General features: G+C 38.2%; 1 protein-coding gene across 2 annotated transcripts; it reads left to right on the forward strand.

Moving 5' to 3' along the window:
* Positions 1-37,170: 37,170 nt before the first annotated feature.
* Positions 37,171-110,656, forward strand: ATP2B1 (ATPase plasma membrane Ca2+ transporting 1). Of its 2 annotated transcripts, XM_060113594.1 has the most exons (21): positions 37,171-37,485; positions 49,731-49,928; positions 64,073-64,327; positions 64,416-64,541; positions 68,089-68,229; positions 70,695-70,733; positions 71,482-71,643; positions 73,165-73,379; positions 75,776-76,018; positions 77,428-77,669; positions 80,241-80,478; positions 85,607-85,786; positions 86,425-86,512; positions 87,108-87,214; positions 94,206-94,397; positions 94,628-94,841; positions 95,307-95,518; positions 96,894-97,001; positions 99,066-99,248; positions 99,635-99,788; positions 109,125-109,240. In XM_060113594.1, the coding sequence occupies exons 1-21, from the start codon at positions 37,278-37,280 to the stop codon at positions 109,148-109,150; spliced, it is 3,531 nt and encodes a 1,176-aa protein (XP_059969577.1). In that variant the 5' UTR covers positions 37,171-37,277; the 3' UTR covers positions 109,151-109,240. The 2 variants fall into 2 exon arrangements, with proteins under 2 accessions (XP_059969577.1, XP_059969576.1); XM_060113593.1 differs by lacking the exon at positions 99,635-99,788 and having other exon boundaries at positions 37,174-37,485; positions 109,125-110,656.
* Positions 110,657-144,179: the final 33,523 nt, after the last annotated feature.

Genomic DNA, 144,179 nt, shown 5'->3' on the forward strand with positions numbered 1-144,179 from the left:
TGGTCCAACCCTCTCTTTTTTAGATGAGAAAACTGAGATCTGGGGACCCCGCAACTTGCCCAAGATTGCACAGGGAGGATGAAAAACCAGATCAGAATCCCATATTAGTGTCCATTCCACTGTTAGGTGTTTAGCTCTCTTGAACTTTGACAGACATAATATCCCTTCAGCGAAATATTTGAGTGCCAGCTTTATGTTGTCTCTGGTATAGCTTCAGGTACTATTCTAGGTGCCAGATAATTTTGGTTAAAGCAGGTAGTCTCTGTCCTGTATAAATGGAAATTTATTGTGTTTCCATTTATTTATTGCAAGCAGTGGGTGCTCAGTGAGCAAGGTTTAGGATAAAATGGCTTCATTAATGTGTAATCTAGAGCTAGAACTCTGATGCCTGATCCCTGAAGTTTATTCCCCTGTTCTGCAGTTTGTAATAGTTGTGCAAAAACTAGTGTGTCCAGATATTTTATAACCAAAACATCTATGCAACTAATAAGTGTTAACTGTTCCTTTATAGTTCACTCAGTTACCCTCAATAATGAAGAGTAATACCGATGAGACCTCGGTGTTTGTATGAAAGGAAGTGTTATAAATTCATCCCCTGGTAGACTGAACAGACAAAAATCTTGGCTGAAGGCCCCAACATCATCTTGGGTTAGATGCCTACCAACGACCTTATTCTGGAAGGATGTCTCATTTGTGAGATAGATGCCTTTGGGTGCTTATAAGGAGTTCTCAGTTGGTCAGCACTATGGTCCTGGTTTTCCTCTTCTCACTTGGTGGAGGGTGTTCTTGTATGTTCTTGGGCTTTTTTCTTTTTTTAAACATCTGAGTTTTCTGCATATGACTGAATTGATGGAAAAGATGATCTTGCATGTACTGTATGAGTTTGCCTTCTTATTTTGACATCTTTCACTGGTTTTTAGATATGTGAAGCATATTTGGTTTGATTTAAACATTGAAAATGCAGATGTTATTCTAACTTTTAAAATCTAGCAACTAAAATCACCGGCTGAGTAACTTTTATTTGAATCCCTTGTTGAACTTATCCCCCCAAATTAGTGTTTTTCTTTCTCAGCAAATATGGTTAAAACTTAATGTTTCTTTTATTCAGATGCCCCAGTTTTATAATTTTTACCATCAGTTCTTCATCAGATGATGTACAGTAAGAGGAAGAATGATCCAAATTTATACTTTCCCAAGGATATTTTTAGAATGTTTTAAAGATGGATCTCACTTATAAACTTGACTGACTCTTTAAATTGGAACAAAATTTTTCTAATCAATAACTATTCAGGGTAAATTCTAATTAGTTACATTTTTTAAAGGTATTTTGTGTGGTAGCGTCTTCATGGGAGAATGCTACTGTCATTGTTATTTAAATGGGGAAGGGACTAGGTGGTTAGATTGGCCACTTTCTTGACCTTACTGCCTAAGAAGTTGGGAGAGGCTAATCATTTGTATTTTTAGAAAACATAAGTAACTCCATAGGGGTAATATGTTAATTATGGATATATGGTAGAGACAGGGTCCTATATTTATTTGGATTAATACCCAGTTGTTTTCTCTTAGTGTGTATGTGGCCACTTAACTGTCAGTTTAGCTAAGCATATTTGCTGTGTGTGTCTGTGCATGCACACACACACCACTTGAAATATGACACTCTTCCCAATCATGTAGTTTTGTGTTGAGATTGAACATAAATATGCTGTGCACTGATGTAGGCATGGTGAAGCATGTGGAAATAACCTGTGTCTAGAGGATGCTCTCAGGCTGGTTAGGCTGTTGATGAATATGATTGGTTGGCTAATATTTATTACATGTTAGTATTTCTTAATGAAGAGTGTACTCAGTGTAGCACTATTTTTGCTAAAATTTCCTTTTAGGTTTTTTGGAAGGTTTAGTGGTGTGCTGCATTATCACATTTTATTCAGTGTAGACTGGATAAAGGGGGAAATACAGTTGCGATTTTAAAATCCTTAACTACGAACTGAACTGAAAATGAGTGTGCTCAAAAGCATATTAGGGGCTTCCCTGGTGGCACAGTGGTCCCCCGATGCAGGGGACACGGGTTCGTGCCCCGGTCTGGGAAGATCCCACATGCTGCGGAGCGTCTGGGCCCGTGAGCCATGGCCGCTGAGCCTGCGCGTCCGGAGCCTGTGCTCCGCAACGGGAGAGGCCACAGCAGTGAGAGGCCCACGTACCGCAAAAAAAAAAAAAAAGCATATTAGTTATCTGGCTTTCTTGTAGTAGGGGAAAATAGGGGACAAGAATTTGAGAAAGGTATCTAGTCTTTGCTTAGACAAGAGTAGACCAAAGTCAAATTAGGATAGATTGTAGATATTGGAAGCAGCACCATTTTGTACTTGGAAATAGACTTCTAACAGGTTAAGCTGCATATGCTTCTGGTTTATCTTCCCAGGGAAGTGGGGTATAAGATAACCCTTCTTTTATCATCTAAAAAGCGTGAAATATTGACTCGAAGAACGAGTTTTACAGTTGCCTAAGGGAACTTCAGACAGTTTTAACAGTGGCCAGTATTTTCATTGATATCTAAAGAAAAATATCAAAATTACATATTGCTTGAGGTAAAAGGGAATGTATTAGTCTTCTAGGACCACCGTAACAAAATAACCACAGGCTGCTTGGCTTAAACAGCAGAAGTTAATTTTTCTCACAGTTCTGCATGCTGGAAGGCTCACAGATCGAGGTGTTGGCAAGTTTAGTTTTCTCCTGAGGCCTCTTTTCTAGGCTTGTAGATGGCTGCCTTGCTGTGTCCTTATCTGGCTTTTTCTCTTTTGTGCACCTTTGGCTTCTCTTCCTCTTACAAGGACACCAATCCTATTGGATTGGGTCCCATCTTTATGATCTCATTTAACCCTAATTACCTCTTTAAAAAGCCCTGTCTCCAAAGGCAGTCACCTTTTGGGTTAGGGCTTCCACATAAGAATTCTGAGGAGATACAGTTCAGTCCATAATAGGGAAAGCAAAGAAATTCACTCTCTAAAGTGTAATTTTAGTCAACTAGAACATGGTTCTCAAATTTTAGCATGCATCAGAATCACCTGGAGCCTTGTTAAAAACACATTGCTGGGTCCCACCCACAGAGTTTCTGATTTAATAGGTCTGGAGTGGGTCTGAGAATTTGCATTTCCAACAAGCTCCAAGGTATGCTGAAGCTGCTGGTCTGCAGACCATGCTTTGAGAATCACTGATGTTGTATTTCCCATTTGAGTTGAGAGAAGTTGCTGAAGAATGCCCCTGAGAGTCCCCCAAGGAACTCTCTCCTTGGGGAAGGGAGTGATGAGATGGACTGCAGTGGGAAATAGAAGATGTACTGGGAATGTCGAGGAAATATTGGTCTGCTCACTGGCTATCATGTTTGTTCTCAGTAAGTTAAAGAGACATTTGATTGGATGTTGAAAGCAAGCACTTCTGTTGTCTGTTATGGGAGGAAAATTGACTCTAGACTTGGTTATTAAGGAATTTAATTCCCAGAATATTTATCACATCCTTCAAATCTTTGCTGAAATGTCCCCCTCTTGGTGAGGCATTCCCTGATCATCCTATTAAATTGCATCTGTGAATTTAAAGACTATCCCAAGAAAAGAGGGCAAAAGCAGGTGCTATAGTGAAAAATACAAATTAGGTAGAGTGATGCCTGATGGTTAGAATTTAATGTTTATTTAGTTTAAACAGACTTTTGGGTTGAAGTGTAGGCAGTGAATAAAATTGGGTTGTACTTCAGAAGTTCATTTTTGTTGATTTAGAACTTGAAACAAATTTTCTCATAGAAATAGAACTATAAACAGTTGGTCAACAAAATCCAAAAATGAAGTGAAATCACTAGTACTCTACTAGCCTGAGACCTGGGAGTCCCCACTTAATATGGAGTAGCAGGCAAGAGGGAGAGAGGCCAAATTCCCTTTCCTCACCCAGTCTCAGATGGACCAAGAGAGAAGATTAAATTTTACAGTGTGAACATAAAGCTCTGTGTTAAATGCTCCAAAATAACCCAATTTTTCTTATAAAACACTGCTCGTGGTGTAGCTGATTTTAGCTGGGTATTGAAATAGCCCTAAGTCACTTTTTCCCCTCATCCTTAGAAATTCTTGTATTTTAAGATGTGTATAGACATGTATATGTGTGTATATATGTTTCATATACATAAAAATATATGAAATTGTGAATTCATACTGATAGCTCCCATGCTCGTCCAGCCCATAGGGCTCTTCTTTGTCCCCCATTCCATTTTTTTGGTCTCTCTCTACTTCCGCCGTGAAAACTGTAGCTCCCCACATTAACACTTTCTTTGAGAACGTCTACATCCATGCCACTCTGACAGACAGAGGTACTAAGAGAAATTTAAGACTTGTTTACAGTCCCTTTTCCTCTAGGCGAAGGCAATGTAGTAAAAATAATACTGTGTCTGAAAGTTAACTTGCATTGCCCCCCCCACCCCATTCACTTTCAGAGTTGTCCTTTTACTCATTTGAAATACAGTTGGGTTCATTTACTTACGTTGTATTCTCTGTTAACTTCTCGCCCCGACCCGTTTTGTTTCAATTTTATATTTGAATATGTAGCACACTAATGTGCTTCCAAAAGTCAAAACTACACATAAAACCTGTATAATCAAAATCCTTGGTCCTTTTCCTTTTCCCTTGTACCCTCTCATCCCTGTTCTTTTTGCAAGTAGCTAATTGTTTTGTTTTCTGGTTTATTCTTTCTATGTTTCTTTTCTCAAAAATAAACAGACTTGTGTATCATTTCTTATTTCTCTTTTCTTACACAAAATGGGGTGTATGCACTCTGCTTTTTCCCCTATTCCGTATACCCTGCACATCTCTCCATATTGGCTTATACATGGCTTCCTCTTTTTTCTTTTTTTTTTTTTTTTTTGTTTTAATAGCTTTGTGGTTTTCTGCTGTATGTGCTCTGCAACCACTCTCCTATTTTTGGACATTTTAGGTAGTTTTCAGCATTTTGAAGTTATAAATAATGCTGCAACAAATGTGCATGTGTATTTTCATATTGTTAAGATATATCTGCAAAGTAAATTCCTGTGAGATTGCTGATGGGAAGGGTCAATTAATAGTAGTTTTATTAGCTATTGTCAGGTTAGGGATATGCCATGCTCTGGTTATCTGTTGCTGCTTAATCATGTAACAATTCTTTTATCATGCTTCTAGATTCTAGGTCAGAAATACAGGTAGGGGACATGAGAGTGGCTTGTCTCGAGCTTGAAGTCTCAGATAGCTGGGAGATGACTAGAAAAGTTAGGGGACTAGAATTCGATGGCAGCTTCTTTACTTATATCTGGTGCCTGGACTGAGATGGCTGAAATTGGGCTGAGTTCAGACTGTCAACCAGAATATGTACACATGGTCTCTCAGTGAGCTTGGGCTTCTTGACAGAATTGGCAGCCTGGGTTCTGAGAAGGCATACGTATCAGGAGAGTGAGCATTCCAAGACAAACAGACAGAAGCTACATGACCTTTTATGACCTAGCTTCCAGTCCCATAGTATTGCTTCTGTGGTACTCTGTTGGGGGAGGTAGTCACAAGTCTGTCCAGATTCAAGGGTAGGGGCATGAACTTCACCTCTTCATGGGAGTAATGTCAAAAAATTTACAAGTATGTGTTACAACTGCTGCTTGACATTTTGCATACATTGCTGGTGCATTGATGGTTTCCTCAAAACCTCACTAAACGGTACATATTCCAGCTTTTGAATTTTTGTTACTGTGTATGGTGAGAGGTGGTATTTCACCATAGATGTAATTTGCATTTTTCTTATAAGTGACATTGAACATCTTTCCCTGTTTTTAAGGACTATTTTTATATTTTAGTGAATTTATTCTTATGTGGTGTAAGGAATGCTTAGATATGATTTTATCTATGTCTAAATAGTCAGTTGTCCCAATACAATTCATGAAAAAGCCCATCTTTGCTTCTCATTACTCTCAAGTAAGTTGAGTTACCACCATTATCATATACTACTTTTAATATATATTTGGGTCTATTTCTGAACTTTGTATTCTAGTCCATTGGCCTATTTATGTACCAGTACCACACTCTTTTATTCATAGGGACTTTCTAGTACATTTTAATATCTGGTAAGGCTAATCTCCCCATCATAGCTCTTCCTTTGCTGTGGCTTCCTGGCTATTCTTGTGTGTTTATTTTTCCATATAAACCTTAGCATTCAACTTGTCTAGTTCCAGAAAAAAGCTCATTGTTTTTATTTGGATCGCATTACATTTACAAATTGACTTAGGGAAAATGGACATCTTGATGATGTTGAGATGTCCTAATCATGAAGAAAGAATGTCTGCATTTGGTCAAGTCTGCATTTGTGTCTTTCAGGAGTGTCAGGGTTTTTTTTAATATAGATTTTGAGCATTTGTTAAGTTTATTCCTAAGTTATTTTTAATCTTGTTGGTTGCTATTGTAATGAAGTTTTCCATTAAATCTTCTAATTGGTTATTAGCTGTATATGAAAAGGCCATTGATTTTTGCATGTTAATTTTAACCCTTGTGCCTTACTCAGTTGTTTTATTATTGAGTTAGTTTTCATTGATTCTCTTAGTTCTGAAGTTTAGGATCTTCCAGGTATATTATCATGGCATCTAAAGAGATTGTTTTTCTTTTCCGATTCTTATAGCTCCAGTTGTTTTCTTTTTTCTAATCCATTGGCTGATACTTTCAGAATGATGTTAAATAGTAGTGGACATGACAGCATTTTTTCCTTGTTTTTGACCTTATATTGAATGCCTCTAGTATTTCCCCATTAATTGACTGACTTTAAGATTGAGATATAGACAGACAAAATTTATTAAGTATTTGTTTATTCCTGCTAACTAATAGATTTTCTAATATTGGAGTATTGCATTCCTGGTATAAATATCACTTTATTGTGGTGTATTTTTTCCTTAATGTGGTGTTGGAGTCTGCAGAAATCCTAAATAAAATATTAGCATCGATTTTCATAAGTGATACTAGTCTACAGTTTTATTCTATATTAGGTTTAGATATCAATGTTATATTTGCTTCATAAGGAACTTGAAAGTTTTCTTTTATTTACTATTCCCTGAAGCAATTTATGTAGCATTGGGACTCTGGTCTTCAAACTTTTGGTAGAATTGCTCTGTGAAACCCTCTGAACCTGGTGCTCTTTTGTGGAGGTTTTTCTTTGGTAATGTTTTCTGTTTATCTTTGCTGTGGTCAGTTTTGGTAAGCCGTATTTTCTTAAGAAATTATCCATTCATTTGGTTTTAAGATCTATTTACCTAGAGGTCTTCAATCTATTTTTTGAAGTTTCCTCTGCATAGTTATTTCTTCTTCTGTAATTTTATTTTAGTGTATTTGTGCATTCTGTCTACTTTGTCAGCATGTATAACATGTACATTCTGTTCTTTTAACCATGTCCCCACCTTTGTCTTAGTTCTGTAGTTACATGTATGAAATGCTCACCCTTAAACTTTTTGCTGAAGATTCCCCAAGGATCCCTTAGTTGAATGAAGTTCATCTTCAGTAAATTTTTCAGGAAGGGCATGTGCACATTGTATTTCTGGGTTTTTGTGTCTTCACAACTGTTTTCTTTGGTAGACTTAATATTTGAAGGAAAGCTTGGCTCCCACATTCTTAAATTTCTTGAAAATGCTGCCCTGCTCCACTATTGTCTTTCATGGGTTTTGTTTGTTTGTTTTGGTGTTTCTACTAAGATGTGTCTTGAAGTAGATTGTTCCAGGTCGGCTTTCCCAGGTATACTGTGGACCCTTTCAAGGTGCTGGTTTAGATTTTCTCTTATTTCTGGAAAGCTTTCTTGAACAGTAGTTTTAAATATTCTGTTCCATTTTTCTTTTCTTAAAGGCCTCTAATTATACAGTGTTGGATCTCTTGCATGTCTTATATTTCATACACTCTCTTCTGTCTCTTTTTACTCCTTTCTTATTTTCATTCTCTTATTTCCCTGCCTTCAATGTCTCTTACTAGATTTTCACTCAAATCCAATCGCTTCTGAGCATTTTGTAATTTATTCTTAATTTCAGAAATGGTTTTATCCTTTTCTCTTTGATTTCTTCTTTGAGATTGATCAATTCCTGTTGCATTTCTTCCTAGAATTTTGTTCATTTCTGCTTTTAGCTTTTGAATGTTTTGTTCTAGGTGATTTTTGGTTTTGTTTTTAATGTCTTCAGATACTTGGCTTGAGGGTATTTAATTCAATTTGAAATATTGCTTCACAGTTTTCTCATGTTTCATGGTTTTTGGTGTGTGGTGGTGTTTTATGGGGAGAGTGTTCATTAGCTGGAATGTGATTTACATTTTCTGTTTTCTTCCTCCAGTAGCTCTTTATGGAATTAGTTTGGTTTTTCCCACCTATTCCTAGGCATTTTGTGGACAAGGTTCTTAGTTCATAAATGCCTTCCATCAAAATAGCACAGGACATTTTTTTAATGAATGATGGCAGTAGTGAAGGGAATTGGGCAGGAATTTGTCTTTTTCTCTTTGGTTTCTTCAGGATCCTTATATTTTCTTTCTTCACTTCTGTCCCTCTAAGGGACACCTCTCTTTTCTATTAATCTGCTTCTTCCCCAGAAGTGCTGCTTGTTTGAGGTTGCGTTTTTGTTGCTCTTGTCTTTCAGTCTCTTTCTGTGTCACTGATGATGTCAACTACCAAATTCCAGTGTTGAGTATTTTGACATTTGATGTTGGACTTCCCTCTTCTGTGGGTGATTTTGTCTGTGCTTCATCTGGGTTCTCTGGTCCCTTCTCTTTAAGTGTCCCTTCTCCTGTGTCAGGCTACCATAGGTTTGCAAAGGCAGTGGGAGCTCTCTTGGATTTTGGTGTTGATTTCTCCACTTGCAGGTACTTCGAAATTTGTGGTGTTCTGTCTCCTAGTAATATTGGAGGTCATGTGTGGTTTTATTTGCACTTTCTGTGATTTTATGTATTTTGAGGAGAGAGAGATTGGGATTCAGGCTGTTACCATTATACTCCTGACTCAGAAGTTCCAGAGGAGCTTTTTTAAATTAAGATTCTTAAATGCTAGCCCTGGAGACTCTGATTCTGTTGGTGTGGAGTGAAGCCTGGGACTTCATATGTTTTTTTAAAGCTCTGTAGATTGTTTGGATACAGAGCTAGTTGGGGAACTGCTTCCCTTAGACCAGGGACTAGCAAACTTTTTCTGAAAAGGGCCAGATATTAATAATTATTTTAGGCTTTCAAGAACCCGTACAGTCTTTGCAGCATATTCTTTTTCTTTTTTTTTTTTTTTTTAACCCTGTAAAACTATTTTAAAAATTATTCTTAGCTTTAGGCCTTGCAAAAACAGGGTATAGGCAATTTTGGCTAATGCCTGACATTCAAATGCCTTTTTCTGAACTTGGCTTGAAAGTTAGTGTTTACTAACTAGTGTTTACTAATGTTTACTTTTTTCTGAGAGCCTGGAACAAGGAATGTTTTCAGTGCCTTAAGCAGCTTTGGATCTTCTCAGGTGTATAAACCAAGAGATGGGTTGAGGTATAAGCCAGAAAGCATGGAAGTAACAGTATGAAATGGAAAATGGAAATGTAGGTGTTACTGGTTAGCTGCTTCAAGAACAAAAGTACTTTATATGATTCCTTGTAAACTACCTGATTTCACAAAATATTGCACTTTGATGGATGCCTAGCATATTGGCCAGGCCAGCACAGTGTGTAAAGATATGCAAATGAGGAGCCCTTGGGGTTGCAAATATCCCTCTAGAGTTGTTTAAATTTTAAGAACTTATACCAAATTTATTTTGACTTTTTTTTTTTTTTTCTTGCGGTACGTGGGCCTCTCACTGTTGTGGCCTCTCCCATTGCGGAGCACAGGCTCCGGACGCACAGGCTCAGCGGCCATGGCTCACGGGCCCAGGCGCTCCGCCGCATGTGGGATCCTCCCAAACCAGGGCACGAACCCGTTTCCCCTGCATTGGCAGGCGGACTCTCAACCACTGCGCCACCAGGGAAGCCCCTATTTTGACTTTTTGCACAGCTGATACTGAGCTCTCACCGTATACAGGTTCAGTTCCTTCTTAAGGCAACTCTTGATTTGTGTTAGTAAGACAGATGTGAAATAGCTTCCTATTTCCCATGGCCACAGGGCATGTTCTTAAAGCTGTTATTCTGTTGTTTAAATGTATTGGAGAAGGTGCATGAAATCTTCCTGTGTAGATCACCATCCTTGCCACTTCTGATTCCCCAGCAGTAGTTTTAAACAGGCTTTACAACATAAGTCTCATGTGAGGAGCAGAGACCATTTTGGAAGGTGAAGTAACATGAATAACAGTACTATAGAGGTGAGAAGGAGTAAAGCTTATTAATTTAGCAGGCTCGTGGTTATTAATCTTTAGCCGTCTCTGAATGCCATCCGCTGACAGGTTCTTCTCTGTCCACTTACTATAAGAAAACATGAAATGGAGGTCAAATGGCCACTTAAAAAAAAACCCAAAAAAGTCCTTTTAAACTTCGAGAGTCACATAGTTTCATCTTCTGTAGTCCATGAAGAGATTGATTTCTGTTATGGAATCACTATGGTTTGAAGGCATGGGGTTTAAAAAAAAAAAGTCACTTTGTTAGTCACCTTTATTTTTTGGTGACAAGTCATCCTGTTTATCTTCATTATTCACTGCTGCAGTCAGTGTTTAGAAGTCTTTCATACAGACTCTTCGGGAGGGGGAGGGGCAGTTAGTGGGTTAGTGATTTTGCTTGATGCAGTGTCCTTGACTCCTCCACGCTTTTGGAGATGGTATGATTTTCATTTCCTTGCCTAATAAGAAAAATAGACAAATGGAGTTACAGTTCTATACCCTTTCCTGGCACCGTGGTCCATTTTTCATAGAAGCCAGAATAATCTTAAAGTACAAATCAGACCATATCACCTTGTAATTAATGTTCAGACTCCTTGCCATGGCCTAAAGTCCCTTGATATCTGGCTTCTCCCAGCTCATCACTCCGCCTCATCATGCACTGTGCAGTAGCTACATGGCCTTCTTTCTATCCCTTTGGATAGAACCTTTCAACCTTGTTTCTACTTTAGGCCCTTCCTGTTTTCTCCACCAGGAATGCTGCTTCCTTCACATCTCCTTGAGGCTGCTTCCTTGTCATTGTTGAGGACACTGTCAAATACTCCTCTTCATCCTCTCTGAAGTAGTGCCCCTTCCTTGCATGCTGTCCTTCTTTCATGTATTTATCATTCTTAGAAAATAGTTGGAGGAGACACATAATTAGTAGAATTCAAGGTTCATTAGGGCAGGAACATGGTCATATTCACCCCTGAGTCCTGGGTCCCTGAAGTATTGCCTAGCACACAATAGACATATTTTGAGGAATCAGTGGAAGTTTTTGCCAGTGTGTATGGTTTTTATTTCCATTATTATTCTCTTTCATTGTTGATAAAATATGAACAACGTTGTAATTCCCCCACCCCACTCCACTCCTCTTGGTGGAAGTTAAGGACTGATTCAGCTGAGCTTGGAAATGCAGGGGTTGCCTCTTACCTGCTCTGACTATTTGATCCATGGGTTTTAAGAGTAAAGTTTTTTTAAAGGAGAAACATTTCAGCATCAAGGATAAGCACATAATAGTGTATCTTGGAAAGCTGTCTATAATCAGTTACCTCTTTAAAATAAATTTTCACTGTTCAGTTCCATGAATTAGGTAACGAAGAGTTGCACTACTTGCACTTTTATTTGATGACCAGATACCAGGAGGACGGTTTCATCTTTTTTTTTTTAAATAAGAGGGTGAGTTTTGTGCTTTCCCATAAAGGCAACTGAATTTAGATTTCTGGGGAAGTGACTTCACCCTGGAGTTGCCTTAACTGTTGACCCACACAGAAAGGGAGCTCAGATTCTCTTTGTGCTTTCAAGTCTTACACTCACCCCCCCACCCCAAACCCCATGAATATATAATCAAGTGCTTTTAAAACTAACTGGCCAAGTTTCCGCAGTATCAAAGACCTATTCAGGGAAATTTTCAGAAGACTTTGAAGATCACTGGTGCCTTCCCTTCTGATTTAGTATAATGTTAATGCAGGCAGGCTTTGGTTGTAGCAAACTAAAACTCCTACTAATTTTTTTGAAGACTCCTTCATTCTGTACTTATGGCTTCCCCCGCCCCCATTAGAAAATCTCAATGCAGGGGTTAGTATTGATAATATTTCATCTTATTCCTTTTTTGTCCCACTTATTAAACATGTAGCCTGCCATCTGCTATAGGAGATCTCCTCTAGTTGTGGCATTTGAAAATTGTATGTCTTTTATGTCTACCTTTAGGTTTTTGATGAAAAACATTGGACAGGATGAACCTATAATTTAATTGATAGGCTACTACTGGTGAGTTTAAGAATAGCCACACCTGATTTTCTGGTACTATAGAGGAGAAGGAATGAACACTGGTGCGGTTTGGTACCAGGAGAAATAAGCAAAAGCAAAAAGAGGTGAAGGAACCTGGCGATGTGTTTTCAAGGAAGTGTAACTGGTTTTACTTCCAGTACAGTTTTCCTTTGAAGATGGTAGGGGAGGACACACAAGAGAGCACACTTGCTCTGTGTCATTTTCGGTCTTCAAATGAATAAAGCACAAGCGTCATTATAAGCTGGGTCCTGTGTTCTTGCATTTAAAAGGTGGTGAATCAGATATTGCCATTAGTGAGTTAGGAGGAGAATATTTGAAGGACAAATTAATCTCCGTCGGAAACTATTTCTTAAAATGTTCATTAGTGTACTAGAAAGGTTTGGGGAGGGTATAATCACTGCCTCCCACTTACGAGTGCACAATTGAAATTAAACTCCTGTGGATAAATCACTCAAAACAGCTGGGCTTTGCATAGGAGTACCTCAAAAGCTGGACCCTGGATGCATGAAAAATACAAGGTGTTTAATATCCTGCAGGGTCTGTATTCAGTATCATTTGGCAGTGATAAAGAAAGCGTCTGCTGTTCCTTGTGTTGCTTTCCTGGCACTGTTGGTTATAAGAGGTATTGTTAATAGTCAAAATTGTGAAGTACTTTACAGACTAGCACTGTGATTGGTTTTTTGGAGGGGTGGTTGTTGGTTTTTGTTTTTGAGAAAGACTTAAAATTTTTTTGATCCATAGTGGCTACTGTTTCCTACAGATTTTTTCTTCTAAGGAGAGAACAGTGATTTGAAACTGTAAAAAAGGATACTTTTTCTTTTGTTTGTGTTCTGTAGTAATATCAATAGTAATAATAATTAATGGCTGCTTTGTAAATCTGGGAATTGTAATTGTTTTAAAAATGTGTATTTAGAAGGGTAATTATCTTGTAAAACTGGGGGAGCTGGAAAATTTTGTTTTTTGTGAGGTGGCAACAGCTATCAAATGAATAAGCTGCATCTACTTGCAGTTTTTGTACCCTCAGATAAGTAAAAGTGGTGTCTTCACTAGTGGAGACTTAGGATTCCCCAGACTTGGCATACCACTTTGTTATCCTTTTAATGTAAATAATATCTACAAAAACAGCAATAGTAGAAACACTCTTCTCATTTAAACATTGAAATATAGTAAATGCTTATTATTTTTCAGATCTTTTCTAGGAGAACATTATAATTTTTATTTTATATTTCTTTGAATTTTATTTTATTTTTTTTTTATACAGCAGATTCTTATTAGTTATCTGTTTTATACACATCAGTTACACATGTCAATCCCAATCTCCCAATTCACCCCCCACCCCACCACCACCCCCTGCCACTTTCCCCCCTTGGTGTCCATACGTTTGTTCAAGGAGAACATTGTAATTTTTAGCTGCACTTAAATCTGATGCTGCCGCACAAGGTCTTATAAGATCTATCGTCAGTAATTCTGCCAACCATCAGCTGTATAAACCGTGTCTGTAATTCTTTTGCAGTGCCTTATATGGTTCTGTACATCCAAGGTGAAATCAGGAAATATTTATTGTTGAGAGTAAATTGAAAACCTTGGGTTTTAGCCCTTTAATTTGTCTTTGCAGAACCTGCAGTGGAAGAGGAAATTGGAAGGTTCTCCCTACATGGACTTCTTTCCCTATCACAATGCCCACCCCCAGCTTCCAGTTTGTGTTTCACATAGTGGTCACCTGCAGACGACAGGTTCAGCTGCCTTCAAAGCTAACACCTCTCTACTAATTACCCTCTCCCTCCACGGAGGAAATATTTTGATGACAATAGGTCTCTGAGGTTGTAAAAACAATTTTCTGGCCTAAATAGATTTAAGTATTCTTTAAGTAGCAGTGTTTTCCAAGACCTTTTATCATTTTTTTTTCTGAAATAATTATACCTAAAAATAAGTTCTGGTTACTTAGGGCTTTAAGTTAAAAAAGCAGCAGCGGTGCTTCCCTGGTGGTGCAGTGGTTGAGAGTCCACCTGCCGATGCAGGGGACACGGGTTCGTGCCCCGGTCCGGGAGGATCCCACATGCCGAGGAGCGGCTGGGCCGTGTGAGCCATGGCCGCTGAGCCTGTGCTCCGCAACGGGAGAGGCCACAACAGTGAGAGGCCCGCGTACCGCAAAAAAAAAAAAAAAAAAAAAAAAAACAGCAGCACATCTACCACTAGAAGAAATGGATTCTGGGGCAACCTGGAGAGGACCCTTTTTCTTACCTGTTTTATTATAGTGGTAACTAATGGTGGAATCATGTGAAATATTTTCATGATGATGATCTTGAGTTGTGAGGGCCACTTTTCTAGCATGTAGTAAAAACTTCATTGCTTCAGTTTTAAGTTACATAACAGCAATATTGGGGAGGGTACACATTTTATATTTGCGTGGTTTTTCTAGCATTATAGTTAAATAGTACCATTTGTTCATTTAGCAAACGTTCAAGTGCCTACCTTGTGCCAGACCACATACTCCACTCTACGGGTAAAAGATGTGCTCCTTCGTCTTATTGTTAATAAAGGAAGAACACAGATATTCTCAAAGTTCAGCATAATATCTTTAAAAGAATGAATAGTAATGCTGCTTTCAGGTACAAGTATGTCATCCTTCATAATAGACGAGTATTTTGGCTCTGAAAGAGATATGTCGACGTTTATATAATACGATTCCCTATGTACTGTTACATGTATGTCTTAATTGTGAAAATCGTGAACATAAGCTTAATTGGTAGCACAAATTGAGGTTTTCTTGTCTGTTTTTAATGAAGAATTCTCTTCTTGGTCTATATAAACCTTTTCCTTTTTTTTAGCCTCTTTGTATTTTTTGGCTGCGCCGCAGGGCATGCGGGACCTTAGTTCCCCGGCCAGGGATGGAACGTGCGCCTCCTGCATTGGACGCGTGGAGTCTCAGCCACTGGACCGCCAGGGAAATCCCTGTATTTTCATATGTAGTGTGACGCTTTTCACATAATGAGCTTCAGTAAATATTGATGGTAATGAAAATTCCTGATCTCTTCAACATATGATCATTCAGAATTAAAATTCCCATAGAATTTTAGTGACATGCCGAATTTCCAAATAGATGAACATCTCAGAGGGGTCTAATATCACGCTTCAATATATATGTGAGCATATGTGCAAAGGCAGAGCAGAGCGGGGAGGAGCAAACCACACTGCTCGGGTGTGAATCCTAGCTCTGTCCTTAACAGCTTTGTGACCTTGGACAGATTACTTAACCTGCTTCACTTCAGTTTCCTCAGAGGGAGAGGAAAGTAATAGTACCAATCTCACTGGGCCATCGTGTTCCATAAAACACTATGGAAAAGTTAGTTATTATTGCTAGCATCATCATCATAATCATTCAACTTCGTGTAAAACTCATAGCACAATGCTCTCTATGTAGTAAACACTTAAAATTGGTTGGTTTTCCCTATACATTTGGCAACAAGCCAAAGAGGTAGTACTCAGAGGTCTCAGAGGTGTTTTCGCCATCATCGGCACAATTTCAAAGAATCTGCTTTTAATGCTACCTTGTGGCCAAAGCTTTCCCCACTTAGCCATCCCTGTGTTCCCCCGAATATCCCATGTGCATTTTGTATTTTCTGGCTAATTCGGAAAGGCTCTAATGAGACATACTGTTTTAAACCCTGTATGAGCTTAATGCCCACTTTTTTTCCTTCTTCCAGATCTGTGAATAACTAAAGGTTTAAAAAAGAATCAACCAGTGTATACTTACTACAGTTGTAGTTAAATAATTGTATAATTAGTAGTTTCATATATATATATATATACATATACACACACACACACACACACACACACACACACATATAAATATCTTCTCCAGAAGAATATAAGCTCTGTGGAGACAGAGATGATTCTGTTTTGTTTCCCTCCGTGTCCCCAATACCTAGCACTCAAATGCACCTTGAATGAGGAAAATGTTTGCATGCTTGTTCTTTTCATGCTAATGTCAGTAAGGGATTACAAGCAAGTGTACATGAATGAATATCTTCACCTCTTCTGAAACATGGTAGGCTAGTTGAGGAGGTACACAGTTTACAGAGTTAGAAAAACCCAACTTTCAACGCTTGAACCAATGAGAAAACTAGCTGTATGCTGTTACCTATTCTATACCTCCTGATTGTAAATATTTTGAAGGGGATGGCGACCCAGTGCTGGGTATGACATTCACTCTGCCACTGTTGTTACTCATGCCGTATTCATGTTATCCACATTTCTCATTTGCTTCATTTAAAAGTCTCCAATAATGGCTGATATGTATAAAGCCAGTACTGCCCTTATTAAGAAGGTAGATATCCTTAAGCTTCAAGTTAAAATTTGCCATAATAAAGAACAAATTCCAGGGCCTCCCTGGTGGCGCAGTGGTTGAGAGTCCGCCTGCCGATGCAGGGGATACGGGTTCGTGCCCCGGTCTGGGAGGATCCCATATGCCGCGGAGCGGCTGGGCCCGTGAGCCATGGCCACTGAGCCTGCGCGTCCGGAGCCTGCGCGTCCGGAGCCTGTGCTCCGCGACGGGGGAGGCCACAACAGTGAGAGGCCCGCATACCGCAAAAAGAAAAAAAAAAAAAAAAAGAACAAATTCCATCTAATCCTCAGGGAGAAATGTTGGATGCTTCGGAAAGACACATTATACAAGATGTCATATTCATTCTCTTTTAATCCTCGTGACAGCCTTGAGGGGTTGATAGCAACATATCTAATATTTGTTTTGTAGACATGATCTATCACTCTTATGACAGGGTCTGAAATTCAGTGTTTCGGAGGGAATAGAAAGGATGGAAATGATTAGATTGAGAAGGAAAAGGAATTTAGCTACTGATTGGCTATTGGGGAGAGAGTGAGACATCAGAGGCGCTTTTGAGCTTAAGTGGTCGATACTTTGACTGAAATAGGAAAGGATAGAACCGTGTTTCCTAAAATATTCTGTGAAACACTGGTTCCTAGAGATATTAATAGGTGCTCCATTGGCGGGGGTGGTGGGGGAGAAACAGTAGTTAAAAATAAGTTCAGGAAATGCTACATATAATATCTCCCTCTTGTAGATTCACAAAATTGCATGGCTGTGCAAGTCTGACTAAAGAAACCTATTTGCTATGCTGACCTTTTCACGTCATAGCTGTTAACATATTGTGAATTAGCCTTCTCTAGGACACCAGTTTGGAAAACTCTGGTCTAGAGGAATTTGGGGATTGGTAATAGGAATGGATTTTGAGGTTTTAGCTTGAGGTTAAAACTAAAAATTAAATGACCATCAGGATTTTTGAGGTGAGTGAGAAATGAGGTCTGAAAGTATAGTTTTGTAGGTGAATTACATGGAAGCAAGAGACAAAACTGGAAAAGAAAATACTAATAACCAGTTGAAATCCTGAACCCAAGACTATTGAAGTGCACCTGGGTCCTTCAGATAAAGGCACAGCTTTTCAATACCTCACATATATGCAGAGATCATGCTGACTCTGTAGAATCCACAGGAGGCAGATAACGGGGAGTACAGATAGTGCTTGTTAAGTACAAGTCTAGAGTTCTAACTGTTGCGTGCTGGTGAGCTAAGAGTAGAGGACCCCAGACTTTACTGGGTGGGTGTGGAGGCAGAAAGTGGTTAGGGGAGCCAGTCAGAGAAACAGGAAGGGATGCCAAGAGAGAGAGACAGAAAACTAGAAGGTGCACGTGGAACGTGAGGGGGGAGTGTTTCACCGGATAGGCCGCCATTGGTGTGGATGAGAAAGGGGTCTCAGGTCCTTGGGCCCAACTCCTCCATTTTACCCGTGAAAAACTGAGAGCAGGGAAGGAGAGTGATTTGTTCAAGATTAAATGTTAGCACAGCAGAGTCAGGATTAGAATCTGGTCGCTTCTGTTACCTCTTTGTACTCTAGGGATGTCAAAAGGAAGAGACTGCTAATGATAGTGTTGAGGTTATCTCCTCTCTTGGGAGGATGAGGATTGGCTGTCCCCCAAAGGGCCCTCACAGGATAGGGATTACAGCCCTTAGTAGGTTTACCATGATAAAGATGCTGAGACTTGCAGGCTCTGAAACTCAGTTCATCTACACTCTAATAATCGATTTTTTGGATCAGACTATAATTATCAAAGCCTCATGAGATTGATATAAAAATCAGAATGTCAGTTTATTAATTTACAGTGGAAAAATAAGTAAGTGCCTTGGGAAACAGATTCTCAAGTCCTGGCTGACACATTCTCTTCCCCATAGATTTTGCCACATGAGACGCCATATTATAATTAGAAGGTTGCTTAGTATGTCAGCAGAACAAGTGGTATAAGGTTTGGAATGTGTAATGGCTTTTCTTACCCTCTCAAAGACCAGTTACCTCATCTGGCAGTTGGGGTAATAATAGTACAATACCTTGTTCACAGGGTGTTGGAAGGATTAGGTAGAGTATACTGTGTATTGTTTAGCACAGTGCCTGGAACAGGTATCCCATCAGTGTTACAGTTCTTCCCCGTTAGGATACAAATACTACTGGAAACTCATCGTGGCTTAGAATACTCCGCTAAACACTGCTTGAATGAGAAAGGCCAGGTTTTCTTTTGCTGTTCTAACAGCTGTCTTCTGCCTGTTCTTTCATGGTTGGCCAGCCATTTCTGATTGCTAAATGCCCCCCGCCCCAGTTAATTTAAATTAACTCATTCAGTCTAGCTAATGTCTGATCTTGAGAACTGGAATCCATTTTAATCTTTTTAGTATGCTTGATGTGGATACTGTGCTCAATCGATTATATTAGGTTGAACCATATGAAATTGCTGATATTCTACTGGTTTTCACATAGAAAAATGGCAGTGTCATATGGCTTAATCTAATATACTGATTTTAAAATTTATTTCCTTCCAGGTGGTCCCAGAGAAGCTAAGTCTCTTGATGAGTTCAGAAGACTTTCCTTTAAATGCAAAGAGCTGTACCCTTATACTTCTCTTCCTGTGATCAGGTTCTGAGAAGGCTCTTCTGTTGTATGTCTGCTTGTGTCCTTTGTGTAGTATAATATTTTTCTTTTTCCTTTTTTTTAAAAAAAATTAATTATTTTTGGCTGCGTCGGGTCTTCGTTGCTGTGCGCGGGCTTTCTCTGGTTGCGTTGAGCAGGGTCTGCTCTTCTTTGTGGTGCCTGGGCTTCTCATTGCGGTGGCTTCTCTTTGTTGTGGAACATGGGTTCTAGGCGCTTGGGCTTCAGTAGTTGTGGCTTGTGGGCTCTAGAGCGCAGGCTCAGTAGTTGTGGCGCACGTGCTTAGTTGCCCCGCGGCATGTGGGATCTTCCCAGACCAGGGCTCGAACCCATGTCCCTGCATTGGCAGGCGGATTCTTAACTGCTGCGCCACCAGGGAAACCCTAGTATACTATTTTTCCTCTTCTCTTTACATTTACTCTCTTACTTGCTCAGGCCAGCATTGAACATATGAAGGATTATTCGTAATTCCTTGACTGGTAGTTTACATGGTGCATTTTCTATTTAAGTTATTAAATCAGTGTTTGCTGCTCACTGTACATTCTGTGTATGATATCCTAGATCATGGCCATTAACTTTAAAATGTTCACAGTTTTGGGGCTTCCCTGGTGGCGCAGTGGTTGAGAGTCTGCCTGCTGATGCAGGGGACACGGGTTCGTGCCCAGGTCCGGGAGGATCCCACATGCCGCGGAGCGGCTGGGCCCGTGAGCCATGGCCGCTGAGCCTGCGCGTCTGGAGCCTGTGCTCCGCAACAGGATAGGCCACAACAGTGAGAGGCCCGCGTACCGCCAAAAAAAAAAAAAAAAAAAAAAGTTCAGTTTTGGTAAGGATACTGTGAGTCAGTACCAAAGTTGGCAAATTCTTCCATTGCACTAGAATTTCAATGTAATGCTGATAGATCAAAGTCAGAATGTCTGATAATTGAAGGCAAATACGTCACTTTTATAATGCTCAACTAACATCCACAGGATTTAGGAAAGAAAATAATCTGTAGGCTACTCTGACAAATTAGCTAATTCCCCCTAGGGTTTTCTGGTTCTTGTCCATTTACAATATGTGAATTCTAAATGGTTATAATAGTTGGATAGATATAGCTCTGTATTTCCGCCCTGAATATTGTACCACAAAGAGTTTTCCAGGTTGGTGTTTAGTTTTCTTAATCATTATCTTTAAGTTTTGAAGAACCTTCAACAGTTAATCATCAAATTTTAATTGTGGGAAGAAAACCTTTTTTCTGCCTCTGGGGTGTCACTCTATTGTTCTTTTCTAAAGTAGATCAATCTAGTTTGTAGATCAACTGTTAGAAAATTCTGGATGTGATCCAGGCCTCTTGCTTTTTAATTCTTAAATGCTGTTAGGTGTCATTATATATAAGGACATCACATTCAAATATTGAATTTAATGTCTTCACTTACTTAACAAGTATGTATTATGTGCCTTCTATATCAGTAGACTGACTTAAGTATTATACAGTGTTTACTGCACATGACAGTTTATTGGAAATTAAAAATGTGTTACTGCTAATTATAACAATTAAATAGCTATGGTTTATTAAGTACTTATTATTAAGTGCCAGGCTCTAAGACATTGGGATGATTTCTAAGATATTTCATGTATTAATTCATTAAAACCTCTTCAAAATTATGAAGTAAATGGTGTTATCCCCATTTCACAAATGAGGAAGCTAAAACACCGGGTAAATTGCTGAAGGTCACCCAGCAAGTACAGAAAAGTGCTGAAATGAAATCTAAGAAGTTGGGGACCTACCATCACCGTAGTCATGATTCCCTGGTGGGCCAGGCATCCTCTTGAGTGCTGAAATAATCTCTGCTTCTCTGGAACTGACAGTTTCATTTGCCAGCACCTGAGACAGGCCTTACTTAAAGGACCAATATCTTCAATGCATTGCCACATGTTTTCCAGTTCAGTTCAGTTACCCTGTATTGAGCCATTTCTGTGGGAAGGTGTTGTAGCTGTAGGTGGTCACTAGGAGATTCAGAAATGAGCAAGACCAACCTGTCCTCAGAGCTTACCTATTAATCAGGAAGAAAGTCATGTACAGAAGTAATTGTAGTACATATTGAATGTTATAGTGGCTCAAAAACTACAGAAGCAGAGAGAAGTAGACTAGTAATTCCATGTCATGGTGTCGAAGAAGGGAGGGCATGTTAACTGTTCCTTGAAGGAGAAGTTAGTAGAAAGGCAAAGGGAATAGGCCAGCTTTCATTAGGAAAAATGACGCTAAGAGATTATTTGAAACTTGTCCAAAGAAAAAGAGGTGGGGAACCTGAGAGTGATACTGAGACAAATGGGTGAGAGGAGTGGTGCTGATTTGGTACATGACACCGTGCTGACGCCGTCAGTATCCACCTTTCTTCTACTGAAGACCTCTACAGAGCGGAGATGCTTACAGGCTAGATGCTGCCCAGTGTCTTATCACCGTCTTAAAAGTACTCCTTCCTTTTGATCTCCTTCCTGGTTCCTTCATTTTACTTTTTGCAAGTGCTGTGAAAGTGTTCTGACCTTTTCAAAGGGTGATGCAAGTCTCTCATTAGTTTTAGAAGATGATTTATAAGAGTTTTATAAGATGATTTATAAATCATTTGTATTAAGAAATTACCATAAAGAAATGGGAAGTCAGGAGCTTTTGAAATCTGCCTGTTTTCTCCCAAGTGCTATATTAATATTAACCTGAAGTTTTTTTGGGGGGTTGTTTGTTTGTTTTTAATGTGTGTGCCTGATTTTTAAAATATTCTGTGAGGGGAGCTTGAGGATTCTAATTGCATTGATCTTAGATGGACTCATCCATTTTTATTCTAGTGAACAGTTAAACCATTTATTAGCCTCTGTAAGAGCTATGAAAGGAACACAAGTTGCTACTCCCTCAGAAAGCTTCAGTTGTATCTAAGAAGAGAAGATAAACTTTTCAGAAACCTTCCACGGGTATAAGTAGACAGTGTTTGTATCGTGGTGTCATCTCTTTCCTTTGCTGCCTCCTATTCTCCTGTGTTCAGGTATGTCAAACTATCACTCACACGTCTGTTTTCAGCCCTTGCGTCACCTCTCCCCAACCCTGCCTCAATCCAGGTATGTCCTAGACAGTGAGGCCTTTCTCAAAGCCATATCCCCATTAACACTCGTCGCTTTGTGTGCTCACCCAGCCTTTCCTGATGCTCTCTACAACACTTAATTGTGTTTGCTTGTATACTTGTCTTTCTTCCTCATTTAGGCCGCAGACTCCTTGAAGAAAGAGACTTGGATGTAGGGCTTACTCAGATATGTTTGGAACTGATAGGAACTTCAGAGAAAACAACAGATATGGGGAGATAAATGTAATAATATTGGTGATTGAGTTAGATTTGCTGCAAGATACTCAAATGTTCATGTCTGTTAACAGTCGAAAACATTGGCCTGGAGCTTGATCAAGTCCTTAGATATAGGTCATTATGTGATATCAGCTGCTCTGAGAGGCCTGTGGATAGATGATCCCTGGGTGATAACCTCATTTAGGGTATGGTGAAGATTTAAAAAGCCAGGAAATATGTGGGCTGAGGAGTATTGCGTGAGACCTGGGAGAACTAAGTAAGAAATATAATGCATAGGAGGGAAGAGTACTGTCAAATGACACAAAATATATAGGAGGCTGAGGACTGAGAAGAAGCCTGAGATTATTCGTCACCACAAGCAGCCAACCCGGGAGTGGGAGGATGGATCAAGGTGAGAGCAGGTGATCAGGAAGAAGCATTGAGGATAGACCTTATAAGAGGTGGTAAAAGGAAGGGAAAAAAGGAAATGTTGTTTGCCTAACAAAATCCAGGAGATGACTGTTTCGGGTGGGAGGAGGAGAGAATGGTCTTTTATGGGGTCGAGTGTATCTGAATATTGAAGATGAAGGAACCAGTACAAAGTAGTTGCCATGGCTTGCAGTGGCTGTCAAAGAAATAAGGAAGTATGGTCTTGCAGTAGACTTGAGTAGCCTGGAGAGGCAAGAGTTGGAGTAATTTAGGAGACTCCAAATAGAAAAAGGGACATGCTAGGAAGTTAGAGATGTGTCAGTGGATCGTATGTTACTGAGAAAAACAAGTTTCTAATGGAATTTAACATTTTAACCGGCGCATCGCTCAGCCAGATGGTATGTCTCTTCAGGGGTAGCTAATTAACCAGATGAGTGTAGTATGAGAATAAAAGAGCAAGGGAAGGCAGAAGAGCAAAACTGGAGCCTCTGACCATTGGGAAGTTAGCTTTCTTAGGGAGGCAAGTGTGATCAGAAAGGGTCTTGACTGCCTTTGAGCCTGGAGGTCAGGATATATATACAAGATTCTTTATAGGTGAAGAGAAATAGAAGTTGCACCAGAGAGGAAGTCTTGAAAACAGAACAATTCCAAGTGATGATGACTGTTAATGTATAGCTCTTCCCTTGAATAGCAGTCACAGAGTACAAATCAAAGTCTTGGAATGAAGGTCAGGAACTGTATGAAACCAGAGAGTTTGAAGGATCATCAGCATGATGTGATGGAGTGGTTACGGCTCAACCCATCCCCTCATGTCCATATTCTTTGCCCTTTGGTGAGTTAACTGTAAATCAGGTTCTTGCCTAACATCCTCTTAAAATATAGCTTACCTTGTTTTTCAACCAGATTTTTTGAATGTGTTGCAAAAGTGAGTATTGATTTACTGGGCTGTTCTTTAGTAACCACGGCTGGAAATTGCAAAAGACCATCAACTAATCAAACGGTATAAAGAAAAAGGAGATAAAGGAATGGAAAAGGGTCTTCTGCCCTTAGTTCTGTGTTCGTTCAGTTTAAATATTGGAATAAATAGTCCTTGAAATCTAGAGTTTTTAATTAAGAAGACAGAAAGCTCATGTTAAATTTATAGATAAGAGTTATGCTTCTCTAAATATTGCCAACTTTATTTTTGTGAGCTTGTTCAGTGACATAATGAGCATCCTGTTTCCTTAAGCGTTTAAGTGTAGGTTCTCGTGAACTGACAGGATAGAGGCTCTTAAGAATTGAGTAGGCTGATAGAGCAGCTGGTGTGACATTCAAGTGTTCATATTGCCTCCTAGCTCCTGAACAGAAGGAAAAAAACACTGTTTTAATTTAGAAATCTTTCTTGACTATAGCTGAAATTCTCAGAACCACTGAGACTAGAAAATGAGAGAACATTTCGTTCTCATATTTAACTGTAGATAGAATATGTTCTTATATTTGTTGGTAAGCGGCACTGGATTATATAAAATTACTTCTGAGCTTTTCAAAGGCCTTTCCTTCGTGTGGAAATGATTATTGTTAGGATGAAAGTTCTTGAAACGCCTACGTAGAACAATAGGATAGGAGAAAACAAAGGACAGTTTATTTCTGGGAGAGAGCAGGAGAAAGGTAGATATCTGAATTGTTAGTTCTCTGTTAAATTTGTTAAAATTTAAGATTTTTAGGTGTTTAAAATCATTCTGCATATGTTCAAAATAAAGCAATGTGTCTTCACGTTTCTTTGAATGAAGGAAATTATTTGCAGTATTTGTATAATACATCAATATACTTGGTATTAAAAAGAAAAACAAAGTAACAGCATATTTTTAGAATATGGTGTGCTTTCAGTTATTCATGCAAATTAAGAATAGCATAACAAAGAACCATGAGTAATTTGCTTATATTATTGTTGGGAAATTTTGGATTAAGGTGATAATCCAACAGTTTGTTCCTTAGTCAGATTTCAGGGCATACTTATTATCTGTAATAGTGGTTCTCCAGACCAGCAACATCAGTATCACCATCGCCTGAGAAGTTTTTCGAAATGTAAATTCTTGCGTTCTGCCCTGCATCCACTGAATTGCTGGGGATCAGAGATCACCAGCAGTCTGTGTATTAAAGAGCCCTTCAGGTGATTCTCATGCAGGCTAAGGTTTGAGAACCACTCATTCCTAGTTAGGACAACCTTTCCAGAGACACGGGCATCATCAAGGTTGGGAACAAGATGAGTCCAACTGATTTGACCATAAAGCAAAAATGTCTATAGTGAACTTCAAATAATCTGTGTTTGAGATCATTCACATTAAAATTTTGTCATATCTTATGCTTAATTAAGTACTCTGGCATAAACAAATAATCTGTGCTGGAAATGACAGTTACCAAAAGAGTAATTGTCTTACAGCCCCAGGGAGGGGGATGGATCACCAGTTTACAGAAACTGTTCTGCTTTGGGCTGACATATTTCTTTATAAACTAAAGACTGTGGGGGAAAAGGAGCTGCACTGGGGGCTAGGATAAGGAAACTGGGTGTTTTTTTCACACTTTTACTAAGCCAGACTGCTATCATGTGGTTTCATCATTTTAATTGAATAGTGAAATTATGAGATAGGAGAGAAACAAACAAAAATGAACCTTGTAAATGCACATGCAAATAAACTGATATCATGCTCACTAACTAAAAACAGATGGAAAGAGTTATGGTCAGGATTACAGTGCCACCCAGTCCCTCTCCACTGACTCCCTTGACAATTTCAAGATGAAGAAGAAGCAGTGAAAAAGGAGAACAAGCAACCAGAGGTGGCACTGTGGTGGGAACAAGAGTCAACATCAGAGAAATTAAGGCAACAGTACATTTCAAGAGTGAGGTAGTGATTAACAGTAACAAAGGTTGCCAGTAGGTCAGGTAAGAGGGACTAAATGTGTCTATTAGATTTAGGAACAAAAGAGGTCAGTGGTCACCTTGAAGAGTAGTTTTGGTGCTGCACAGAAGCCGCTGGTTTGAAATGGGGTGATCTGTGAGTAGGAGATAAAATAGAAATGGCAAATTTAAGAGAGGGTGATAGCTAGATGTGGGATGGAGGATTTTCTTACCAATCTGCCTTTACAGGTAAGATTTTTATCTCTTAATTCTTTAGATCTAATTGCTAACTTTATTACCATATTGATTTGGCATAATTTTAATTTAACATGAGCAATCCTAACAAATTATTTCTCAAATAAATATATCATTTCTTCTAGGCTTTATGAAGTATTGAAACTCAGCATTGTTACTTTGCATAGTCTTGAGAGTCTAGGACCCAGTTAAGAACCACTGCCATGTTGCAGTCATTATATAATTTATTTGGAAATCTGAATTACCTTTAACTTACATTGTCTGAAAGAATTTAAAGGAAAGTTTGTATATTTGCATACCAACGTGGTTTGAAAACTCCTTGAAGGCTATGACTTTCTCTTAACAAACTAAACACCTAGCATATTATTTTAAACATAGCATTAGGAGTTATGTTTTGCTCTGCTGTTTGAATTGTCATTGATTACTAATGTAAAACCTGTTTTTCAAATTGATTTTTAGCTAAGGTTCAAACAGGAATGTTTCCATTCAATAAACATTGAGCACCTACTATATTCCTGACAGTGCTGGGGTTAAAAATAAATGGCACAAATCCTGCCTTGAGTTCACAGTTCATTGGGGAACACAGAGAGGTAAACAGATCATTGCAGCTGTGTGTTAACGAAACTGAGTTATTTGTAGTGAGGTGGATGGACCTAGGGTCTCATGCAGAGTGAAGTAAGTCAGAAAGAGAAAAACAAATACTGTATGCTAACACATATATATGGAATCTAAAAAAAAAAAATGGTTCTGATGAACCTAGGGGCAGGACAGGAATAAAGACACAGACGTATAGAATGGACTTGAGGACACGGGGAGAGGGAAGGGTAAGCTGGGATGAAGTGAGAGTGTGGCATGGACTTATAAGTACTACCAAATGTAAAATAACTAGTGGGAAGCAGCCGCATAGCGCAGGGAAATCAGCTCGGTGCTTTGCAACCACCTAGAGGGGTGGGATAGGGAGGGTGGGAGGGAGAAGCAAGAGGGAGGAGATATGGGGATATATGTATACATATAGCTGATTCACTTTGTTGTACAGCAGCAACTAACAACACTGTAAAGCAATTATACTCCAATAAAGATGTTAAAAAACCAAAAAGCTGTAATAGAAGAACAAGTTAGTTCCTCCATTATTCTAATCTACTTGCTTCCCACCCTGAGAGATTTGCTAAAGTGGTCATTCTGAATTTATCACTGGCAGCATCTGTAACTTGCCCTTGAAAGTATTGTACTTAGTCTCTGTCTCTGAAAGAATCTAGTGGACAAGTAACTTACTGAGGGGAGTGGGACTAATTTTTGTCAACACAGACACAGCCATGGTATTCGTGAATTTTTTTGAGACTAATAAATCAGGTGTTGTAGTCTGTGCTTATTTTCTTGCTTATCCGTTCTATGAAAACAAATCCTGTTTGGTGAATTTAATCTTATGTAAATGTATCATTCTTTACTCACCTGATGTAAATTACTTTTCTAAACAAGCTTTATACGCTCTTTTATGCAAGCCAAGTGTGTATGTTTTCTTTAAACTCCTTAAAACTTGATTAATGCGAGTTCAGAGTAACATTAAAATTAAGTAATCCCTTGGTTCTTCAGAGTGTTTTAATGGAATAATTTGAATATAACAAAATTTGGTAAAAGAAACTTCCCACCACTCACAATCTTGAGGTGTCTACTCTTTGCTATGTGTGATATTAGACCATCTGTTCTTTCCTCCATTACAGTCAGATATTACATGCTAGTACTTATATATTCAGTAATTTACAGTACATTTTTGTCATTTCTTATTAAAATTGCTTTAAGTTTTTAAAGACTAAATTTTAGGGTATGAGTTAGGTATAAGATTTTTTTTTTTTTCCTGCAGAAGGTGACTGTAAGGAAGTTTGAAAGAGCATAGTACCTCTTGCTTAAGATATGAAGATCAGAGATAAATAAGGCATGGTTTTTGTCTTTAAATAAATGTTCAGTATAACAGGCCTAAATTTAGGCATAGTTATACAGTCCAGACTCCCTCAGGGAACATTTAAGGTGGCAAGTTTCAGGTTTTTCACTGACTGAGAGTTACTGCTAGTATCTGGTGGGGCTGGGTGAGGCTGGATTTCTTAATGTATGAGCTAGTGCTCACTGTCAATAACATGCCAATAGCAGCTACAGTGAGAAACAGCTATAAAGATGTTATCCCTCTTCTCACAGCTACTTGTCTACAGAGGAATTTGAATTAACTTTTAGGTTTAAAAAAAAGCTAAGTGGAGATTTTGTGAGTGTTCTTTTTTGAAAGGCTGCAGTCAAAAACGTTTACCCTTTTGTCAATCGAATGGTGTGTCTAATAGCTAGGGTGTCAGTACCCATTTTGAAGTACAATGCTAGTTATTTCCCCATAGTAGCCTCCTTAAAACCTGTATGTTGCTACGATTTATCCCATGATTTAAATTTTGATCTTTTACTCTTCTTTTTAATGATTATTGTGAGCATTTAATGCTTGCTTTCTTTTATTCTTTTCAGAAGTAGATGATGATGAGTGTTTGGTTTCAACTGGTGTAAAATGAACAATTGGATTTGATCTTCAATATCCCTTTTAGCTGTCAAAGTCTATGATTTTTTCCTTTGTAATCATTTTTTAGCAGAATGCTGGCTTTTTAAAATTTGTATATTGTTGGTATTTTACTTTGATTTAGAAACTTTTACAATTTTTCTAAGTGAATGAAAATAAGCTGCCTTTATCTTCAGAGGATTCCCCCCCAAACCCCAGATCCATAATTTGTGTTCCCATAGAACCAGTCATGGACTAAGAACCTTTGTAAATACTATTTTTTTATTTTTAAACATTTACTGAGACACGTAATAGGCCTAGTAAATAGAAATTTGACTTAACACTTAAATTATTTCAATATATGAATGAAAATTTGAAGATATTTTATTTTACCTTAAGAGAACTGTTTGAATTTTCTTGGGAAAGAATGTATGAAATCAGAAGTAACTTAATGTACTGAAGTAGTTACCGAATCTATAAACATTAGAAAATTAAAGAGTAAGGTTTAGGACTATAACTTTTTCTGCTAGTTTTGAAATTTCATCCCAAATTGGAAGTGATTTGAAAAAAGTCAAGATTACTTAGGAATCTTTAGTTGACTCAAAGGACACTTTAAGAGATTAATTAAAGTTTAAATGAAAGGATTGGTTTCTAACACGTAAATTACTTTTTATTTATAACCAGTTTGTGTAAATTCAGGGTTGAAATTAATCAAATGTCTTTCCTAAGCTTATGAACACAATTAGCAGATCTTCAAATTAGATGGTATGTTTCATACACTATATTAAAAAAAAAAAAGGATAAGTTTTCTTGTCTGGGGTATATTCTCTTTGAAGTAATCTTCCCTAAAAGGAATCTTGATTTTTAAAAGCTGAACAGTTTAAGATCAATGAGGAATGGAGTGCTGGACAGGAAGTTGTGTACATGTATAAAGCATGCTTATTGCATCAGGACTTATGGTGTTGCCTTTTGAATCAGGAATGGATTTTTAAAGACTAGAGTCATCACCAAAAGGGCATGGGCTGTCTTCAAGTATTGAACTCTCTTCCATACATTCTTTTAGTATAGCTCTATCAACTCCAAGCGTAGGGAGTCTAACTGACCGAGGGACCCTTTATTGGTCAGGGTTCTCCAGAGAAAAAGAACCAATAAGAAATCTATCCATATAGTGATTTATTATGAGGAATTTGCTCAGGCAATTACAGAGACTGAGAAGTCCCACTGTCTGCCATCTACAACCTAAAGACCCAGGAAAGCTGGTGTTTTAGATCAGTCTGAAGTCCTGAGAACCAGGGAAGTCAGTGGGTAATTCCCAGTCTGAGGGCAGAGGAAGACTGGACAGTTAGGCAGGGAGGGGTGGGTACGACTTACCATTTCTTCTCTTTGTTTTGTTTGGACCCTCAGTGGATTCGATGATGCCCACCCACATTGTGAAGGGCAATCTGCTTGACTTAGTCTACTCATTCAGATGCTAATGTCATCCAGAAACACCCCTGTAAGCACACCCAGAAATAATGTTCAGCCAAACGTCTGAGTATCTTGTGATCTAGTCACGTGGACATAAAATTAACTGTTATAGATCCATTCCAGTTTGGGATAACTTGTTACTGAGTTCTGCCTCAGCCAAAAATCTGCCTCTCTGTAACTTTCTTTCATTTCATTCTAGTTGTGCCCTCCACTACTCCACAGAATATATCTAGTCACTATTCTACACTAAAATTTCAAATGTTTTATGCTATCACTTATATGTGGAATTAAAATACAACACAAATGAACTTATCTATGAAGCAGACAGACTCACAGACATAGCAAACAGGCTTGTGGTTGCCAAGGGGGAGGGGGATGGGGGAGGGAAGGATGGGAAGTTTGGGATTAGCAGATGCAAACTATTATATATAGTATGGGTAAACAACAAGGTCCTACTGTATAGGACAGGGAACTATATTCAGTATCCTGTGATAAACCATAATGGAAACGAATATGAAAAAGAATATATGTATAACTGAATCATTTTGCTATACAGCAGAAATTAACACAACACTATAAATCAACAATACTTCAATGAAATTTTTTTTAAATTTCAAATGTTTGAAAATAGCTATCATGGAATATTCATCCCCTAGACTGAATTTCTTCCACTACTTCAGTTGACTGATTTTCTGACATCTTCAACATTCTCTTTATTATTATTATTATTTTATTTATTTATTTATTTATTTTGCGGTACACGGGCCTCTCACTGTTGTGGCCTCTCCCGTTGCGGAGCACAGGCTCCGGACGCGCAGGCTCAGTGGCCATGGCTCGCAGGCTCAGTGGCCATGTCTCATGGGCCCAGCCGCTCCGCAGCATGTGGGATCTTCCCGGACCGGGGCATGAACCCGTATCCCCTGCATCGGCAGGCGGACTCTCAACCACTGCACCACCAGGGAAGCCCTCTTTATTATTTTTTACACTATGTTTCTCATGGTAATTTAGACCTGAGGAATGTGAAATCTGGTAGGCCTGTTGTCTATAATACAAATAAAAGTTGGTGCCTCTCTTTTGTTCACCAGTCTTTTTGATGTATTCAGTCATCAGTGCTTTATCTGTATAGCAGAGCTTCACTTATATTAGACTGTTATCAGGATTCTCTTTTCCTTTAGGTTTAGAAATATAGTAAAAATAGCTAACATGTATTTACGATTTACTGTGTGTCAGGCTAATTTCACACTGTTTTACATATATTCAAACATTTAGGGAGGTGTGTTATTTGTTATTATGTCTGTGTTTTACAGATTATCCTGTAACATTTAGATGTGTTTGTCCAAGGCAAAGTAGAATCGGTCTATTAACCTCCCTTTGTTAGTTGTTACACTTCTGTCATTGCTGCCTAAGACAGCTTGGGAGGGGAAAGCACTTACATTAATTAACATCAAGCTAAGGCATTCAGAGCTTTGAGTAAACTGAACCTTTGTCTTTGAATATATACTGTTGTATTTCTTGTATGTCGTGTTTGTACAGTTATGTTTTTGGAATTAAATGTAGGAGACTATACTTTTATACCAATTAAAGTTAGCTTCCCATTCCCACCTGTCTCTGATTCCGATTCTGTCATCTAACATACTTGCTGACTTACCTAGCTTCAAGTCATCTACAGATTGGAGAAACATAACTTCTGTATTTTCACATCACTAAAAAGTTAAGAACAGTCAGGAATTAGGAACCCAGTAATGCATTTAAAAACATCTTTCAGGTTGTTCCTCTTATTCTAATACACTTAGTTATAGTAGCATATATTTTCTTGCCTGCAGGAATCTTGTGTTACTATATAATATTAATAATCATTTTTATTTGTATTTTTAAAATTAATTAATTTATTTATTTATTTTTGGCTGCGTTGGGTCTTCATTGCGGTGCGCGGGCTTCTCATTGTGGTGGCTTCTCTTGTTGCGGAGCACGGACTCTAGGTGCACAGGCTTCAGTAGTTGAGGCACGCGGGCTCAGTAGTTGTGGCTTGTGGGCTGTAGAGCGCAGGCTCAGTAGTTGTGGAGCACAGGCTTAGTTGCTCCGTGGCCTGTGAGATCTTCCTGGACCAAGGCTTGAACCCGTGTCCCCTGCATTGGTAGGTGGATTCTTAACTACGTGCCACCGGGGAAGTCCCTAATAATCATTTTTAGAGCTCCATATTTCATCCAACTCCATATTTCATCCCCAAATTTACTTAACTCTTCTACTATATTTCTCGTAGTTTTCCTAATGTGTGATATTTTTGTTATCATTGTTGAGTCTAAATAATATCTATACAACCATTCCACAATCTGTAAGTCAAGTGACCTTGTGAAAGAAGGGATTGAACTGTAATATTAACAAGACTGTCTCTTTATGAGCTTCACTCAGTACTAAGACCCCATAGTCATCCTTTTGTTTTCTTTTGGGGGCCTGCCCATTCACAGTAAAGCTTATGTGTCGGTTGGAATCCATCTTATTCTTCTTTTTGAAGACTGTAACTATTTTTGCCCCACTCTAGTCTTTTTTTTACATCTTTATTGGAGTATAATTGCTTTACAATGGTGTGTTGGTTTCTGCTTTATAACAAAGTGAATCAGTTATACATATGTTCCCGTATCTCTTCCTTCTTGCGTCTCCCTCCCTCCCACCCTCCCTATCCCACCCCTCCAGGCGGTCACAAAGCACCGAGCTGATCTCCCTGTGCTATGCGGCTGCTTCCCACTATCTATCTACCTTATGTTTGGTAGTATATATATGTCCATGCCTCTCTCTCGCTTTGTCACAGCTTACCCTTCCCCCTCCCCATATCCTCAAGTCTGTTCTCTAGTAGGTCTGTGTCTTTATTCCTGTCTTACCCCTAGGCCCACTCTAGTCTTAGACCACCTCTGTCTTTTTATGTATTTCCTCAAAGATTATCAGTAGTGGTTGGGTCAGCGGCGTCATCTCGGGATTCTGGGATAAATTATGTAGGCCTATGTAGATTAGGTATGTGTTTTCCTTAAAATCTCCCTCTTGTGGAGCCTGAGCTTCCACTTAAGGTTTCTTCTTTAACTTTTCAAATGGAAGGTCAGAATCTTTTAGTGAACGATGAGAAGCAAAGTAGGTGTTCTACTGTGTTGTCCCTCAATCCCAAATAGCATGTCTCTTGATTGTCATGTTGTAGCTAACAAACGAAAAGCAAAACTTTTTTGTTTGTTGTCTTTGGCATTTTTGTCAGTTCACTAGTTAGGTGGGTAAAAGAGTGAAGAGTTGGCAGAGAGGAAAATAGGGGGAGAGGCTATAGACGATCTAGAAAGAGACAACGGCCCACTTTATCATTTGTCGGTACTCAGTAATTCAAGCAGTCCACTTCTGGAAAGCGGCTCGTTTGCATTTGGTGGTTTTCCCTGGACCTCTCCTTCTTTAAACAGTGGGGGGACTGAACATGGTTGGTAATCATGTACTTATCAAAGCCTTATGGGTTGCAAAGTCATAGAAAATCCCCAAAAGGAATTTATTGAAAAGTTAATGAGAAGATCATGGATAGGACAGACTTCAGGCGTTGATCGACCGAGGGGCTCCAATGACCTAGCACTGACAGACATATGCCCTCCCTCCCTCCCTGTTAGATCCTTTCTCAGAGGCTTTCCACATCTCAGATTTAAGTTCAGTAACAAGAAACACGTCTCTGTTCCAGAGTCACAGCAGATGCCTTGTTGTCACCTATGTATTGGTCTTTGTTGAGTCACATGCACATTACTGAACCCATCATCCTTATGGTCGGGGGAATGTCTGGATATGGGGATGGACCACATTGAGAGTTGGGCAAGGGCAGATCCCCAAACAAAAAGTGAGGCCATTGCTGAGAAATGGGGGAGAAGGACGAGCTGATGTGGCAGATAACAAATATCCACTATAATGTCTATTGAATTCTGTTTTTATTATATAAGTTGGTACATTTGGTGGTGTTTCTTTTTTAACCTACAGAAGTTTCCATTTCAACCTAATAAACATGAAGACTTAAAGTAGAGACACTAGTAGAAGAAGCGTGGCTTTTGAGTTGCAAACAGAGATTTCAGGTCCTAGCTCTGTTATGTATCCTTATTGTTGAGAAATGTAAGGGCACCCGATAAATAACACGCTTCTCTCCTGCTTGAATTCTGTGAAGAGAAAAGACAAATATTGGCACATAGGAATAAAAACATTAGTTTTATTACTGACAAAAGCTGAAATGAAAGTTTTTGTGTGACAACAGTGAAGTTCTAATATTGAATCCAGAACTAAACAGTTATTTATCCATGCCCCACCCCCTGGCACTTTGAACAATAGGCTTTTTTACCTGGGTGTCTGCCCCTAATAACTCAGACCAGAATGGATGAGTTCTGCAGACATTGGGCTCACAAAGGACACAGGGACGTGAGGAAGCTATGTATGTCTAGTTCTCCGAAAATCTGTCAAGCAGCTCATTTCACTTCAGTGGTAATGGGTGGGGTAGGAGGTCAGAAATTGTTGAGGAAAATTCCTCTTTGTGGAAACCACAGGAATGATGACATACATGCCTCCAACACATAGACTAATGAATCTTAATTATTTTATCTCTTCAGTAAATAATAATAATTTATTTTAGGGTTGGTGTGATGTACAGATACCAAGAAATTTGGGGTATGAAAACTCAGAGAGTATCAAATAACCACCCTCTTCAGTTTTTGAAGTTGGGTTATTATAATAATTGATGTGTGAGTAGGAACCCACTTTGCCTAGGAGATGAGTAAAATTAGTAATAATTGGGCAAGCAGAAGGATTTGTGAAGTGGAGGAAGCAGGCAATGAAAGAAAATGTCTTACAGAGTTCATAACTATCACATCCTAGTAAATTTAAGCCAAGGCAAGCAAACTTTCCCTCCCCTAGCCATCCTCAACCAGCTGGTATAAATTCAGTTTTTAGCCTGTTCTCCTGTCCAATGGTTCTCACATTGTACTCTCTGAACTATAACATCAGTATCACCTGAGAATTTGTTAGGAAAGCAAAATCTGGAGCCCACCCTTATCCTACTGAAACCCTGGAAGTGGGGCCCAGCAATCTGTATTTTAACAAGTCCTCTAGGCAATTTTGATGGATATTTAACCATATACCATGATTTGCAAACATCCCCATAACAGTTTCATAGCTGGATATTAATTGTACTTGCAAGTAATCTTTTCTAGTTCCTCATCATTAAGCATTTATTAAATGTGGGATATTTTGGGGAGTGAGAGAGGTTGAATAGGTAAAATAGAGCTTAGGCTTGAATGCCAAACAGATATGAACAATAAAACTGTGTTTTCATCCTATAGGTTTAGATATAGGGGCATGATAACTGTTTAAAAGACTAACTGTAGCAGCAAAATGTAGAAGGGATTTGTTGTAGGAGATAATAGAATGAGAGAGAAACTCTAGGGGGTAGTGATTATAATTTGTGTAGGGAGACTCGAAGATCAGGAAGAAAAGGGGATCTGTAGAAGAGGCTTTTCAAAGGAAGAGTTAATTGAACTCAGTTCACTGAAAGCTAGGGTGGACAGAATCAAAGATTTTTTAAGATCTCAAGCCCAGATGATTAAGATAATGGTAGTTGGGAAGGGAACTTTCTAATTAGGGAATAAGATGAATCCATTGTTGGGCATGTTAACTTTGAGGTTATACTTTAAAGGACATATATTGAGAAGGAAGAGTTGAGAGCTCATTTTTAGGTGGTTTAGAGTAAGAGGAGAACTTGAAAGTACATTTGTCCCTTGGTATTGACAGGAGATTGGTTCTAGGACAACCCCCCCCCCCAAGCCCCTACAGGATACCAAAATCTGCGGATGCTCACGTCCCTTACTGTCGGCCCTCTATCTGTGGGTTCCACGTTTGCAGATTCAACCAAGAATTGTGAAGAAAATTAAAATAATGCATTCATTCATTCTTGAAATGCTTATTGAATGTCTACCATGGGTCTGGCACAGTTCTGGGTTCTCAGGATATAGAAATGGACCAACCCATGCCCTGTATGCAGAACTAGTATTGTAGGTGGAGGGAGACAACAAATAAGTAAATAAATGAGCAAGATAATTTCAGATAATACTGAGGGCCAGCAAAGAAAATAAAATAGAGTAACAGTAAAGAGTGACTAAGGGGTAGAGAATTTCTTTAGATGGAGAGTCAACAAAGACCTGAGACGGTGACATGTGACAGAAATCAGTTGAAAAATGTGAAACATGTGAAAGATAGTTTCAGGAAGCCAAAAGTTGCTGACATCACAGAGTGGCCAAGGAGAGTTGCAGGAGAACATATGAGAAGTTCATTGTGCTTTTTGCCCTTTTGGGGACTCTCCCATATGAAAGGTTTGGAGAGACAGGGTAGTGTATTTGAAGGAACATGGGCTTAGAGGCATCCCAACTCATTCATATCAGGCATCTGTGAGCTGTGTAGAAACCCCTCAATTTCTCTGAGGCTTATTCTCCATAGAGTAAGGAGCAATAACACCTCATGGGATTAAATTGTGATGATTAAATGAGAGAATGAGTTTAAAGCAACTAACGTAGTGCTTAATGATAACTATTAATAATCCCTAACAGTTATGTGAAATACAGTTTCATTTAATAATGGTGAAAGTTAATGTCTCTTGATATACAAGTTTATTTAGAAGTTATACTTTCACTTTTTATCATACGAAATATTTTAAGGGCATGAAACTACAGTAAAAAATATTTTTGCAATTAAATGATATACTTTGATTAGCTACCTGTTGACACTTAGAAAGTATGCTTAATACTCTCATGGATTTTACTAATTTTAAATATTTTCTTCTTACAGATGTGTACGTCTCATGACTGATAGGAAGAAACTAGTCATGGGCCAAAGGTCAAGATACTTCTCTGGGAAATGCTGCTGATGCTCCTTTACAAAGTCATACAATGAGTGTTTGTTTCAAGAAAGATTTTCATATTTAAAAGATTTTCATCTTGGATATATATCAAGTGAAAATTAGAGTCTTTTGGGAAACATTTTCCTCCTGTTAAATTATACTTGTAATGGGCGACATGGCAAACAACTCGGTTGCATATGGTGGCGTAAAAAACTCTTTGAAGGAAGCTAATCATGATGGAGACTTTGGAATTACACTCGCAGAACTGCGGGCTCTCATGGAGCTCAGGTCTACAGATGCATTACGAAAAATACAGGAAAGCTATGGAGATGTCTATGGAATTTGCGCCAGGTTAAAAACATCTCCCAATGAAGGTGAGTTTCATTACATTCATTTTTAGTACTTTGGCGAGTTCTGTAATTGGCTCATAAATAAGCATGCTTAGATTGTCTTGGCTGTTGTTTGATTATGCCATATTTTTCGTGGCATTAAAGATTGGTATAAAGTAACTTCAGATCAAAAAAAGTGTTGCAAATTAATTTACATATTTTAAGTTGGTGGGAGGAAGTATTTTGTACTGTCGCACATATTGCTGCTTGTTTACGATAGCATGATTGTCTTTCCACTTGAGCTGGAATCAGGCTTGGTAGTTCCCAGGGGATTCAGTGGAACTAAACCCTGCTCACTATCCTTCATTTTGCCAGGCGGCTTAAAATAGCTTTCACTGCCAGTAGCTGACCAAGTTTGTTTTTTTTTCTTAACCTAAACTTTAACAATTAGTTCAGAAGGTGCCAGAGCAAATGGAGTAGGTTAGATGGCAATTTTTAATTTAGCGGACATATCCTTTGATTAAAAATAGTTTTCAATCTTCGAATTATATTCAGTTTCCCTGTGTTCAAAGAAATCTTTGGTTTCATAATTCTTGATCTGTAGTAAATTTCTTTGTGAAAAACAGAAACGTTCATTATAACTTCATTGCGTTATGGTCTTTGAAATAGTTTGAAGGGATAATCTTTTATTTTATACATTGATCATGTTGAATATAAAAGTAAGGTTAGGAAGTTTCCAAAAGGGATTTCCAATTGCAAAGGAGGGGGGAAGGATACATGAGGATGAATGTTTGGTGATTACAATTTATTTTAGTAAGGAAGGGAAATTATTACTGCTAAATTTTTAAAGATATTAGTATATATTCCAAAGCCAATTCTAGAAAAATTGTGCTTCAGTGTTTTTCTTAACATTTTTCCTGAAACATCTTATGCCATGCCACTACTTGTGATAAATTTTAAAGTAATAGCAAAAAGTTATTTCCAAAGTTGTTAAAGAATTTTAAATCACACTAAAAGATTCTTTAAAACCTTTATGTAATTCTATGTGAATTGCTCATTGTTTTAATGGTAGGTAGTTACTTTAATTTTTCTGAGGTAGCATGGTCTTGAGGAAGCTAATGTCAGTATTCACATATATCCTAAAAGGGCTTCCTCAGATCAGTTGGAGTATATTCTTTTTTCTGTAAAGTCTTCCAGATTGTCTGGATCTTTTCCTCAAGTCAGAACCACTAGAAACATGGACTTCTCAGTTATACATTAAATATGCTGCACCATTTTAAGAGCTGGACCCCTGCTGCTTAAATTGAGTGAATCAGGAACAGACCCATGGAGCTTTTAATAGATGTAATTTGACAAACTTTGGAGTTTGTTCAGTATGCAAATCTACTTTAAAATGTTAGCTAACTTCATATAACTTTAGAGATTTGTACATTAAGTTGCTATTCTCAATTGGTAGATTCATTAATTCAACCATATGTACATACTACATTTAATCTAAAACCTAATTTTGGATGTTTCATGATCACGAAATTGATAGGATATGTTAACATTAAAAACCCTCAATATTTATAACAACATCGTTTGTTCATAAAATCGATATTGGGGCTTCCCTGGCAGTGCAGTGGTTAAGAACCCGCCTGCCCATGCAGGGGACACGGGTTTGAGCCCTGGTCCGGGAAGATCCCACATGCCAGGGAGCAACTAAGCCCGTGCGCCACAACTACTGAGCCCTCATGCTGCAACTACTGAAGCCCGCGTGCCTAGAGCCCGTGCTCCACAACAAGAGAAGCCACCGCAATGAGAAGCCCGCATGCCGCAACAAAGAGTAGCCCCCGCCCACCACAACTATAGAAAGCCCGCGCGCAGCAACAAAGACCCAACGCAGCAAAAATAAATAAATAAATAAATAATTTTTTAAAAACCCGATATTGAACTTCACTTTGAAATCTGCACATATTTGCGCTTCCCTCAACCATGTCTTTGTGTTTCCCTGCTGTTAGTTATGAGAAGACAAAACTTCTGATTAACTAAAAACCCTTCCATTTCATTTTTAATGGACATTATTTGTTCATTTTTAATGGATATTATTTCTCTTTAGTTTGCACTGCAGTTTCTTTTGTGTTATTTTGGGCAGTTCTCCTTATATTGATTTTGGTTTAATTAGTGAAGTTTATTAAATTAACAAACTTTGTACCTAGTACAGTAGTTTTTAAGATTTAGGCAGGGGATGGTTATGTACCTCTTTTACGACATGGTGGAAGTTGTGGACAATCTCTAGAAATATCCACTCAACACTCAAAATTTTGTGTGTATTGTTGCTGCTTTGTGCTATTAAACAAGTGTATGCCATTTTCCCCATCTTTTATTCTTAGAAAATTCTTGTTCATCTTCTTCCTAGTATTGTGAATTTAATTTTTGTCAAAATTTGTACAAACTTTTGTCTCACTGTTTATATATATATAGTTTGTCATTTTGAAATATTCTTTTAAAGAATGTGAAAAAGCCATTGTAAGCATTATATTTGTGTTTACAGTCGTCATAAGAATAGATAAAAACAATAGCAGCTTTCACAAAAATGTTATTTCCAAAGGAATAGTTCTAGTTTAATTTAGAAATAATTCACTCAGAAGCTAATGAATATTTTGTCACTGATTAACTAGGCAAATGGTAACAAATGACTCATCCCTGGGAATAATCAGCTAGGAGTTTTTATGCCCAAGTAAAATGATCTAGACAATAAGTAGCCTTTTTTTTAAGTATAATCTGCTTATAGTCAGGGAAAGAGATAACAATGATTCTTTAAAGTACAGGAATTTTGGTTAGGTAAAACTGAAGTTTATCTGTCACTTTAGTTCTTTCATTCATTCATTCATTGACACACAGTCTTTCGTCAGATCTAGGTTAATGATAGTCATATGTTTTATATACCCCCTAAAAAAAAGAATGTGTTAGTTTTAACTGTAAGATAATCGTAAGTGTATAATTAAATTACATCCCAATTTCAGAGATGTTAATAAAATGTAAGAATGTGTGTGTTTTAGAATTACTGAGATATTGTGTTTATTGGGTATCTCCTATCTTGTTGGCACTTACCTAGGCTCTGGGCATACATCCATGAATAAAACAAAACTGCCTTCCTTATTTTTACATGGGGAAGACAAGTTCACAAGACATATGAGATGTGTAGTGTGTTAGTGATATATGCCTAAGAGAAAAATGAGTGGAGAAGGGAAATCAGAAATATTTGGGATGTAGATATTAGATTGCTCTAAAGTCTGGATGAACAATTAAAGATGTTTCTTAACAACAACAACAATAATAAGTAAAGCTTAGATAACGCTTTTTGTGCCAAATTGGTAGTTAGTACTTATAAATTTATATCAACTTACTTTATCCTCACAACAACCTTATCCTGTTTTACAGCCAAAGAACCCACAGCACAAAAAGGTTAAGCAACTTAGCTGAAGTCTCACAGCTCATAAGTCCAGAGGAGGGATTCAAACCTAGACAGAGGATATGCTTTTAACTACCGTAGTGTACTTCGTGTTATAAAAGTTCATCTCATTCAGCTTGCAAAAGAGTTGAGAGACTGGGAAAGAAGTACCTGTATTCTCTCGTCACGCGGGCCTCTCACTATTGTGGCCTCTCCCGTTAGGGAGCACAGGCTCCAGACGCGCAGGCTCAGCGGCCATGGCTCACAGGCCCAGCCGCTCCGCGGCATGTGGGATCTTCCCGGACCGGGGCCCGAACACGTGTCCCCTGCATTGGCAGGCAGACTCTCAAACACTGCACCACCAGGGAAGCCCACAATAGTATTTTTTTGATGGCAGGAATTACATGATGAAAAAAAAAATGGGGATTTAAGATTCTGTTTATTAGTTGGTCTTTAAAATATGCCCTCCTCAGGAAGTTGTACTTGTGTGCTTCCTCATTTGGCCTGCTAATTTATTGCTTGTTTTCTAGCAAAGCAGTGCTTTAACTTGATGTTAAGCATACTGTACATGTACTGATCAATAGGAAGTGTTTTGAGCCAGATGTAATTTTCATATTAAAAACTTCCTAGTGGTTCTGATTAATTATTTTTACTCTTAAAAGAACTAGAACTGTAAATTTCAAGGTTAACTGGAATGAGATTTATTGCTTCATATTTTTGGTTTTATGTGTTAGCAAGCACCTATCTTATAGTCCTCAGAATCCAAAAATGTACTTTCATGGCAGAATAATCTTCTAATATCCTAACTGTATAAAACTGCCATTACAGTTTTGTTCTTCTGTATCATTGTTTCCCTACATTAACCTTCTTAGTCTTGTTCTAAACCATATTTCTTGATCTTTTTATTGTTACCCTAGCTTTTGGTATCTTTCCCATTTTAATGTGTTCCTATGTTATCTATATTATATTTTATATTGGATGGTAGAATAGACTCTCTAATAAGATTTACAGAATGCAAATCTCAGCCCTTGGTATCATTTATTATTCATAGTACTGTATCAAGCAAAGGATAAAAATGAATTCATAAAAATTAAAGATAGGTACTGAATGGTACTCTGTAAGAGGCATGACTTTATGGATTTGTAAAGGGCAGGAAAGCAAATGAGACACCAAGCTTTTTAAGTGGTAGTTGCTAAAATTAGGTAGACGAGAACAAAAAAACAAAGGAAATAACGAAACAGTGGTAGAGAGAAGCAAAAGTAGTGTGTGGTAGGAAGCAGGGTAGAGTCAACAGCAGTTGTCCCTGGCTGACTAATGTTTCCATAATGTTTCAGATGGCAGTTTATATTTGCACTTGCTAGTAGTAAGGTTGTTGGTAATGGTGTGCTTTGACCATGTCTTCATGATGTAAGACAATAAAATTGACATTCACACATGGAAATATATTTTAACTCTCGAAAGAAATCAGCCTTTTGCCCAGGATAAATCATTACTGACTTACAGGCTACTACAAGAACACTGTGATTCCCTGATGTATGTGTTTGGTCATACAGGTTGGTTTTAGGCATTCGACAAGGATTTGCATGGCCGTGGTGTGCCAGCCACGTATGTTTTAATACTTGTATACAGTTATCAGTGAGGGTTTTCTATTGATGATCCTGTGTGACCTTGTCCTAGAAATTTATTCCTGCTATAATAGAGAATTATATACCCCAATAAAATTTTTTTAGAAATAGAGAATTAGACATTTAATTTAAATGCTGCTCAGATTACCAGTTTTCATTGCTTATGAATTTTTTGAAGATAATTGTAACACTGACTACTTCTCAAACCTTGTAGCATATATATTATTTTTTAAAGTTGTACTCGACAGAGCCTGAAGTAACATCGCTTTGTTAGTTTTTTCAAGTTCAGTTTTCTGAGTACAATAGACGTATTTCCTTCCCGAAGCATTCTCTTCTGCTTTCATAACACTCTACTCTCAAGGTTTGCTTTCTTCCTTTCTGGCCCGTTTCATCCGCCCCCCGTGCTTTCCTTTCAGTGTTGGCAGGCCTTGTGTTTCTGTTCACGGTGCACTCTGCATTCTCCCTGGGTGATGCTCTCCACTTCTAAGCCTTCACGTCTGACTCCGACATCTGTGGCTCCAGTCCAGGCTTCTCTCCCAGGCTTTGGGCCTTTTGAAAGCTCAGTTGCTTTTAGACATCTTCATTTTCTCAGCCTGTCCAGACTTTCCCTTCTGAAAGCATATTTCCTCTTTCCCCCTTTGCAGTGAAACTGTCATCCACCTTGCTAGATAGACTTGACTTTGATAGGAGTCTTTCACTTGTTCTCACTCACTGGGTCGACGAGACGTGGAAATTCTAACTCCTGTCTCTTAACTCAAGGGTGTCTGCTTCTCTACCTCCCCACCACCCTGCTTGAGGCTGCTGTCTTTCTCTTGCATAATTCAGGTAACAACATACTAACTGGTGTCTTTTCCTGTCTCCCTTCACGCTGCCCGTCAACTTTCCTGCTGAGAGCTGGCAGTGGTTTTGCACTGCCCTTAGAAGGAAGTTCAGACTTCTCACTTAGGTTAACAAATTTCTTTGGGGTCTAACTCCTGTTTACCTCACCTCATCTCATCTCATCTCTTTTTTCCAACTCTCCTCCTCAGTATTTGAGGCAGAGCAAAATTTTCAGTTTTCTTAAATACTGTTGTGCCAAGCTCACTCTTGTTTCTGGTCCTGTTACATGCTGATCTTTTCACCTAAAGCACTGTACCTCACCCTGTGACTGTCTCTCTTAATCGTTCCTGGGATCTCAAGTTCGGTATCTTAGAACTCCCTTGTCCACCCCAACCCCATAGATTTGGATTCCGGTTCCCTTTGCCGGCTTCCATTAACAGCCTCACCACCGCCATAGTATGTAACACACTGGCTTGTGATCAACTGATTACTTGTCAGGTCTCTGCCCCACCAAACTGTGAGTTCCTTGAAGGCAAGTGCCAGAGAAAGGCATCCTGTCTGACTCATTTCCCTTTGTATGTTTGTGCCCATCACAGTATCTGGCCCATGGTTGGCATTCAGGAACTAAGCCTAAGTTTGAATTTAGACAGTGATTCACTTAAATTTGAGGGCAGTCTCCTTTTCTGTTGAAATTGAAAATATGATGAGGGTATTAGTCTGTTTCTCAAGAAGAATGAACACAAACACAAATTTTCACGTACTTTCTTGATCTGTGTGTTTTCCTGTGGCGCTCACTTAAGGAATGTGGGCTGGCTGCTGCCACCACTACCACTACTACACACACACACACTCACACACACACACACACAAATACTGACATAATTTCAAGTACAGAATTTGATAAGATTAGGATGTGCTGTGTAATAGCCATGATTTTCAGTTAAATCCACCTGCTTTCTATATTCCATTACTCTCCCCTCTTCATTTTCTAAAATTGAGACATGTTTTTATTAGCCCCAGCAGTTGAAATGCTACATTGTTTTTTCTTTTGGTAAAACATCAAGCTGTTGATAGAATTTGCATTTTATTCCGTTATCTATCCCTTTCACATATAAAGACAGTATTCTTGAGCCATTATCTATTCATAGAATGGTAGATCCAGACCCCAAAAGCATATATTCTGGGCTGGTTTTGTTTCTTCTCTTTGTCAGGCTAACTGGGCCGTAATGAGATCAATGCCCTTGGCCTTGTTGCTGCTACACTACAATCAGTGGAGCCAACAGGACTAGGCAGAAGATTCTCAGTATATTTATTCATAAGTTATTCTAAATGATTTGATATCATATCTCCTCTCCTTTTAAAACTAGGACCATGTAGCCTCATTACCAGTTCCAACTGCTTACCTTTCTCTTCCCCACAAACTTTGCTTTCTCCCCCCTCACAGTGGAGCCTCTTCCTACACCTATAATAGACTAACACCCACTCCCTGGATTCCATTTACTCTGGCTTCTTCAAAGGCTTTGCTCTAGATTAACTAGCCTGTCTCTCCTGTATCACCAGTGTGGTCTTCTCTAGTTGGTCATTTCCATTGCTAAATAACTTGCCCTAATATCTGTCACTCATCTTTAAAAAGCAAAACGGGTTTTATTTACCCATTTTAATTCACCTTTACTGCTTTATTTTACTTTTACTGCTTTGTTTCTCTCCATTGCATCACACTCCTAGAAGAAGTTTCTGTACTCATTGTTTCCACTTAACTAATTCCCATTATCTGTCTAATTCTTTATAATCAGACTTTCTTCCATACCTCCACTGGAAGATTCCTTATCAAGGCCATCGGCCTCCATCTAGTGAAAGCCAGTTATCCATTCTCTGTCTTCATTTTACTCCACTTTTGTAACACCATTTGATATAATCAGCCACATCATCTTTTTTAAAACTCCCTTTCTGTAGTACGGCATGAATCTATTTGTAAGTGCATGTGTATGTGTATCCCCTTTTCTTCTCAGTTTCCTTTGGTGTTTTAAGAACCCTAGCTGATCTTCAAATCGAATGTTGGAGTGCTCCAAGGCTCTCGCCTCAGCCCTGCTTGCTTCTTGTCAACTTACTTCAGCTTTCTAGAAGCTCTCATTAGACCCATGGCTCCAGAATCATCTGTATATTGAGGACTCTCTGGCTCAGATCTCTCTGTGAGTTCTGAATATGGCTAACTGGCTGTCTACTAGACATTCCCGCTTTTTAATGGGCATCTCATGTTTAAATCGATAAAGCAGAACCATTAACTCCTGCCTCCCTTTTTCCACCCAAGTCTACGGTTCCCAAAGCCTGCCCTATCTTGGTAAATGTCTCTATCATCCATCCACTTGAGTGCATGGACAAAAAAGAATCTAGGTATCATTCTTTATCCTTCTTTTCTTCTTTCATCCACATCCAGTCCTTCAGCAAGTTCTGTCTGATCTCCTTACAAGATACCTGGCATATTCAGTGACTCTGCCTCCATTTCTTTCTTTTTTTTTTTTTTAATTAATTAATTTATTTATTTGGCTGCTTTGGGTCTTTATTGCTGCACGCGGGCTACTCTTCGTTGCGGTGCGCGAGCTTCTCATTGCAGTGGCTTCTCTTGTGGAGCACGGGCTCTAGGCGCATGGGCTTCAATAGTTGTGGCATGCGGGCTCTAGAGCGCAGGCTCAGCAGCTGGGGCGCACGGGCTTAGTTGCTCTGTGGCACATTGGGATCTTCCCGGGCCAGGGCTCGAACCCATGTCCCCTGCATTGGCAGGCGGATTCTTAACCACTGCGCCACCAGGGAAGTCCTCTGCCTCCATTTCTGAACCCAGATGCAAGCTACCACCATCTCTTACTTTGTACTGCAGTGGCCTCCCAGCTGGTCTTTTCCTCCACTCTCCAACTCTTCAGTTTCTCCTTCAGACAATTTAAATGAAATTAGTTATCACTACCCTGCTATAAAGCCTTCTAGTGGTTTCCATTGCACTTAGAATGAATGCCAGTCCTCTCTTCATACTATTTTAATTGTCTCTTTATTTGTCTTCCTCCAGTATAATATAAGCTTGCTGAATGTAAGACTTGTTTTGTTCACACTGGCTTTTTAGCAAGTAGAACAGTACCTGGAAGTAGCAGATATTGAGTAAGTATCAGGAGTCGGGGGAGGGGGAACAGACTGCTGCAGAACTCTGAACTTCATTATATTTAGATTATGTGAGTTTATTATTTTACATGAGTAGAAATCAGCTGTCCCCAAAATGGAGTTAAAACCTATAGTGTTTAGTTTGTAACTTGTCTTTCTCCTTACTTACCTTAACTAACTGTTGCCCTGTAGTTTATGGTTTATAAACTTTGTACCTTCTCCTTTGGTCCTTCCCAACTATCTGAGTTATACCAATAAATATTAATGCCCCCCCAACCCCAAAGGGGTTAAGTGACTTGCACAAGATTTCAGTAGGTGAATTGGAGCCTAGGTTTTCTAATTCCTAAACCAGACAGCTTCAGTGGTGCAGTGACCTAGGTGTGTGCTTGTATATGTGGTGGGAGCATAGGAAGAATTACGATAACCTTTGGATCGGCTGCTTTTTTCCTTATTCCCTCCAAGATACATTTTTAAGCGATCTTTAGCTTTATGGCTGTTCTTTTCAGCATTAACAAAATATTGGCCCCTGTTATAACCAGTATAAGTTAAGATTTAATCAACTATTTTTATAGTTGCAGTGGTGATATTTAAAACTGAGGTGTTATATGTAGTTAATGGTGGACTCTATTAAGGGCGAGTTAAACTGATAGAACCAGTATCTTCAAACATATTTCTTAGAAAGACTTGGAGACTGACGCAGGGAGGGATAGCAATCTTTTATTTTTGCTGTAAGGGCATTAAAATATAAGACAGAACAAACCTACCCACTGTCTAATATCATCCTTTCATAAAAGAAAGGGTGTTTTATTTGAAAAGCAGTAAGCACATAATTTCAGAACATCTTAAATTATAGTTCTTTAAAACAAATACATTCTGTTTTGTGGAAAACCTCAGTACATCGATTCCCTTATCCCCCGATTAAACCACAGACTGTTGTTAACTGTTTGCAGCCAGGATTGATGAGGGGCACTGCTCTTGCCTGAAGAAACAGTGTGTGGATTCTAAGTTATAATTTGCAAGTTTCCTCTCTCATACTGTCTTTCCCGCTAGTCGCAGTCAGTGCAGTCCTTCACTGCCTTTCTATCCATTGACTCTGACTCAAAGCCTAGAGCTCTGTGGAAGCTTTCAGTTGATGACTTTTGTCATCAGAAATCTAAGATGCTTTTTGAACTGCCTAGTGTGGACCCGACTGTGCTACAGTTGCTTGTGAAAACATTCTCTGGAAGCTTTTTGGTGTCTTTTTTTTTTTTTTTTTTGCGGTATGCGGGCCTCTCACTGTTGTGGCCCCTCCCGTTGCGGAGCACAGGCTCCGGATGCGCAGGCTCAGCGGCCATGGCTCACGGGCCCAGCCGCTCCGCGGCATATGGGATCCTCCCAGACCGGGGCACGAACCCGTATCCCCTGCATCGGCAGGCAGACTCTCAACCACTGCGCCACCAGGGAGGCCCAGCTTTTTGGTGTCTTTAACAAGTAAATAAGTAATTAATAAATAAAAAAACCAAAGTAAATAATTACTTTAAGATCTGTATATTCATCTCTCATTGTTTGTTCTAATAAACTTCCTTTGTTTTCTCTCTTCTACTCTTTGCCCACCTCTGCATCTAGAGTAATAGCTAAAACACTTAAAGCCAAGAGCCTTACAGTGATCTGCTGTTTTCCTGTCTTTTTCCTTAGAATGAATTCTTGCCAAAAAATAAAGAGTTGAGGTTAAATTGATTATAAATTTAAATTTATAATGATAAATTAAAAGTCATGTCATCCTGGTATCTCTGTCCTCTTCTTCAGTGTTCTTTTCCTTTTTAAAAAAAATTTATTTATTTATTTTTGGCTGCGTTGGGTCTTTGCTGCTCCACGCGGGCTTTTCTCTAGTTGTGGCGAGTGGGGACTGCTCTTTGTTGTGGTGCGCGGGCTTCTCACTGCGGTGGCTTCTCTTGTTGCAGGGCACGGGCTCTAGGCACACAGGCTTCAGTAGTTGTGGCACGTGGGCTCAGTAGCTGTGGCATGCGGGCTCAGTAGTTGTGGCCCGTGGGCTCTAGAGTGCAGGCTCAGTAGTTGTGGTGCACAGGCTTAGCTGCTTCGTGGCATGTGGGATCTTCCCAGACCACGGCTCGAACCTGTGTCCCCTGCATTGGCAGGCGGATTCTTAACCACCGCGCCACCAGGGAAGTCTCTTCAGTGTTCTTAAACTAAGGGAAAATGTCATTTGTCACTGCTGCCTGTGTTTTCATACTCCCACAATAATGTAAATATGTACATACTTTGCATTAGCTAGTTGGGATATATCTAGGCTCGACAGGATCAGCAGGATTAAATTAGAGAAGGACTAGCTTGGTAGGGTGAAGGAAAGGCAAATTTGATCATCCAGCTCTCTCTTAACCTTTTGCTTCACGGCTATCTAATTCCATGCTCCAGGCAATAAATAATATGTCCTACAAGGTACCTTTTCCTTTACAGTGACGGTCAGTCAATAGCACTACCTGTTTCTTTAACTGGAAATAAATCCTAAAAAGTAAACTTGAAGGAAAGGTCATCCTAAGTCTCCTGTTGTTTTGTGACTTGCAAATCTTTTATCAATTGAAGTATAATAGACCTGTTTTTTGTTTGTTTGTTTTTGTTTTTTGGACCATGCCACGCCTTACAGGATCTTAGTTCCCCAACCAGAGATTGAACCTGAGCCCTGGCAGTGAAAGTCCTAACCACTGGACCGCCAGGGAATTCCCTATAACAGACCTTTTATAATAGAAGTTTTAGAGCTTATAGTGGATGAACTTTTCATTGTTCTTCAGCAAATAAGAATGAAAATAAAAGACTTTGACTTATTAAGTTAACCAAGATGCAATAAGTAAATCAAATAAATATCTTTATATACTTCCCCACTTTTGGAAGAAAAATATCATAAGTAAAGGTCAGGGAAATGTTAAATTCCAATATAAAACCATCAAACTCATATATCATTTCTGGTCTCTAGCAGTCTATAAGATGGTGTAAGACAGTATGATCAAAAACCAGCAGTTTGGAAAAGTGGAAGTTCTTAGTTCAACCTTACGTCATCTACTTAAAATGTTCTCTTAAAGCATTGCACATGTTTTTTGGTGATTTAAATTATGTACACTTAGTCTAACTCATGAGAATAAACCATTTTGATAGGGTCTTATGAATTGTGTCTAAATGTAACTAATCTAAAGTGTAGAGAATGTATGTGTTTTGAATAAAATATTTTCATTTGTAAGTAGTAAAACTGTTCACTTAAATTTATTTCTTTTTATTAGGTTTAAGTGGAAACCCTGCAGATATAGAGAGAAGAGAAGCTGTATTTGGAAAGAATTTTATACCTCCTAAAAAGCCAAAAACCTTTCTTCAATTAGTATGGGAAGCATTACAAGATGTCACTTTAATTATATTAGAAATTGCAGCCATAGTATCATTGGGCCTTTCTTTTTATCAACCTCCAGAAGGGGATAATGCACGTAAGTAAATTGGGCGGGGGGAGGGAAGACTCTTATGTGTGATGCTAAGTTCAGTGCATTTGCTTGCTTAATACATAATACCAATAGCAGGCCACCTTTTATTAACTGCTTTGTACTGGATATCATTCTAATAGTGCTTTTAATAGTTCTTTGAATATATTACCTCAGGTAATTTTCCCAGTAACCCTATAAGGTAGACAGTGTCACCTCCATTTTACAAGTGAGACACAGAGGTTAAGTAACCTACCCAAGTATGCATATTGCTGTTTCTGGCAAAGCACTAAGCCATATATATGATGTGTTATGTGTCACCATGATTTTTAAGTTCTTTAGAACACTATTGTGAAGTAATTAGTTTTTAATTTGGGTTTTTTCTTAATCTTTTGGAAAATCATTATGAAAGCAAAAATTTATTCTTTTCCCTAATCCATTACTTTTGAAGTTCTTAAAATGTTATATATATTTTTGTTATATACATGATTTGGATAATTTCCTTGCCATCTTAGAAATGTTTATGCTGCAGAGTATTCTGACCAGTGGAAGAATATAGAATGGTAACTCTGCTTTAACCTGTAACTGCACATGATTTTGTTTTTCTCTCATCTTTCTATGTCCTTCATTTCTCTCTTTTTTTTTTTTTCTTTTGCTGCGTTGGGTCTTCGTGCTGCGTGCGGGCTTTCTCTAGTTGCATCAAGCAGGGGCTGCTCTTTGTTGTGGTGCGCAGGCTTCTCATTGTGGTGGCTTCTCTTGTTGCGGAGCATGGGCTCTAGGGTGCGCGGACTTCAGTAGTTGTGGCACGCGGGCTCTAGAGCGCAGGCTCAGTAGTTGTGGCGTACCGGCTTAGTTGCTCCGGGGTATGTGGGATCTTCCTGGACCAGGGATTGAACCCATGTCCCCTGCATTGGCAGGCGGATTCTTAACCACTGTGCCACCAGGGAGGTACTCCTTCATTTCTCTTTTAAATTTCTTCTTCTTTTCCCTTAAAACAAATTATTTAAAATGGTTATTTCCAACATTACATTCTATAACTGCCTGGAGATCAAGCTTGGGTTTTGGTCACTATATTTAAATAGCTGTAGAGGGAACCATTAGTATTTTATATATCAGAAGAGTGATTCACCAAAATATTTTTGTTTGTGAAAGCTTCATCCTTCTGCCTTTCAAGTTATTAAGAGTTTAATAAATATTTGCTAACTCTAAAAGTTGGCTTAGGTAATCATTTAAAGTAATTCTTTCAAAGGTATGCCTAGAACTCATGTGAGAGAGAACTTTTGGTGGGGGCAGGCGGGAGGAGGTAGTGGGTCACAGCATAAGCGAGTGGATCTGAGGCCGAAGTCTGTGGAGATCAGGATTTCTCAGAGGGGCACTGTTGACATTTTTCACCGGAACATTCATTGTCACCTTGGCAACCAAGAGTATCTCCAGTGGTAGCCAGGTATCCTATTGGGGGGGGGGGGGCAAAATTGCCTGCAGTTGAGGATCACTGATGTAGATAAGAAAGGATTTAGGCAATATTCTTATCAGTATTGAGCCAAATTATTTTTTAAACTTTTATTTATTAAATAAACGGTACATGTTTTGCTGTTGAAAAATTAGGGGGGAAAATGACAATTCAAAGGAAATCATATTTACTGAAAATCCCACTTTTTAGAGATTATCATTTTGATATATATCCTCAGATTTTAAAAATGTTTTTGTGTATGTGTCTGTGGTGCTCATGTATATGTATGTGTGCACAAGTGGGTAGGTGTGAGGATGTGTAAGTGTTAAGTGTGTGTGTCTTTTCATCTGGAAAGGGAAGTGATATCATGTTTAGCAACATGCAGTTAAATTCTTTACTGCTTGGTTTATCCAACTGTCATTATAGAATACTGGGAATTGGTGTTCTAGACTTGAATGCGTTAGCAGATGATTAAAAACTTTTTACTTTTAACATTTTTTCCCATGACTATAAGAAAACTGAAGAAAAATATTTTCAGTGGGAGTAGGTTTTTTTTACTAACGGGATCTGGGCAAATCTTGGAATTTAGACTGCTTCATTTGTAGGGTATAGTGACAGGCCCTTTTTCATATTTGCTTAAGGAGATAACTGGTATTAGATCCAACTGAGAAGATAACTAGAGTTGTTGGTGTCTTAAGGCCCTTTAAAGAGACTCAAAATCTACCAGAAGGTGTTAATAAACCATATAAAGGTATTTTTGCTCCATGGTAAAAGTTTAGTGTTTGCACTTTTTTAAAAAACACTTTTTAGTATATTTCATGTATCTTTTCATCATGTTATGTTTAACACTAAGAAGTGGATACTTGCTTAAAAGGAAATCCATTAATTGTAAATCTATAGTCATAGAAATCCAAATTATCAAAATTTCTTACTAGTACTGTTTAGTGTGAAAATAAGCACTATAACCCACATAAATCTGTAGTCACTGTATGCAACTAGTGGTTCTCAAACTCTTTGGTCTCAGAACCCTTTTACACTCTCTAAGTATTGAGAACTCAAAAGAGGTTTTGATTATGTGAGTTATATCTGTAGGTATTTACTGTATTCTAAATTAAAACTGAGAAATTTAAAAATATTCATCAGTGCATTTAAAAATAATAAATATTATAATATATAATTATAATTACTATAATTATTAATGAAGTTTGAAATGAAATAATGAAGAGTAGTGGTGTTTGTAACGTCATTGTATCTCATTGAGGTCTGGCTTAATTGAAGATAACTGGATTCTCATCTGCTTCTGCATTCATTTTGTTGTATTTAGCACATGTAATGTAGTCTTTGGAAAGTTTCACTATACATTCATGAAATATGAGGCAAAGTAGCATCTTAGTGTTGTTCTAAAAATAGTTTTGGCCTCGAGGATCCCCCTGGAGTTCCTAAACAACACTTTGAGAACCGCTTTTTTATGCTATTAATATATACACTTGATATACCACCCAAGAATCACGTAGGGGATTTTAGAATGGCATATTTGCCCTGTGGTAGAGAGCATAGGCTGAATTTAGATGGTGTGTACCCCTCAGGTGAATATATTTACAAGGGAGCACCTTTAGTAAAAATCGATTTTTATTATTGTATTTACACTTGGACTTTACTGAAAACATTATTAAAATACTTTTTTTTTCCTATGTGTAACTGGTAAACTACAGTCCTTTCCTAAGTTTGATTTTGATATTACTTTCTTTTTTCCCTGCAGCTCCCTTAAAAATTTGTAATGGTCATCAGTAGGAAAAAGATTCAGTTTCTAGAAATACTTTAGTACTGTCTATTTCAAGATCATTCTAACTTCATCTGTGTAATATAAAGTAGAACTATATATGAAATGAAATATGTCACTAACTTGTTTCACACTCTCTTTTGAAATATTCAATAGTTTAGTTATAAATACATATGCATATGAGATTTAAAGCTGAAAATTCAATAATCATCTCACAATTCCTTTCCCTTAACCTCTGTTGCATTGTCTTTAAACTTTTTTGGTTATTTACCCTATAAAGAAAAGATATGAGCACATGTCTCCAAATGATGCATTTATGCATTTATGAATTATATATATTTAAAGTTATTGATACTGTGAGCATTTTAAAACGTATACACAAATAGAAATTAAAGATTAAAAAGGTGAACGTTTAAATTTTTGATTTTTAGTAGCCTTAAAACATCATTATTGGGCTTCCCTGGTGGCGCAGTGGTTGAGAATCTGCCTGCCAATGCAGGCAGGGGACACGGGTTCGAGCCCTGGTCTGGGAAGATCCCACATGCTGCGGAGAACTAGGCCCATGAGCCACGACTACTGAGCCTGCACGTCTGGAGCCTGTGCTCCACAACAGGAGAGGCCGTGACAGTGAGAGGCCCGCACACCGCGATGAAGAGTGGCCCCCGCTTGCCACAACTAGAGAAAGCCCTCGCACAGAAACGAAGACCCAACACAGCCAAAAATAAATAAATAAAATAAAATAAAATAAAAACATCATTATTAATAGCATGATTGAATATACATTATTATATTTTATAATTCTGATTTACCCTGATTTGGGTCTAAGTCTATTTTCTTTCAGAACTTGGTTTTAATATCTCTCATAGCTGGAAAAAACTCAACATTAGGTAAATCCAAGTGGAAGATTTTAGTGTACTCACTAAATCATGATACTTATTTTCACTTCCACCCACCAGTTATGTAAAAGTTTTTCTTGAAATACGACTAAATTTCATCTTCTGATATGAGTCTGTCATTCTTACACACTATTAAAAAGTATTGCTTTTTTTTTTCAATCTGCAGCAAGGGAATCCCCTGCCATCACTTGATTTTAATTTAATTTAATATATTTTTAATTGTATTTTATTTTATTTTTTGGCCATACGGTGCAAGCATGCGGGATCTTAGTTCCCTGACCAGGGATCAAACCCACACCCCCTGCAGTGAAAGTGCAGAGTCTTAACCACTGAACCACCAGGGAAGTCCCAAGTATTGCATTTTTATATTTTTAACCAGTAAGACCACTGTAGAGCTTTATTTGGAAGATAATATTTTAGCACTGCCTCAAGGTTGGTGAAAGTGGTCAGTATAGTATTTCAACCTTCATCTTGAGTTCTTGAGGTCAGACTTGCTTTATGTAATTCAGAGAGCAAATCTCTGATATTCTGGGCAGGGGGAAAGGTAAGGGGAAGCTGTCTTTACAGCTTCTACTATTTAAAATAATGTAAACCACAGATTCACTTAACTGGTTATTGTATGCAATGATACATAGTTATTTCTTCAGCTTGAAAACAAATAAAATAGAAGTTTTAGTATTTGGATGGCGGGGCCAGCATTCTCAGTAGATCATCTAGCCATCTCCTTTGGAGAACATGCTTTATACCCATTGGTGGCTGAATCCTGCTGATCTTCACAGGGATATTTTTTGTGATTGTTCACATCATGCCCGTTTGATGGGGATGGTGATTGTCTTCTCTCCCTTTATCTGTCCCTCATACCTCTCCCTGATTCATCTTTATGCAGCACCCTTGCACCTCAAGTCCTCTCTTCAGTTCATGCTCACTATTCTGGAATATACTTTAATCATTTCTAGTATCATTGGTTTACTCATTAGTTTCTTGTGAATAATCCATTTCCTGTTCTGCATTTCCTAAGAGAACCATTGACTTTCAGAGATTTTAGCTCAGTGCTCAGTAAGAAAGAACTTTACGTAGGAACAAAGAAGAACATACTCCTTCATGTGAATTTAAAAATAACCAAAGTAAGCTTTCAAAAAACAGTTCACCTTTACTACATGTATATCCTTTTCTATTTTGTTCTCTTTCATTTTTCAAAATCCTGGTCATGAGCCACTGAATTGATTTTATTTTATATTTATTTTTTTATTTTAAAAACATTATGGGAGGGGCTTCCCTGGTGGCGCAGTGGTTGAGAGTCCGCCTGCCGATGCAGGGGACACGGGTTCGTGCCCCGGTCCGGGAAGATCCCACATGCCGTGGAGCGGCTGGGCCCGTGAGCCATGGCCGCTGGGCGTGCGCGTCCGGAGCCTGTGCTCCGCAACGGGTGAGGCCACAACAGTGAGAGGCCTGCGTACTGCAAAAAAAAAAAAAAAAAAACATTATGGGAGTATAATTGCTTTACAGTGGTGTGTTAGTTTCTGCTTTATAACGAAGTAAATCAGCTGTACATATACATATATCCCCATATCTCCTCCCTCTTGCGCCTCCCTCCCACCCTCCCTATCCCACCCCTCCAGGCAGTCACAAAGCACCGAGCTGATCTCCCTGTGCTATGCTGCTGCTTCCCACTAGCTTTACGTTTGGTAGTGTATATATGTCCATGCCTCTCTCTTGCTTTGTCACAGTTTACCCTTCCCCTCCCCATATCCTCAAGTCCATTCTCTACATCTGCGTCTTTATTCCTGTCCTGCCCCTAGGTCATTCAGAACCATTTTTTTAGATTCCATATATATGTGTTAGCATACGGTATTTGTCTTTCTCTCTCTGACTTACATCACTCTGTATGACAGACTCTAGTAGGTCTATCCACCTCATTACAAATAGCTCAATTTTGTATCTTTTTATAGCTGAATAATATTCTATTGTATATATGTGCCACATCTTTATCCCTTCATCTGATGATGGAAACTTAGGTTGTTTCCATCTCCAGTCTATTGTAAATAGAGCTGCAATGAACATTTTGGTACATGACTCTTTTTGAATTACGGTTTTCTCAGGGTATATGCCCAGTAGTGGGATTGCTGGGTCATATGGTAGTTCTATTTTTAGTTTTTTAAGGAACCTCCATACTGTTCTCCATAGTGGCTGTATCAATTTACATTCCCACCAGCAGTGCAAGAGTGTTCCCTTTTGTCCACACCCTCTCCAGCATTTATTGTTTGTAGATTTTTTGATGATGGCCATTCTGACTGGTGTGAGATGATATCTCATTGTAGTTTTGATTTGCATTTCTCTAATGATTAATGATGTTGAGCATTCTTTCATATGTTGGCAATCTGTATATCTTCTTTGGAGAAATGCCTATTTAGGTCTTCTGCCCATTTTTGGATTGGGTTGTTTGTTTTTTTGTTATTGAGCTGCATGAGCTGCTTATAAATTTTGGAGATTAATCCTTTGTCAGTTGCTTCATTTGCAAATATTTTCTCCCACTCTGAGGGTTGTCTTTTGGTCTTGTTTATGGTTTTCTTTGCTGTGCAAAAGCTTTGAAGTTTCATTAGGTCCCATGTGTTTATTTTTGGTTTTATTTCCATTTTTCTAGGAGGTGGGTCAAAAAAGATCTTGCTGTGATTTATGACATAGAGTGTTCTGCCTATGTTTTCCTCTAAGAGTTTGATAGTTTCTGGTCTTACATTTAGGTCTTTAATCCATTTTGAGTGTATTTTTGTGTATGGTGTTAGGGAGTGATCTTAATCTCATACTTTTACATGTCCCTGTCCAGTTTTCCCAGCACCACTTATTGAAAAGGCTGTCCTTTCTCCACTGTACATTCCTGCCTCCTTTATCAAAGATAAGGTGACCATATGTGCATGGGTTTATCTCTGGGCTTTCTATCCTGTTCCATTGATCTATCTTTCTGTTTTTGTGCCAGTACCATACTGTCTTGATTACTGTAGCTCTGTAGTATAGTCTGAAGTCAGGGAGCCTGATTCCTCCAGCTCCGTTTTTTGTTCTCAAGATTGCTTTGGCTATTCGGGGTCTTTTGTGTTTCCATACAAATTGTGAAATTTTTTCTTCTAGTTCTGTGAAAAATGCCAGTGGTAGTTTGATAGGGATGGCATTGAATCTGTAGATTGCTTTGGGTAGTAGAGTCATTTTCACAATGTTGATTCTTCCAGTCCAAGAACATGGTATATCTCTCTATCTATTTGTATCATCTTTAATTTCTTTCATCAGTGTCTTAAAATTTTCTGCATACAGGTCTTTTGTCTCCTTAGGTAGGTTTATTCCTAGATACTTTATTCTTTTTTTTTTTTTTTTTCTCGGTACGCGGGCCTCTCACTGCCGTGGCCTCTCCCATTGCGGAGCACAGGCTCCGGACGCGCAGGCCCAGTGGCCACGGCCCACGGGCCCAGCTGCTCCGCGGCACGCGGGATCCTCCCGGACCGGGGCACGAACCTGTGCCCCCCACATCGGCAGGCGGATTCCCAACCACTGCGCCACCAGGGAAGCCCCCGATATTTTATTCTTTTTGTTGCATTGGTAAATGGGAGTGTTTTTTTGATTTCACTTTCAGATTTTTCATCATTAGTGTATAGGAATGCCAGAGATTTCTGTGCATTAATTTTGTATCCTGCTACTTTACCAAATTCATTGATAAGCTGTAGTAGTTTTCTGGTAGCATCTTTAGGATTCTCTATGTATAGTATGATGTCATCTGCAAACAGTGACAGCTTTACTTCTTCTTTTCCGATTTGGATTCCTTTTATTTCCTTTCCTTTTCTGATTGCTGTGGCTAAAACTTCCAAAACTATGTTGAATAAGAGTGGTGAGGGCTTCCCTGGTGGTGCAGTGGTTGAGAGTCCGCCTGCCGATGCAGGGGACACAGGTTCGTGCCCCGGTCTGGGAGGATCCCACATGCCGCAGAGCGGCTGGGCCCGTGGGCCATGGCCGTTGAGCCTGCGCGTCTGGAGCCTGTGCTCCGCAACGGGAGAGGCCACAACAGTGAGAGGCCCACGTACCAAAAAAAAAAAAAAAAAAGAGTGGTGAGAGTGGGCAACCTTGTCTTTTTCCTGATCTTAGTGGAAATGCTTTCAGTTTTTCACCACTGAGGACGATGTTGGCTGTGGGTTTGTCATATATGGCCTTTATTATGTTGAGGAAACTTCCCTCTATGCCTACTTTCTGCAGGGTTTTTATCATAAATGGGTGTTGAATTTTGTCAAAAGCTTTTTCTGCATCTGTTGAGATGATCATATGGTTTTTCTCCTTCAATTTGTTAATATGGCTTATCACATTGATTGATTTGCTTATATTGAAGAATCCTTGCATTCCTGGGATAAATCCCACTTGATCGTGGTGTATGATCCTTTTGATATGCTGTTGGATTCTGTTTGCTAGTATTTTTTTGAGGATTTTTGCATCTATGTTCATCAGTGATATTGGCTTGTACTTTTCTTCCTTTGTGACATCTTTGTCTGGTTTGGGTATCAGGGTGATGGTGGCCTTGTAGAATGAGTTTGGAGGTGTTCCTCCCTCTGCTGTATTTTGGAAGAGTTTGAGAAGGATAGGTGTTAGCTCTTCTCTAAATGGTTGATAGAATTTGCCTGTGAAGCCATCTGGTCCTGGGCTTTTGTTTGTTGGAAGATTTTTAATCACAGTGTCAATTTCAGTGCTTGGGATTGGTCTGTTTATATTTTCTATTTCTTCCTGTTTGTCTCGGAAGGTTGTGCTTTTCTAAGAATTTTTCCATTTCTTCCAGCTTGTCCATTTTATTGGCATATAGTTGCTTGTAATAATCTCTCATGATCCTTTGTATTTCTGCAGTGTCAGTTGTTCTCTTTTTTCATTTCTAATTCTATTGATTTGAGTCTTCTCCCTTTTTTTCTTGATGAGTCTGGCTAATGGTTTATCATTTATGTTTAACTTGTCAAAGAACCAGCTGTTAGTTTTACTGATCTTTGCTATTGTTTCCTTCATTTCTTTTTCATTTATTTCTGATCTGATCTTTATGATTTCTTTCATTCTGCTAACTTTGGGGGGTTTTTGTTCTTCTTTCTGTAATTGCTTTAGGTGTAAGGTTAGGTTGTTTATTTGAGATGTTTCATGTTTCTTGAGGTAGGATTCTGTTGCTATAAACGTCCCTCTTTGAACTGCTTTTGCTTCATCCCATAGGTTTTGGGTCGTCGTGTTTTCATTGTCATTTGTTTCTAGGTATTTTTTGATTTCCTCTTTGATTTCTTCAGTGATCTCTTGGTTATTTAGTAGTGTATTGTTTAGCCTCCATGTGTTTCTATGTTTTACAGATTTTTTTCCTGTAATTGATATCTAGTCTCATAGCGTTGTGGTTGGAAAAGATACTTGATACGATTTCTATTTTCTTAAATTTACCAAGGCTTGATTTGTGACCCAAGATAATGATGTATCCTGGAGAATGTTCCATGAGCACTTGAGAAGAAAGTGTATTCTGTTCTTTTTGAATGGGATGTCCTCTATATATCAATTAAGTACATCTTGTTTAATGTATCATTTAAAGCTTGTGTTTCCTTTTTTAGTTCATTTTGGATGATCTGTCCATTGGTGAAAGTGGGGTGTTGAAGTCCTCTACTAGGATTGTGTTACTGTCAATTTCCCCTTTTATGGGTGTTAGCATTTGCCTTATGTACTGAGCTGCTCCTATGTTTGGTGCATAAATATGTACAATTGTTATATCATTCTCTTGGATTGATCCTTTGATCATTATGTAGTGTCCTTCTTTGTCTCTTGTAATAGTCTATTTTAAAGTCTATTTTGTTTGATATGAGAATTGCTACTCCAGCTTCCTTTAATTTCCATTTGCATGGAATATTGTTTTCCATCCCCTCACTTTCAGTCTGTATGTGTCCCTAGGTCTGAAGTGGATCTCTTGTAGACAGCATATACATGGGTCTTGTTTTTGTATCCATTCAGCCAGTCTGTGTCTTTTGGTGGGAGCATTTACTCCATTTATGTTTAAGGTAGTTATCGATATGTATGTTTCTATTACCATTTTCTTAATTGTTTTGGGCTTATTATTGTAGGTCTTCTCCTTCTCTTGTGTTTCCTGCCTAGAGAAGTTCCTTTAGCATTTGTTGTAAAGCTGGTTTGGTGGTGCTGAATTCTTTTAGCTTTTGCTTGTCTGTGAAGCTTTTAATTTCTCCATCCAATCTGAATGTGATCCTTGCTGGGTAGAGTAATCCTGGTTGTAGGTTTTTCCCTTTCATCCCTTTAAATCTGTCCTGCCACTCCTTTCTGGCTTGCAGAGTTTCTGCTGAAAGATCAGCTGTTAACCTTATGGGGATTCCTTTGTATGTTAATTTTTGTTTTTCCCTTGCTGCTTTTAATATTCTTTGTATTTAATTTTTGATAGTTTGATTAATATGTGTCTTGGCATGTTTCTCCTTGGATTTATCCTGTATGGGCCTCTGGGTGCTTCCTGGACTTGATTGACTATTTCCTTTCCCACATTAGGGAATTTTTCAGCAATAATCTCTTCAAATATTTTCTCATTCCCTTTCTTTTTTCTCTTTTTCTTCTGGTACCCCTGTAATTCGAATGTTGGTGCATTTAATGTTGTCCCAGAGGTCTCTGAGACTGTCCTCAATTCTTTTCATTCTTTTTTCTTTATTCTGCTCTGTGGTAGTTATTTCCACTATTTTATCTTCCAGGTCCCTTATCCGTTCTGTATCAGATATTCTGCTATTGATTCCTTCTGGAGAATTTTTAATTTCATTTATTGTGTTGTTCATCATTGTTTGTTTTCTCTTTCGTTCTTCTAGGTCCTTGTTAAACATTTCTTTTATTTTCTCCATTCTGTTTCCAAGATTTTGGATCATCTTTACTATCATTACTCTGAACTCCTTTTCAGGTAGACTGCTTATTTCCTCTTCATTTGTTTGGTGTTGGATTTTTACCTTGCTCCCTCATCTGCTGTGTGTTTCTCTGTCTTTTTATTTGCTTAACTTACTGTGTTTGGGGTCTCCTTTTCACAGGCTGCAGGTTCATAGTTCCCGTTGTTTTTGGAGTCTGCCCCCAGTGGCTAACGTTGGTTCAGTGGGTTGTGTAGGCTTCCTGGTGGAGGGGACTTATGCCTGTGTTTTGGTGGATGAGGCTGTATCTTGCCTTTCTGGTGGGGGGGACTGCATCCGGTGGTGTGTTTTGGGGTGTCTGTGACCTTACTGTGATATTAGGCAGCCTCTCTGCTAATGGGTGGGGTTGTGTTCCTGTCTTGTTAGTTGTTTGGCGTAGGGTGGCCTGCACTGTAGCTTGCTGGTCGTTGAGTGGAGCTGGGTCTTATCGTTGAGATCGAGATCTCTGGGAGAGCTTTCGCAGTTTGACATTAGGTGGAGCGGGGAGGTCTCTGGTGCACCAGTGTCCTGAACTTGGCTCTCCCACCTCAGAGGCTCAGCCCTGACACCCGGCTGGAGCACCAAGACCCTGTCAACCACACGGCTCAGAAGAAAAGGGAGAAAAAAAGAAAGAAAGAGAAAAATAAAGTTATTAAAATAAAAAATAAAAAAATTATTTAAAGTTCAAAGAGAATTAAAAAGTACTTTAAAAAGGAAGAAAGAAAGAAGAGAGCAACCAAACCAAAAAACAAATCCACCAATGATAACAAGCGCTAAAAACTATCCTAAAAAAAAAAAAAAACGGACAGACAGAACCCTAGGACAAATGGTTAAATCAAAGCTATACAGACAAAATCACACCAACTCCACCTCCTCAATTTTGGGATGTTTCGTTGTCTATTCAGGTATTCCACAGATGCAGGGTACGTCAAGTTGATTGTGGAGATTTAATCGGCTGCTCCTGAGGCCGCTGGTAGCTATTTCCCTTTCTCTTTGTTCGCACAGCTCCTGGGGTTCAGCTTTGGATTTGGCCCCGCCTCTGCGCGAGGGCGTCTGTTCCCCACCCAGACGGGACTGGTTTAAAGTAGCAGCTCATGAAGGGGCTCTGGGAAGGGTACAGAATGTGGAATGCAGGGCGAGCCTGCGGCGGCAGTGGCCGGCATGACGTTGCAGCAGCCTGAGGCGTGTGTGCGTTCTCCTGGGGAAGTTGTCCCTGGATCCCGGGACCCTGGCAGTGGCGGGCTGCACAGGCTCCCGGGAGGGGAGGTGTAGATAAGTGACCTGTGCTTGCACACAGGCTTCTTGGTGGTTACAGCAGCAGCCTTAGCGTCTCATGCCCATATCTGGGGTCCACGCTGATAGCCGCGGCTCGCGCCCGTCTCTGGAGCTCGTTTAGGTGGTGCTCTGAATCCCCCTATCCTCACGCACCCAGAAACAGTGGTCTCTCACCTCTTGGGCAGGTCCAGACCTTTTCCCGGACTCCCTCCCGGCTAGCTGTGGCGCACTAGCCCCTTCAGGCTGTGTTTACGCTGCCAACCCCAGTTCTCTCCCTGCGCTCTGACCGAAGCCCGAGCCTCAGCTCCCAGCCCCGCCCGCCCCAGCGGGTGGGCAGACAGGTCTCGGGCTGGTGAGTGCTGGTCGGCACCGACCCTCTGTGCGGGAATCCCTCCGATTTGCCCTCCACACCCCTGTTGCTGTGCTCTCCTCTGCTACTCCGAAGCTTCCCCCCTCCGCCACCCGCAGTCTCCGCCCGCGAAGGGGCTTCCTAGTGTGTGGAAACCTTTCCTCCTTCACGGCTCCCTCCCACTGGTGCAGGTCCCGTCCCTATCCTTTTGTCTCTGTTTATTCTTTTTTCTTTTGCCCAACCCTGGTATGTGGGGAGTTTCTTGCCTTTTGGGAGGTCTGAGGTCTTCTGCCAGCGTTCAGTGGGTGTTCTGTAGGAGTTGTTCCACATGTAGATGTATTTCTGATGTATCTGTGGGGAGGAAGGTGATCGCCATGGCCTACTCCTCTGCCATCTTGAAGGTCTGAATTGATTTTAGACTCACAAATAGATAACAGCCCAAGGTTCAAAAAGCACCATCCTTGTTCTTTCTTCACCATTACTGGCCCCACAGTTTTGAGGTTTCCTTTGTGCCCGCCTCTGTCTTTTTCTAAAGTCTTTTCTGCATAGAGCCTCTGTGCTGACTTTAATCTCTCTCTGGAATCCTCTTCCCTTAAATCTATATGGCTAGTTCCCTCATATCATTTGGCTCCTAGCTCAAATGTCATGGACACCTCAGAGGGGCCTTCTCTGTTCATCCAACCACAGTTAGCCCTCTTTTTTCATTTGCTAGCACATCACCATATTTTATTTTCTTCATGGCACTTACGATATCTGAAATTAATTATTTGTGTTTTATTATCTGATTTTTTTCTTATCCCATTCACACCTACCAGTCTGAGTATAGGTTCCCTGAGGAGAAGGAGGTTATGTGTCTTATTCACTATTACATCCTTAGCTTTGACAACAGTGTTGGCACCTAAAGTAGGTGCTCAAATAGTTGAATGAATGAGTAGCACTTGGCTTAAATTTTTATGTTACGAAAGTCAAGCTTTTATCATACTCCAGTGAAACTGATATGGTAAATAAGCATGTTTCATGGGTAAACACATAATACTTAACTTTCCATGTATGACTTGCCTACTATATGTAGTAATAGCATTAACTATTGGTTGAGTGTGAAGGATGTCTCAGCCATTGCTCTACCTTCTTTACAAGTGTCTTCGCATTTAATTCTCTCAGCAACTCTGCAGTAAGTGGTGGTCTCCTAACTTGACAGATGAAGAAACTGAGTCTCAAAAATAAGTAACTTGCCTTAGGTCGAGATTTAATCTTCCCCAGTGTCCTCACTCTTAACAGGTACCCTAGACTGCCTCCCTACCCTAAAGATGAGAATCCTCAGAGGCAGGGAACTTGAAATTAACTTGAAATTAATCATCATCATTATGGAATGCTTTGAGTCAATAAAGTGTTTAGAGCTGTAAGCAGAGTTAACGGGGCATATAAACATTATAATTACATATCTGTTGCCATCAATTCAGAATCTTTTTTGATAAGCATTTTCTTTCTTTCCAAATAGTTTGTGGAGACGTTTCTGTTGGAGAGGAAGAAGGTGAAGGTGAAACTGGTTGGATTGAAGGAGCTGCGATCCTCTTGTCAGTAGTGTGTGTAGTATTAGTAACAGCTTTCAATGACTGGAGTAAGGAAAAACAGTTCAGAGGTTTGCAGAGTCGAATTGAACAAGAACAGAAGTTCACAGTCATCAGGGGTGGTCAGGTCATTCAGATACCTGTAGCTGACATTACAGTTGGAGATATTGCTCAAGTGAAATATGGTAAGTAAAAAAGGGCAGTGCATCTTACACATGATGTGATGTTATTGTAATCTTGTTCACAGTTTAGCATACCTTTATTTTGTTTCAGGTGATCTTCTTCCCGCTGATGGCATACTTATTCAAGGCAATGATCTTAAAATTGATGAAAGCTCATTGACTGGTGAATCTGATCATGTTAAGAAGTCTTTAGATAAGGATCCCTTACTTTTATCAGGTATGAATTTCTTTTATAACTGAACTTTTTCCTCCTCCGCAACTATATACCACTGTCAGCAAACAGTTCCCCGAAGAGCCAGTAATGTGAAGAGGATTCTGTATTTTATGTTAGCTTCTACCCTTATAAACTTTAGAGACTTTCTTTTGTAAGTCAGCAGAGACATTAGAGATCTTTAAATCCAGAACTGTATTTTTACAAATGAGGAACCGGAGTCCAAAAAAATGAAGAGATTTGAGAGTCGGTGTTAGTTAATGTTAGGATAATGATAAAACTAAAGTATAAGCCTAATGATCTCTGTTAAATGGAGCTGTTTTACATTTATTCTTAAGGGCTATTGTAATATAAAATTAAAGAATGATTGTGTGTTTAAAGCAAATTAGTGAATTTTCTATGATGGTCTACAAAGGACAGGATTAAAAAAAAAACAACTCATAAAATCCTTAAAGTTAACCTAATGTCGCTCCCTCATTTAACTACTGAGGAGTGAGTCCGAGACATCAATTATTTATCTAAGGTAATATGATTAATAATAAATAGGTCCAGGAGTAGTACCACATCTACTAGGCAGAACTGAATTTGCACACGGTTAAGACATGTTCCGAAAATCTAAGGCTTTGTGTAGGTGAGGGTGCTGTCTGAAAAGGGGAGGTACGTGTCTACTTAGGAGGTTTTTACAACGGCTTAACTGTTGATAGCTAGACCTAAGGTTAACTGGAAATGAAATGGAAGGGATGATGAAAAAAATTACAAGCTGCCTTCTAAGATGCTACATGAAAGGAAACCAGAGTACCACAACTTGTCTCCAAAATTATACCAGTTCCTTAGCTTTTTATTTTCAGTTTCCTACTCTTAATTTTCTAGTGTTCTTTATAGAATTTACAAAATTGCTTTTAAGACATTTGGTTTAAATATATTTTTAGATTGAGTTGTACTAGCATTTGGAGTAAGAAAAATGTTGCCTATTTGTCTTTAATTATTATTTTCAGATGTTAATGGAATGCTAACATTTCCTACATTGTAAGGAGATTCTGCTTATTTAAATATTTAATAACTTGGCAGCTATACTTTTCACTTCTTCTCTGTGAACTTAATTTTCTAATTGGTTGGGCATGGTTTTACTGAAACCAAAGTCAAACGTGTGACAAGGGTCAGTTAAATTAGAATCACAACTTCGGGGCACATACCTAAGTTTAGCTATTACCTTTTTAAGATTTGTAAATATGTGCCAAAAGGCTTATTGTAAAACGTCCCACCACTAAAAATCAGAGTAATTTCATGTATATACGTTTATAAACAGCATTATAAATAGGGGGAAAGTTTCATTTTAATATAGAGTTTTGTTTCTTTGAAAAAATCTTGGGATTTGTATACCTTCAATATCCTGCACTACTAAGAACACTCCTACTCGATTTGAATTTTTCTTTATATTGCTCTGCTTGAAATTCATTCCAAATAGAAATATCTTGGATATATAATGTATTTAAGTTTAATGTATACTTATTTTACTTATTCCTTGCCATACTTCTAAGAAACTGTTGGTTAATGTTAGCCAAGTAAAATCTATGATTTTTCCAAAGGAGAGGGAAGCTAGCTGGTCATACCTAACTGCCACAGACTGACCAGGCCACAGTATTTGGTGAACTGAGGTAGTCTCCTCTTGCCTTTTTGCCATGTATACTTCATGGGCTTTGATGTACATCTAGCTTATTCACACACTGCTTAGCTCTTCAGAGTGACATCCTTTAACGGAATCTTGGTCCTTTTCTGTTTTAACAGACATGGCTGGTAAGTTTTTGTAGACTCAGGTTCCCGACACACCACGTATACCAAGAGGACTCTATAAATTTTCCATGTTTAAGAAAAGACTGAAATAACTTTCTGGAGTCCCTTATCACAGTACGGGTGGGAAAGTTTTTCTGCATTTATTTCCCTCTTCCAAAAATGTACTGAAAACATGAAATGCATTTATTTTTAAATTTATTCTCATGATGCCATCTCTCACTGCTGTTCTTGGCTTTTTAAATTTAGATGTTTAAAAGCAGTTATTCAGTTAGCGGTAGGGATATGACCAGAACAAAAGCTGTTTACTTTGCCTGAGCATATTAGCTGCCAACATTTGATTACCTGTGGTCAAGAAGAACAGAACATAAAAAACTGAAATTTGCTGAAAGCTAGAATTGTTAAAAGAAATAAACTGTCTTTTACATTTAGTCCTTGCTCAATAAATATTGTTTCACTGTCCTTAATTTCTTGTTTCCCTTGCATTTTTACTGGCAAAGAAGCTAATAATTAGTGAAATAGTCAGAATATAGATTTTTTAAAGCAAGAAAATCAAAGGCCTAAGAAGTCGTATTGGATAAATTACTTAGTAATTAATAGCCAAATATAAATGTTTAAGTACTGGAGTAAGTACGTATGCTTTACGATCTTACTTTGCAAATAACCATTGAACATTGTTTTGGTACACAGGATTGTATAGTATGTGCTACAGACCCTGCCCTCCAGGTGGTAGTAAACTAGGAGATCAAATAAATAAGTGATAACTATAAAGACTTTATTGAGTGTATTAAAAAGAGTTAAGTTTTGAAAGTTACTTAAAATTCACAAAAATATTAGAGAGGTGGGAAGCCTTTTAATGAGTGAGGGAAAGATGCAGAGGTGTGGTCGTACAGGTTGGAGAGTTGTGAGCAACCTTAGTGACATTATATCATAAGAAGAATATACCCTCTGTGCTCTGACAGAGCGGGATTGAATCTGCCTTGTCACTTAATAGTTGGGTAACCTTGGGCAAGTTTCTAGGAAGTAAGAATAATAATGCCTGCTGCTTGCAAGACTGTTGTGAGGGACAGAGTCAGAATTCAGTCAGTGTTCCCATCTCTGCTCCCCAGCTTTTTGTAATGGAGTTTTATGTTAGGCTAATGGATGAAAAAGTTTGGAGTGTTGTTTGGTCTCCATGTGAAGACTTTGAACTTTATTCAGTAGTCAGTGAGGGTCAGAAGTTTTGGAGCCATGAGAGGCTTATGATAAAATCACATCTTAGGAAGGGTAAACTTATTTCAGGATGAACTGGAAAAACAGAAACTAGCTAGGCTGCTTGCTGTTGTAGTGATCTAGGTGGGCTGGCATGAAAGCCTGGGTTAGGGAAAGGTGGTAGGGTTGGCTTGGGAATATGTCAGTTGTTGCTGTGTGATCCTTTTTGTTGTAAGCACATTTCTTTATAAGTGAAGTGCCACTAATAATAATAATAGTTATAATTTAAATATTGAACATTCGTTGAACCCCTAAAATTCCAAGCAATGTGCCAAACACTTTACACTTACAGACTTAATTTGCATCTCATTTTTAAAAAGTGTAGGTACTGTTATCCATGTTTATGGACTAGTAATTGAGATGTTACAGTTTGCCCAGTATCACATGATAAATGAGTAGTAGAGTGAGCTTTGAACTCAGATGACTTATTACAGACATAAAACCTTAAGCACAAGAATTTTGGTTTTATTTAATGTGTTGTTGAATTTTAAAAACACATTTTCTGTTGTTGTAGGTACTCATGTAATGGAAGGCTCTGGAAGAATGGTAGTTACTGCTGTGGGTATAAATTCTCAAACTGGAATTATCTTTACCTTACTTGGAGCTGGAGGTGAAGAGGAAGAGAAGAAAGATGAGAAGAAAAAGGAAAAGAAAAGTAAGGATAGCTATATGCTATAAGAATTGGTATTTGGAAATACGGCAGCTAGATTGTAAGAACTCATCCAGAAAATACACTGTTTCATCAGATTTTGAAATGAAGAGTTCTACAAAAAAATTAGTTACCCAACATAGTACTTTCAAGTGGTAGAATTGATGGAGGGGGAATTTTTTTTTTTAAGACTTAGTAGTCCGAGGAGGGCTTTATGAAGGAAGATATCAGTCCTGCTTTACCATAGCCAGATGTATTCAGCATCTCCTTGAATACTTTAAAATCTCCCTGTCATTTGATCAGCAAAACGAATTAAACTCCCACTTCCTTTGCTTATTTTTTTGCTACTTCAGTAGTAGCTTTCCTTGTCAACCATATCACTTTTTGGCCTCATTGAGCTTTTCATCTTTTTCAAGTTTTCTACTACTCACATTTCCCAGTCTGTACTTATGTACTTGGTTTTTAGACATAAGATCAAGACTTCACCTTGACACCTCATGTGTTTGCCTTGTTATATTCAGCCCATCATTAGATATCAAGGTTTTAAAATTTTAATCTTGATCCATTGTATCTGCTGTCCCTCCAAGGGGATCTATTATCAGCAAACTTGATAACCATAGTTTATCCACAAGGATCTTATAAGAAGCTGTTATACATAGGGAAATAGCTCAGGATCACTTAGCTGGGGAGTATGTCCCCTTTTTAAAAAGGCCCGCCTCACCCTTTACTCCAGAGTTTTTCTCTTTAGGGCAATAGCACTTTACTGTGGTTTAACCACTTAGATTTATTTAATTTTACTTGGGCTAGTAAGCCCATATTTCTCTCACACACATAAGTATTTTGAGATCTTATAAAATAAATGCCTTACTAAAAGTCTTGGCTTGCTATATCTACAGCAGTGTTTTTAATATTTAGGTGTTTTGGATCGGTTTCTGGGTTTTGTCTTGAGCTGTGAAATCTTGATTTCAAAGAGAACTATGTTTGAAGAGTTCTGGCTGCTGGCAAGGGAGGCAGGCCCCACGCTGTAGGTTTTTCCTGTCCCACTCCTCACGGCAGCCCTCCACGTGCCGCCCTAAGGGGCCAGTGCGTAGTGCTGATACCATTTCTGGACCGCTTTATGTGCGTTATCTCAATAATCCTTACAACCATACAGAAAAGGCTATTTATCTTTTTGCTGACAAGTAAACTGAGGCTTATGGAGGTTGCATAACTTGCTCCAAGCCGAAGATCTAATTAGTGGCAGATCAGACCCACTTGTCTGACTCAAAAGTGTGTGCTCTTCACCATATATTGTGTTGCATCCTAATTTACAGGAGACTAAAGTCAACAGACCCTGTTAAAAAAAGAAAGGGAAGTTCACATCATGACCTTGTTCCTGTTGACCCTACAGTTTCTTTTCCAACAAGCACCTTTTTTTTCTAAGATCTTATATACCTATTTTTATTAATCCAGTCAAGAGTATTCCCAGGAATTAACATCTAACTGACTGCTGTTTTTGATTCTTGGTGTGAGAGAGAGAGAGAGAGAGAGAGTGTGTGTGTGTGTGTAATGGGAGACACCATTTTTCCATCTGTGGACTTCCATCTCTTTTGCCATTCCCTTGAATAAATTGATATTATGTATTAATAAATCCAGGGTAATCTGTCTCAGTTGCCTTCATAATCTGGAACGTGAATGTTTGGTCTCTTTCCAAAGTTGGGCTCATTCAAAGTACCTAGGTATTCTGTCTCCTCACCTGTCTTGAGCATCTGTTCCTCTTTGACCATATTTGTTCCACGTTTTCCAGTTTGAAGATAGGTCTCCTTGATAGAGAAGTTGAAAGAATAGGCTGAGTGGTTCTCTTCGTCATTTTTAATATTATACTCCCTACTCCAAACAATAGACCCATTCCCTCCTTGATTACCTTTTACGTTAGACATTCTCATCTTTGTTTTCTCCAGATCTAAGTGAATTGGGGGATTCCCTTCACTAGTGGTTTTACCGTCTTACGTTGTACCTTCATATTCTAGTCGTGCTTGCTTGCCTCCCCATCTTCTATACGTACCAGGCTGGTTCTCACCCCCGTCGGAGTTCCCCTGTGTGCCTGCTGTCTGCCTATGACAGCCCTTCCTCCCGCTACCCCTCCCCGTTTCCACATTCTTAGGCTTCTATCTGTATTTAGTTTGAAAACCTCTCGTACCATATTTGGGAGTATTGCAGCATAAAAAAGAGTAAAGTCTTATGGAGAAATCAACCAAGTACAGATGCCCCAAATTATTTTGGAGTGTCCCCCCCATGGTTAAGACCCAGGGAGTGATTGAGCCAGAAGGTCATGATGGGCCAAATGCTTTCTAATCTGTATACAGACGCGCACACACACACACACCATTGTGTAACAGTTCTGTTATAGAAATGTGAGCTACCTTTGCATAATTTAACATGGCTGTATTCATTTCTTTTGGAAAGCTTTAATTCCCATTTTGTTCCTACAGATAAGAAACAAGACGGAGCTATTGAGAATCGCAACAAAGGTAAATTCAAGAGGATCAAAGTACACTTAGCTTGTTCTCATTATATCCCCAAATATATCTCTTGTGTGCTGTATTCATCCAAAAGTAGGATATATATGGAAAATTAACAATCTGTATTACTTGGGTGAATGTCTCTTTTGTCAGTGCCTGACTCATGCTGCCTTTACAATGTTAATAAGACTTTAATTATGACCTGTGGTAGTAAGCTTAGAAAGGTCCAGATGTAGGTAACTTTAAACTTAAGCATTTCAGTATTTTATCATTGGTTACAATATGATTGCTAGCAAAAATGCATAAGAAACAAAATATAAAATGTAAATTTTTTGCAGCCATTTAATAGTCTGTAAGCATATGTGCATTTCTCTATATGTGTGGTCCTACATAATGTTCTACATTATGGTCATAACTTATATGGGAGGGATTTATGGTGTTTGGAATGAGTCTCATTATCTAACACAACACACAGGAAGAAAAATGACTTGGTATTTAGCTCTTTCAGGACCCTGTATCTCTTCTTGTGCCTCATCCCTATTTCCTAGCTCAACATTCTCAAATCTGGTACAGAGTTTCAAAACCTAGTGTCACTAATTGTCTTATTTTCTCTGGGTAGGCACAGAACAGGAAGCTAAATGTTTAAATTTTTGTGTTTCTATAAGAAATTGATTTTTTCCCCAAAAATTGCTTGAAAATGTTAACAGTTACATGTGCCTTTAAAATGTAGTGAAGTTATATTTGCTCTTCAATGTAGCAAAAGCCCAGGATGGTGCAGCCATGGAAATGCAGCCTTTGAAGAGTGAAGAAGGTGGAGATGGTGATGAAAAAGACAAAAAGAAAGCGAATTTGCCAAAAAAGGAAAAATCTGTTTTACAAGGGAAACTAACAAAGCTGGCTGTTCAGATTGGCAAAGCAGGTATGATATATTCGAGAAAATAAGATGTTTTGTTTTAAAATATGCTGCCTTTCTATTTAAAAATCATCTTTGACACACTTAAGACTGGAAATCATTGCTTTGTGAGTGGAAGAGGAGTTAAAAATATTTTCAGTTTTATCTATAATGTACCAGGCCTTTGAGTTACTGTGGATCCCCATAATATTTTGCATCTTGGGAACTGTTATCCTCATTTTATGCAGAGGGAGTGTCCTCTGTGTCCTCTGTCAACTAGCTAATAAATAAGTGGTCAGGTTAGGATTAGCGCCTAAGGCTGCCCAATTCACAAGCCCCCACGCTTCTCTCTCAATTTCTGGGAGCAATAGAGAGAGGGCTTAGCAGTGAGGTTACTCCGTAAAGATTACCCAGCTATATTTTAATAAAAAGAAATTTCACCACACATTTTCTTATCTTTTTTCTGACTATGAAAAAAAAATAAAGTGTGTGTTTTTCTGAAAGTTACAGTTAACTTAAATTGAATGGATTAGTTAGAGTTAGAATGGATCATCCTGGTGAGGCTGAAGTTATAAATTACAGCCATCACTAGAAAACACCTGTTAACAGAACTCCTCTTCAGAGGAAATAAAACAGAGCTTTAGCTAAAAACATAGCATGCCCTTCAACAGTATCATCTTTATGAAAGAACACGTGTGGGCTAAATCAGACTACACTATTAAAGTCACTTACATTGCATCATTCTGTTACTTCCTAGGACTATGTTGGAAAAAGTTAATTTTTGCTTCTGTCCTCAAAAAGCTTATTATCTAATAGCAAATATTTGCTTTTGATATTATGTAGCCAAATGGTAATACTGACTCATACAGTGTTGGGGAAAAGGGTGGCTTTAAGATGGTGATGGTATTTTAGTAGACACTGAATTGGATTATTAGACCCAGATAGGTGGACATGCCTTATTTTGTAATACTCATTTATAAGGGGCTAAATATCCCACAAAACAGAAAGGTGTAAGTGATTTGTAACATGTGATTAACTGTTGGTTTGCTAAGTTAATAAAGCAGTAAGGATAGATGAAAAAATTAAGTAATTTTAGTAATTTGTGTTTTTTTCATAAAAAACATGGCGTTTGGTATTTAATTCCATGTCTCCCCATTGATCAGGTTCTTATCAACTTCTCTTTTGTCATGAAAGCAGCTTGCCAACGTGTAGGGCACCAGCTTATACTAAGCTTTTGGTATTTCCCCGTCATTGCTTATTATTTTGTCTCGGCTTTAGTAGAAGACTGAAGATACAATTAAGTCTAGAAAAGAATCATAAACACTTTTTTCCCACTTCTCCTGGGTTTCGGGACTATACTTGGAAGCAGAAATTAAATCTGATAATGTCAAGCGATGAGCTAAGCACAAAAAAGGATGTAACGGTTTCTCAGCGAAATTAAAATAAATATCACCAAAGTAGTTATAATTCTTCCAGTGGCTAATATGTAACTGACAATGAATCGTGTCTAGAATATTTAATAATTACATTTTCCTTCTTTTTATGTAGGTTTGTTGATGTCTGCCATCACGGTTATCATTCTCGTATTATATTTTGTAATTGATACATTCTGGGTTCAGAAGAGACCGTGGCTTGCAGAGTGCACACCGATTTACATACAGTATTTTGTGAAGTTCTTCATTATTGGAGTTACGGTTTTAGTGGTGGCAGTGCCAGAAGGCCTTCCGCTCGCAGTCACCATCTCACTGGCTTATTCAGTCAAGGTAAGTGAAAAGAAAGTCTCAGCTGGTGTAGAAAATGTACAGCTGGTTGCTCTTTTCTCTTGGGCTCTGGAACTAGGGGATTTCCATAAATTTACACTGTTTTCTTTAGCGCTGTCATTGATTCCCTTCTCCTCCCCCCAGTTGAAGATCTCTGCATCGAGACCTATATATTCCTGGGATTGCAGACTTGACACAAAGCTAAGCATAACTCTGCTGGGGAAGGTTCTAGCTTAATTTTCCTCATATGATAGTTATGTTGTCCTGTCCCCTCCTGTTTCCAATCTGTAACTTTGAAGTAAGCATGTTTATCATTTGCCTGTGGTATAAGAGCAGAGAGGTTTACTTGAATCCAACCGTCTAAGGCCTCCTTGTTTCCACACTTGGACCCTCATGACCCCACGGTCCTGCCTTCACATGGTAGACTCATGTTTCTAAAAAATAATTCAGATCATCTTGTTTCCTTTTATAAAACCCTCCAGTGGCTTCGTGTCAGAATGAAATCCAAGGTTCCTTGGTATGGCCTGCAGGGCCCTACCCCATCTGGCCTTTGCTTTCCTCTAGTGTTCATCTCCCACCTCTCTCTCCCGCTCTGGTCCAGCCTCACCAGCCTTCCTGCTGTTTCTCAAATACCCCAACCCTGTTCTCACTTCAGGACCCTTGTGTTCCTTCCTTTGAATCATCAGCTCTCTAACTTTACTCAGGTCTCTTCACATATCACCTCTGACCACTCCATTTACAGTAGCTAACTACTCCTTGTTCTCTTAGTAGAATGTCGGAAAAAATGAGCTTCAGTGGCTTTGCTAGCTGCTGGTTACCTAAAGGAATATTCTGTTTGAAGATTATTAATCTACTTCTTAATCAATTTTATATCTTATATGGAAAAGGTGGCTTCACATGTAAAATTATACCTGATGAAAGAATGCTGCTCTTATCAATTTTCTAATATTAATTAATATTTCTCCTTAAGTAATATTGCTGACAGAGAGCAATACAAAGTAATTGGTCATAGTTTCTGCTCCAGCACTCTTATCTTAAGTGTTCCCAAGAATTTTCAACAGATGTGTCATGATAATATTTTTTGCTTACTGTTTGACTTTATTTTCAGGCATTTCACATCTTTTGTTTCAAAAGTAAAATGGTAAATGTGTCAAAGTAATAATGAAATACAGTGTAATCATCTATTTGATGTTTTAAAATAATTAGAAATAATTGGGGTAAATATAAGTTTTAGACACATGGGTAAAATCAGTCATTTTATCAATACTGTCGTTAGTTCACTTTGAATAGTCATTATGATATTAATTTTTCAATTGATCAAAAAGGTATAGGCAGGATTGATTTGAAGTCCTTTCATAGAAAATAAATAAGAGCACTTCTCTGTAAGTTTTATTAAATGTTTATTTTAGCCCAAATGTTACCAGTCACTTTTCTTTTCATTGAGGTGTGGTCCTTATGGCTCCTCTGTTAGTGTTTGGCAAAACTGAACACATTTTCTTTACTGCAGAACTTCCTTCTTTTAACGTTCAGTATTAATCACAGTAATCACAGTAATCTTCCTTCCCCATATTTATTTCTTCAAGGAATCAGTTTCTTGCAGTATCTTGCATATTAGTAGTCACAGAACATACTTTGTAAAATAACTGTTTACAGGTTTTAACCCATTCCAGGTATGTTTTAAGTATCAATTATCAAGCATTTTAACCTAAATGCTTTTTGGAGCTACAGTGAAACTCTTTGTTTTTTTTAGAAACTATCTTTTTCTTGTAAGTAAGAGGAAGGGATGATCCTGAGGATGAGAAGACCAAGTGTACCAACATATGGAAAAGATAAAAATGATCCTTTCTGGTTTTGTTATGTTACCTCCATCTATCAGAGTCAAAAGAAAAAAAAAATAAATCAGGCAGCTACATGCCCACAAACTCTATATTTAACTGATAAGCTACTTTTTCCTTGGTGACTGATACTAGAATCTTTTGTTTTCCACTTAATAAGGAGACTTAATCCTTACATGTTATATACTCTTAGATGGCTGTAAGTACCTCTGTACTTAGAGTACAAATTATTATAGCTCTTGTAATTTGAGGACACTTCACAGAAGTGTTGGAGGCATATAGTCAACATGATTTGCATATGGGTGCAGGTATCTGTATTCATTTACTAGATTATGTTACGTAGTGGGGAAATGATTGAAACCACTGAAAGCTAGTACTCTATTTAGCTTATTTGAATAGGTCAAATATACTAAATTCTTCCAGTATTAAATCGGTGCTTTATACTATGTATCCATGTAAAGTTGGGAGTTTTAGTTCTGATTTTAAAGCAGTTTATAATCATTTTAATATAATGAGGTCATTGGTTTTATATGTAGCTTAACTACTTTTTTTTGGTCACTGTAGAAAATGATGAAAGATAATAATTTAGTGAGGCATCTGGATGCTTGTGAAACCATGGGAAATGCTACAGCTATTTGTTCAGATAAAACAGGAACATTGACAATGAACAGAATGACAGTTGTTCAAGCTTACATAAATGAAAAACATTATAAAAAGATTCCTGAACCAGAAGCTATCCCACCAAATATTTTGTCCTACCTTGTAACAGGAATTTCTGTGAATTGTGCTTATACATCAAAAATATTGGTAAGCTTTCTTTAATAATTTATATATGAAAATTAATTTTTCAATTTGTGATGATTTGACTGTATGTAGCTTTTAAGCTCTATCATTACTATTTATAAATTGAAGACATGAATTGTGTTAAGTTTTTTAAAGACATATATCCGTATACTGTATTTAATTTTCTTTTGATACAATTTGTGTTACTAGTAAGGTCTGTTGATCAACATATACATTCTGTTTATTTGTATTTTGAATTTACTGTGTTTAGAAACTCTTGAGCCTAACAACCAGAATAAGTCCTTAATTTTAAATTTTTACTTTGCTCATTTTGTGAAAGACTAGTCTATCTTACTATAGAAAGTTAACTCAATTTACTAGAGAAGATTTTGAAACTAGATTTCAACTTAAAATAATACGTTTTATATATGCTTGCTATATGCTCTGTTTGGTTTCTCAGTAGATCCTACCTATAAGGTGATCCTTAAACCTTTTGGGACTAATGGAATAAAGTAATTCTAGACTTGTACTACCTTAGAATAAAATATTTTTAACTTTGCAAGTTTTAAAAGTCTTATTTGTAACATAAAGCATGAAATTGTTTGGCTGATACGTGTTCTAGTGATTTGTGGGTGAAGACCATAAACAAAATTAGTATTTCATGAATTGGATTATTGGACTGGAATGTTATGAGATCTTGATTCTAGGTCTAGCTTTGCCTTAGCTGAAAGTCTGAGCTTTACTTTCTTCAATTGTTTTTTTTTTTTAACATCTTAATTGGAGTATAATTGCTTTACAGTGGTGTGTTAGTTTCTGCTTTCTTCAATTGTTAAGTAAAGATGGTTACATCTGCCCTTAATACTGTTGTGATGATTATTACATAAGAAGGTATTTGTGAAGATACTATGAAGGAAATAAAGTTTTTATATATATTTAAGTCAACAGTGCTTCATTTTAATGCTTATACTTTTATTTTAAGCTATAAACTTTGGTAAAGTAGATTTAATTTTGAATTATTTAATGTAAACATTCAGTGAAAACAAGAGAAAAGGAAAGGAATTAAAATTTCTTAAGTCCCATATGTGTCAGGAACCAACTTTAAAAGTTACATTTCTTATTTAATTCTTGGGTCATAAGAGCTCCTATTTTCCAGATGCTGAAGCCAAGGACCACAGCAGTTGGGTAATTTGCCAAAAGTTCACATAGCTAGTAACTGGCAGGGCTCAGATTGGAATCCATGTCATCTTTGCTCCAGAGCTTCTTTCTACCTTACTGTTTCTATGTCCCTCTTTGAAATGCTAAAACTAATAGAAGTTTTCTGTATAATTTCTGTATAATTTTGTTTTAGAATGTCTCGTTCTGTTTTACATTATAAATTAAACTGTCATAGAGAAACAAGATGATACTAGCTTCTAAACCTTTTTTTCTTACAGCCACCAGAGAAAGAGGGTGGATTACCGCGTCATGTTGGTAATAAAACTGAATGTGCCTTGTTGGGACTTCTTTTGGATTTGAAACGGGATTATCAGGATGTTAGAAATGAAATACCAGAAGAAGCACTGTACAAGGTCTACACCTTCAACTCTGTTAGAAAGTCCATGAGTACTGTCCTGAAAAATCCAGATGGAGGTTTCCGAATATTCAGCAAGGGCGCATCGGAGATAATTCTGAAAAAGTAAGAGGAAAATGCTGAGATGAATAATTTGCTAACTATAGTTGCTTTATGGAATATCTACTATGTTAATATTGTTGCTATTTTCTTTTTGTGAATATCAGGCATTTGCTAGGATGTTGGCGTTTTTTAGTATATTTTAATGGTATCGCTCTTTTGCCCAGGGTATTCTGTCATTTTCATACTCCAGCTTCTTTTATTTCTTAGTATTTTGCTACAGGGAAAATAAGCCCATTACATTCAATCTGGTAGGTTTAATGAAGTGAACATTGATATTTGTTCTGAAACATGTTGACTCCATTGTTATGTAGGATCATGAAAAATAAAAGCCTTCTGGGAAGAAAAACTGCCGTTTATGTCTTCAACGCTGCATTGCAGATAGTGATGAATGAATTATATATTAGTTTTTAGAACAGCAAAGCATTAAAACTAGATCTTGAGAATCCTTTTATATCAGAGTGAGGTTTTACCATATTTATGCTGCTGCAGCGTCGTATTTAAATATCTGCTGTCGTTTTGAATGGTAATCTTTTCTTTCGTACTGTCCTTATACACACCAGTCACCTCAATTTTGACATCACATGTTTATGTATAATTTCCCTAATGCTTATTTTTTATTACAGGTGTTGAAATTATTTTGATTTTTTTTTTAATTCCAGTAGAGAAGTAGAAAACTTTTTTTTTAATTAAGAGCGTTTTTGGAAAATTAGAACTCACTTGAAATTGTAATATTTAAAATATTTCCAATTTTAATTAGCTTATATGTGGATTATAATCCAGTGTTATCTTAATGAACACTTGTCATATTATAATCTAACAGGTTTAAGAGAAAATACATATAAATGAAAATGCAGAATATGACAGATGTACACAAAGTTTTAAGATGAGAGGTCATACAATGAAGGGTATAGCACTTAAGATAGGTTTCGGTATGAAGTAAGATCAAGTTGAAGGAAGCCACACTGGAGGGAAGGAAGGAATATGCAGACCATATTGGGGGAATAGCTAATAGTCATACAGTTCAGCTGAGTGGTGATGGGCTTTTGTGGCACACAGGACATCTTTCTTCCCTTTACATGTGCTTGGTTATCTGATTTCTGTGAAATGTTAGAAATCTTGCATCCGTGGCTTGCTGGGAAGCAGGTAGATGGTATGGGGGAGATTTTTCAATCAAAACCAAATCAGGCTTTGACTCTTCTGCAACTAAGTAGTTTTGGGATGCTGGGAAGATTCTTCCTTTGGCTTCCATTTTCCTTCACTGAAAAAGAGGATGATGACCACCAATTCTAAGACACTGAGATAAAATAATGCATGTAAAACATCCAGCATGGAATATATTAAGTATACAATAACTCTTTCCACAGTGAGATTTACTTTTGTTGTGGAGTCTCTTAAATGTTAGCCTGAGCAGTTAAAACAGTTAAGTAGGCCAGATAATGCAGCTGAAGAATTCTTTTCATCAGGTAGCAGAATGAGCATAGCTGTGAGACTGAGGATAATTCGTGCATCAGGGAATAAGGTGGGTTGGTGGTGGGGAAGGATGGACTGGAGACCGATATCATTTAAAAGCCTATTACAGTAGCTCTGGCTTGAAGTAAGAGCCAGAAGAAGGCAGTAGAGTAGCAGGGGGAATGGAAAGGAGAGGAAACATTCGGAAAACTGTTTAGAGGACAGATACATAGGACTTAGGAGCTAATACCATATAGATGATGAGGAGAAAGGAAGTATTCAGGTGAGAGTTTAGACTTAACATTGAAATTATTGGGAGTAATGTTGATGTCTGTTCAATGGGCAGTGAGGAGACAGCCTTTAGTCTTGCATGCAGTAAATTTAAGGTACGGTACGACATCTGAGTAGACTGTCAGAGTGGAAAGCTTTGGAAAACGATCAAAATAGAAGATGGGGATTCGGGAATCACCTGCCTAGAAGCAGGAGGAGAGGGAGAGGAACATAAAGAGGCAGTGTGAAAAAATAAACTTTAAATAGGGAAGTGTACAGTGTAACTTTTATTTACTACACAGTTAAAGAGTTGTAGTTAGTTTCACTGAAACTAAAACTATTTTGGCATTATCTCTCTCATTCTAATAGAGTGCTTATTTTAACAGTAAGTTTTTTTTTTCTTTCATGGTTAAAACAATATAGGTGATGAAACAGCATCTCAGGTAAGGGTTGATTGAACATGGCTTTTTACTTTAACAGAAGGAAATATCTGGAAATTTTGTGTTAATTAAAGTTAATGTCTAATTCTGCACCAAAATGGACAGGCATAGAGTTTATTCTTCTCTGCCACTAGGGTTTTTTGTGAAAATTTAGAAGCCCTGCATTTCCAAAAGAGAAGTGTCTAAAGTAAGTTGAATGGAGAATGGTCAAGTGAGAACCATGAAAAGAGAACTGTATTTTGTAAAGGGGAGGGTGAAAAGTGAATATGATTTAAGTCTGTAAAAACACAACATATGTAATTCTCTGAATTCCAGATAATCAGATTCCATGATTCTAGCCCTTCCAGTTCACTTAAATGGCATTAACCATTATTTTTGTTATTTATTGATGTTTGGATTCAACGTTTCCTTATAGGTGTTTCAAAATCTTGAGTGCTAATGGTGAGGCAAAAGTATTCAGACCAAGGGACCGTGATGATATTGTAAAAACTGTGATTGAACCGATGGCATCAGAAGGCTTGAGAACCATATGTCTTGCATTCAGAGATTTCCCAGCAGGAGAACCAGAACCAGAATGGGATAATGAAAATGATATTGTCACCGGCCTTACATGCATTGCTGTTGTGGGGATTGAAGATCCTGTGAGACCTGAGGTGGTGAAACATTCTGTGTTCTGCATGTGCAGAAGGCACTAACTGTAACCAGTTTTCTAGTAAACTTCTTAGTGTTTGTGATTTTATTTCTCTCCTGTGTGAATCCAAGATAAGTGAAATAATAGTGCTTGTGATGCATGTGCTACCTGTTTATGGTTTTTAATTAGATAACTTCTCTTTGGGATCCTGTATGTTTATAGCATAACCAGTGCCTTGAACTGGGTAGGTTTTTTCAATTGATATTTATATTAAATTACATAGTGAATGCCATTAAGTTATTTGTTTTCATGGTCTGTAGTCCAGCACTGTCCAGTAGGACTTTCTGCAACCATAGAATTGTTCTGTGTTGTTCCATATCATAGCTACTAGCCACATGTGACTACTGAGATTTTGAGGTGCAGCTAGTGCAACTGAAAAACTGAATTCAAAAAAATTATTTTCAATTTATATTTAAACATCTTGCTACCATACTGGACAGTCTGCAGCTCTAGACTTTGCTTTTCTTCTTTAAATCTTTTTTTTTTTTCTTAAGTTTAATGAGCAACTGCTGTGTGCCAGCAACTATGCTAAGATACTGGAGACATAAAGATTTTTGAGATCTGGTTCCTGGCCTCAAAGAAGTCACTGTCCTGGGCAGGGATGGACAAACACATAATTATAACCAGGATGTTAGTACATAGTTAGATACATATGCAAAACATGTTATATGAGCACAGAATATGAGCCCCCAACCTTCTAAAGTAATTATATCTTTTTATTGCATTCTTACTGTGTGCCACATATGCCAAGTGCTTTACATGTATTATTTCATTTAATAGTCACCTCTGAGTTATAAGTATTATTACTTATTTGAAAGATGAAAAAAAAATGAGATGTATGGAGGTTAGCTCTAGACATTAGAGCTAGTGTGTTCAAACCCAGCTCTATATAAAATACACGTGCTTAAAAGACCACACTGTGTTATGTTAACCATGAGAGGGGTCAAGTAAGACTTCCTAGAGGTTAATTACCTGTTTTGAGTCTCAAAGGATGAAGGAGGTATTGGCTAGACCAAGAGAGTGAGCGGTAAGCACATTGTGAGCAAAGAAGCAACATGAATAAAAGCACAAAGGCAAAACCAGCTTTTGTTCAGTGGCTGTCATCAACTAATTGATTCAACATCCAGTGTGTAGTGCCAGGCACTCTTCTAGGAACTGGAAATACTGCACTAAACAAAATAATTATGAAACTTAACACTCTAGAGAGGTAACGCAACAGATAAACCTATAAAGTGATAGGTACATAGACAGTATGCCAAGTGAAGACACATCCTGTGAGGAATAAGACTTGGTCCCTGCCCTCATAAGCCTTATATTCTAATTGACATGGGGTAGCAGGGGAGCATCAGATATGACTATTACAAGTGTGATAAGGGCTGTAAAGGATATGCACAGGGTGATAAAATAAAGATAACAGAGACCACATTAAGGATCTCTGAAGATGTAACATTTGAGTTGAGGTCTGATGGCTAAAAGTGAGCCAGCCATGTAAATAGCCACAAGAACAGTATTCCAGAAAAATGGCACAAAAAATACAGGACCCTTGAGGCGAGAAAGTATTTAGATTTTCAGAGGTGGAAGGGAGGCCAGCGAGGCTATAAGTTTGGACGAGAAAGGGCAGACGAGGTTATCTTTGGCCTTACTAGGCAGTCAGGGCTCTGAATTTTATTCTGAAATTCAGTGGGAAGTCATTGAAGAAATTCAGGCTGGGAAGTGACATGATTCATGTTGTTAAAATAGTATTTGGGGTACTATGTAAAAAATGAATTAAAGAGAGGAGTAGAAGCAGGGAACCCAATGAGATTATTGCAGTGATCCCAGACAAGAGATGACCATGGCTTAGAACTACAGTTGTGGCAGGGAAGATGGAAAGAAAGGTATGATTTTAAAGTACATAGAGGTAGAACCAATAGGAATGAATATGTTGGGTTTGGATATACTCTTTTTGACATTGTTGAGATCTCTGAAACATCCAATTATATGTCAAGCAGGCACTTGAACCTAGAAGCCTGAAACTGAAGTAGGCTGGAGAATTCACATATGAGGCTAAAGGAGATCTCTTGAGGGAAGTGTGTAGCTAGAGCAGTAAGCTTAGGACTGAGATATCTCTACAATTAGATCTCTTCTGGAGGAGTGGGGAATCAGTCTCCAACTTGCATAACTGAGTGGCTGGTAGACGGTATTACCAATGTGTAATAAGAGAGTCAGATGAAGCTGCCTATTTCGAGATCAAGTTTGGGGTTCTGGAGTTTCAAATGCTTGTGAAACATCCAGGTGGATCATGTTTGTCAACCTTTGGTCAAAGGAAAACCATTCGAACTTTTATACATTGATTTATGGCTTAAATCTTATCTAAATATATTGAAATCAGGATGTTTTCAACTTTTGTCCTTTGGGAAATGTATTGCTCATTTTGTGTTCTTAGCACTGAGGTTGATGGACAGTTTTATCTTTTTTTAAACATGTAAGTGGCAATTAATTTCTTCAGTATCACAAAATGAGTGCTTTCATACTAAAATGAGACAATCTAATAGCACGTAGCTTTCCCAAGTGGATCTTCTGGATTGTACAGTTCTGATGTAGAGAATCTTGATTAATTAGATATCTAGAATAAATCCAGCTTTGTTGCATATGCATAGATACTTAAACAAGATGCTTGGCTTCTCTTCAGTTTATCTGTAAAAGTGGAGGTAGTTTTTAAGTTTTAAGTGGAAGTATTTGGTGGTTAGTGGACTATTAATAAATTTATTTTACTTTCTTAAATATTATTTGCCACATAGCTTTAACCAAGACCAGTTTCTGCCTCTTATTCATTGTTTCCTATTCCAAATGATCTCAGGGTACCACCCAGTGAGTGCTAAGATGGACAAATCTGGGTTACTTTCTATCTCAAATGAGAAGTGAGAAATACATTTATACAGCAGACCAGTGTTTTCAAAATCAAATATTGACTTTTTTAAACAATAGAGGGATGTATAATATGAAAGCACAGTTCTGTCTAGGTAGGCCATGAAAGCTCCCAGAGATGTTACATTTACACTGTTTACAATAGAAGTCACAAACAGCGTATAGCCCAAAGTTAGCCTTCAATCAAGTGATCTGTGTGTGTGTGTGTGTGTGTGTGTGTGTGTGTGTGTGTGTGTTTAAAACATCAGGTTTGAGAAAGTACACACAAATCTGGGTTTCTGCTTTCTCTTGAAATTATAGATTCTGTCAACATTTCCACTGTGCTTAAAAGAAAAACAGACTAGAGCTGAGTGCTCTTCTAGTAGGATTGTCTTGGATTTGTCACTTGCAGTGTTTTTTCCTCATTTCTGTTACCTGCATGGCCCTGTGGGTATTTGCATTGGCGACCTCTGTTCTAGTAGGATCGACATGGATTTTCTGGTTAGAGAAGAGCAGGAAAGGATTTTCTAGGCAAAGAGAATTACAGAAGCAGAGGCACAAAAATAATACATTGATTATTCATCTATCAAGCTGTGTATAGTAGAAAAAAATTTAGATAAATCTAGGAAACTGCTCTTTTTTTTAATTCTTCTGTGAAACACAACCATGATACTTAAAACTTTTAACAATAATTTCTAAATATTCACTATTTTTAAAATTTCTTAAATTGTGTCACAAATGTTTATTCAAATCGGGATCCAAAATCCACACATTAAATTTATTGCCATGACTCTCAAGTCTCTTTTAATCTAAAGGATCTATAGGTTTCCTCCCTTTTCCATTCTTGCAATTTCTCTGTCAACGAACAAATTGTTTTTTTCTTTCAATTAGCAAGTAAACTATTGTTTCTTTGGAAATTATTTGTAGAAGGACATGTGTCCTGGAGAGTATTCTACATTCTATAATAGATTTTGCCAATTGCATTCCTTCTATTTCCTGTGAACTGGTAGTTAGATCTAGAGTAGGGTTTCCAGATAAAATACAGGACACCCAATTAAATTTGCATTTCACCTAAACAATGAATCTTTTTTTTTAGTGTAAGGGTGCTCAATAGTGCAATATTTGGTCATCTTGTATTTTTTAAATTGAAGTATAGTCAATTTACAATATTGTGTTAGTTTCAGGTGTACAACAAAGTGATTTGGTTATACATATATTTTTCTTTTTTTATTATTTTCCATTATAGGTTATTACAAGATATTGAATATAGTTCCCTGTGCTATATAGTAAATCCTTGTTTTTTATCTACTAGGGAACTATTCTGAAGCTCAAGTGTGATACTCTGTTATACTGAGAACTTTGTGGTTTATAGTATAACAGTTGAGGGATCATATTTTTGAGAAAGTGTATTAAAAAAAGAACTGTATTTTCGGGTATATCAGATGTTTTAAAGGGGAAACGAACATAAACACAGGGATGCCAATTTAAAAAAGCTATTGCAGTAGCTCAGGCAACAAACATTGGAGACAAGGTACAGGGAAGGTTTGAGGTAGAATCGCAGGACTCACTGGCCCTTAAGAATGTATAGGGTAAGGAGATTGAAGGTATCAGATAATCTTTAGGTTTCTCTTAGATAGAAAACATGGTTTCCCTTTTAGACACCCAAATTCTGATGTCTACTTTTCTGATGGAACTAGGAATCCAGCTCTCACAATGAGCTGGGAAAAATATGTAGGTCTGAAAGTTATTAGCATGTACCTAGTAGTTGGAGGTTCCAGAATAGGTAAGATAACCCTTAAAAGCTCAAGAATGGGGAAAAACAAGTGAGCCTCCCTTAACCACAAAGAACACCAACATTTTACTCTGGTCTGGGCAGTAAAACCAGAACGGTGGAAAGCCAACCAGGAAAGAATTGCCTAATGGTTGCTAGGGGGAAAAGGCACTTTAAAAAGCCTTTGGCAAATAAATAATGTAAGCAAATTAAGTCAGATGATAACTGAAAGTGAAGCCTGAACTAGGACTGTGGCAGTGGAAGGGGAAAGAAGAGATTATTGGGACTACTTCAAGAAATAATATCTTGAGATATAATTAAAGTTGTCATTTGTGGGACTGTGAGGCAATGTGTATTTGTTCGGTGGGATTTTTCCCCACCCTGGAAATACTAATTTTCTTTCATCATGTGAATTTTTTTCCACATTAACCAGGTGCCAGATGCTATAAAGAAATGTCAGAGGGCTGGAATTACTGTGAGGATGGTCACTGGTGATAATATTAATACTGCTCGGGCTATTGCTACCAAATGTGGTATTTTACATCCTGGGGAAGATTTCCTATGCCTAGAAGGTAAAGATTTCAACAGAAGAATACGAAATGAAAAAGGAGAGGTAAGCGTTTTTTATTTTTTAAGTTGATATATTTTTAGTATATTAGGAATTTCACTGGACAGATACATCTTGAATATGCACTACGTGTTAGGCATCGCTCCTGGATCAGTGCAGCCCTCACCCCAAGAAGCAAAACAGTAGCATTTTAGGAAATAAAGGGGACAAGTGATAAAGAAATTTGCCCTAAAGGGAGTGAGCGCTTCATTTTTTCAGTCTGGGCCCAAGAAGTACAATATGTGTAAGCGAGTAATGGGAGATGAGTTTGGAAAGCTTGCCATGGAACATATTTTAGGGGACCCCAAACCCTGCACTACTTACGCTGAGGAGTTTCCATTTTCATAGGCAGTGGGGAGATGGTTAGAATTTGATCTTGTAATGATATATATAACAGTGGTTCTGCATTAGAGTGACTAGAGAGCTTTTTAAAATGCTGATTACTAGGCCCCACCTCAGAGTGTCTTATAAGATAGGCCTTGGGTCTCGCTCAGCAATTTCTGTTTCTAACAAGTTCTCAGGAGTTGCTGATGCCACTGGTTTGTCCACCACACTTTGAGAACCACTGATACAAATGCTAGGTCGCTAACTTGGAATTAGAAAACTAGGCTTGGGCACGTTTTAACTTTGACAAAAATTTATAGATTGAGCAAGAGCGGATAGACAAGATTTGGCCAAAGCTTCGAGTGCTTGCAAGGTCATCTCCTACTGACAAACATACACTGGTTAAAGGTGAGTAGATTTTACAATTACTCCGCAATTTCTTAATAGAGAAATGCGTTCTGCTTCCTAAAATAGTAATAGATACTGAATATTAGATTGAATCGTGGATATCATCTTCTCCAATAAAATCTAAATACATTTCCTTTTGATACCTTAGGTGAATTGTGTTTATCTTCAGTGATTAAAACAGGATATAATTCCTAATACAACAACTTCTGTAGTTGTTCCTTGCCCAACATCTCAGCAGTTTCCATTTCTCTGTGTTTAATTATTTATTTTTAACTTTTTCTTTTTTTTTTTTTTGCGGTACGCGGGCCTCTCACTGTTGTGGCCTCTCCCGTTGCGGAGCACAGGCTCCAGATGCACAGCCTCAGTGGCCATGGCTCACGGCCTAGCCGCTCCGCGGCATGTGGGATCTTCCCGGACCGGGGCACGAACCCATGTCCCCTGCATCGGCAGGTGGACTCTCAACCACTGCGCCACCAGGGAAGCCCTTATTTTTAACTTTGAGTCTGTAAAACTGGCTAGCTAGCATATTCTGCAGAATCACTTTATTAATTAAACAGGTTGTTTTTACAGCATAAAATACTTACTTTTATTTCAGGTATAATTGACAGCACTGTCTCAGAACAACGCCAGGTTGTAGCTGTAACTGGTGATGGTACAAATGATGGCCCAGCATTAAAGAAAGCTGATGTTGGATTTGCAATGGTAGGAACTTAACATAATTCAAATATTCAGGTGTAATTTACTGGTTGGGTTTTCTGTTTGTTTGGTTTGTTTGTTTGTTACTAAATTACTGTTGATTTTAAACACTGTCCCTCAAGAGTAGCTTGAGGGATAATATGTAAGCCTATATTGGTTTATAGGTCTAATTAGTTTATATAATACCTTTATTTGATGCTGGAAGATGACATGACTTCTTTTGAACAGTTATAATATCATACATTTACCTTGTACTCTGTAAAATATATAAATGTCTGTCATCTCATCTAAACCTTACAGCAGTCCTCTTAAATAGGAGACAGGCTTAGAACAGTTATATGTATTTAAATTAAGAATATGATTAAGAATCTTCCACTCAACTGAAAATGTCTTAAGAGTAACTTTTTAGTAATCATTTCATGTATAATAGATGTAATCTTTTTTTTTGTAATCTTTTTTGACTGAAAAAAAGATCTACTGTACCCCACCCAAGTTCTCAATTTATATTTGATTATTAAAAGTGCTAGGAAATTTTAGCATTTCATTATTATTTTCTTTATACTGTAGCCATAATACTGATGAAGTGTTTACTATAAAATAGGTATCATAAAATACATATGCTACATAAATGTTTAATGATTGAAATTAGATTGTTATATCTTTGAATCCAGTCCTTCTAATTTTTCAGTGTTGGAATGAATCTTTGTACTTTCAGTGCCATAGAAAATTTAAGTATTTTATTTAATTGTAATTTGATTTATTTCATTTTTGGAAAATACAGGTTCATAATCACAATTCTCAAATCCAAAAATCTGAAAACTGAAATTTTTTTCTAAATTTGCAGCAGAATCATTTGATTGCAAAAAATATTCTGAATGATATGAGGATGTTATTTGTCCCACTTAATATGAACATTCATAGTCATTGTAGAGATATTAATGTGTTTTTATGGGATGCTAACCCTATCTGGGAGAATTTGTGATAGAAGGTATGTGCCTCATTATCTTTCTAAAGCATGAGAGACTTTGAATTCTGAAACACAGTGTGCCCCCAAGTGTTTCAGAAAGGAGAATATTTATGTGTACCAATGTTTATTTGCATAATTTGTCCCCCTGGTATTTTGCTGCTAAAATAGGGGTTTAGCAGAACCACCACCATGGTAGCTGCCTTTTAACAGGAGTGAGGGAGATGGAAGAAGGAAATGATATGGGTAAAGTACTCTCAACCAATAGCTGTGAACCCAAAGATTTCCACCCTGCCCTATCCCAAACTTATTATGGTAAGCAGTGCATTGGTGTGAACTTCTGAAGAGCTGGGAGAAGAAGCTGAAGGGATAAGGAATATTTAAGGGCTTTTCCTTTGGCTGTAAGCAAAACAGGATCATTCATTTTAGAAACACGGGATCACTCATTGCTGCTCTTGAGCATTTGGCAGGATTCTTACTTCTGCTTTCATCTGGACAGCTGACCAGGAAGGTATTTATATACAATGCATTTCAATATTTAAAAAACAAAAACAAAAACTTACTTCCTAAAACTTAGGTGTTTAAGGCAGATACTAAGGGCTTTAAATAAATGCAGGTAAATATAGTAATTCAGACAAAAACACAGTACAGCAGCTGCTCTGTTTGATTTTTAAGCCTTGAAAGTTTTAGGTACATTTTACCACTTTTTTTTTTTTAAAGGTAACGTCAAAAAAAAAATCTAAATTTATTTTAAATGCACAGAGAAAAAATAAGTGCATAGTGGCTTGGACTTGAAAGCACTCTTGCTCAAGCTTGAATTTACTTTGTATATTTGTTCAGTTCTTCAATTTCATATTTTAAAACTGAAAGACGAAATTATGTGTCTTGGACTTTTATTAGATACCCACAAGAAATTGCTTGTGTGTGTGTGTGTGTGTGTGTGAGATGAAGTGTCTCTTTTTTAAATTTATTATTTATTTTATTTTATTTATTTTTGTCTGTGTTGGGTCTTCATTGCTGTCCGCGGGCTTTCTCTAGTTGCAGCAAGTGGGGGGTTACTCTTTGATGTGCTGTGCGTGCTCCTCACTGCAGTGGATTCTCTTGTTGCGGAGCACAGCCTCTACGCGCGTGGGCTTCAGTAGTTGTGGCTCACGAGCTCAGTAGTTGTGGCTCGTGGGCTCTAGAGCATAGGCTCAGTAGTTGTGGCGCACAGGCTTAGTTGCTCCGCAGCATGTGGGATCTTCCCGGACCAGGGCTCGAACCCGTGTCCCCTGCATTGGCAGGTGGATTCTTAACCACTGCGCCACTAGGGAAGCCCAAAAAATTGCTATTGATTAGTTCTTTTTAAACCTGTCTCTTATTTTTCAGGCAGAAATAGCATTTTAAAACACTGTGTTCTCTGTCTCTCTCTTTATATATATAGGTGTGTGTATGTATGTATACACACATATACACTTACATTTAGTAAATTCAACATTAAGATAAAATTTACAACAATAAATTAAAAGGACTCTAATGTGAGTACATTGCAAAGAGGCCTGGCATTTTCCCGTTTAGCCACTCCTTTCAGAATTCCTTTAGATAGCAAGCTTCCATGCTGTGTTTAAAATATGATTACATTATTTTTAAAATTATATTGCATTATCCTTACCAAAATTCAGTTAACCACACATGTACAGATATTTCTGTCATCATAGACTGAATGCCATGATGTACTTCTGTAACCAAATATGCATCTGTGGTAGTAAAATCTTCGCTAAGGTAATTAAAATATCTTCATTTAATTTAAAGTGTTTTTAGACTTTGGGTTAATAATAATTTGTTTCTCCTCCAAACATTAAGAAGCTGTTTTCAATAATTCTGGTCCAGAAACATTACAGGTGAGTAGTTGCTGCCTCCTAAAGGTTCAGCACAGAAGGAAGTAAATCACTGAAGCACGGTGGCAGCCAGTGAAGAACTAAACACTGCACAGGGAGTGCCTCAAGGAAGAAGTCCTTGACTCTGCCTGTAGAGACTGGGGAAAGTTTTCGGAAAGAGGTGCCATTTGAATGGAGAGAGGGAGAAAACTACTGCTAAGAGACCCTTCGAGAATTACAAGTAGTTTAACTTCACTAGAAGAGGGTGTGGCGTTGGTGGGTACTGGAATGTGACGATCAGAAGGGCCTTGAATATGAAGATGAGGAATTTGTTCTTGTATCCTGTAGATCAGCACTTCCCAAGCAGACTTCTGATGCAGTAAAACAAATTTGGAGACTCACAATGCATGCTAGCATACAGCTCTAAGAAGCTTATAAAAAGCTGTTTTAACGTTTTTTGATGGCAAGTTTCCCAAACTTGTTTCACTGTGAAACTAGTTTTTATTTGGACACAATTAACATCTTAAAGTAGCTTTTTAAATTTTGAAAGATTTTGAACAAGGGAGTGTGAGATTTGCACTTGCAAAAGATGGAGGATGATTAGAGGCAAGGAAACCTTTTGGGTTTAGATGTGTTAAATATGTTGCACATTAAAAAAATATACAGGGAATTCCCTGGTATTCCCTGGCGGTCCAGTGGTTAGGACTCCGCGCTTTCACTGCTGAGGGCTCGGGTTCAGTCCCTGGTCAGGGAACTAAGATGCCACAAGCGGCGGCACAGTGCAGCCGGAAAAAGGAAAAAAAAAAAAAAAGTAAAGTATACAGATTAGGAGTTAGAGACTAAAATTTTAAATTAAGATTGCTCCTTCATGGAGTATTTTGAGAAAAGCTTGTTTTGGACTTTGTGTTTATCAAAACAATATTGCATAGCATTTAATAATTCAAACAGTTCTATAAGACTTAATAACTGTGTCCCCTACCACATATCATTTCTTCCAGCTAATTTTTAACTAAAGGAAACCAGTTATTTTCCCTGTTTGTTTTCCTTAGTTGTTTGCCTCCATGTATCTAAATGGCATGATTACAAGGGTTTTAATTTTTTTTGTATTTTTTAATTAATCTTTATTGGAGTATAGTTGCTTTACAATGTTGTGTTAGTTTCTACTGTACAACAAAGTGAGTCAGCTATATGTATACATCCACTCTTTTTTGGATTTCCTTCCCATTTAGGTCACCACAGAGCACTGAGTAGAGTTCCCTGTGCTATACAGTAGGTTCTCACTAGTTATCTATTTTATACATAGTATCAATAGTGTATATATTGTCAATCCCAATCTCTCAATTCATAGTTTTTTAAATTTTTTTAATATAAAGCATTTGTTAATGACTCTTCATTAAGGAAGATAAGGATTTAGCACTTTCACAGGCACACACACACAGACACCTTTATGCATTCACGCACACTTCCTATCCTGTTATTCTTCCATCAGAGTTAGAGATCAGTCAATATACCGTCCTTATTGTGATTAGAAATGCTGTTCCAAGCTGAGCCATGTGGTCTGTTAAAATTACTTTTACTTCCTTGCACAGCTTTTTGTATTCCCTATACATTTTTTTCAATTCACTTTTTAATCTTTATAAATTATTTATCTATTTATTTTCTTAGTTTTTTATGTACTTAATACTAATTCATCACCAAATTCTCCTTTCATTACATCAGAGACATCAGGCACTTTTACCAGTTTTGCCTTCTTAGAGCTACCTCTCCCAGATCTTCTGATGTGCTTCAATCTGGACTGTTTGCTAAGCCTGCTACACAGCTGTCTCTTCTTTCTCCATACCTAAGAATTTCCCTTTCCTCTCTCTTATGTTGGATTTTGAATTTCCTGAATTTGATGCCAATGTCTTTTGTGGTTTACGCTCTCATGTAGCAAAACCATCTCCCCCAATAGATCCCTGAGAAAAAGGGTTCATGAGAGTTAAACTTTTTCATAACTTTTATGACTGAAATCTCTATTCTCTCCTCAAAGAATCCTCCTTGATACTTAGTCGGACTTGGTATAAAACTCTAGGTGGACAATGATTTTCACTCAGAATTTTGAATTTGTACCTCCATCGTTACTACATACCATGTTGAACTTTGAACCTCCTTCTCCCCCACCCCCACCACACACACTTTTGGGAGGAATAGAAGTCTTTCCTTTGTTCTCAGTCCTCTGAAATGTCGTGATGGTTTGTCTTAGGGCAACTTTTTACTATGAAAACTGATTTTCTTCAATTTTGTGAAATTTTCTTATACTCGTCTTATGTCTTCTCCAGTGTCTCTTCTTTGTGGAATAGTCCCCTCTGATTTTTGAACCTCTTGGACTTACCTTATTATCTTGTCTCTTTTTTCCTGTCTACCATACCTTTGTCATCTTGCAGGAATATTTCCTCAACTTCTGTTGTTTTTTCATTTCTGTGATCATATATTTAATTTCCTAGGGTTGTTTTTGGATCTCTGAGTTCTTGTTCTTGTTTCATTGCTGACCTTTTGCCTTTCTAAGGATTTGATTTTTTTTAATAAAAATCAGCTTTTATCTCTGTGTAGTGTTTGTGTCTCCATATGCCTTTTGGTTTAGTCTCTGTCTTTCAGGTTAGTGCTTTCTTCAGAGGTCAAAGTGATGCTTGGTTGTCTCTGCATATTTTACCAGTAGAAAGCTGAAAAGCTGGAAAGCCTTAGGCCTCTAAGTGGGATTTATCGACCAGAAGCTTCCCAGTAAAGTGATCTGGCTTGGCCATTTCACTTCCTTAGGGTACCTTGAATTTTCAGTATTTTTAGGTCTCTTCTCCTATGATGGTCAGATTTTCAGGAAAGAATTTTCAGATGTGCTGCCTAGAGGGCAATCCTGAATACTGGTATTCTGGGAATCAAGTAGAAAAAAGAAGGGTAGTGGTCTCTACATTCATTAAACAGAGTTACTCTTAACCCCTTTTTTTCAATATAGCACCTCCTATACTCAGCAGCACTTGGTATCGTTCAGTCTAAACGTTCTCTGTTATACCCTCTCTAGTTAATTAGCAGGCAGTCTTCTGCCAGGTTAGAGGGAGTGGCAAACTTCCTGGTTGTATGGATGTGGGAAGGGACTCTGAGGCTCTAGCTGCCTTTTCTTTTAATTTTGTTATTAAAATACAACACACATAGAGAAAAGTGTCTGTGTCATAAGTAAACACTGAATAGATTATCACAAGTAAACAGACCTGTTCTGTGCAAGGCAAGAAATAGAATATGACCTATGCCCCCAGATGCCTCAACCACAGTCCCTTCTAATTACTGCCATCTCTCTCTGCAGAGATAACCAGTATTCTGAAGATTCCTTTTGTCTGTTTTTGAACTTCGTACATAAGAATCATCTATCATGTATTATTCTGAGTCCATCTTCCTTTATTCATCATTTTTCATGTGAGATTCATCTGTGTTATTGTACATAGCTGTAGTTCACTCATTTTTATCAATCCACAACTTATTAATCCATCCCATTCCACTGTTGAGGGACATTGTTATTCTTAGTTTGGGCCCTCTAAGTACTGCTTCAGTGTCTTCGGTAGACTTTTAAGAATCCTCCTGTTCTTATTCGCGCCTTCACCCCTACCTCCATTGCTGCCTGGTGCTGCCGAGTCCTGAGCCTTACGTAGGAGAGTCCTGTAGTGCAGAACGGCTGCTATTCTGCTCTCCTACTGTTGATGTAGGATTCAGCTTTCTGGGGTCTGCTGAGTTTCTTCCTACTTGGTTATCTGCTTTCCAGCCTCTTAAGACGTTTTTGCAGTGTCTCTTTTCCCACTTTTTGACTTTGTGAGTTTTTATTTTTTAATTAAAAAAAAAATCTTTTAGTGTGACTTTTGGAAGGAACGTGGGTAGTGCCTGTGTCCATTCCTCTTTTTGTTTTTTTAAACTCAATTTGAACATTATTGTCAATGCCTCGTTCATTATGTTCGATTTCTGCTGAGATAGAATGTCTTTCTGAGAGATAGTACAATATCTTAGACTAACTATATGACCCCCTTTTACGGTAAATTTAAGTCAATAATTATTAAGTATAATGGTAAATTTTTGTTTATAAAATATATATTATCCTTTCAAATATTTAAAGGTTATATTTTAAACATTCAGTCTAATTCACAGAAATTTTCTTTAATAGGGTATCGCTGGAACTGACGTAGCTAAAGAAGCATCTGATATTATTCTCACAGACGACAACTTTACAAGCATTGTTAAAGCAGTTATGTGGGGACGAAATGTCTATGATAGCATCTCAAAATTCCTTCAGTTCCAGCTTACTGTTAATGTAGTAGCAGTGATTGTTGCTTTCACGGGCGCCTGTATTACTCAAGTAGGTTGACAATTTATTCATTAAAACCTGTTTATTTTAGAGCAAAGATGTGTATAACCTGCCTTTTTAAAGTACTTAACTATTTAAATAAGTTGAAGCTTAGTACTTTATGCTAATTAATATAAAAATGTAATCCTGTTCTGTTAAGTTTTTAAATAGAAACGGCTTCCTGAGAATTGCGGAGTCCCTGAATAGCTGTAAATGTCTATTAAGAAACCTGTCTTTTCTAGGATTCACCGCTTAAGGCTGTGCAGATGCTGTGGGTAAATCTCATAATGGATACGCTCGCTTCCCTGGCTCTGGCAACTGAACCCCCCACTGAGTCCCTCCTGCTTCGGAAACCTTATGGTAGAAATAAGCCTCTCATCTCACGCACAATGATGAAGAATATTTTGGGTCATGCATTCTATCAGCTTGTAGTAGTCTTTACACTCTTGTTTGCTGGTAAGAATTTAATGCCTGATAAAGTTTCATTTGTTTTGTTCCAAGCTAATATCCCAGTTGGTTTTAATGCTACAGATTTTTCAAGAACATAAGTTATTTTCTTTCTGACTCCCCATTTATCTTTAATTTCTTCTGTTTATCGGTGGATCCTTAGTACATTTTGAGAGGCAGTGTGATAGATTGGGGCAGTAGGGGGAGTAAAACGAGTCCTAATTTCTTGTCCTTGGCTTTACCACTAACTTAAATATGTGATCCTGAACATGTCACCATAGTTTTGGGGGCTTCCGTTTCCTCCTGTATAAAATAAAAGAGGGTTGTACTAGAGAATCCCAGGTCCCTTCCAGCTCTTTCTGTGCTGCCATTTGAGAACCAAGAAAGGTCTGACTAGGTTTTATTGCATACTTCCTTGAAATGTTAAATTATTTTGTATGATAATTACAAAATGGTAATTTTTCATTCTTTCAGGAGAAAAGTTTTTTGATATTGATAGTGGAAGAAATGCTCCTTTGCATGCTCCTCCATCGGAACATTATACTATTGTTTTTAATACCTTTGTACTGATGCAACTTTTCAACGAAATAAATGCTCGGAAAATTCATGGTGAAAGAAATGTGTTTGAAGGAATCTTTAATAATGCCATCTTCTGCACAATTGTTTTAGGCACATTTGTGGTACAGGTGGGTAATTGTAAAAGATAGTTTCAAATATGATTATTATGTGGAGATCTTAGGTGAACAGGTGGCTTGTTCCAGAAATTACTTGACTGCAATGTGTGGGCCTTCTGTGTATTGCCTTGATGACATCAAAAGAACTCGAGTGAAAATTTGCCCCATCCTGAAATTCTACATGTGAATGAGTACATTAAACTAATACTACTTTAATTGCACTACTGGTTCTGTGGCTGTGATACTTCACACTCACTGTGATTCTGATTATTCTACATTGTTATTATGAAAACTGTTGTAATTTTTATATTATTTAAGGCCAGTCTTATAGTCAACCACTTTTTAGTCCAGCTAGAGTGATCCCTTAATTGCTTCTAGCAATTAATAGTAGTTGTATTTGTACAGTTGAGTTCATTATTAAAAAATAAAAGGTTTTGAGATGAATATTTTAAAATCCATGTGATTCTGAATGGCCTCATCCAGACTTGGTATGTGCCAGTTTTCCATTTTGTAATATTGTCAAAACAAGGTAGAAGAGGAGTGGGAGAATGGGTGTGAGAAGTGGGGTCAAGATGAAATAGAAAGGACCGAATTTTCCCATTTTTATAAAGGTCATTCTAAGGACAAAACTAAGCATCACTTTACATATGGTAAATTTTATATAATTATATTACTATACCTATGTTTTTATATCATCTTGGATTCTGTGGTACTCCTCTGTGTAAATGGTTGTTAATAGCAGAATCTGGAATCAAAGCAGGTAAGTGAATGGTGCATGATTGCACCAGGAAGTCAGTAAACACAGTAAGATTTAAACTTAAAAGGTGAGCTTTGCAACAATAGAATCAAACAGGATGATACTAGTTTCAAAGTGAAGATCTAAGAATTTTGAAGTTTATTCAGTCTATACCTTGTGTACTGTGGATACCAAAACCAAAACCCTAGACTTAATTATTTCTGTGCAGACTGTTTCTGTTTTAGCTTTCAACTTCTATAAACTTTAGGGGAAGTGTTACTTACTTGTTGTCTAGTTTCTGGAAGTCTTTTATTAAAAAATGATTGTTCATGACATGCTAAAATTTTAGTTTTTACTTACTATTAAAGTTAGGTTTATTTTATCTGTTTTTAATATATGGGGATTGCAAAAATGTAACTGCCTGTCTCTCTATCAAGCAAGTCTGATAAAACTTAGTTCCTTGATTAGGTTGATATACCCAAAACAGTTGATGTAGGGTGTCATTCTTCAGTGTCTTCGTGCTACTCTAAGTGTGGTCTGTGGACCAGCTACTGGTCTGTTCATTACAAGTCCACAATGAGTTAAGGAACATGGGCCAGAGTATAAGTCAACAACTTCACTAAATAAATTTATTCTTGATTATTCCTCTAGATAATAATTGTGCAGTTTGGTGGAAAACCTTTCAGTTGTTCAGAACTTTCAATAGAACAGTGGCTATGGTCAATATTCCTAGGAATGGGAACGTTACTCTGGGGCCAGGTAAAAAAATCTCATCATTTTTTGTTCAAAACTACAGTGATTTTTAAAAAAAATTTCTAGTGTGTATATTCTTTAATCAGTTCTATAACTTGATTCTAAGTAGTTTTCATTCTGTTTTTTAGAAAAAGTTTTACAACTGTTATTAAGCTGATGCATTTATAACTGGTTAGAATGCTAATATCTGTATCTTTAGCTCTATGACCTACTTTTGCATTTTCAGATATAATATTTTAATAAAAATATTATATACTTTAGACTTTTTATCATTTTGTTAGGTAATTTAATAAAAATGTAGCATTGGAAAAATCTTGAGTTTCAGTTGATGTGAAGAATGTTTCTATAAAAATACTGGTATCTGGGGACTCCCTGGTGGCGCAGTGGTTAAGAGTCCGCCTGCCGATGCAGGGGATACGGGTTTGTGCCCCGGTCTGGGAGGATCCCATATGCCGCGGAGCGGCTGGGCCAGTGAGCCATGGCCGCTGGGCTTGCGCATCCGGAGCCTGTGCTCCGCAACGGGAGAGGCCACAACAGTGAGAGGCCCACATACCGCAAAAAGGAAAAAAAAAAAAAAAAAAAAAAAAAATACTGGTATCTGGAAAAATAGGCCACAAAATGACATTTTAGATTATTTGGATCAAATGGCTTCAACGGTGTATGTATAAAATACAATGCCTGAAAAATTAGATATCCTTAATCTTCACTATGGATAGCTGACTTGCAGATATATGTCGTTATTTTTTAAAAGATAAGTGGGAACGGTGTGTGTGCTGTTGTGTCATTTTAAATCCATTACCATCACTATAAAACTGATAGAGAATTTGTACCAACATTTTCATAAATGAAAACTAGCCTGTGTTATGGTGTGTAGCTGGTGTGAGCTAATTTACTGTCACTTTGCAAGTCAGTCAGACTGAATATTCAGATTGTACTTAACCTTAACTCAGTCTTTATGCGCCTTTTATCTCACCTTTTTCTTAATTGTGTTTCTAGGTTCTGAGGTTTCTCTTCTTACTCATTATAAAGACCTCTTTCATTGAGATCTTCTTTTAAGCAGGATCCATACTGGGCCCACAGTTTTTTTGTTTTTTTTATTACTGTTCTAGTTACTTTATAATGTTCCCTCGCAGGCAAAACCGAACCCTACAGCCTCCCCCAAAATCTGGCTAATTTCAGGAAGAGGAAATTCAGTACAGTGTACACGCTTAACAGGCATCAGTTACTGTCCTTGGTTGACGTCGTCTGTTGATTTTAAGTGTGCGATGGTAGAAAGCACTGATTTTGTTGGTCAGGAAACCTAGGGTCTTAGTCACTCCATGAACAAGTCACTTCCAGTGTCTTCTGAACCTGTTTCATCTCTAACATGAGGTGGTTGGACTAGAAGTTCTCTGAGCAGTTGTGATTCTGACTGCATGCCTGTTTCTCCCAGCTTCTTTAAGGAATGGCTGTGAACACCTATAAGTTAATACATATTGGTATTTTGGTATTTTTTATTGTCTTCTCGGGCATCTGTTCTTGTTTGGTGTCATTCTCAATCAGTATTAATCCAATTTTAAATAGTTGTACTTTATAAAAATAAATACATTCAATAAACAAAAGCTATTTTCAGCTCAGCCTTGAAGATTTTCTGAATTTTGGTATGTTTTTTCTTATTGAATTCTTAAAGCACTAATGAAATGTAAACTTCTTTTGCATCATATAAGATCACCTATTTTCATTTTATTTGAAATAAATATCATTAATATGAGTTTAAGGAAATGTGTATATATCAAAGCATGGTTGTATAATTTACTGTCTTGAATGTCCTAAATAAAATATGAAAATGTAATCAGGTTATTTCCATTCAGGAAAACCTTTTAGCCTTCAAACTTAAATCTTTTGTGTAGCTAAGAGAAGGATATTTTTTGTTCTGAGAAAGAAAGCCTCTGATGGACAGGATCTCATTGCTTCATTGGTAAAGATAGTTGGCTATCCTTGCAACTTTCCATACCTTTTTTGTATTAAAGTTGATCGGTTTAATTGTAGTTTGATATGATTTGTTTCTGAGTTCTTTCCCCTGTGTTGTAGCTTATTTCAACAATTCCAACTAGCCGTTTAAAATTCCTAAAAGAAGCTGGTCATGGAACACAAAAGGAAGAAATACCTGAGGAGGAGTTAGCAGAGGATGTGGAAGAGATTGATCACGCTGAGCGGGAGTTACGGCGTGGCCAGATCTTGTGGTTTAGAGGTCTGAACAGAATCCAAACGCAGGTATGGGTCTGGTGGAGAGGTAGGAGAGATGATGGGAGCGGGAGCCGAGGGCTTTCGGGCCTGGGGAGGAGGTTTGAATGTGCTCCTTTGCTTCCTTTCCAGCCTCCCCAACCCACAAAACTTATTCTTTTGAAAAATAGTACTGGTGCCTGGAATGGGTGAAAGTTTTAACTGACCATGAAAGAATGTGTCTATATGCCCCCAAGCTCCTTTTTTCCTAGCTTTCCCCCCCCCCTTCATCTCCAAATGCTACTCTTGCCTATTTATCTGCTCTGTAAAAAGTGCCTTTTTCTTTACTTTTTATATGTTGATAGATGGAATGGTCCTTTCTCTTGTTCTCTCTCTCTCTTGCTGAGCAAGCTGTCACAATCTCTGATTCCTTGCAGATGGATGTAGTGAATGCTTTCCAGAGTGGAAGTTCCATTCAGGGGGCTCTAAGGCGGCAACCCTCCATCGCCAGCCAGCATCATGATGTAACAAATATTTCTACCCCTACACATGTAGTGTTTTCCTCTTCTACTGCTTCTACTACTGTGGGGTGTGAGTGTGTGTTCCTAAGTGCATGAAATTAACATTTCCTACTTCACACACCTAACGTTTCTCATTTTCTCCTTAATGTTTAAATTCATTGTTCAGGCTTTTCATAAAGCTTTCTTTTCGTAAAGTGGATTGAGACCTCAAAGTGTTGTCGTTGTGGTTGTTTTATTTCTTAGAGGGTTAGATAACAGGTGGAACAATTGCAACCAAAGATCAGACATGAAATCTGTGAGCTTGTCTCTATGCTAACTCTGATAGTTAATATGGGGAATAAAATTGTAGCTTAGAATTTGTGAAACGACTATAAATTTTTGAGTATATGCCTTTAAACATGTTCCATAATGCATGATTCCCAAAAGCATGTGATTTGAAACCGATCTAACAGAACCAAGAAATTGCATTTTTAAAGCTAAAAATGAACTTAAGCATTCTGACTTGTATCTTGTTCAGTTTGTAAAGTAAGTTAGTACCCTGAGGAAAAGTTCTGAGCATATAGCCAGGTGTTTGCCTTCTTAGCTTGGACTTTGTGGCCTTGCTGTGAATTTTTAATTTATTTTGTTTTGTTTTGAGAGTGCATCCCTGTATAAGCTTCAAAGTTCTTTGGTATTTATGTGGGTTTTTTTCATTTATATAATCAATTTAATTTAGAATTGCTTCCTAGATAAGAAAATGTTCTATTAAGTTTTCCAAAGAAGTAGGGAAAGTGCGTTTCTTTTAATTTTTTTTCAGTTTTTTTTTTTTAAGTTTATTCATTTCTCACACCACTGCCCACCTCCCACCTCTTACAGCAACCAATTTGTTTTTTGTATCTATGAGCTTGGTTTGGGTTTCATTTTTTTTTAGATTCCACATATAAGAGAGATCATACGGTATTTGTCTTTCTCTGTCTGACTTATTTCACTCAGGATAATGCCTACAGGGTTCATCTGTGTTTTCACAAATATCAAGATTTCCTTTTTTATGGTTAAATAATGTTCCTGTGTGTGTGTGTGTGTGTGTGTGTACACCATATGTATCCATTCATCAGTGGACACTTAGGTTGTTTCTGTTTCATTCTATCAGATGTGAGGTAATATCTCATTGTGGGTTTTGATTTGCATTTCCCTGATGATTAGTGATATTGAGCATCTTTTCATGTACCTATTGGCCATTTGTAGATAGTTTTTGGAAAAATGTCTGTTTGGATCTTTTGACCATATTTTAATTGGATTGTTTGGTTTTCTTGCTATCAAGTTGTACAGGTTTTTTGTATATTTTGGATACTGGCCCTATATCAGATATATGATTTGCTAATATTTTCTCCCATCCTGTAGGTTGCCTTTTCATTTTGTTCATAGTTTTCTCTAATGTGTAGAAGCTTTTTAGTTTGATGTAATCCCACTTGTTTAATTTTGCTTTTCTTGCTTTTGGTGTCAGATTCAAAAAATCATCATCACCCTATGTCAAGGAGCTTACTTACCATCTGTGTTTTTTTCTAGGAGTTTTATGGTTTCAGGTCTAATGTTAAAGTCGTTATAATCAATTCTGAGTTCATTTTTGTGTGGTGTGAGATAATAGTGGTACAGTTTCATTCTTTTGCATGTGGCTATCCAATTTTCCTAACACCATCTATTGAAGAGACTGTCTTTCCCCATTGTATGTTCTTGACTCCTTTATTGTCAATTAATTGACCATATATGCATGGGTTTATTTCTAGGGTCTCTGTTCTGTTCCATTGATCTATATGTCCATTTTTATGTAAACTCATACCAGTACCATACAGTTTTAATTACTATATCTTTGTAATATAGTTGAAATCAGGGAGCCTCCAGCTTTGTTCTTATTTCTCAAGATTGCCTTGACTATTTGGGGTCTTTTGTGGTTCACACACAAATTTTAGGATTGTTTGTTCTATTTCTGTGAAAAATGCCACTGGAATTTTGATAGGGATTTCATTGAATCTGTATTGCTTTGGGTAATATGGGCATTTTAACAATATGAATTCTTCCAGGCTGTGAACATGGAGTATCTTTTCATTTATTTGTGTCATCTTTAGTTTCTTTCATTAATGTCTTGTAGTTTTCAATATACAGGTCTTTCACCTCCTTGGTTAAATTTATTCTTAGATATTTTTTTTTTGATACAGTTGTAAATGAGATTGTTTTCTCTTTTTTTAATTTATTTATTTTTGGCTGCATTGGGTCTTCGTTGCTGCGCACGGGCTTTTCTCTAGTTGCAGTGAGCGGGGGCTACTCTTCCTTGCGGTGCACGGGCTTCTTGTTGCGGAGCTTGACCTCTAGGCGTGCGGGCTTCAGTTGTTGTGGCACGTGGGCTCAGTAGTTGTGGCTCGCAGGCTCTAGAGCGCAGGTTCAGTAGTTGTGGCACACAGGCTTAGTTGCTCCACAGCATGTGGGATCTTCCCAGCCCAGGGCTTGAACCTGTGTCCCCTGCACTGGCAGGCGGGTTCTTAACCACTGTGCCACCAGGGAAGTCCGGGATCGTTTTCTTAATTTCCCTTTCAAATAGGTTATTAGTGTAAAGAAATAGAACAGATTTTTGCATATTGATTTTGTATCTTGCAACTTTACTGAATTCGTTTATTAGTTCTGACAGTTTTTTGATGGAGTGTTTAGGGTTTTCTATATATAATATCATCTGCAGACAGTGACAGGTTTATGTCTTCCTTTCCAACTTGGATGCCTTTTGTTTCTTTTTCTTGCCTGATTGCTCTAGTTAAGACTTCCAGTACTATGTTGAATAAAGGTGACAAGAGTGAACATCCTTGTCTTGTTCCTGACCTTAGAGGAAAAGCTTTCATGTTTTCGCTGTTAAGTGTGATGTGAGCTCTGGGTGTGTCCCTTCATTATGTTGAGGTATGTTCCCTCTATACCTGTTTTGTTAAGAGCTTTTATTATAAATGGATGTTGAATTTTGTCAAGTGCTTTTCTGCATCTGTTGAAAGATGATCATGTGATTTATACTGATTAATTATCACAGGTCATAATTTTCATTAATTGACTAGAATGACAGATTTTCTTTCAGGTTTTTAGTAAATGACTTTTAGTAAAAGGTTTTTAGTAAACTCTCCAGAAGTCTTATAACCTATATCGTTCTTACTCTGAATTAGTGTCTTGAGTCCATGGTAGATTCTTAGTATATTAGAGGCATTAAAGATACAAACCCCCCCATTCCTCATGCCTACCCTTGAAGTCAGCTAAGATACCTGATTTGGCCAGAAAGCTATCTTTTCCATTTGGTCTTTAGCCAATTAAGGACTAGAGGAACCTTGGGAAGCTGGGGAGGGGATGAATTGAGGGGAGAAAACAATGCTGTTTACGCAGAGCCTATCTGTTCACTCTTAAGTAATTTTCATTTGTTATTTTTGACAGTGTTGTAAAACAGGCAGAACAGGAACTATGCCCATTTTATAGGTGTGAAAACTGACTTGGAGTTTAAATGACTTGTCCATGGCTAATAAGCAGAGGCAACATGATGTAGAGCAAAGAGCAGACAAGTGCTGTAAAGACAAACTGACCCTGTAACATTTAGACAGGATGTTAAATTTACATACGTGGACAGATTGGAATCTTCCTTTTAGAAATTACTGTGGTACTACCTACCTGAATGAAATGGTGTATGCAAATTGCCTGGCCTTACTCCTGGGATGGCTGATGTCAGTTGCATGCCTCCCTCCTATGGATTTCACGTTATTCCTGGCTTTCGAGGACATATTACCACTCATCCCTTCATCTCGTACTATTAGTGTTCATTTAGTTGTATTTCATAAACAGTGGAAGGCCTACTATATGCCAAGGCTGCTAGAACCTCCAGATCTTGTCATCTAGTAAGGGAAGCAAACAAGGAGTTGGGGATTTCTACATGGTGATGAAACAGAGAATGTTATAACAGGGTCCTTAACCCACCCTGAGAAGTCAGGAAAAATTACCAAAAGGAAATGATTCCCGAGCTGACCTGACAGAATTTGTCGGTTGAGGAAAGCAGACCTCAACTGACATAGTTTGATACTAAAAGAGTAATGGAATGTAAGGAGTTGATGAGGCTAGAATGGAAAGTAAGCATCTGTTTATATCCCACAAGAAGGAGCCAAACTGAGACTTAATCCCTCCCCTCAAAACTTTAAATTTGAAAAATTTCAAACTGACAGACAAGTTGAAAGATTAATCCATGAATAATCTTCACCTGGATTTACCACTTCCTAATATTTTATGATGTCTGCTTTATCTATATAGTATTAATATATACTTTTTTTTGAGCCATTTGAAAGTAAGTAGCAGATACCGTAAATGCCATCTCTAAATACTTCACTATGTGCTCTCCTATATAATCATACTATATAATCACATCCAAAAAATCTGTCTTTGATACCATTTTATCTAATATACAGTCCATATTCAGATTTCTCCAGTTGCCCCCAAAATGTCCTTTATAGCTTTTTTGATCCAGGATCGAAGGAAAGACATTCAATAATGTGTGTTATGACTCTTCAGTCCCCTTTAACCTGGATCCATTTTCTCTACCTTTAAGTTTCGTAACATTGACTTTTTTAAAAAATCTAGGCAAATTGTCTTATAAAGTGTCCTGCATTCTGGATTTGGTTGTTTCCTCTTGATTAGCTTTATGTTAAACTTTTTTTGACAAGTTTATCTCCTAGGTGGTATATATTCCATTTATTTTTACTTCAGAAAATTTTAAGTAATTGACTTCTTTCACTTGGAGTGGTATCACATGACCTTAGGTGTATCATATTTATTGTATTTCTCTGTATAATTGTATTCCAGGCTTTATATTAAATATCAAATCAAGCACAAACTCTGTTTGAAGACATAGCCACCCACACCTGCTTCAGGTGATGTGCTCTGTGCTCTTTTCTGATGCACAACTATATATGAAACCTGTGAGTTGCTGGGCACATGTATTGAGGGTAATGGTGTTAATACATTTAATGAAAGGTGTAAATTCCTCACTGGTTTCCTGCCCTAATATAGAATAATCTTAGAAATATCTGTGTTTGTCAAACTTCTTTGACTTTTTTTTTAACCTTCTTTTTTTTTAGCGAAGTATAGTTAATTTACAATGTTGTGTTAACTTCAAGTGTACAGCAAAGTGATTCAGTTATACATATATGTATTCGTTTTCAGATTCTTTTCCATTATAGGTTAGTGTAAGATATTGAATAGAGTTCCCTGTGCTATACAGTAGGTCCTCATGGTTTTCTATTTTATATGTAGCTGTGTGTATATGTTAATCCCAAACTCCTAATTTGTCCCTCCCCCCTCCCCCACTATCCTCAAAGGCTCATCTGGAGTCTTTGCTGTGCTAAATGAAGAAATTATAATCCATTTCAACTTTGTCATATACTAGGCTTGTAACATCTCTGGAGAGGGCATCTTTTTTTCCTCACTTATTAGTCAGATCTTCTAAAAATCTGAAGAGGAAACTTTCTATAGTTTTTCTTTATAAAGTGTATCCTTCTAATATCAGTCTTCACGGTTAGTAAATTCTTTTGCTAAATCAATAGTTACGCCTTCCTGGAAAGGAGAAATTGAGAGAAAATTTGGACTTCCAGATAAATGATTGGCAAACCATAGCCTATGGGCCATATCTGGCCTGTTGCCTGTTTTTAATTGGAACATAGCCATGCTCATTCATTTAATTACTGTCTGGTAGTTTTACACTACAAGGGCAGAGTTGAGTAGCTGCATCAGGGACCGTATGGCTCACTAAACCTAAAATATTTGCTGTCTGGCCCTTTACAGAAAATGTTTTCCAACCCCTATTCCAGGTAATTAAAACATTACATATTACACAGGTGAGTCTCACTTTGAGAAAATTTGATATGCAAGTACACAGCTTTGAAAAGCAACCTCGAATTTTACTCCCTGTTGCACAGTATCTTTTACTTTACCATTGAAATTCTTTATGGTGCACATAATAGAGGTAATGATAAATACAAATTTCAGAAATGGGCAGTCTGTTGTAGAAGGTAAGATATATCAGCTACTGATTAAGTAGCCTCATGGTTTAGAGCCGTCTCCTTACATACAGTGTTTTGGGCAGTGATATTTTCTACTATCAAAAGTTAGGATTATATTTAAGAAAATGGGTGGTTTAGCAGGGTACATGATCTTAACTTGATTTGTTACTTAAAGTTTAATGTAATGCTTACATATTCAGTTTCCTAAAATTACTTTATTGATCATAATAATCATTTCAATTTTTTGTTTGCCGTATGTGCCTCATCATGCCTCTGATTTTTTTCCTCAATAATTTACGGTTGGGCTTCCCTGGTGGCGCAGTGGTTGAGAGTCCGCCTGCCGATGCAGGGGACACGGGTTCGTGTCCCGGTCTGGGAAGATCCCACATGCCGCGGAGTGGTTGGGTCCGTGAGCCATGGCCGCTGAGCCTGCGCGTCCGGAGCCTGTGCTCCGCAACGGGAGAGGCCACAACAGTGAGAGGCCCGCGTACCACCAACAACAAAAAAAAAAATTTACTGTTTAAAAAATTCTTGACATAGGGATTGTTGAATTTTTCTTAATTCTAATACTTTTAGGAGCTATAGTTTTGTGCATAGTAGGTCTTAATAGCTATTAAAAGAATTGAGTTAAAAGACTAGATAAACAGTTAGGGTTGGATTGTCAAAGATGGGTAATCATTTTCTGCTTAAACTGATTTCTTAGTGGTATTAAAATAGTTTTCTGTCTACCTACAGTATAATGCACACAGTTGGCACTTTTTAATTACTCAGAATTACTACAGTACTGTGAGAATTTTACCTATAGAAGGTAACAGAGATGAGGGCAAATATAAACTAGGTCAGTGTCACGCCTTAGATCGAGAGTGCTTTCTTATTTATGAGTAGAAAGTAAAGCAAATCTGGCTCAGTGGCCCCTAGTTAATCTAGATGTTATTGTGTGTGCCTAATGTGAGAACTGTTTATTGAAAATTGTATTGCTTTGCAGCATTTCTAAGCTCTCCTTGTAATGTGCTGACCTAAATCTTAGGAAGTATCTTAATCTATTGAAGTTAGTTATAAAGCTGATGTCCATATGTTCTCTTCTTTTATTGACTTGAAAGAACCTGGAGTTGGCAGTACAGAAAGCTTGGTTCTAAGACATTCTGGCACTAATTTGTAGTGACCCAGCAAGGCAACCACCTGTCCTCAGTTGCTCAGTTTCATTATTTGTAAAATGGTTGAAATAAACTATCTCGAATATCCTTTCAAGCTTCGATGTTCTAGGATAACTTAATACATTTTGTCAGATAGGAAAAAATATCTTAGCAAAATTGGAAAGCTTCCGTAAAAAGGAACCTAATTTCACTTGCCACAGGTGTGAGTGTAATCGTTTATACAAATATACTAACTGCACTCACCTGCTTATAACTCTTTACGCTGCCCCTCCTAGAGCCTTGCCGACTCCCATATCTCTAACTTAAACCCATACCTTTCTTCTGAGCTCTGGATATTTTCACTTGGATGTTCTGCAGCTCCCCAAATTTAACATGTTTCAAAAATTGATTTTTATTTTCCCCTTGATTCTTCATTACTCCCCTCTACCCAGACTGGTCAAAATAAAACATCTCAACTGCTTCTCTAGCTCCATTAGCAATACCAGCAACCAAGTCAAATAAGCGACAACTTTAGAGTCATCTTGAGCAGCTCTCATCACTCACCAGACTTGCTGGCTGGTCCTCCAGTTTGTATTCTCTATGCCTACTGGCCACTGACAGCAGTGAACATAGGAGTGCAGGAATCGCTCCAAGATCTTGATTTCAATTCCTTTGGATAAATTCTTAGAAGTGGGGATCTGGAATAGTCAGACTCATACAAGCAGAGTAGAATGATGGATACCAGGGCCTAGAGGGAGGGGGAATTGGGAGATGTTGGTCAAAGGGTACAACGTTTCAGTTATACAAGATGAATAAGTCTGGAGATCTAACGTATAGCATGGTGGCTACAGGTAACAATACTATACTGTATTGTATACTTGAAATTTGCTAGGAGGGTACATTCCCAAGTGTTCTCGACACACACAAATGATAACTGTGTGAGGTAGCGGATATGTTAATTAACTTGATTGTAATGATTATTTCATAGTGTAGATGTATATCAAATAGTCTTGTATACCTTAAATATATACAGTAAAAAGTGGGCATAAACTGCTACATTTTCAAAAAAATAAATTCAAATATCCCTGTGAAGAAATTAATTTTTTCAATGCCATTGTCTTATGAGGTGAATTTAGTGACTTATGAGATGACTTTAGTGATCTTTTTTTTGGAATATCAGTATCAGTTACTTCTGTTAACTATGAGTAAATGATGTCTTCATTGCTAAACAGGATTCATTAGAAAGCAAAGGCAAACATCATTTGAATTGATGTATACTAGATGCTCAACTATTTGGATTTTGTCTTTTTTTTTTTTAACTCTTTATGACACTGGGTTAATGAGACCTAATGTCAGTATGTGCAGGAATGTATTTGAGTCAATTATTCATTAACCTCTCTTCATCCATACAGCAGACTTCTGAGAAGGAAGGTGAATTGTTGAGCTATATGTTTAAGGGTGAAAATGCTAGAAGACTTTGTGTCTTCTCCTGGGGAAATTTTTCACAGAAGGATCCCAGAGGGCTTTTTGTTTTGTTTTAAATCTGTTCTTTCCAATGAAGTTTAGTATGTAAATTTATTTGTTTTATTATTATAGAGAAAAACACTAACACTTGACTGACAAATGGCATATACTCAAATATTTATAGCTGTTTAATGGCATTTTATAGATATTTATTTGGGTTTTTTGTCTTTTTATTTTTTAATTAAGGGCGTAGTGGGGTAGATGTGAGTTCATTGTGACATTCAGCTTATATTTGCTTGGCTTTTTCATAGTCGGTGACACCCTAATTCCTAGCATGATTAATAGTAACCCTCTGTGCTTGACTTTGTTTAACTTATTTTGTTTTCAAAAGATAATTTTTTTCATTTAAAAAAATTAGCTAAAGCTGTGTATGGTTAATTTTATGTTTGTTTTCTGTTTGATTTTGGTTTTTTTAGGGAAAAAATCCTATAAAATGGCTATTAAATTCTTAGCCAGTGACAATGAGATTTTCTTAGTATTACTTTGAATTCTACACCTCTTAATTCTTAGAGTATGTGGTTTTGTTGGTCTGTAGTGTCCTACTAAAATATTCATTTTTTTTTACAGTGTATTGCAAGTTCCACTGCATTACATGCAAATATGATTCACTCATACCTAGCTGTTTGTGGATTCAGACTCATAAATGAACCATTTTTAAATTAAGCTAATGGCGTACTGATATCTTTCTGTGTTTTCTGATGTTTACAGATTCGAGTGGTGAATGCATTTCGTAGTTCTTTATATGAAGGGTTAGAAAAACCGGAATCAAGAAGTTCAATTCACAACTTTATGACACATCCTGAGTTTAGGATAGAAGATTCAGAGCCTCATATCCCCCTTATTGATGACACTGATGCTGAAGATGATGCTCCTACAAAACGTAACTCCAGTCCTCCGCCCTCTCCCAACAAAAATAACAATGCTGTTGACAGCGGGATTTACCTTACAATAGAAATGAACAAGTCTGCTACCTCTTCATCCCCAGGAAGCCCACTACATAGTTTGGAAACATCACTCTGATTGTAAGCTGAATGTTAACACACTAGCTGCATTGTAAAGAAACAAATTGAAACTGGGTCTTTTCACATATTGTGACGGACAAGATAGTATTCTTGTCTTTGGACTTCAACAGAAGACACACTTGTACGAATGTAGATTTATTTTTTTAAAAAAAAAAAAAGCAAAGCTTTCTGCCAGACTGAGGGTGCTTTTTGGGGGGTGGGAGAAATGAACTGACAGAAACAGTAACTCAGCTTAAGTTGACCTGTGGATCATCAGTAGAACCTAAGAATGGTCCTGAACAGTGTATTAGCAAAGCTTTAGTTTATCTCAATCCTTGATGGGAGAGAGGGAGGAGTAAAGCTGGGCAAGCAAGCAAAGAGCCCTGGATCATTGAATTGATGCTTTAATTTCTGCTGTTGGCTGTTAATAATTTGGATTATTTATGTTTATAAATGATACAGATCTGTTTACAAGGTTTGTAGATACTTTTTTTGTTCCTGTTCATAGATGGGAAGCTTCCTTATAACTGATGCAGAGAAAAATTAGTCCTTCAAATACTGCTGTATTTTCAGGAAAAAAAAAAGGGGGGGGGGTGTTTCTATTGAAACTGTACTAAATTTTTGCCTACAATTTACCTTGTTAAATATTGTAGATAAATTGCTAATACTAATAGCCAAATAGATAACACTAATGCTTTGTTTAAAAAAACAACAAAAAACAAACAAAACAAAACAAAAAAACATGAGCAGTGGTGTTCTAATGAAGTTATGGCATCTGTCCTAATTAGTTTCTTAAATACATTTACTACTTAATGGTTTTGAAACAACTGTTTAATTTTTAAAATTTTTGGAAACTTGCTAATAACCTTTGTTCAGAATTTAGTAGATTGTTTAATGCAGGACATCAACTACATAATGAAAGATGCTTGAAATGCTTTTGTTATTTCAGGCAAATCAAATTAAATCAAACTATCAAACTACAAGAGAACTTTAGTCCTTTTTGTTTTTGTCTAAACATGTTAGTTCAGTGATGTCTTGGTGAACTGTGAGTGAACTGTATTGATTTTTCTAATAAATCCTTAGAAACCTTCATACAGCATGAGGGCTGTTGGCATTTTGAAAAAGGTTAATAAGTAGAAGCATACATGTTTTCCTTTTGTTTTTGAAACTTGTTTGTAAACATAAATAAATATGCCCTTTTATTAAATAAATACACAGCGATGTTTTTTTAAAAAGAAATTTCAGCTTCTTTACTCAATTCTACATATATGGTGCATCGGTCTGTTCTCTTTAACCACAATTGGAATAAATTTCAAGATGGTAACAGCCCCATGAAGTACCCCCTTTAATTCCTTGGTGGCAGTCTAACAGAACCAAATTAAGGAAATCATTGCAGTTTGACATGTTCTTCATAGAGTTTAGTTTGCCTAAAATAGTCTCACAGTTTAAAAAAAATAATGACCACCATTGTCTTTGATACATTTGTTTTCATTCTTAAGTGGCCAAATAACAAATTAGGTAAAATGAGATTATGTGAAAAGGTGGGAAAGATCCTAAAAATATACATATTTAGATGTAATAATTAACCATATGCTGGAATGCCCATCTCTAAGCCAGCTGGAGTCTTTAAGTCTTTTTTTCTTTTGTCTACCTTCTCCCCCTTTTTGCCTCTGTCTTTACCTTTTAGGAACTGGTATTGTGTTAGGGCCCAGATTGCATCAGATATACAATCCTCAGGCTGACATAAAGTTTACGAGGACTACTACAACATCTGAAAGTGCTGACCCAGCAAAGAAACATTTAGTTGATGGTGCTTGATACTTTTGGTGGATGGGGGAGAATCTTTTTCTCTCCATCAGTCCTTTGCAGTTAGCCTCTGCAAGACTTAGAAAAACATTGGCTCTGTCAGCATTTTTAACTGTACATTATTCATCAGGTATTTATAGCAAATCATACTGTAAAAAGAGGTAGCATGATATGCTGGAAAGCATACGAGGCTAGGAGTCAGGACCTGGTTTCTAGTCTTGATTTTGCCATTAACAGTGCTGCATGACCTTGGGGAAATCATTTACCCTAAATGAGGGTGGTGGACTAGACTATCTTGAAGAACCCTTTCAGCTCTAAAAATTTACCCTATCAACTGGAGAAGCCTACAAGGCATAGGGAATAGAGAAAAGGGAAATGTTTTCAGTTTTCTTTTTTATTTTGGTTATGCTTAAATATGAATGTAATTACCAAAAGATTTAGAAATGCATGTGCTTTGGAGGATTTGTATTGAGCTTTTACAGTATTCATTTTTCAACTCAAGGCAATGGCTTTTTACACCAACTCTAATCCATAAACGGGTCTTATGACATCCATGAAGTAGTAGCAAGACATGCTTAGTGTGTATTTCTCTCTTTGAGACACTGTAATTTCTACCAGAAATTTCCAGAGCATTATGTAAGTGGAAAAAAATGCAAACAAGCTGTTAAAGATCTTGGATCCCATTATATAGTATGTATAGCTGAAATCAGCATCTGTAATTCAATCACGTTTTCTCTTTTATCCTCTAACCAAAAAATTGTTTAATTTTGCATCCCAAATGTTTTTAATCTTTGTATATTTTTTAAAAATCTTTTTCTCCTCATCATTGCCTTTTTTGTGGTTGTAAATAGACTTACTTGCACTTTGAAGATGAGTTACTCCTTGTCATCTTATAAATATGTGATATGGTAATTTTCATAACAGATGTCAGTTTTGAACCAAGAAATGGTGATTTGTTTATAAGCAAAAAAAAAAAAAAAACTGGCTTCATTTCTGTGAAATTGCTCTTTGAAAATTTCTTTTTACACGTGTAAGCCAACTGAGATACCGTGATGGTGTTGATTTCTTTCAATGATGCTTACCATCTATTTTAGCCACTGAGCCTTTTATTATTTGTCTATTTGTAAAGTTTATTTGTCTTAACTCATTTAATAAATATACTGTTTATCTGTTTCTGAATGGGGACTGAACTTTTTGAATATTTAAATTGATTTGAACATCATATTTGGGAATTATTTTTTTCTACTTGAAATTTTAAAAACCTAATTGATGAAAATTCTGTAATGTACTTGAAATGTTATGGCTGTGTTCTAATATGCATGATCTTGCCCCTAGAGGGAAAGTGGGCATATATTGTCCCTACTCGCCTACCCACTGTCTTCAATCTTTGTAGCACAAGAGATAATTTTTGCAGTCCAGGGGAGAGTAATGTTTGGATTTTAAAAAAGATTAGTTTTTCACATTAAATGTAAGACCTTATTTTTTCATTAACTAATGCAAAGTTGTCAATAGCAATTATCTGAATGTTATGGTAACAAAATTAATCAAATTGCCCTCAGCTGGTTTTTATAATAAATTATTAACATAAGTTAGCAACTTTGTTGAAATACTGAGAAAACTTTAAATGATTATTAATACCATATTTTTCCACCAGTAAAAATTACTCAGTTAATGAGTATATACAAGTACCATATTTATGACATGAGAGATGTTTTCTACTTTGTCAAGTTCGATTGTATATATGTATTATGTATTAGGATTGAATTTTGAATTAAGTCCCTTTGTAAAATTAATTGAATAAGAAAGGGAAGTTTCTCTAAGTTTCTGCTTATTGACATTTTTTCTTCCCTGTGTCTTTAGAGAGCTCCTGTCATGTTACAGCTGCCTTTGTTCTTTTAACGTACTCCACTCTTAAGACTCTGACGTCCAAACCCCATATCAACCTGTATCTTTTAAAATTAGTGTTGCACTCATTTGTAGACCAAAAAAAACTTTTAATAGCATAATTATACCACCGAACTAAAAACAGCCTTTGAAAGATCCTTGAAAAATTGTCTTTATTTTAGAATAAGCATTATAAAAATACCATAAAGAATGTTTCATGCTGTAATGGGAGTCATGGTTGTATTCCTGTACTTCTCTTATCAGTACATGTCAAAAAGGAAATGATCTTTATCCTTATAATGTAACTTCCTTTCAATAGATAGATGATTTTGTCTCTTAAACTCTCAATAGCTTATTTTTGTACTTCCTGTCTTAACTACTTCTTTAACATTTTCCCTATTTGTTAGAAAAATACTTCAGCTTGCAGATAAATATACTAAATGTAGGCATGTTTAATCTCTATTCTCTGAATTCAGTGTCATTATTCAACACGATAATATTAATGGTTCCAAAGTAGGAGATTAAAGGAAGAAATATGAATATGTGTTTATACGGTATCAGTCTTTGCACAACTTTCTTAACCAGCACTGTGTCCTAGGAAAACTAGTTTCCAAATCAGTACCACCCAAATCTGGGTGGGGTGTTCAATGCGGTAAGTTCCCTAAGAATTCTCTTAATTAAATCAAAGTTACAAGGACCACATAACTTCCGAATTACTTTTTTTAGATAATTAAATACAGACACTCTCTCCTTACCTATTAAAAGGAATCTTGTCATATCGTAAGTTAATATCTATGGAGTACCTGATATATGCCGAGCACTTTAGGTGGATTATGTAAATATTGCTAACAACCCTCTGTACTGCTGCTGCCATTTTACTGAGGGAGAGACTGAAGCTTAGAGAGTTTCAGTAACTTGCTCTTGGTCACATGGTGAGCTGGAATTTACACCAAGGCTGACTTTCTCAAGAACCCCAAGCTGGTAGCTATTGGTTTTTACTGCAGTACTAGCATCTTGTTAACCTGAGTCAGGGCCCAGTGCCTAAAAAGCTTAAATTTTAAGTGTTCCTTTGTTGTTCTTTTCTGACATCAAATGCATCAGAGATGATCTTAGATTCTTCATAACCTTCCTGGGTTATGAAGAGACTGAGGCAAAGAATCACCGATTAAGATGTATAATCCATGCTTTCCTTATAATCAGACCTCCTCTAGCTGAAGAGTGAAAGATAAACTAAGTAGGTTTTTTATTTTTTTTTTTTTTGCCCTGCAGCATGTGAGATCTTAGTTCCCTGACCAGGGATCGAACCCGCGTCCCCTGCGGTGGATGTGCAGAGTCTTAACCACTGGACCTCCAGGGAAATCCCAGAACGGTGTTTTTAATAGCATATTTTGGTTAGAAGTTTTCGTTATTCAATACTTTTAAGATAGGTATGTTTATTCAAAGTTTCATAGTGTTTTTTTTTACTTGAGAAAATTAAATTTTATTGACGCCAAGGATACTTAGGCCACATCACCAAAAAAAATTTATGGCAATATCAGTAGTGCCTTTTAAGTTAAATGACAAATTGTAAGTGTTTAACAACTTACGGTCCCTTTTTCTTGACACATATGATTAAGAATATACCTTTTTATCAAAATGTAAAATACCATCTGGCAGAAGTAACAATTATTCTGTTGCCTTTATACATTAAATTAAGTCACTGTACTTTAAAAAGTAAATATTTTCCTATTTTTCTTTTTTCTTGTGCTAGATCTATATTTATAATATCCAAAAATTGCATAATTCAAAAACTGTAAGTGGATATAACAAAACTGATTTTGAATTTTGAACAGAAAACAACGTTGCTTAAATTTTTTCCAAACATTTCTTAAAAATTCAAATGGCAATAGCTCTTTTCTAATATTCATAATTGTAAAGTTAGGCTATCTGAAAACCTACTGTTACAATTTCTTGTTAGACACATAGTTAGACTTTGTATATGAAAGGAGTTATATGTATATGCATGGAGTGCTCTTTACAAAAAAGAAGGAATTTTTATAAGGTTGATGCATTTTGAACGGGTATGTATTAATGCTAATAGCCAGAGTTATTCATTCATTTGACAAACCTGTCAGGTTCAGAAGATACCAAATGAGCAGGAAAAAGTTTCATAGTATTAATCTAAAAAGTCATCACTTTATTTCTTAAATAATTTGTAATGAAAATTTATCACACTAAAGAGATAACAGCATTTTTCTTGAAATTTGTGAAACTAAAGAATAGGGTGTTTTATATTTCTTGAAGAATTATTTGGTCCTCCAGCTGTATTTCCCTTGGTGAAAATTCTTAATGTTTTAATATTTAGCCTAAGGGAGTAACCCTGTTGCACATTAGACTTTAATAATTTTTAAAATAAAATTACAGCCATTATTTCACTACTGTTTTAATACCATTTTACATTAATGTTTATGGTTTGTGAATAGCCAGCCTCCCCGTCTGTAAAAATAAGATCCTTGCTGATTTTTATAATCTTTAATATTATATATTTTTATTATAATTATTTAATGATATTAATAAATATTTATTATTTATAATATTAATATTTTTATAATCTTTAAGATAAATATTTTTAGACTTTTTCTTGTAAGGCAGCTTTTGAAATCATAAGTATTTAGTCTGAGGCATACCTTAGTGAGTAGCTTGAGACAAATGCAAAAATATTTAAAACGTGAACTCAGGGACACCTGTGTTATCCAAAGTTAGAAATTTAAATTTAGGCTGTTTTTGATTTATCTAGGATTCTAAATCTTTTAACCATAAGCCTGCTCTTTCAGTTGGCTTCAAATCCTCCAAGAAGGGTAGTCTGTAGTACTAAAATCTTTCACTTTCTCACTGTTACAGACTTGGGGTGAGAAGTAGGTCTCAACGACTGAAGTGTGGTGGTGGAGAGAGTGAATTGTGACAGTGAAGCCACACCACATTTCCTGAGTCCAGGACTCAACTGCTTAAGAGCACTACGCTAGTGTCTGTCTCCCCTTTCCTGGTCCCCAAAATGTCTGACTGATAACTGCTTTCCTGCCCTTTATCTACATCTCCTGCTTACCATTTCTTCATTCACTCAACAGATATTTGGTACCTGTCATGGGAAATTCATACGGTTCTAGACTTGGGAAAACCAAGCAAGGTCCTTCCTGTGCGGGAGTTTAAGTTGTAGTGGGTGGGAGAGACAGACCTATATGAGGTGGTAAGGGATGATGCTATGTTATACATAATGTGGTCAGGGAACCCTCTCAAATGAGGTGACATTTGAGCAGAGACCTGAAGGAAGTGAAAGAGCCAACTTCTTGGTTGTCTGGAAGAGCCTTCCAGCGAGAGGTTCCAGTAGCTGGTGCTTGGCAACTTTGAGGAACAGCAAGTGTAGCTGGAGTGGAGTGAACCAGTGGGAGAGTGGTAGGATATAGGCTGAGAGATGCAATGGAGGGCTTTGCCCAACCCTATAAGCCTTGGCAAGAACTTTGGCTCTTAGGCTGACTGAGACGGGAAGCCAGTGGAGGTTTTTGAGCAGAGCGGCAATGAGTCTGACCTTTGAAAGGATCGTTGGCTGTTAACACAGAGCGAGAAGTTGGAAGTTAGAAAAACAGTTAGGAAGCCTTTGCCTTTTTCAGATACATTCCATTCCAGCTTAGCTTTTTCTGCTGCTTTTGTAGCCCCAAAGCTTTCTTCTAGAAGCTTCAAGCTACTAAAGAGTCTTGTGGACCCCTTATTTCTTTATATGTTTTACCTTTATGCTCGATCCAGATGACATAAGGCTGGCGTCATTTTTACAGTCAACTCGCAGAACTTTCCTCATTTGCTTTAGCCTATATGCAGTTTCCCAAATGAATCACAGTACTACGTTTTTACTCGGTGTCATTCAGCAACATGGTCCCAAATAGAAGATGGTAATTTTTCAGCTGTTCAGTCTCCAAGACTGTAAGTGCACCTTCTGCAAAATACCCTTTTTTTTTTTTTTTTTTTTGGTAAAAGCTCTTTGCACCTGCTAATTTTATTTTTTATACCAAGTCTGGCTATTGGTCTGTTGATTCTTTGATCATCTCCCGGTCTTTTTTAGCTACTAATTTTCCTGGCTCCATCCTAATGAAGGTACTCCAGTTGGCTGCCTCACTCCTGCTCTGTCATTGACTAAGATGGCTTTACCTCCTTGACATTTCACAGCTTGGTTCCTAATCCTGAGCCACCTCTACTTCCTTCCTGTCCTCAGCTTCAGAGTATACTCACAGTCTTGCTGGTGACCACAGTTCACACTCATTTCCTGGTTTTCCTCACTGATGCTCAAACCAACCTTTAATTTGTCCCTTATTCTTTTAAGGGTCATTGCTCATTGTATTCATTCCAAACCTTTTACATTTTTCTCAAGACAAGGATTCAAGATGTGGTTTGTCTGACTAGAACGTACCTTTCCTATTCTACCTCTCACTGTCAACTAAATGTATATTTTTTTCACACATTTTAGCAGACATCTGCCTCACCTTATACTTCTATTACTGGTTTTTGGTCCAAAGAACATGATTTTATGTTGCTTTAGTCCATTCAGACCACTTTGACTCCTAATTTTATCATCTAGTTTATTCTTAACCCTTCTCAGCTTAATGCTGCCCAAGACAAGTGATTAGCTTTCCTTCTACTCCTTTATGGAAACCACTGTTTCACAACAAAACTGAAAGACATAAGACGGATCTGCCAATAACCCTTTGCCTTACTTTTCAAAACCACTACCAGGTTGATATTAATGCCCTTTTAATCCAGTCACTCGACCAATTAGGGATCGCCTAATTAAATGTTCTGTCATCCTACACAAAAATAGCCATCAGATCCAAAAGTAGATGTCTTGTTGACATACTGTCCACTGCATTTCCTGTTTTGCTACAACTACTTCTTCCTTGGTTTCAAGTACTTTTGTCAGTTTCTTGATTTTCACTGTTATTACCCTTGTCTATTCCCTCTTTGCCTTAAGCCCACACACTTAGGTTTCTTAACTGTGTTGTCCACATCCCTGTCCTCTTTTCTTTCCCATCATCAATCCGACACATAACCCAAAATCTTCCTAAATCACCACTTTGCCCACATCATCCCTCCTCTCCTCAAAAAATAGGTAAATACCGGAGTTTAAAAAAGAACACTTGTTAGATGGCTCTTTATTTGATCCTAACAACTCTGGCCTCACATGGATGTCACCTGCCCTCTTTCCACTGCTCTGACCACATTTTCTGTTCGTGTTCTCTTCCCTTCCCTGGGGATTCCTCCTTGAAGCTCCACGTTCTTGGCCCCGTTTTTACCGTATACCTTTTCATGGTGCATGTACTGCCCGACCTCCCTCCCCCCTCAACACCTCAGATATATAAGGGAGAAATAGTGAAGAGTGCTTTTTTAGGGGGAAATCACCTCTGCAGAAGAGGGTGCTGAGGCTTAAAGATCTCTTGAGGTTTAGGGAAAGGTGATGTGATGTCAGAAGAGGATTTGCCTAGAAGTCAGACCTGGGGTTTGGTCCCAGTTCTGCCTTGTGCCAGCTTTTAATACCTTGAGCCTTCATTTTCCTCAACAGAATTGTGACTATTAAGATTCTTCACCAGTTTTGGATGCTCAGATGAGCTTGGAAACATGAAAGCACTTTAACAATTATAAAGAGCAATGCAAGATGGCACTATTGACTCAGCAGCAACAGAAACAATTCTGTGAAGAGCTATTCCTGCCTCTCCCTATAAATGTGGTTTAAATAGAAATTTTCAGAGTTGAAAAGTGCCCTTAAATCCCAACTGGTTTATAAACACCCAAGGCTTTGTGAAGAGTACCCTGGAGATTCATCTCACTAGAAAGAATAGTGTTTGCTTCCATTTCCTTTTTTCTGTGCTTTTAGTCACAGAAACATTTTCCCTTTTAAAAAGAAGCAGCTTGCTTGCCTCTTGCACGTCTGGAGGATCAGATGACTGTGCTAGTAACCCACTCAATTTCTTTTTTTTTTTTACTATGTTATTATTTAGCTGAACACCACTGACGGTTTGGGACTGTTACCTCGTTTTAATGGCTTTTTTTGTTCCTAGTCATGACTATTTCCATAATGGACCATGGGTTAAGTCCATATTTCCCAAACTTTGCTGCACATTGGAGTTACCCAGGGAACTTTAAAACATACTGGCCCCAGGCTCCCACCCCCAGGCATTGTGGCCTGGGCTTCAGGATTTTTAAAAACTTCCCAGGTGATTCTGTTATGCAGCCAGTTTGGGAACTACTGGGTTAAACAGAGGGAAGCATTGAAAACTACAGTGCTGAAACGCAAGAAGATACAATGAAGAGTATAAAAAGTAATAATTTTGTAAATTTGCCCTTCAAGATGTTCAGTAGCAGAAGTCCTGTTTCCTTGGACAAAATGCTTTTAAAACATCAGGTTCTCTAGTACTTTAAAAATCAATGTTAATAAGAGAAAATATACTGTACAGAGGATTATATTTAGGTTTTTTTAAAATTTACTGTGATTAAAAAGTAACCTAAAATATATTTTAGTAAGAAGTTAAAACCTCTTTATCTTATTTGAAAAGCAAATTATGACCAATTTTAAAATAAACTAATTGGTTTTAATGAAAGGATTTCAAATATCAAGTCATGAAATTTTACTTGTTTTTAAAATTCTAGTCTATATTTACAGATGCAATCTCAAAATCAAGCAATATGCCATTTTAGAATTTTTTCTAGCATATTAACACTTTTTTGCATACTTAAAAATAAGCAACATGTACAGCTTGACAAGCAAATGTAATTTTATGATGAATGTTAAATATATAAATATTTATAATACATTATTTAAAAGTATACATCTTTAAAATAAGATTTTAAATAAAACCACTTTATCTTATACCTGGAAAATATTACTAATTGATTTTTTTCTATTTCTAAGAATAAAAATTAAATTAGTCAAAAAAAGTTTGGCTCCAACCATCCATTTAGTTAATCCCTAAAAGACCCCAAAACATTGCCCGACTGGTGGTCTGTCCTATGCTTGACTATTTTCAGCAACAGTTACAGTGCACACACTTAACATTTATTGAGCCCCTACTCTGGGTGACTTGCTTTTCTGTTTTACCTCAGTATGTCATTACAACTCTATTCCCCTTTTATAATAATTTAAGACTTGCTTATGGCCACACACCTAGTCAGCATCATGTGGAATTGAATCCAGAGCTGTTCAACAACCAAACTCATGACCATTACATCAGATGGTAAAGCCTCTTCAGCTCAGTCTAGTCACTCCAAGGGCTAGAATCAGGATCATATCAAACCAGTTCTTCATGGAGTTTTCAGATACCTAAGGCAGCTTGCATGTCCCCCCAAACTCCATCCCCATCTTCTTTTTTCCATGCTCAACATCTCCAGTTTCTACAACTGTTCTTCATAGTAGGGTGACTGTATGTCCCAGGTTACCAGGGATAGTCTTTGTGTACAAACCTACCATCCCAATGTGATTATGAACAACTCCTGTCTTTTACTCTCAAGTATTCTAGACTGAATGATCAAAATTATATGTTTTCAAGTTGCCTCATCATCTTGGTCCCTTTCCTCCAATGTGGTTATATCCTTCTGTGTCTGCAGTTTGGCAGCTATTATTTTGAGATTGTGGAGTTTGGGGTTCTGCTGCTTTGACAAGTGGAAAATTGAGAAAAGATGTGGAACCACTTTATGTCATCTATATAGATGACAAAGAAACTCCCAAGTACATCCTGCTGGTAGGGGTAGCTCTCAAAGTTCAGTAGGTAAGGCTCAATATATCTCCTAAAGTTTCTAGCTGAGAAGACCACTGTAATCCATTGTGCAATTCTCTACACTGAGCTGTCTGAGTGAAACCTACCTTTCTTCCACCCAAGAGACCAAGGATATAATTTGGCCTGATCTGTGTTTCAGAGGCAAATGCTTAAATATCTTAAAAATTGTATGTATATATATATATATATATATATATATATATACATATATACATATATACATATACACTTACCAAAGATACAATTACAAATCAGACATTTCTTTGAGGATAGCATATAATAAAGTGACTTATGTATAGGCCCTCAATCAATAATTTCAAATGAATGAAGTCAGGTCAGGGTTTTGAAAAAATACTTCCCTGCATGATTTTACTAGCAATTCAAGTGTTTAATAACAAAGGCTTGTTCATGTATATTATACCACATCTTCATAACAAAATCATAAGCAATCATTAAAAATGTAAAAAAGAAATTTAAAAAATCATATACTTTTTATAGCTGGCTTTTTTCATTCTGTATTATATTGTAAATAATTACGTGTCAATACTTTAGACTCAGTTCCTTAAAAAAAAAAATGAGTTGTGTGACTTAGGACATGTTATTTAGTCTCTGTGAGACTTAACTTCATCCTGTAAAATTGGGGTAACAGTATATCTACACATCTCTCAGGGTTATTGTGATGATCAAAGGAGATGAAATGTCAGAAAGTCCTAGCACAGAGCACAGCCTGTGCTCAAAAAACAATCTCAGTAAATACTCTGTGGGTTATGATAGTAAGAGCTTTCATTAAAGGGGCATTATTAGCAAGTTATTAAGTGCTGATTCCAGTACCATGAGGGAGGCAAATTAGATCCAATAGTGTAAACTGGTAGCCTGCGAGCTGTATTTGATCCATCGGTGTGTTTCATTTGTCCAGAATGGTAATGGTCCAAAAGGGTTGTTTTTGTTTTTTTAATGTTCTTAATTGATTGCCTGCATTAACAATTAGATTTCACTAAAAACATACAAACTGTTGGCATCTAGCAACATTAGACCCTGATTCCCATATGGTAACAATAGCTTGGTACTTTACCCTCTCTGGTTTGCCACAGTCTCCACCACTCCCTATAGCTCCACACCACTGTTATTTATCAGTATTGGTGACCGTTTATTACTGTTTCTCTCAGAGTAAAACTAAGAGGAAAGTGGAATATTTTTATTGCTATCAAGTGTGGAATAATATAAGATTGATAATGGTTTACTCTCAAGAAAAATTCTTCTCACTCTGGTCTTTTTCCCTCATATATGTTACCTGCCTGACCACATAGGTGTTTGTGTGGAACCTGTAGCCTCTCATAAAATTCTAGAGCTATAACAAACCACCAGCACTTTGGACCAGATAATCATCTTTTCTTCATTTTATAGGTGAGTTAAGACCCGTGAGAGATTGTGACATGCCCAAGGTTTTAGTTAGAAACAAATTTGAGGCCGAATCACATGTAGAATATTGTCTCTCTATATATTTATTAGAGTTCTAAAAGTGTTATTATTTTTGTCATAATTTTTATATAATGGAAATTAGTGTAAATTAATTCCCTTCAGAGTATACAAACCCTCCAATACCTCTTCCCTCTACAAAACACATATGTAATTCATAGCTTTTTAAATGCATATTTTTAGCATTTTCTTATAATGTCAAGAACCTTTTTAGTTCAATAAGCTTTAGTTTTGTTGTAATGCTTGTAGCGAATTTTAAAAGACCATTTGAAAAGTACTGTATTTTGCATTAATGGTTTTCCTTTTTTTCAAGAATTGGGAACCTGGTTAGAACTTGTCCTTGAAGGCCATGCAACCTTGAAACATGCATGTGGAGGTAGTTTTGTTGTTTCTCCAAAACATTACTTAATACAAATAACAAACAACTGAATTAAACCATTTTATTTTTATGTTCTTTTTCTTCCCCTCTCCAGTTTCTGGAAAGGGAAACAGCCCAAAGGAGTTGGAAAGCAGATGACATGGGTAATTCACAAGTGGCTCTATACTAAATAAGTGAGGCTTTATTAGTATGTATAAAAAATATAAAGCTCTTTTGAAATTTATAATGCGACTAACTGAGTTAATTTGAAGATAGAACAAAAGAATTATAGCTAGTAGTTCCATTAAGAAAACAGTGTTTTATGCTTTCCCTTTGGGAACATTACCTTTTACCATTGGACTTGATAGTTTTATATGGGAAATTTTGGATTATATTTGTTATGAAACAGTCCCAATTATAAATAGCTTTGGTTTTTATTTCAGAGTATTATTATTATTTAATTATAAGAATAATCTATGCTCATTATTAAATAAGGAAGTTATCTAATGACAAGGAAAACTACCCTTAACCCCATTGCACAGACTTAAAATATGGGTGTGTATATTTAGAAGCTTTTGTTCTGTGAGTTAATACCACAGCTCATGTCTTCAGAACTGTCCACAATGGGAGTTCTGGATATTTAAAAAAAAAAAAAAAAAAAGTTTGATGGATTTTAGGAATAGCCTAACGCAATCCTCATTGTTGGTAGGGACAAAGGACACCTAAAACAAACCAACCAACCAACCACATATATGAAGGTTGAAGTCATGGTCTTATCGATCTTAGTGACCAGGCCAGCGGAGGGGAAGAGGGCAGAGGAGCTTGGCTCACAATGAGGCTTCTGAGAAGGAAAGACACGAAAGGGAGAAGAGCTGTGAGCTGTGTGGTTAGAGGCCCTGGCAACTATGCCGTCAAGACCGCCTTCCAAGAGGACTGTAGGGCGAAACAGCATTATTACCAGTAGCCTGAGTCACTCTCCTACAGAGCCCTCATAAATGGAGGCGAGGACGTACACAGAGAAGCCATTTCTCCATCAGTCGGAGAGGGAGATTAAGGTAGGCTTCTAAGAAGAGGTTCAAATGGCCATAGTCCCAAGGACCAAGTGAGGAAGACCCAAGCAAAAGATAATGGGTGAGCAGACCAGAGCACGAGAGCCTTTACAGAAATAAGCCATCTTGTTATGCTCATCACTCGATGTGATGCTTTAAATTCTGGTCCAGAAACCACACTGGGTGTCTATCTTATGCAGGGACTGTCCTTGGCAGAAGGAATACCAAAACGAAAAAGACACAATCCCCAGTATCTGAGACTGAGAGAGGAACAATTATGATAAAGTGATAAGTGCAATAACGATGCTAAACAGGGCATGTTGGAGGATTAGCTCCAACAAGGATGGAATCCAGGGTTAAAGAATGCTTATCAGAGAAATCCCCAGGGCAAGAAATTGAGAGATGGATGGGGTTCTGCCAGCCCAGGGAGACAGATGGAGACAGGCTAGACAGAGAAAACAGCTGATGCAGAGCAGCAGGGAGACAGAGATGTTTTTGTCATGATCTACGAGCTTATCAGGTAAGCAATAGCTCTGAATCCACTACCCTTTAAGATTAATTGAATGACACATGTTTATAATATAGTACAAATCTCTCTAGAACAGGCGAATGGGAAAGGCTTATCTTGGTTAACTAGATTCTTGAAGATGTGGGATTGTATTGCTTTTAAATACATAAAGGCGTTCAGATGACAATAACCGTTGGATAATAAGAATTTTGGAAACTAACGATGAATAGCTTATAAATGTGTGCTTCTAACGTGTTCTGTCCCAGCATTTAAACCTTTCCCCTTACAATCTTGATTATGCTATGAATTTGCTAAACTCACCTTCTTTTTGCTTCCATCCAAAGCAAAATAAATCCTGAATCTGAATAATAAATATTTACTGTACTATTTTGTGTTTAAAAAAAAAAAGAAGAAGCTTTTTTTTTTGGTTACCAGAAGGACAGTCTACCCTTTAATGAACAGTTTACCTACTAAATATTTTCTCATGGTTGGATTTGGTGACAGAAAGGACAAGAAGGCTTAAAGATAAATATCTTTAAAGTCATACCTTCACTGCCAATTGTATAACTTCATGTCAAGATCTAACATAATTAGAAAAAATAAATTCTCTGTGTTATGCCAACATAACTAATTCCATGACATTTGAATCATCTCAAAGCTAAAATTGTTTCATGATTTCTTTTATCCAAGCCTTTTAAGTATACAGTACATGTTACTGTGTACTCAGTTTTTTGGAATGTGGAGGCAGCATCTGATTTAATATTTTCTATTTGGGTTGTTTACTTTGTAGCCAAACATTCTTCAAAAACATTTTCATCTCCCCCCCACATTTTCCATCCAAGGCTGTCAGTTCCTATTTAGAAAGGTTAATGGAGATCTGGAGTCTCCAAGCCTCTGATACAGAAGCAGCTCTTGCTGGCCTTTGAATTTGCTGCCAGGTCTGATTCTACATGTAAATATTTGCCTGAGTGGGTTAAATTCTCTTTTTCCACAAGAGTGGGGGAAGTGAGGTTACCATAATAAAACCTATGAGAAAACTAACTTTCGTTTCTGCATACTTCTTTTGGCTAAATTCTTGGTTGTTGTCAAATTTGCAGATGTCTTCATTACTGCTCTTCATTAAACTTTTAGTCTCCTTTGGAACGGCTGAGCCAACCAGGAGATAATACAGCACATTTACAGGAGCCCAGGCTGTTTTAATTAACTCCCCTTTAATGTCACAGAGGAGGCTGGGTCGAGTAGGCCCTTTGCCATGACCCTTAGCTCTTGAAAAGTGAGCATCTTCTTAGGAGAGCCAGCTTAAAGCAACTTACTTTGGAATGCTGACATGATTCTGTTTTACCTCTCCAGAAAGCAGACCCTGCTTTGGAATGTGGTGGAAATAACCACAGAAGAAATCGTCTGTGAGCCGAAGAACTTGCCGCTAACGTTGGCTTTCTGCCACAGCCTCCTGACGGGAAGGAAGAAACCTTGTCTGTTTGCAGCACTTCACTTCCTTTTTCCAGCCAGAGGTCACCCACCCGATTCAGACAGGATGAAGGGAGCTGACGGAACCAGCCCCCGTGCTCACTGCCTTTGCCTGCACTCTTCACTGGGAGTACAACGTGAGCCACAAGGGTGATTTTAAATTTTCTAGTAGCCACGTTAAAAAAAGTAAAAAGAAGCAGATGAAGTGAATTTTAATAGTATATTTTAACCCAACACATCTAAAATATTATCATTTCAACATGCAATCACTAGAAACTTTATTAACAAGATATTTTACTTTTTCAAACTGAGTCTTCTGTTGCTTATTTTACACTCAGAGCATAGCTCAATTCAGATATTCACTTTCCCTTGGAAAAAGATGTTTGGTTATTTTCGATTTCATAAAATTAACAGCTGAAATGACAGATTGACAAGTTGTTCCGAGCATACTAAAAATTGTTTTCCGATAACTGAACCAAGTGTCAGTTTTTAAAAATTAATTGAAATTAAAGTATTCCATTTCTCAGGCGCACTAGCCCACATTTCAAGGGCTCGATAGCCACATGTGGCTGGTGACTTCCACACTGACAGCACAGAATTAAAACCTTGCTACTGAAAGTGTGGTCCACACACCAGCATTACCTGGGATTGGGAATGGGATTTTATTGGAATCTCGGACCTCACCCCTGACCTACTGAATCAGAATCTACAGTTAACAAGACTTCCTGGTGATTCATATGTACAGTATAGTTCGGGAAGCACTGATCTATTTAAGACACCAGGAAAACTGGTATTATTGCATCTATTTTATAGATGAATATACTGAGGCTCAGAGAGGTTGAATAATGTGTCTGAGATCACAGAGCTAATAAGTGTAGGAGCTAAAATTCAAACAAATCTTGCCCATTTTTAAGCCCACACTCTTTTTTTTTTTTTTTTTTTTTTTTTTTGCGGTATGCGGGCCTCTCACTGTTGTGGCCTCTCCCGTTGTGGAGCGCAGGCTCAGCGGCCATGACTCACGGGCCCAGCCGCTCCGCGGCATGTGGGATCTTCCCGGACTGGGGCACGAACCCATGTCCCCTAGCATCGGCAGGCGGACTCTCAACCACTGCGCCACCAGGGAAGCCCTAAGCCCACACTCTTTATAATATTTATCACTCAAAGCATGGAACATTTAACTAATGATATGAAAGTTAATTTTAAATGGTACCCAGAGAGCACTTTAAAAAGCACTAAATATAAAGTTTGAAGATTTGACCCTTTCCTGTCCTCTTTTAAGTTTTTTAATAAGGTCAAAGATACAGTCTCTGATTGGTGCCATTATGTTTTCAGTACCTAACGTTTGCTGTACGTGGGCCAGAGCCTCAGAACTTTCAGTAAAGCATGTAGCTAGATCTTCGTAGCTTTGTCTCCTTTCATCGTATTTCTTCTTACTTTTACCGTCTATTTATGACAGATGATGCTGGCTTTCCATTTACAGCAGTGATACATAGAACAGATGTATTTAAGTAAGAGAGTAGTTATAAACGTGAGTGTAGACAGGGCACAGCTATGGCCACATGGGGAAGGAGGCATGGGAGTGACAAGGTATGGGAAACACTCAGTGCCAGCAGCAGTTCAAACCCTAGAGCAGACTGGGAAGCACAAAAATATTGTGTGTTTTTGCTGCAGGTGCCCCATCAAAGCACTTAACAATTGTTGTAGCTTCTTTGCGCCTGTGATGGATGTAATTGTATTTGGTTGGTTGGTTGGTTGCCCAGCGTTTCCTACCTCCTGGCACAGAAAACAAAAGGTCCTCCTTTTGACCTCCTCAATCCGACAGCAAAGCTGTGGCGCCTCCAATTGGATGCTTCTGTTCCTGGATTTAGATAAAGCATGTGCTGTGGAGAATCAAGGGCAGTGGCTACACTAATGGCCGTGGTGGCAGTGATTTCCACGGCAGCATCCATCAGGGGCAGCAGGGATGCCAGACCAGGCTCTGACCTGATTCAGGGGCCCAGCCTCCCTTAGCAACGTTCCATTTTCTATGTGGATTGCTCTCCAGGTTTCCTACGGTATCTGTGGCTTCGGCAACGTCATTCCAAAACTGCCTCTTCCCTTTATGGTAACCACAGTTGGTTTCTGTCTTTTGCAAATAAAAACCCTGACTGTTAGGATGGGATTATTTGATTGTCTGTCAAACCCACTAGATTACTAGTTCCCAGGAGAGTGGAGTCTGTAACTGCTTGTTCACACGGCATAATGTCCCGGGGCCTGTCCCGGTTTCAAACAAAGTTGGTGCTTAATAGTTATTTGATGAATGAATGAATGCGTGTTAAGCATAGAGGAGATACCAGTAACCAATGTTGAAAAGTCATGCTTTTACTTTCTCAAAACGCAATAAATGTATTCTATGATTTAAGAGAATCTATGAAAATTAAACTTCAAAGATAAATTAGTAATAACATCTAAATGGAAAGAACTCTTTTATTTCCAAACGGACACACCCAAGATTCCTTCTCTGATTTTTCCAGTGTTGAGTTTTGTTTTGTAACTATAAACTCTTAGGGGAGCTTAGAGCAGAAAGGTAAAAGTTAATTTTTGTGCAGTGGATATACAACGCTTTCAAAATGAAAGGAAATAAAGTATTTGAAAAATGACATATTCGGAACCATTGGCATCCTGACATGACTCAACCGTGAAGATCACACGCGTCTGAACTAGAAACATCAATCACAGAATTTTCAGAAATGAGTATGTGACACGCTAAATTGCAAAGCTGTGCCAAAAGCCGTTTACCAACATTATTAAGCTTCACAACAACCAAGGAGTTACCTACTTTGGGGGCCCTTTTCCAAATGAGGAAACTGAGACGCAGCAGAGAAACTAATTTGCCTAAGGCCAAGGAGCTAATGATACCCGCACAGCTAGGGAGTTAGGATTTAAACTCCAGCCTGACTCCAAAGCTTAAGATTTTAAGCACCATGCTATACTTGTCGCCTAAGAGATTTGTGGCATGTATTTGTAATAAAGACCCTTGACTCCACTGTTAATGCTTGACAGCTGGCAGCTTTTAGGTCCCCCTTCTTTTTTGTGCTCCACATCTGGGCAAGCCTATATGGAAGCTGGTACCTTCCCTCTCTTTGTGCCAGCAAGGAAGTTCACTTCACTCCAACCCTAGCTACTAATCACACACACAAAAGCCACTCACCCCTTCCTTCTCTCCAGTCATTTTGAGCCCACCTCGGGTGACTTCCCTGTTCTCCCCAGAAAGCCTCAGTGTATGAGTAATAAATCTCTTCATAGTTTCTTGGTGTTCATGTGGCATCATCCATCTTAACATCCAAACAAATTTGGAGGCAGGGGGTGCTGATCCCACCCTCCGTGAGACAACCTCGGGATAGTATTCCATGTCAGCATTGTGGCATATGAAGACAGAAGCCTTCAGTGAAGACTGCTATAAGAAAAAAGATGCTATGAAACTCATTACTGCATTGGCTGCGCCAAGAACATTTATTATCTCATCTAATTTTTGTGAATACTATTGACAAGGAGGGACGTTCCTTCTTTTTTCCCCACTCCAAACTTGTCCATTTTCCCCTAGGAAATTTTCCAGCTCAGGGAAGTAAGAATTGATTATCTGACTGGTATATTCATAAAACTGAATTTTATTAGTGGCCAGGATAACTCAGTGTAAAAATTAGCACTCAGATCTGACCCTCTTCTGTTTGTTGCCACTAAAACATTCAATTCGGTGACTGAAGACCCTACAATTTACATTGTCTTCCATCCCCTGGACGTGTCCTCACTATCCTCCCTCCTCAGCTTAAATTCCATAGTCAGTCACTGTCCTCACTCCTTGCCTACACCCCCATCTCCATCACCATCTCTCCTTTCATCATACCCTGGTTAAATCCACCTCTCTGCCTACTCAGCACCTGCCCTTGAAGGTGGTTAGAGAAAACAGAGCCATGGTGACGGACCTCACTGCGAATTTAAGACAGCAGCCCTCAGGTGGCCCCGTAATGCTGCCAGGAATCCATGCTGCATGCCCTCGGCCCTTCTCCACTGCTTCCTCTTTCCCTAAACCTCTAACTCACCCTCCCACATTCTCACTCTCAGCTGATGACCTCGCATCCTGCTTCACTGGGAAACTGAACCAACCAGAAGGGAATCCCATTGAGCCCCAATACCACATGGACTTACCAAATGCTGCACCCACACACTCCGACCCTCTGCCTGGCATCAGAGGAATTCTATGTGCTCCTAAGCCCCATGGGCCCCAGATCCCTCACCTGCGCAAGGACATGGCCTCAGCAATTTGCCATGTCTCATCAGCCTTTTACTTTTTGCTGCCTATTCCCAGGCATGTAAGCTGACTCCTGAACTCATTTCCCCATACTAGTCACCACACTATTCTTTTACTCCTTTTTACAACAAAATTTCTCCAAGATGTATCAGCCTTTCAGCCCCGTGAGTCCATGCTGCTCTTGCCGTGAAAATTCAATGTCCTCCATGTTGTTTAATCCCTTGTTCAGATCCTGGATCCTCATCTTACTAAACCAAGTGACATCATTTGACAGTTGATGACTCTTTCCTCCATGACACACTTTCTTCACTTGCTTCCCAGACACCACACACTCTTGGTTTTGATTGTATTTTACTGGTTACTCCCTCTCGGTCTCTTTTAATGGTTTCTTCATCTTAATGCTGGACCGCCCCAGGGATCGGTCCTTGATTCTCTACCTTTACTCACTTCCTTGGTGATCTCATTATGACCTGAAATACAAATCTATATGCAGTCATATCCAAATGTGTATTTCCAGCCCAGACTCCTTTCCTGAACTCCAGGTTTGTGTACCCAAGGCTTACTTGACATCTCTACTTGGATGTCTAATAGACATCCGGAAATCAACATTTCCCCAAAAAAACTCCTGACCTGTCCCCCATCCATAGTCATCTCAACTGATGGCAGCTTCATCCTTACAGTTTCTCAGGCCAAACTTTGAAATCATTTTTGATTTTCCTCTTTCTCTTATGCCCCATCTCCAATCCAGCAGGAAGTTCTGTTAGCTTTACCTTGGAAAGATGTTCAGAACCCAAGCCCTTACACCACCTCCACTGCTATTGCCCTAGTCTGACACCATCACCTCTGTATAGATCACTGCAGTAGCATCCTGACTGCTCTGCCCTTTTCCCCTGAAGTCAATTCTTGATGGAGTAACCATCGTGAGTGTTTGAAATATGAGTCACATGATGTTGTCACTCTGAACCCTGCAATGGCTGCTTACTCACATCCCCACAATATCCTCCAGGCCCTGTATAATCTGTCCTCTCCATCCTCCCTTTACCTCTCCAGCCTCATCCTCTCTGACTCTCCTCATCACCCCTCCTCCATAAGCTACCATGGGCCTTTGCTGTTCCTTCAAAATACCGGGTGTGGTCTCATTGTAAGCCTTTGCATTAATTGTTGCCTCTGTCTGGAACACTCCTCCCACAGATAGCCACAGGGCTGACTTCCTCACCTCTGAGTCTGTGATACCCTGACCACCTGCAACAGCTTGAATTTTCCAAATACGGCCATAACAATATCTCATGCTGAGACTCTTTTTACAATGTCACCTTTCCACTCTCCCAAGATACGACGTCTATGTTCCTTCCCCTTTGAACCTGGATGAAACTTTGTGACTCTCTCAGCCAGCAGAGAGATTTTATGTGACTTGAGGCTCAGTCATAAAAGGCAATGCAATACCATTCCCCAGTGAAAGGACCAAGGTTTCTTATAGAAATTAGAGTATATGGTAGGGAAAATACAAGTGACCCTGGAAACATCTTATAGCACTAGAATGTAAAGAAGTGCTAAAAAATTTAAAGAATGGGAGCATGTCAAAGGGACACAAGAGCCAAACTAAAGGACCCCCCAAGGCCCAAAGCTGGAACAATTTGGGCAATAAAATAATGTAGTATTGTAGTGTTATAACCCAAAGTATAAAATAAATATATGTGAATTCACACTGTTATAAATAAATAAGTGAGGGAAGAGAGACAGACATTCCAAACAGAAGAATTCCAAATGATCCATGTAGATACTATCCTCCAGGAGATGGAGTTTAGCCTCACTCTCCCTTTTGAGCGTGGGTTAGACTTAGTGACTTGCTTCCTAAGAATCGAATATGGGGGAAAAATAGCAACTTTACTGTGGAAAAACATGGCAAAAATGACCTTAACCAGGTGATCAAAATTAATATCACTAGTGATATCACATGGATATCTTGTACCTCCACGTGGGAAAGGCACTTCCCTTTGTGGTATTCTTTCCAAAAATCCATCCCCTCAGTCTAGTTATGAGAAAAACATCAGATGAATCCAACTTGAGGGGCATTCTACAAAGTAACTGACTAGTACCCCTCAAAACTGTCATAGACCCGAGTAAACTAAGGAGACATGAAAATAAATGCAAAGTGGGATCATGGATTAGATCCTGGAACAGAAAACTAAGAGGACATTAATGAAAAAAACTAATGAAATCCTAATAAAGAGAGTTTAATGAATAGTTATGAGTGAATGTTAATTTCTTAATTTTGACAAATGTACCATGAGGGAAGATGGTTAACAGCGGAAACTGAACCTGGGTTAGGGATGTACAGAAACTCTGTACTCTGTGTGCAACTTTTGTGTAAGTCTTAAATTATTCTGAAATAAATTTTATTTAAAAATAAAGAGGCAGGACTTCCCTGGTGGTGCAGTGGTTAAGAATCCACCTGCCAATGCAGGGGACAAGGGTTTGATCCCCACTCCTGGAAGATCCCACATGCTCGGAGCAACTAAGCCTGTGCACCACAACTACTGACCCTGCACTCTGGAGCCTGCGTGCCGCAACTACTGAAGCCATGTGCTGCAACTACTGAAGCCCGCCCACCTGGAGCCCGTGCTCCACAACAAGGGAAGCCACCACAATGAGAAGCCCATGCACTGCATTGAAGAGTAGCCCCTGCTCACCGCACCTAGAGAAAGCCCACGTGCAGCAACGAAGACCCAACACAGGCAATAAATAAATAAATAAATAAATAAATAAATAAATAAAAGTAAAGAGGCAATATAGCCTCATCTAGGCCTCTTTTTCCTTTTCTCTCTCTCTGTCTCCCTACCCTCACCCCCCTTGCTCTTCATTCCAGGTGTCAAGCCTTGAGAACATCTAGTGTACATGGAAGCACCTGGTGCAGACGTTCCAGCCGACAGTCCTAGGGACAGTTTCAAATGCTGGCCAACATTGAGCACCAGACAGAAGTGTGAGGACGCCTCTGACAGGATCTCAGCGCCAGCCACCACCTGACTGCACCTGTGTGAGATGCTGTGAATGAGAATGCCTAGGTGAGCTGCGTCTCCCTCAGAACCATGGGAGACAATGGTCATAAGAGACTGTGACTGTTTATGCCACTAAGGTTGGGGTGCTTTGTTACACAGATGACATCATCCTCCTTCCTGGGTTAGTTATGCCCTGTTCTTTCTCCTTCTCCATGTAGCAGAAGAGGCAAGCAGACTCAGAAAATTGGGGAGGGACCCGATCCCCCTTTACAGGCACACCTACATGTGCATTTCCAGAAGGAGACAGGAGATCTGACTTCTGCTTCAAGCCTTAACCTCATGCCAAAGGTGATTATTACCAGGCAACCTTGGCTTGGGAAAATAGTGAGTGGTTGAGCATCTATTAATCAAGCAGAAATATGATTCCCATTCTGCTGTTATTCTCTGTGTATACAGGGTCCTGAAGAATGAGCTCCAAGACAGTACATATTGAGAAGGTAGGATCCCAGCATATCTGAGTGGTTGTATAAAAAATGAAAAATCCTCACCCTTTACAATGTAGAGGAATATATCTCCCTGGTGTTTTTTTTTTTTTCTTAACATCTTTATTGGAGTATAATTGCCTTACAATGTTGTGCTAGTTTCTGCTGTATAACAAAGTGAACAGCTATATGTATACATATCCCCATATCCCCTCCCTCTTACATCTCCCTCCCACCCTCCCTATCCCATCCCTCTAGGTGGTTACAAAGCACCGAGTTGATCTTCCTGTGCTATGCAGCCACTTCCCACTAGCTATCTATTTTACGTTTGGTAGTGTATATATGTCCATGCCACTCTCTCACTTCGTCCCAGCTTCCCCTTCCCCCTCCCCGTGTCCTCAAGTCCATTCTCTTCATCTGTGTCTTTATTCCTGTCTGGCCCCTAGATTCTTCAGAACCATGTTTTTTAGATTCCATATATATGTGTTAGCATACGGAATTTGTTTGTCTCTTTCTGGCTTACTTCACTCTGTATGACAGACTCTAGGTCCATCCACCTCACTACAAATAAGTCAATTTTGTTTCTTTTTATGGCTGAGTAATATTCCATTGTATATATGTGCCACATCTTCTTTATCCATTCATCTATTGATGAACACTTAGGTTGCTTCCATGTCCTAGCTATTGTAAATAGAGCTGCAATGAACACGGTGGTACATGACTCTTTTTGAATTATGGTTTTCTCAGGGTATATACCCAGTAGTGGGATTGCTGGGTCATATGGTAGTTCTATTTTTAGGTTTTTAAGGAACCTCCATACTGTTCTACATAGTGGCTGTATCAATTTACATTCCCACCAACAGTGCAAGAGGGTTCCCTTTTCTCCACACACTCTCCAGCATTTACTGTTTGTAGATTTTTTGATGATGGCCATTTTGACCTGTGTGAGATGATACCTCATTGTGGTTTTGATTTGCACTTCTCTAATGATTAGTGATGTTGAGCATCCTTTCATGTGTTTGTTGGCAATCTGTATATATTCTTTGGAGAAATGTCTATTTACATCTTCTGCCCATTTTTGGATTGGGCTGTTTTTTTGATATTGAACTGCATGAGCTGCATGTCAATTTTTGAGATTAATCCTTGTCAGTTCCTTTGTTTGAAAATATTTTCTCCCTTTCTGAGGGTTGTCTTTTCGTCTTATTTATGGTTTCCTTTGCTGTGCAAAAGTTTTTAAGTTTCATTAGGTCCCATTTGTTTATTTTTGTTTTTATTTCCATTTCTCTAGCAGGTGGGTCAAGAAGGATCTTGCAGTGATTTATGTCATAGAGTATTTTGCCTATATTTTCCTCTAAGAGTCTTATAGTGTCTGGCCTTACATTTAGGTCTTTAATCAATTTTGAGCTTATTTTTGTGTATGGAATTAGGGAGTAAAAGAATGAAATAAGAACATTTCATTCTTTTACAAGTAGCTGTCCAGTTTTCCCAGCACCACTTATTGAAGAAGCTGTCTTTTCTCCATTGTATATTCTTGCCTCCATTATCTAACATAAGGTGAAATATGTGTGTGGGTTTATCTCTGGGCTTTCTACCCTGTTCCATTGATCTATATTTCTGTTTTTGTGCCAGTACCATATTGTCTTGATTACTGTAGCTTTGTAGTATAGTCTGAAGTCAGGGAGCCTGATTCTTCCAGCTCCATTTTTCTTTCTCAAGATTGCTGTGGCTATTCGGGGTCTTTTGTGTTTCCATACAAATTGTGAAATTTTTTCTTCTAGTTCTGTGAAAAATGCCATTGGTAGTTTGATAGTGATTGCACTGAATCTGTAGATTGCTTTGGGTAGTACAGTCATTTTCACAATGTTGATTCTTCCAATCCAAGAACATGGTGTATCTCTCCATCTGTTTGTATCGTTTTTAATTTCTTTCCTGAGTGTCTTGTGGTTTTCTGCATACAGGTCTTTTGTCTCCTTAGGTAGGTTTATTCCTAGGTATTTTATTCTTTTTGTTGCAATAGTGAATGGGATTGTTTCCTTAACTTCTCTTTCTGATCTTTTGTTGTTAGTGTATAGGAATGCAAGGGATTTCTGTGCATTAATTTTGTGTCCTGCTACTTTACCAAATTCATTGATTAGCTCTAGTAGTTTTCTGGTAACATCTTTAGGATTCTCTATGTACAGTGTCATGTCATCTGCAAATAGTGACAGTTTTACTTCTTCTTTTCTGATTTGGATTCCTTTTATTTCTTTTTCTTCTCTGATAGCCGTGGCTAAAACTTCCAAAACTATGTTGAAAAATAGTGGTGAGAGTGGGCAACCTTGTTTTGTTCCTGATCTTAGAGAAAATGGTTTCAGTTTTTTTGTTTTGTTTTGTTTTGTTTTGTTTTGTTTTGTTTTGTTTTGTGGTACGTGGGCCTCTCACTGTTGTGGCCTCTCCCGTTGCAGAGCACAGGCTCCGGACGCGCAGACTCAGCATCCATGGCTCATGGGCCCAGCCACTCCGCGACATGTGGGACCTTCCTGGACCGGGGCACGAACCCGTGTCCCCTGCATTGGCAGGCGCACTCTCAACCACTGCACCACCAGGGAAGCCCAATGGTTTCAGTTTTTCACTATTGAGAATGATGTTGGCTGTGGGTTTGTCATATATGGTCTTTATTATGTTGAGGTAGGTTCCCTCTATGCCCACTTTCTGGAGGGGTTTTTATCATAAATGGGTGTTGAATTTTGTCAAAAGTTTTTTCTGCATCTATTGAGATGATCATATGGTTGTTATCCTTCAGTTTATTAATATGGTGTATCACACTGACTGATTCGCATATACTGAAGAATCCTTGCATTCATAGGATAAACGCCACTTAATCATGATGTATGATTCTTTTAATGTGCTGTTGGATTCTGTTTGCTAGTATTTTGTTGAGGATTTTTGCATCTATGTTTATCAGTGATGTTGGCCTGTAGTTTTCTTTCTTTGTGACATCGTTGTCTGCTTTTGGTATCAGGGTGATGGTGGCCTTGTAGGATGAGTTTGGGAGTGTTCCTCCCTCTGCTGTATTTTGGAAGAGTTTGAGAAGGATAGGTGTTAGCTCTTCTCTAAATGTTTGAAAGAATTCGCCTGTGAAGCCATCTGGTCCTGGGCTTTTGTTTGTTGGAAGATTTTTAATCATAGTTTCAATTTCAGTGCTTGTGATTGGCCTGTTTATATTTTCTATTTCTTCCTGGTTCAGTCTCGAAAGGTTGTACTTTTCTAAGAATTTGTCCATTTCTTCCAGGTTGTCCATTTTATTGGCATATAGTTGCTGTAGTAATCTCCCATGATCCTTTGTATTTCTGCAGTGTCAGTTGTTACTTCTCCTTTTTCAGTTCTAATGCTATTGAGTTGAGACTTCTCCCTTCTTTTCTTGATGAGTCTGGCTAATGGTTTATCAATTTAGTTTATCTTGTCAAAGAACCAGGCTTTAGTTTTATTGATCTTTGCTATTGTTTCCTTCATTTCTTTTTCATTTATTTCTGATCTGCTCTTTATGATTTCTTTCCTTCTGCTAACTTTGGGGGGGTTTTTGTTCTTCTTTCTCTAATTGCTTTAGGTGTAAGGTTAGGTTGTTTATTTGAGATGTTTCTTGTTTCATAAGGTAGGATTGTATTGCTATAAACTTCCCTCTTTGAACTGCTTTTGCTGCATCCCATAGGTTTTTGGTCGTCGTGTTTTCATTGTCAGTTGTTTCAAGCTTTTTTTTTTTTGCGGTACGCGGGCCTCTCACCGCTGTGGCCTCTCCCGCCGTGGAGCACAGGCTCCAGACGCACAGGCCCAGCGGCCATGGCCCATGGGCCCAGCCACTCCACGGCATGTGGGATCCTCCCGGACCGGGGCACGAACCCGTGTCCCCTGCATCGGCAAGCGGACTCTCAACCACTGCACCACCAGGGAAGCCCTCAAGCTATTTTTTGATTTCCTCTTTTATTTCTTCTGTGATCTCTTGGTTATTTAGCAGTGTATTGTTTAGCCTCCATGTGTTTGTATTTTTTACAGATTTTTTCCTGTAATTGATATCTAGTCTCATAGTGCTATGGTCAGAAAAGATGCTTGATAAAATTTCAATTTTCTTAAATTTACCAAGGCTTGATTTGTGACCCAAGATATATATGATCTATCCTGGAGAATGTTCCATGAACACTGGAGAAGAAAGTGTATTCTCTTGTTTTTGGTTGGATTGTCCTATAAATATCAATTAAGTCCATCTTCTGTAATGTATCATTTAAAGCTTGTGTTTCTTTCTTTATTTTCATTTTGGATGATCTATCCATTGGTGAAAGTGGGGTGTTAAAGTCCCCTACTACTATTGTGTTATTGTCAATTTCCCGTTTTATGGGTGTTAGCATTTGCCTTATGTATTGAGCTGCTCCTATGTTGGGTGCATAAATAGATACAATTGTTATATCTTTCTCTTGGACTGATCCCTTGATCATTATGTAGTGTCCTTCTTTGTCTCTTGTAATAGTCTTTATTTTAAAGTCTATTTTGTCTGATATGAGAATTGCTACTCCAGCTTTCTTTTGATTTCCATTTGCATGGAATACCTTTTTTCCATTCCCTCACTTTCAGTTTGTATGTGTCCCTAGGTCTGAAGTGTGTCTCTTGTAGACAGTATATAGATGGGTCTTGCTTTTTGTATCCATTCAGCCAGTCTATGTCTTTTGGTAGGAGCATTTAATCCATTTACATTTAAGGTAGTTATCGATATGTATGTTCCTACTACCATTTTCTTAATTGTTTTGGGTTTCTTTTTGTAGGTCTTTTCCTTCTCTTGTGCTTCCTGCCTAAAGAAGTTCCTTTAGCATTTGTTGTAAAGCTGCTTTAGTGGTGCTGAATTCTCTTAGCTTTTGCTTGTCTGTAAAGGTTTTAATTTCTTCATCGAATGTGAATGAGATCCTTGCTGGGTAAAGTAATCTTGGTTGTAGGTTTTTCCCATTCATCCCTTTAAATATGTCCTGCCACTCCCTTCTGGCTTGCAGAGTTTCTGCTGAAAGATCAGCTGTTAACCTTATGGGGATTCCCTTGTATGTTATTTTTTGTTTTCCCCTTGCTGCTTTTAATATTTTTTCTTTGTATTTAATTTTTGATAGTTTGATTAATATACGTCTTGGCATGCTTCTCCTTGGATTTATCCTGTATGGGACTCTCTGCACTTCCTGGACTTGGTTGACTATTTCCTTTACCATGTTAGGGAAGTTTTCAACTGTAATCTCTCCAAATATTTTCTCATTCCCTTTCTTTTTCTCTTCTTCTTCTGGGACCCCTATAATTTGAATGTTGGTGTGTTTAATGTTGTCCCAGAGGTCTCTGAGACTGTCCTCAGTTCTTTTCATTCTTTTTTCTTTATTCTGCTCCGCAGTAGTTATTTCCACTATTTTACCTTCCAGATCACTTATCTGTTCTTCTGCCTCAGTTATTCTGCTATTGCTTCCTTCTAGAGAATTTTTAATTTCATTTATTGTGTTGTTCATCATTGTTTGCTCTTTAGTTCTTCTAGGTACTTGTTAAATGTTTCTTGTATTTTCTGTATTTATTTCCAAGATTTTGGATCATCTTTACTGTCATTATTCTGAATTATTTTTCAGGTAGACTGCCTATTTCCTCTTAATTTTTTTGGTCTGGTGGGTTTTTACCTTGCTCCTTCATCTGCTGCATATTTCTGTGTCTTCTCATTTCGCTTAACTCACTGTTTTTGGGGTCTCATTTTTGCAGGCTGCAGGTACATAGTTCCCATTGTTTCTGGTGACTGCCCCCAGTCAGTGAGGTTGGTTCACTGTCTTGTGCGGGCTTCCTGGTGGAGGCTATTGGTGCCTATGTTCTGATGGGTGTGACTGGATCTTGTCTTTCTGGTGGGCAGGGCCACATCCAGTGGTGTGTTTTGGGGTGTCTGTGAACTTATTATGATTTTAGGCATCCTCTCTGCTAATGGGTGAGGTTGTGTTCCTGTCTTACAATTTTTTTATCATGGGGCATCCAGCACTGGAGCTTGCTGGCCATTTGGTGGAGCTGGGTCTTAGAGTTAAGACGGAGATCTCTGGGAGAGCTCTCGCTGATTGATTTACATGAGGTTGGGAGGTTTCTGGTGGTTCAATATCCTGGACTTGACTCTCCCGTCTTGGAGGCTCAGGCCTGACACCTCACCAGAGCACCAAGACCCTGTCAGCTACATGGCTCAGAAGAAAAGGGAGGGAAAAAAGGAAGAAAAAATAAAATAAAATAATAATAAAATTAAATTTAAAAAAAAAAAGAAGAGAGCAACCAAACCAATAAACAGATCCACCAGTGATAACAAGCACTAAAAACTAGACTAAGATAAACATAAAATCAGTCACAGACACCAAACCCCAAGTCTACATTTACTCCCCAAATCCACTACCTCAATTTTGGGAACATTTGTTGTCTATTCAGATATTCCACAGATGCAGAGTTCATCAAGTTGACTGCAGGGATTTAATCCCCTGCTCCTGAGGCTACACTCAGAAATTTCCCTTTCTCTTCTTTGTTCACACAGCTTCTGGGGTTCAGCTTTGGTTTTGGCCCCACCTCTGCATGTAGGTTGCCCTCAGGTGTCTGTTCCCCATCCAGACAGGTTAAAGCAGCAGCTGATTAGGGCTCTCTTGCTCTCTCAGGCCGGGGAGAGGGAGGGTAATGTAGTCATAATTGGAATGCGGGGCGAGCCTGTGGTGGCAGAGGCCGGAACTGCCTGAAGCACGCCATGAGTTCTCCCAGGGAACTTGTCCCTGTATCAAGGGACCCTGGCAGTGGCGGCTGCACAGCCTCCCGGGAGGGGAGGTGTGGACAGTGACCTGTGCTTGCACACAGGATTCTTGGTGGCAGCGGCAGCAGCCTTAGTGTTTCATGCCCGTCTCTGGGGTCCGAGCTGTTAGCCGCAGCTCGCGCCCGTCTCTGGAGCTCGATTAGGTGGTGCTCTGAATTCCCTCTCATCGTGCACCCAGAAACAATGGTCTCTTGCCTCTTAGGCAGGTCCAGACTTTTTCCCGGACTCCCTCCCGGCTAGCCATGGCGCACTAGCCCCTTCACGCTGTGTTCACACAGCCAACCCCAGTCCTCTCCCTGGGATCCGACCTGAAGCTGGAGCCTCAGCTCCCAGCCCCAACGCATCCCGGCAAGTGAGCAGACAAGCCTCTCGGGCTGGTGAGTGCTGGTCGGCAGCGATCCTCTGTGCAGGTATCTCTCCACTTTGCCCTCCGCACCCCTGTTGCTGCACTCTCCTCCATGGCTCCGAAGCTTCCCCACCATCCATCCCCTGTTTCTGCCCTTGAAGGGGCTTCCTAGTGTGTGGAAACCTTTCCTCCTTCACGGCTCCCTCCCACTGGTGCAGGTCCCATCCCTATTCTTCTGTCTCTGTTTTTTCTCTTTTCTTGTGCCCTACCCAGGTACGTGGGGAGTTTCTTGCCTTTTGGGGTGTCTGAGGTCTTCTGCCAGCGTTCAGTAGGTGTTCTGTAGGGGTTGTTCCATGTAGATGCATTTTTGACGTATTTGTGTGGATGAAGGTGATCTGCACGTCTTACTCCTCTGCCATCTTGAAGCCCCCCTACCCCGCCCTCCCTGGAGTCTTAGTACTAAGAATTGTTCTGTGTTTCAGAGCAACAGATCTTTTGCTTTTGCCTTTTGGTCACTGAAACCACACAGAGTGATCTTTCATTGGCTGGTAGGAATTTCCAAGCTGAGTTAGCAGGCCACTGCTGGCAGGTGGACTAGGACTAGTGCACAATGTATACCCCTGGCTTCTGGCTTCATCTTCATTTCCTATTGTATAGTGTTCCACTCATCCTATGTGTTGTCTTACATGCAGCTTTATTTTCCTTCTGGAAAGAGGGTATAAGTAAAATAAATATACAAATACTTAATAATGTTAAGTGCCTCTTACAGAATGAATGCCCAGTAGATGAGTTTCCTTGGTCTTTGCCTAGTCCTGAGCTTTACTGAGACTATTAGATGTCTACAGCCCTGTCTGTGCTTTCTACTGATGGAGTCCAATAAATGGACCTGTGAGCAGCACCTCTGTTGAGTCCCCTTTTCCCTTTGCTGTCCATTTAAAATAAGAATTGGGCTCCAGCAGTTTCAAGGAGGCCTGACCCACTTTGACCTGGGCTATGAGTTTGGGTACACTACTACGGTGAAGACAAAGTACTAGTACCTTTTGGAATGTAACTTGGCAAGGAGTGTGAGTGGACCCAGTTCAGATCATAGCACTAGTCACTTTGAGGCTTCAAAGAGGAATTTTTGTTCACTGAATTGCTAGAGTGGATCTGTAAATTTCTGTAACTCTGAGTCTTTGGTCTCTGCTAAAACAAATATATCATCAGCTTTAACAATCCCATAAGGTAAAAAATCTACATAGTGGAAGATTCTTGTAATTGTGTCAAGTTTCTTTATGAGAAAAAGAAGAAACCTTGCGGGGGCTGTCAGAATAATATAAGACAGCTTGTGGTTTTTTGCCTTGAGTTTGCGTGGGCAGGAAATTTATTCTTTGCTTTGTACATCTTTGAGCTGCACACAGCTGTGTGAGATCTCAGCTCTTTACAAATTGCTAATAAAGAAGATAATACCAACATTTGCACTCTGCTCAGAAGTCAACTGCTGAAGATTTAAATCTAGATTTCTGGAGAGAAAATCTTAATCTTTTGAGCCATGTCAATATGTTTTTAAATTCATTTCTTAACACTGAAGTGAACTAAAATTAGAATTTGGAATAAGCTAGGAGCAATGAAAAAATTTTCTCGTACATCTAACATGTACTTACTGAACATCTAATCTACGTAAATGCATTTAGCAACTTTTAAAAAGTGACAGCATGGGTCTGATCTCCAAGTACAAGGATTCTATTAAGTTTTGGCCAAAGAGGAAGAAGGTAATTAATGTTTGTTGAGTCCTTACTATGTGTCAGGGACTTGGCTTGGGTTTATATAACTGTTATGACATAAATATTATGGATCCCATTTTACATATGATGATACTGAAGCTACATAACCAGTAAGTCACAAAGTGGGATTTAACCTCAGAGTAATTGATTCCAAAGGCTGCTATATCACACTGCCTCCTATAATATAAATTTTCATCTTGATTAGAAAAATTTATTTTACGTTTTAAAATGTTCTTATAAATATTTTAATTCACTTAAAGTAGATTTAAATACATTGAAAGCACAAAGAAGATAAATATATACATATATATTTCTCTGACATAACCATTTATTTTTAAGTTAATGTGGTATTGGATATGAATGTGGGAAGTAAAGTGAAATGAAGCTGTCCCAGGGTGGTGTCTGGTCACCTTGAGTTCACCCCTGCTACCATCCTCCGATCCTTCCTTCTTTCCATCCATCCCATTAATTGATCTCCTACCGTATTCTATCCTGGAGTAGGCATTGGAATGAGGAGATAAAAAGAAATGGACTTCACTCCCAAAGCATGTTCAGGTGAGTGAGTGAAAAGGATACATAAAGTAAGCAACTTAAATATAACGTATTTCATGAAAAGATGTACTAGGGACAATGTGCAAAGTATTGTACTAAGTGCTGGTGGAGGATAAATAGAATTATGTGGGAGGGCCCGTCTCTCCAGGAGCTTGTGTCAAGGAACAAACACCAAGACAGAGTTAGGAGGGCAGGAGATCTACTGGGGGTGATGCCTATGGAAAGTAAAGGGATGAGGGAGCAGGACGCAACAAGGTGAGACCCCAAGGTTGTTGCCGCTAGAAGCTGTCGCCTGACTCAGCTCCTTATGAAGTTCTCTCTCTTTTTTTTCTTTTGCGGTACGCGGGCCTCTCACTGTTGTGGCCTCTCCCGTTGCGGAGCACAGGCTCCGGACGCACAGGCTCAGCGGCCATGGCTCATGGGTCCAGCCGCTCCGCGGCACGTGGGATCTTCCTGGAACGGGGCACAAGCCTGCGTCCCCTGCATCGGCAGGCGGACTCTCAACCACTGCGCCACCAGGGAAGCCCTGAAGTTCCCTCTTGAAGAGAGTTCTGAGAGGTGTGCCTCCATGGCTGCCCCCGAGCTTCGGCTCTAAATGGAGATTTAAAGGTCTCATCTGTATCAGTGGAACATCAGGAAGAAAGGGTGCGGCACTCGTGAGGAATCAGGCACATGTCCCTGGAGCCAGACAGACCTGGATTAGAATCTCAGCTGTCCCTTAGTGTGTGACCTCAGGTAGGTGGCCTGACTCTCCAAGACTCTCCTCAGTGGTCAGAGCGGGATGGATTTAAAAGGACATTTGGGGCTGGCTAATGAGAGCTCACACGGTCCCTGGCTGATCACGGTTTGACTCATGATTTTTCAACTTTTATGATGGTATGCAAGCGATACACATCCTGTAGAAACTGTACTTCGAGTTTTGAATTTTGATCTTTCCCCGGGCTGTCCACATGTGGTATGATACGGTCTCGTGATGCAGGGCAGAGCCTGTGAGCTCAGCTCCCAGTCAGCCCCGAGACCACAAGTGGAAGTGATCAATACACTCACAACTATTCTTCTCCTTCCAGTACAGTATTCAATAAATTACAGGAGATATGCAACACTTTATTATAAATTAGGCTTTGTGTTAGATGATTTTGCCCAACTGTCGTCTGATGTAAGTGCTCTGAGAACTTTTAAGGTAGGT

This window comes from Mesoplodon densirostris, chromosome 11, assembly GCF_025265405.1.
Source record: "Mesoplodon densirostris isolate mMesDen1 chromosome 11, mMesDen1 primary haplotype, whole genome shotgun sequence".
Taxonomy (NCBI): domain Eukaryota; kingdom Metazoa; phylum Chordata; class Mammalia; order Artiodactyla; family Ziphiidae; genus Mesoplodon; species Mesoplodon densirostris.

Coding starts and splice junctions, on each gene's coding strand:
- ATP2B1 (XM_060113593.1), top strand. CDS start 37,278: ATGGGCGACATGGCAAACAACTCGGTTGCATATGGTGGCGTAAAAAAC. Junction 49,929..64,072: donor TCCAGAAGGGGATAATGCAC/GTAAGTAAATTG, acceptor CTTTCCAAATAG/TTTGTGGAGACGTTTCTGTT. Junction 85,787..86,424: donor TACGAAATGAAAAAGGAGAG/GTAAGCGTTTTT, acceptor AAAAATTTATAG/ATTGAGCAAGAGCGGATAGA.